Genomic DNA, 144179 nt, shown 5'->3' on the forward strand with positions numbered 1-144179 from the left:
AGATTGCATTCCACAAAAAAGAATGAATGCCTTGGACTAGGTATGTGGTTTAATCCCACTTTCTAGGCATATAATGAAAAAAAGGTTAAGATTGTATTCCACAAAAAAGACTGAATGCCTTGAACTAGGCATGTGGCTTAGTCCCACTTTCTAGGCATATAATGGAAAAAAGGTTAAGATTGTATTCCACAAAAATGACAGAATGCCTTGGATTAGGTATTTGGTATAGTTCCACTGTCTAGGCATATAATGAAAAAAGGTTAAGATTGTATTCCACAGCAAAGACTGAATACCTTGGCCTAGGCATATGGTTTAGTGTGGTTAGGTATGGGGTTAGGCATGTAATGAAAGAGAGACTGTATTGATTCGGGAGCTGTTGCTAAATTGTATTGTAGTGGTGTTGTTCCGAACATTTTGAAAGAAGGAAAATCCCCTAATTTGTGCGCTAGTCATCGCCCCATTACAGTGTCGGGAACTTTAAGTAAAGTTTTAGAACCTATATAACTTTCTGAATTGGTGCTTAAATGTAAAGTTGGAGATCGCCAGGTCAGTTTTCGTAAAAGAATGGGTTGTGCGTTTGTGCACAGGTTAATGAACAAAATTATAGCAAAAGCTCATGCTCTAAATCTGCCGTTATTTTTATTTTGTGTCGATATTTCCGCCGCTTTTGATTCTGCTGTGCATTTTAAACTTTTCTTAACACTTTTAGACCAAGGGGTTAATCCTTATATAGTAGCTCTTTTGTCGTATTGGTATTCATATTGTTCAATTAATATTGAACTGTCGGATGAAAGTTCATCGTCACCTATACGGCTTTTAAAAGGTGTAAGGCAGGGTTCGGTTCTGACTCCCTTGCTTTTTATTACCCTGATTCACGCTATTACAAAGAAAATTCCTGGAGGATTTATATTTGATTTTTTTTTTTTTTTAACCTGAGCCTTGTATGTTAAGCTGACGAGCTTATGATAAACAGTGATGTTCATACGCTTCAAATGAATCTTGAGCTACTTGTAGAAGGGTATAGATCTGTTGGGTTGTCGGTCAATGCTTTTAAGAAGGAATTCATGTGCGGGTTACAGAGTAGCGTTGTTGTAGTTGTAGATGACCATGTTGTACGTCCAAGTCAATCTCAGAAGTACCTTGGTGTAACATATGGATCTAATATGAAAAACAGCCGAACAATGATGATTGATTGCGTCACAACGGGTTTGAGGATAAGTTACGCTAAAGTGGTTTCACTCAAATTCAGTTTAAATAGAAAAACAGCCGAACAATGATAATTGGTAGCGTCACAACGAGTCTGAGGATAAGTTACGCTAAAGTGGTTTCACTCAAATTCAGTTTAAATAGAAAAACAGCCGAACAATGATAATTGGTAGCGTCACAACGAGTTTAAGGATAACACTCAAATTCAGCTTAAATAGAAAAACAGCCGAACAATGATGATTGATAGCGTCACAAAGGGTTTGAGGATAAGTTACGCTAAAGTGGCTTCACTCAAGTTCAGTTTAAATAGAAAAACAGCCGAACAATGATGATTGATTGCGTCACAACGGGTTTGAGGATAAGTTACGCTAAATTGGCTTCACTCAAATTCAGTTTAAATAGAAAAACAGCCGAACAATATGATAGATAGCGTCACAACGGGTTTGAAGATAAGTTACGCTAAAGTGGCTTCACTCAAGTTCACTTTAAATAGAAAAACAGCCGAACAATGATGATTGATTGCGTCACAACGAGTCTGAGGATAAGTTACGCTAAAGTGGCTTCACTCAAGTTCAGTTTAAATAGAAAAACAGCCGAACAATGATGATTGATTGCGTCACAACGATTCTGAGAATGTTACGCTAAAGTGGCTTCACTCAAATTCAGTTTAAATAGAAAACAGTCGAACAATGATGATTGATTGCGTCACAACGAGTCTGAGGATAAGTTACGCTAAAGTGGCTTCACTCAAGTTCAGTTTAAGTAGAAAAACAGCCGAACAATGATGATTGATTGCAGCACAACGGGTTTGAGGATAAGTTACGCTAAAGTGGCTTCACTCAAATTCAGTTTAAATAGAAAAACAGCCGAACAATGATGATTGATTGCGTCACAACGAGTCTGAGGATAAGTTACGCTAAGGTGGTATCACTCAAATTCAGTTTAAACAGAAAAGTTTTGTCGAGTATTTATTCAGCAGTTGCTGTACCAGTTATTTGTTATGTTTCGATAATGTGGGATTGGCTATCTAATACAGAGAAACTTCAGATTAAATCAGCTTTTTTCAAATGCTTCAAGTTTCTCCTCCGACTCCCTCTTTATACCAGACATACATACCTCGAGAATGAGTATGAGCTATGCAATATTTTAACGCAGCTGCCCAGGCTTGAAGGTTATGCTTGATTAAAAGCTCTAAGCGGTCTTCCTGAATGCGTATATACATATTTGATCTGCTGTTCTGATGTTTTTTACTATGTTTATACTTCGTAGATTTTAATAAATTGAAAACATTATTATTTGTGCATACAGAAACCAATGTAAATTAGATTATAAAAGATTAATTTTGGCATTCACAAAAACAAGGATTATCCTATTATGTAATTGGCTAATTTTGTCTGTCAATAAGTGAACGTATGACGAACCTAGCTTCACTTCGTGTTCTGTATTAAATAAAAAAACAAGTTTTTTAAATGAAAGTAAGGAGCAACATTTAAACTTAAAACAAACAGAAATTACTCCGTATATGAAAGGGGCTTTTCCTCCTCAACGCCTCGCTCTTTACGCTAAAGTTTGACTCTTTCTCTTAACTCTATTTTTAAAACAGTAAGAAACTTTAGCGTAAAGAGCGGGGCTTTGAGGAGGAAAAGCCCCTTTTATATACGGAGTAATTTCTGTTTGTTTTAAGTTTTAATGTTGCTTCTTACTTTTATTTAAAAAACGTGCTTTTTTATTTAATTTCTGGACGTTTTTGAATTAATACATGTTTTGATCTTGGCTCTCCGCACATAAATAATTAAAACGAAATTTACATATTAATTAATTGCAATTAATCAGAAGATTTTGAGAAAAAAGGAGCGAGTAAGGAGGCCAAGTTGCCCTCCAAGTTTTTGACTACTTAAAAGAGAAACTAGAACTTTTAATTTTTTACAAACGTTTTCATTGGTAAAAATATACGTAAATTTCGAATTAACTTACGTAACGAACTTCTATATTCGTATTTTTTTATTGCGTATATGAGGGGGTTCAACCTTCCTTTGCTCTTTAACACTAAAGCTTAGATTTTGTCCCAATTCCTTAAGAATGACCTCTGAATCAGAAAGGCCGTAGAATAAATAGTTGAAATTACTAAAAATACTTCAGCGTAAAGTGTGAGGTATAACGAGGAGGTAAACCCCTCATATGCGTAATAATTTTTGTTCGTTTTAAGTTTTAATGCTGCTCCTTACTTTCAGTACAAAAAATTTTTCATATTTATTTTTTCATTGTTTTTTAAATAATGCTGGAAAATCCTGCGCCCCTTCATTGAAATTCTCTTCCTCCATGAGAAGTTTCTCCAACTCTCCCCCCATAAACCAAAATAATCCCCCTGAAAACGTCTGTACACTTCCTAGTAACCATTACTATATGTAAACACAGGTCAAAGTTTGCAACTTGCAGCCCCTCCCACGGGGACTGCGGGGGAGTAAGTCGTCCCCAAAGACACAGTTATTAGGTTTTTCGACTATGGTGAATAAAATGGCTATCTCAGAATTTTGATCCGCTGACTTTTGGGAAAAAATGAGCGTGGGAGGGGGCCTAGGTGCCCTCCAATTTTTTGGTCACTTAAAAAGGGCACTAGAACTTTTAATTTCCGTTAGAATGAGCCCTCTCGCGACATTCTAGGACTACTCAGTTGATACGATCACCCCTGGGAAAAAACAACAACAATAACACGCATCCGTGATTTGTCTTCTGGCAAAAAATGCGAAATTCTACATTTTTGTAGATAGGAGCTTGAAACTTTTACAATAAGGTTCTCTGATACGCTGAATCTGATGGTGTGATTTTCGTTAAGATTGTAGGACTTTTAGGGGGTGTTTCCCCCTATTTTCTAAAATGAGGCAAATTTTCTCAGGCTCGTAACATTTGATGGGTAGAACTGATCTTGATGAAACTTATATATTTAAAATCAGCATTAAAATGCGATTCTTTTGATGTAACTATTGGTATCAAAATTCCATTTTTTTAGAGTTTTGGTTTCTATTTAGCCGGGTCGCTCCTTACTACGGTTTGTTACCACGAACTGTTTGATACCAATTAGGTTTTGTCAATTTTTGGATAAAGGATATTTTTATTCGTTTTTATTGCTAACAATACGTATTTGTCCCTGAAACAAAAGGGCATATCTCTCTCATGTTTTATACTTGGGCTAGAAAGTGAACTGATCGACTACCTAATGTTTATATATGTATTGTATACCTCTCCAATTTCATTTGTTTGTTAGTAAAAATAATAATATTCATATTTATTTGAAACACTCCAACATTCTTCTTAAGTTAGAACAGCGGCATAATTTCGTTGAAATCGTGGAGGTGGGGCAAAGTTGGAGCCAATTTTCCAAAATCAAGTGAAAATGACAGTGAAACCCCCCTTGTATCCCTGGCCATGGAGCCTTTCGAGGGGGAATAAGGGTATTGTAATTCCATTTTGAATTGTATTTTGTATTGTATTGTATTGAATAATGATAAACTTCTTCTTCTTCTTCTTCAAAAAGTGAACTATTTCACTCAAAGCATTTCTGCTGAAAATAAAATTTCGCATGCAATTTGAGTTTGGGCAGATATAATATGCATACAATCCTGAAAAAGGCTTATGCTAGATTTGCCTCTCACTCAAACTATTTGTCTTGTCTTTTTCTCCATTTAGCCATGGCCTGTTTTTAACTGAAGAGCATTAAATCATTTAGACTGTAATATCATTTCTAATGTCACTCAAAGCATTTTGTCAAGCATTATGTCAAAGCATTTTAAGTCACTCAAGAATACAAAAATTGTGTATTCTTGAAGATTATATTTGATCTACTGTTCTGATTGCTCAATGTTGATTTTTTGATTTTTCGTGTTTTGTATATACGTTAATATGAAGTTTTCTTGTTAGTTTATTTTTATTTACTTTTTTTTCGTTGTTTATTTACTCTGACCATTCTTCCGTTGTGGTATGGAGGGCTATAAATAAAATTCGTTCATTCATTCATTACAGTCAGTGAAAAATAACAGAATGCCTTGGACTAGGCTTTTTGTTCAGGCTTCTAAGACCAAACAAAAAGTGGTTCGTCTTGCGGAAGACATTATAAGAAAGAATTTATAAAATGTAGAACTCAAAGGGTGGGGTTAAAGTCTAAGATATTTATCTAGATTAGAGTGTAGGAGTGGTATGTTCAACGGTGTCGGTGTTAGGTGGCATTTGCAATCCATAAGATGGAACCTCTCTCTCCAATCGACCGTCAATTCCTTAGAAAAAAAAATTTACTGTGTGAAACTACGGTTCATAGAAAACTTCAGGTGAATAGTCAAATTCAGACAAAAATTTAAATTGCAAGCGAAATTTTATTTTCAGCAGAAATGATTAAATTTTATAAATATTTTTACAATCAACGCATATTTAAATGATGACAATTCGAAAACGGACCGTTAACAAACCTAATAGAAATTTTAAAAATGCTTCAGTATAAACTGAACTTTTAGATTGATTCTTAATTTTAATGTTCATTTTTTTTTTATATTATCACAAATGAAAACAGTCTTCGAAACCCATATCATTTGCTGTAAATAGAGCCTGATATTCCACCTTATGAAATCTAATGGGACTGTTGTCCCATACGAAGGTTGGTGATCCCGTTTGCTGAGCCATAGCCGAGGAAGGTTGTCACCCAGTGACAAAAATCCTCATTTAGTGATTTTCTGGTTGATTTAGTGATTTTGTTTTTGTTTAGGCAGCATTAAAATCACTAAGGGCTGCAACCGTGTAGCCGAGTAGGTGCCGCTAAGTACTGGCTGAGTACCTTTTGTATGGCTAGTGCTGATGATTGCTGGCCTAAAATTTTGCACAGGATAACCAATGAACCAATCAAATTTTACAGAGGTGGTGCTATATTTTGGCGTGCGCTAAGGAATAAGGTGATTGGGTTATGAAAATATGTTATGGCCTTACACCAATGAAACTAAAGCACACTTTTTACCATGAGATTTGAGAAAAGTAATTTCTTTTTCTTTACAGATATATGTTACCAAACGTGTTTTTATCTTGTACATATATTTTTAGAAAAAAAAGGCGGCAAATTTTTCTTCGAACAAGCAGAATTCGTAAAATTGCCGATTGGAGAAGAGATTAATGTATTGGTTGTACATATTGAAAATCCCGCCGAGTTCTATGTAATACCGCAAGATGATCTTTTGGGTCGAGAGTTAGAGGAAAATGAAGCAAAAATTAATGATTTTTGTATTAATAATGAAGGTACTGCACACGATCCAGAAGTAGCGGAAATTGTTTTAGCCAAATTTGAGGGTGAGTTGGTTTTGAACTTGGACATTTGAAGTTCGATTGTCTTTTTATCTAGAGTTTAACTGTTAATTAGGCCCTTTGGTACAGACTTTACAGCTGAAGGAATATTTCTAATGTTTAATCTATAGTTCGTTTAATTTATCCTCTTTTAGTGAATAATAATTGTGCAGTGGACTCCTGATAACTCGAAACCTCTATAATTCGAAATCCTTGATATCTCGAATTTTCATTCCGATTGGAAACCATTATGAGTTAAAGAAAAAACCTTGCATAAACTGGAAAAACCTGTAAGTTAAAGAAAAAACGTTGCATAAGCTGGAAAAACCTGTCAGTTGAATGACCCAAAAATTACCTCTATAGTTCGAAATTCAGTAGACTTCCACAAGTCACCTCTGTATCTCGAATTTTTTCAACGGACTTCTGTTAATCGAAACCCCAGGTATGCAGGTTGCAACATGTAAACTTTCATATCTATTAACTTCGTTTAACATATTTTTGTCAGATTTTGTTAATGTTCAGGTATCTATATCCTAGCAAGCTAAATTTATTGTTGACATTTGAAAGTAAAGTCTAGATTTTGTTAATGTTCAGGTATCTATATCCTAGCAAGCTAAATTTATTGTTGACATTTGAAAGTAAAGTCTAGATTTTGTTAATGTTCAGGTATCTATATCCTAGCAAGCTAAATTTATTGTTGACATTTGAAAGTAAAGTCTAGATTTGTCAAGTTTTTGACATTAATAATGTTCAGGTATCTATATCCTAGCAAGCTAAATTTATTGTTGACATTTGAAAGTAAAGTCTAGATTTGTCAAGTTTTTGACATTAATAATGTTCAGGTATCTATATCCTAGCAAGCTAAATTTATTGTTGACATTTGAAAGTAAAGTCTAGATGTGTCAAGTCTATAACACATTAATAAAGTTTTTCTTAATTTTGTGGTGGCTGTAGTGTGTAAATTTAGCGATTTTGTATCTCTGTAGCTTAAATTTTCATTTGGTATGTACAAGGCACGAGTTAGGGCAAATTTGCTTTGAGTCTAAATCTTGGAAAATTCCTCATATGATTGACGCCACATTGATAGTCATGCATGTAAAGAACAAAAAAAGAAACATGATAGCTTCAATGACGTCATGTATTAATGTAAATATTGCATTTATGTTACATTCATGTTTAACTTGTAATGTTGCATCCTGATCTGCTATTTCATAGTAGATCTGTTTATTAGTTAAAAAAGAAAACTTCCCGAAAAAGAAGTTTTTCAAAGAAAAGTAAAGGCCATATTAACCTTAAGATAAGCAGAAATATAAATCCATAATAGTTCAAACTCAAAACGACCTTAAATTGCTATTGAAGAATAAATGAAACCCAAAACGAACAGATATTAAATAAATAGTCATAGCAAACACACATAAAGAAGTTTTTAATATAAATTAACAAATAAATGATAAATTGAGTAAGACTTAAATTGAATATGCAAATCAAGCTTGGCTACTGCCCCCTTTCTTGACTGTAAAAGTATAAAACCGTCTGCGTCGTTGGCACTTTACTGAAAACGAATTATGTTAGAAATATTTTCTTTTGTACTTATTATAACATTGAAGTTAAAAATAAAATCACAGTGAGATAAGATCTTGAACTGCTCAGCCTTCAGTAATTTATATCATTATATGTCAAATATTCAGTTTAATTTATTAGTTTTTCCATGACTATTCAAGACATATAGTTTTCAGTAAAGTGTCAATTACGCAGAAGGTTTTATTCTTTTACAGTTAAGGAAGGGGGCAGTAGCCAAACTCTTGTTTGAATTGATTTTTACTTGTTTTATGCTTGATTTGCATATTCAATCTAAGCTTTACTCGTTTCAAGGTTTGGATTTCATTTTTTCTTTAACGATAATTACTGGTCTTTTTGAGTTCGATTTCATTTTTTTTTTTTAACGATAATTACGGGTCGTTTTGAGTTTGAATCATCATTGGTTTATATTTCTGCTGATATTAAGTTTAATGTGGCCTTTACTTTTCGTTGAAAAACTTCTTTTTCAAAAATTTTTTGTATTAGTTTCTATGCGTTTTTGAATACCTAAGTTTCAAGTTTTCAGCATTCACTATTTCTAAATCAATTTTTTTTTTCAATATCGAAGTTTCATCAAATTATCAAAACTAGTATCAAAGTAACAATATTGAATTAACCAATTATCAAATTAATGAAAGTATCAAAGTAACAATAAGCAACTTGCATAGCTTAAGCCCTTGCCCCTGGGCGGGGAGTTCAACCCATAGTTATTTGGCTTTTAGACTATTTTGAACAAAATGATTATCTCAAAATGTTTACCGAATCCATTTAGGGAAAAGGGGAGGGCTGGTTACACTTCGATCGCTTTCGACTCTGAAAAAAGGAATGAGAACTTTTAATTTCCAATCGAAGGAGTTCCCTCCAAAGTTAATGCGGCCACCCTTCCGCAAATACTTTGCATGTTAACAATGGGCAACTTGCATAAGTCAGAGCCGTTGCTCCGGGGGCTTTGGGGGTTTGTCAATCCCTGAGTTATAGCTATTTGACTTTTGGACTATTTTGAACAAAATGGCTATATCAAAATTTTCGTTGCATGTATTTTGAGAAAAAAGGGCCGGAGGGGGAGGGCTGGTTGCCCTCCGATCGCTTTCGACTTTTAAAATGGCCTCTAGAATTTTCGGTTTCTAATTCAATGAATCCCCCACAAAGCTTATGCGACTTTGTACACTGTGTTATATACCCTCTGATCACTTTTTAAACAGTTTTTGGTCATTTTCAAATAGTTTGTGGTAAGCTTTTTACTTTTTTAAAAAGTAGAGTTGAGAGAAAGAGTCAAACTTAAGCGTAAAGAACGGGGCGTTGAGGAGGGAACAGTCCCTTTTATATACGGAGTAATTTCTGTTCGTTTTAAGTTTTAATGTCGCTCCTTACTTTCAGTTAAAAAAAAATTGTTTTTCTTATTTAATGATTCTTCAAAAAGGAACTAGAACTTTCAATTTTCAATCAAATAAGCCTCCCCTTCCTCCAAAGTTTATACGAACACAGCTTCCATAAAAACCTTATACCCCCGGGAAGTATCTCACAACCCTTGGGCCCGGGATATGGGGGACTGTGTCAACCGGGAGGCATTGTTATATGATCTTTGTACTATTTTTGAATAAATTGCTATCTCAAAATTTCGATCGGGTGCATTTGGGAAAAAGAGGGTGTGGGGTAGAGGCATATTTGCATTCCGATCACTTTTAAATCCTGAAAAGGGCACTTGAACCTTCCGATTTCCTTCCATTCAAATAAGGCCCCTTCTAAGTTTATACGACCGTTCCCTCCTCATGAAGTGCCTCTGGGGAAAAAATATGTAATAAAATATTTTGAAGTCTTATGACCTTTACTATAGGCAACTCTTCTGATATATATATATATATATATATATATATATATATATATATATATATATATATATATATATATACATATATATATATATATATATATATATATATATATATATATATATATATATATATATATATATATATATATATATATATATGTCCTCACTGGAAAAATGCCGGAAAAATTAGAAGAGCTCAGCCATGGAATCGTGGAAGATATATCCAGTGACGCTGCACAGGCCGACATGGCTGTGAATGCCATAAAGTCAAATATCATGACTATCAGTTTCTTGAAGAGTACACCTTCATTCAAGCAACGAATCCCTCTGGAGATGTCTGTCCAGAAGTGCAAACTCCTCGCTATCACTATATCGAGTGATACTATATCACTATATCGAGCGATCTGAAGTGGGAGGTCCACGTTACTAATATCACAAAGCAAGCTAATTTGGCACTTTCTACGCTTAAATTTTTCTTCAAATTTTCTTGCCCTGAATTCCACCTTTTAAGAATTTATACAAGTTTCATTCGCCCTGTTCTTGAATATTCTTGTCCAGTTTGGCATTTTGGCTTAACTACTTCTCAATCTTATTCAACAGAGTCAGTCCAGAAGCGAGCATTAAGAATTATCTTTGGTCAAGGTAAACTCCCATATCACTTTCTTCTTAAGCATTTCCAGCTCACTATCCTATAAGAGAGAAGAATCCTCATGTGTACCCGGTCTGGCAATAAAGCCATGACAAGCCCCCGTTCCCAAGATTTATTTCCCCCGCCCTTTCAAGCTTTAAGATCCCGACCTTCAACCTCTCCTACTAATCCACGAGAGATACAGGAAGAGTTTTATTCCTGCATTTGTAAACATTATTAATCAGTGAATTTGTTGTATTGACTCAGTTTTTAGTATTTATATGTATATATATATATATATATATATATATATATATATATATATATATATATATATATATATATATATATATATACATTGTCACAAATACTTGGAATAGTTATAGTTAATTTTGCTGATGATGAGTTTCTGTGATTAATATTTTAAAACGACAAAATAGCCTGAAAGTGCTGTTGCCACCTGAAAATGAATGTCGCACGTGTAAAAGCATGTATTATGAGATTGTAACGTATTATGAACGTGTTTCAACTCGTATAATGAACGTTCATAAAAAAGTATTGAACGCTCCTGATGAAACTTCAACGAGTCCTGACAGCGACGATGTTTACCTCTGTAATATCGATGTTTATGTCTCAGCTGAGTAAAGAAAAATGAAATTGAAGTTTTTTCGCGAAAGAGATTTGAAAAAAAAATCAACTTTGTAGACTGAGCCATAGATAATTGAAAAAAAAGATGAATAGTCTGAGTGAGAGGCAAAGCCTTTCTCAGAGTTGTATAAAAATGATGTCATTTCACTTGTTGATTGATAGTATATCATCCATTTTGGGGTAGAAGTTAGGTTGATAGGCATGGATTAAGGGCAATTGAAATAGTCTGTCAGATCTGTGAGCCATATGAAGGATATTGGAAACCCCAAATAAATTTCGAACGAGTTCCAATTTCCAAATAAACAACTTTTCTTTGACTTATTAAATAAACAAATTAAATAAATGACTTTTCTTTGACACAAAAATTGTGCAAATACTCAACATGTTTTAAAGTGTGTAGGCCTCCCCCCCCCCACTCACTGAAAAAACTCAAATGCAAGAAATATACCAGAATGCACAATTTAGAACTCAGTACTGTGCTTTTCGTGAGTAGAATTGAGCCCAGTCTGCGTAAATTTCAAACAAGGCTTCTAAAAAGGGTTCTCCAAGGGAGCAGCTCTTCTTATTCCAAATATATTAAAAATGGTCAAAATTAAGTTATCAGTCGACAAATTTTGTATAATAAGGTTATTTGCATACATTTCAGATAATGCCACACTTTGAATTTATAAAACGTTTCAGATCAAATATGTATGTATGATCAAAGCTATATTCCTACATGATTAAAACTATAAAGGTAAAGGTAAAGGATACGGCATTAGACTTTACAGTCCCTACCGGCGGTGCTTATCTACGTTTCTTGGCCCTTCAGCCAGGAAGTGCAATGGGGGGTTGGGGGCCAACCATCCTGTGCTTTCGCACACCCTTCCTGTTTACCTTCTCCGGATTTCCCCAGGTACCCATCTAGAGCTGGGTCGACTCTGGCTAAGCTTACAGAGTCACGCCACTGACCTCAGTCTTAAACTAAACAATTAGGTACACTGGGAATCGAACCCGTGCCCTCTCAGACAAGGGATCCTGAATCCAGCGCACCAATTCATTCGGCCAGGATGGCGATTAAACTATATGATTAAAACTATATTCCAGGTTTGTGGTATAGAGCTCTTACAATAGCAGAAGCTGCACCTAAAACTTCGAGCTACAATTTACAGTTCCTTGATTATGGCAACTATGCAGTCACTAGTTCGAAAGACATCCGTCGAATGGAAGACCAGTTCATGTATTTGCCATTTGTAGCCTGTTTCTTAACCCTTAACGGTAAGTCTCCTATGATTATTCTGGAACTCCTATAATGATTCTAAGCTTTAAAAAAATATGGTATGCTGACCAATGGTTTGCGTTGCGCAGGTACCGATCTCCTGATTCGCTGGCGTGGTTTAGGGCAGATCATCTGACGCTTTCCGAGTTTTTCCCCCAGATGTCTCGAGGTACCCATTTAGAGCTGGGTTGACTCTGGTTGAGCTTACAGAATCATACCAGTGACATCCGTTCCAAACCAAATAACCAGTGACACAAGGTTTCCTAGTGTTCCTACCCTGACCCCAGGATTACAAGTCTGGAGCTGTGGCGCCCATGGCTAGAGACGGGGAAAATTAGACATTGTTGTCGTTTATCTATAAAACAAATAATGAATGATAGTGAAATGAATATTTTTCCACATCCCTCAGAAAGCAACATGTTAAAAAGGCTAAAAACAATTAAAACTTCTGGAATATACGAAGGGACTAAACCGAATTAAAAAACAGATAGTTTAGTGTAATGACAATAAAATATAATAGAAATTTCGTGGGAAACAGTTCTAGTGTTTTATTTGAAAAATCTGTGATGGGTGCTATAAAAATGTACCCTAAAATCGAACTTGCATAGTTAAAACACAGAGAAAACTAGGAAGCACCTATGATGTGATCTTGTGATCAAGAATCTTGGTATAAAAATTTTATCTTGGGATTAAATTTAAATTTTGTGATGAAAATTTCCATTCTGTTTACCGGCTTTACATTCCACACTGTACAGCTAAGGAATAACTAAATATAATTACGAAAATACTGTAGAAACGCCAAACAATGAAATATAAGCACATTTTGTACCCCAGAACTGTAAGGAAGTTATATGTCTTTTTTGCTATAGCTGATAAGAAGATATAGGTACTTATTTTTAAAGAATACTTTTTTCTGCTTCTTTTTCTGTGAAATAAAATTTCACACAACTACATTTGCAGTTATGTATACCTTTTTGAATTTGGTTAGATGGACAGTATTCAGCTTTCAAATTTTTGTATTATTATCTATTGTTGCTTGGAATTTTGATCAGATGTGTTTCGCGGAATAATAGGCTTTTGGGGGAGGAGGCTGGTTGCCAGTCATTCCCCTTTGACTCTTAAAAAGGAAACTAAAGCTCCCGACTTCCAATCAATTGAGCCCCATCCAATCTGGAGTTTATACGACCACCCATTCCATAAAAATCTTCAATGCCGCGGGGTATAAACTACAAACCTTGTCCTTGGGCTCTTGGAAGTTGTGTCCATCCTGAAGGCATTGTTATACACTCTCTGAACTATTGTGGACAGAATGGCTATCTTATAATCTCCATCGAATACAGTTGGGAAAAAGTGGGTGTCAGGGAAGGGATGGGGGCTAGTTGCCCTCCATCACTTTTGACTCTTGAAAGAGAACTAGAACTTTAAATTTCTAATCAAATAAGCCGTCTCTAAAGTTCACACAACCACCCCTAAATAAATATAGACTAATGCCACCCTAAATAAAATAAATATGAAATACTATATTTATTTGAAAGAAATAAAAAAAAACCATTCACCGCCCCTGATTAAATTTACTCCTGATTTATGTATGAGTTTAACTTACAACAGTTCTTTAAGAAGATTAATATCCCTTAGAGGGCTACAAGCAGACTAGTGGTAGAATGTAAAATATAAAAACGTGCGGAGAGTTTTGTTATTATTTTTCTTTCTTCATATCTTACACAATAGTCGTTTTTTGTTTTAAGGCTTCCTAGAGCTAATTAATGCCTCAGATGAATCGTGATTATTTCTTATATTTGGCTTATAAAAAATACTATTAAATCATAGAGCCAATTCATGCCTTCACTTATTAATTGGCTTCCTAGAGCCAATTAATGCCTCAGATGCATCATGATTATTAATTGTGTTTGGCTCATACAGACAAATCAAATAGTCTTAATTTAAGTTATATAAGTGTATGAAATTACATTTTGAAGGATTTTTAATTCTTTACTACGAAAAATAAGGCTAATGCTCATGAAAACATTTTTACCGTAGCCCTCTATTCCGAAGATAGAGAAAGGATCATGTTAAGTTAAAATGTTCTGTAGAACTTAGCAAGAGTCGACCCATCTCCAAATGGTACCTGGAGAAACCTGAGGAAGGAAAAGAGGAAGGGTGTGAAAAAGCAGAGGATGGCTGGTCCTCAACACGTGATTATACTTTCTTTCTGATGGACTATGAAACGGAGACCAGTGCCACCAGTAGGGACTATAAAGTCTAGTGTCGCATCATTTGTCTTTTACTTTCTCTCTCCCTCCTTCTCTCTTTCTTGTTGTTTTTTCATGCTTTCCCACAATTTCTGTTTTCTTTTAGTTAGATTGTGTGTTAATAAAATTTTATTATTTTTTTTTACACATAAACTACTACTACTACTACTAATAACTCACTGCAGCACCAAGCCGCCTGAGGCCAACACAGCTACGCACGCTCCTCCTCCAACCTAATCTATTTAAAGCCTCCCTCTTTACACCCTCCCAGGAAGTTCCCATTTCCTTTAAATCCTTATTTATGACATCCTCCCAACCCAGACAAGGACGACCTGCTTTCCGTGTAGCCCCAGACGGTTGGCCAAAAAGGACAATCTTCGGTAATCTGTCATCCTTCATCCGTAGAACGTGGCCTAGCCATCTCAACCTTTCTTTCATTATAGCCCCAGAAAGCGGGATTGAACCACACTTTTCGTACAACCTACTGTTTGAAATACGGTCAGTCAGCCGGGTACCCAGAACAATCCGTAGGCAATTTCTCTGGAAAACATCTAGTAAATTTTCATCTGCTTTTCGGATTGTCCATGCTTCAGAGCCATATTTGACCACTGTCATCACTGTAGCTTCCAATATTCTAATCTTGGTTTGTAGGCTTATCTTTCTATTCTTCCAAACTTTTTTTAACTGTGAAAAAACACCCTGAGCTTTAGCTATTCTACTTTTAACATCTTCACTGCTCCCACCATCTTTACTAATAATACTACCAAGGTAACTGAAGCTCCCAACCTGATCAATCTTTTCGTTACCTAAGGTCACCTGTTCATCTTCACTTATTCCTAACCTTAGTGACTTAGTCTTCTTAACATTAATTTTCAAGCCTATTTTAGCACCCTGAACTCGTAAAACCTCTAAAAATTCATTCATTTTGCTCACACTTTCATCTAATATGCTTAAATCATCAGCATAATCTAAGTCCAGGAGCGTTCTTCCTCCCCATTTGATTCCATGGTCTCCAATTGCCTTTCCTGTGCTCCTTAAGACGAAGTCCATCAAAATGATCCATATAAAGGGGGATAGAACACAACCCTGCTTAACTCCTGATTTAATACAAAACCAGTTGCTAACCTCATTTCCTACCTTAACCGCAGCAGTATTATTCTCGTACATAGCGCAAATCACTTTAATGTATTTTTCTGGTATACCATATAACGATAAGACCTTTGTTAACGCTGTTCTATCAACAGAATCGAAAGCTTGCTCATAATCGATAAAACTAAGGACCAAAGGTGTTTGACAACGAAGGGACTTCTCAATTATTAACCTAAGAGTGAAAACATGGTCGACACATCCTCTACCTTTTCTAAAACCGCATTGTTCTTCCCTTAAAACTTTGTCTACAGCATGTCTCAGTCTAAAAAGTATCATATTACTCAGTAATTTGCTACCTACAGAGACCAGACTAATGCCTCGATAATTCCGACATTCACTCTTGTCACCTTTCTTATACAGTGGTTTAATTAAGGTTTTCCTAAAATCATTGGGTACTTCCCCTTTTTCAAAAATCATGTTCATAATCTTCAGTAGCTTATTCCTAACCTCAGAGCCACCATATTTAAGGAACTAATTAATCATACTATCAGCACCTGGGGCCTTATTATTTTTTAATCCTTCTAGTACTGTCGCTAATTCTTCCTCACTAAACAAATCTTCCTTCACATCCAAGGTATCACAAACTTTTTCATTTTCATCCATATCTTTTCCTGCAACTGTATCTTGGTTTAGCACATTCTCAAAATGTTCCACCCATCTTTCTTTAACTTTTTCCTTATCACTAATTGTGACCCCATTTCTATCTTTAACTGGGACTAGTCCGGATCGGCTACTTCCTTTCAATTTATTAACATGCCAGTATAATATTTTACTATTATGCCGTCTAGCCGCATCTTCCAGATCCTCAGCAATTTTATTCATCGCCTCCATGTCACATCTCCTTAGTTCATATTTTAATGCTTTCTCCACTTTCTTTACATTCCTTTTGTTTTCATACGACCTATCGCTCAGATAATTCTTATACAAACCCCTTCTACTCTCTATTAAACCTAAAGCTTTTTCACTAATATTCCTAGTTGCTGTCTTAGCACTCTTTCCTAGGACACCATCAGCAACTTCACAAATTGTTTTTCTGAAATTATTCCATCCATCTTCCACATTGTCAAATTTTAAACCCTCAAGTTTAGTACTCAACTGTTCCTGGAATTTTTTTTCTCAAATTTTCATCCTGAAGTCTACCAACATCATAACTTCCCGGGAGGGAGTTACTCTTCCGAAATTTCATCTTTAAATTAACCTTAGACACTACTAGATGGTGATCTTTACTTTTAACATCAATAACGGCACTCCTATACACCCTAGTATCTTGTATTGATCCTGCTAGTCTTCTGTTTACAATAACATAATCAATAAGGTTTGCTGTCTTACCATCACGTGAATACCATGTCAACTTATGGGCCATTTTGTGACCAAACACCGTATTGGTTATAACTAGGTTGTTATACCTACAAAATTGCAAAAGCCTATAGCCATTACTGTTTTCTTTTCCTACACCAAAATTACCTAGGCTAGGATACCATCTATCCCTATTTCTACCAACCTGGGCATTAAAATCTCCTAGCAAAAACACCATATTTCTACCTGGTACCCTGTCTATTTGCTCCTGTAACTGTAAGTAAAATTCATCTGAGTCACTAGTATCTCCATCAGTTGGTTCAATGGGGGCATATACTACTATAACTGATACCCTAAACTTTTTAGTCATAAAATGAGCAATTAGTATTCTATTATTAATACCTTCCCAGCCTAAACAAGACTTAGCAGCTTCCTTATTCATCATGAGCCCTACTCCCTGTCTATGTACCCCATCCTTCCTTCCTGAGTAAACAAATTCTATGTCACCTAATTTCATGCTTCCTACCCCTGGGATATGAGTTTCTGAAACTCCTAATAAATCCAGTTCAAACCGTCTGAATTCGTCAGTCAAAATGTCGATGCGATAGTCATTTTTTAACGTCGTAACATTCCAAGTTCCAATTTTCATGTTCTTTAAATCTTTGAAATTATTTTGGCCTCAAGAAAAGCAGTGATCCCGGATACCAGTGCAGGATGGGGACCAACATATCTTCTCAAGTCTACACCGAAGCGCTTAAGCCGGCTTAGAACCGGACAGCAAGAAGTCCCTGGGACCTCCAGTAAGTTGGAGGCTTTGTGCAATCCTGGGCCCATCTTGGTCACAACATGGTTTTCGGCACTTGGCGATGCTCTTCTATCAACAAGAGTCGAAATCCTGCACAGACAGTCCCAAGCCTATTACCTCCGACTCATTATATATTCATGCCTACAAATATTATGCTACTACGGGGAGGCAGCCCATAGTAGATAAATCAGCTAGGAAGAGGTTTTTCAGCCCGAAAACGCCCATCAAAACAAACCAAGCCCAGAAAATTATCCAATAATCAGAATCCCGTACGAGTGCTGTGTTGTTTACTAGGCTATAATTTCCTCGAGGGGCGCCACTCCTCAAGTGGGAAAAATTGACCGCAAGTTTCCCAGTCTTGCAGGTACCCCGAAAGGGTCGAGGCAGCCCTTTACAGAGGCCGTTGTCCATAAATCTGGATCTTACGCCCTGCCGCAGTTGTCCTCCTATAGAGGATCTTCCCACGATGGTGTTCTGCTTCACCATGCAATTTAACCCATTACTGGGAGAAGGTTTGTAACTCATCTGACGCGTGAACACGGCAGTTGGCCCTGCTGAGTGTACATTTGAGGGGCCTTCTTCCTCCTCCACCTGAAATTATGACCCCCAGGGGAGGGTTTCCCAGTTTCTATTATGGGCCCCACTGGGACAAGGTCCTACTTGGCCTAAGCCTCCTATGGAGCTACTCTACCTATCTATAGGGCTTACATATATACATATATATATATATATATATACATATACATACATATACATACACACATACATATACACATACACACATATACACATACATACACATATAGTCACTAACGTGCAAATATATACCCTGAATTGGTATAGGCTAGGTCTGTATATGGTGAATATTAATTTCCTTTCTGATGCAAATGCACAATAACTTTGGATTCAGGATGCAATTCTGACTATAGAGATAAGTATTTTTCTTACTTGAAGTGTATGTGCAGAATTAGAAATTCTGCTGGTACTACAAAAGTAGACCTAAGTAGCCAATTTAGCCTGTCTGAAACATCTCACAAGCCAACACCTTATAAAAAACACCTTTGATAATTTAAATGAATAAGAAAACTTATTAGAAATTCTGCTGATACTGCAAAAGTAGACCTAAGTAGCCAATTTAGCCTGTTTGAAACATCTCACAAGCCAACACCCTATAGAAAACACCTTTGAGAATTTAAATGAAGAAGAAAACTTATTAGAGACTCTGCTAATACTGCAAAAGTAGACCTAAGTATCCAATTTAGCCTGTTTGAAACATCTCACAAGCCAACACCCTATAGAAAACACCTTTGACAATTTAAATGAATAAGAAAACTAGTTAAAAACTCTGCTAATACTGCAAAAGTAGACCTAAGTAGCCAATTTAGCCTGTTTGAAGCATCTCACAAGCCGACACCCTATAGAAAAACACCTTTGACAATTTAAATGAATAAGAAAACTAGTTAAAAACTCTGCTAATACTGCAAAAGTAGACCTAAGTATCCAATTTAGCCTGTTTGAAACATCTCACAAGCCAACACCCTATAGAAAACACCTTTGACAATTTAAATGAATAAGAAAATCTGCTAATATATATATATATATATCCACATAAAGCTTTTTACACATAAAGCTGCCCATTATAATGGTTGCTTCCTGAAATCCATCATAAAACTAGCGGCCGACTAGCAGCATCATTTATCTTTTACTTTCTCTCTCCCTCCTTCTCTCTCTCTCTCTTGTTGTTTTTTCATGCTTTCCTACAATTTCTTTTTTCTTTTAGTTAGATTGTGTGTTAATAAAATTTTATTACTTTTTTTTTACCCATAAAGCTGCCCATTATTATAAAGCTGCCCATTATAATGGTTACTTCCTGAAACCCATCATAAAACTAGCGGCCGACTGTCTTTTTAAAAAAAGATTAACAACCTGCCTTGAAGTTTCGCTTCTTCTTGTCCTCATCATTTGAGGACAAGTCCTCATCATTGTCCTCGTCATTTTTCTTGTCCTCATCATTTCTTGTCCTCAGATATTTGTTATCTGAACATAAAACACCAAAAACTTCATGTTTCATTCTTTAGCCAGATTTAATATTGCCTGATGATTTTCTGGTGATGAATGTCTTGGTCAAAATATATATATGTATATGTATATGGAGGATACAAATTGAATCTAAAATCTACAAAACACAACAAAAATTTGTTTATATTTATATTGGTTACTTTTTCACTAGTTGAACCGTAATTTTGGAAAGAGTTGGTTGACCGGGAACCCTCTTCCCCCCTGGATAAGGCCATGTCTGTTCCGAATGATAGAGTTGCTTTTGCGGTTGGCTAGTGGTGCCACTTCTATCTAAGTTACAATGTTTTTACGTATCGTATGTTATCTATATAGGTAATAAGTATACGATTCGATTATCTATAGATATATAGACAAATCTATATAAAAACTAATAAATCTATATTTAGATACTTTTAGGTATCTAATTTATGTATCTGTTATCTATTTAGGTAAATATCTATTATTTGAACTTGGCTTTAAACTGCTTTTCTTTTTCCTAGAATTTGAAGGAAGAGACCCAACTGCTCAAGAGACGATGGAGTTTAAAAAAAGATTACAACTAAACTCTCCAGTGAAGGTCAAGGTACTTGAGTTTGAATGTGCCAGATATACTGTGGACATTCCCTCCTTGGGATTTTAAAACATAGTTTTGCAGAGTATTTTGACCTTTTTTTTTCTCAGAAAATATCACCATAGAATAAACTAGTTCCATCTAGATAACATGGATAGACTGATTTGAGGGTCTTTTTGGTAGAAATTAAGTAATTAATTTGAGAAAAACTGTTTGTCCTTATCGATAGAGAATCTAAAACAAAAACATTGTTTACCCTCTGTGGGGAGGAGCCAAAGTGTTTTTGCCGACTTATTGTTCATTTTTGCCGGATTTTTCACGGGCCAAAATCGACGTTTTCGGCAAATCAAGTTAAAATTAATAAACTTTAACTCATGTTAAATTTTTGAATTCTTAGGAAAAAGATTCCTAAAACACCAAGAGTAATGAAAATGAAATCTGGGTGTTTGAATTGGTCAAGTCAAAACTTAAACAATCATATATATCTTTAAAGAAAATTAAGAAAATCGTCACTACAGCTTTTAATGAGAAGGACCTCCATAACCCTTTGATATTTGAATTATGAAATCATGAGAGAAAAAACATATTTTGCTTTTTTCTGGCTTAGTAGGGGTCTGTGACAAGGTTGCAAAGAAGAAATATCATTTATTTCAAGTATTTATTTCACATTGAATATGACTCTTTTAAGGCTTATCAGCTAAATAATGAAACTGTTCACTCAAGCATTTGAGTGGTATGTTTTGAAACAGTTCTGAAACAGCATGTCACTTAAGTCAGCCCCGCCCATAAACTTTTTATATTCTTTGATGACTTGAGGTCTATTGGCCTCGATTTGAGCCTGACTCTTTTTGTCCCATTGTTTGTACTGATCAGTGGGGTAAGGCCCAGAATATGATGGAATGACATGAACAGGCTTATTGTCGTACCACTTCGTCACGACAATGCTAGAATGCTGCTCGACTCTCCAATCAACCAATCTCCTTTCCGCCTTTTTCAGTTTTTGGTGTATTTCCAGAGGTGGGAGTTTTGCTTTCTGCATTTGTTCTATTCTCACTGTCCCAACTGACTCAATTCCTATTTGCTGAAGATTTTCAACGAGATGAAAGCTGCTGTAAAGTTAACAAAGAAAATCTTGAAGTTTTGCTTCTTAGGAAGATGTTCAACCAGACGTTGCACCATATCTGCACCGAAACAAAAGAATAGACCCGATGGTGGTTCCTTTTCCGCTATAGACTTCGAAATCATACACTTACCACTAGCTTTGGCTCTTGTGAAGGGCTTATCTTTCATGTACTGTTTGAAGCCGAGACGGTCTTCGAATGGGACCATTTGCTCATCTACGGACTGACGTTCTCCGTTTGGATTCCTCGCATATTCCCCCACAGTCTGCCGTACAAGGGTCGTATCCTGCATTCCCCTTCCTGGCTGCCTTGGAGCTGTCATTAATGTCAAAGAGCTGTCGTATTTTCTTCAAGCGGTCAAGTGCCATGGTGTCAGCGACTGGAGGATAGCGTGTAGCTGTTTCCTAGTACATCGACATGTATGGCAGCTTCACGATGCTCATAAGCAGGAGAATTTCGAGAAACTGTTCCATTTCTTAACATGTGCATTTCAGCTCCAAGCCTTTCTTTTGTAAGGCATATCGGTTTGTCTCTAATACAAGACTGCTTATCATGACTGAGTCGAAAAACTTTTGCAAGAAGGCAATTGGAGTCACTAATAAAGAGTCAGGACTTGAAATATGTCCTTTCCAGCTGAAGTCCTTCTCGTGTCCTGGAGCTGTCTTCCAGATTCACCGCTGGTCTGCAGAAGAGTTTGGTGTCAGGTCTGCCTCAGCTTCACCTCGAAGTACTTTTGCGGACTTCAGGTGAGACTTGGCTCTTCGACTGAGTGGTAGATCATATTTGTCGTCGCTGTCTTTGCAACGACTGTCGTGCTCTTCTTCAGGTGCACTACCTCCCCTTTAGCAGATGAGTCTTATAAGACTCATAGACAAAAAGCACGTGTCAACGTAGAAGAGTGAAAAAATGTGATGAAAAACAAAACAGACCTAATCTTTTAACGCTAAAATACATCACACTATTTTTTTTCCTTGCCATCCAACAGAAACTTCCACTCTGCCAGAGTTCGATTTATTTCATTTCACTTCATTCATTTCATTTCAATGGAAGAAATTTTCACTTCATTATCTTCAGTCCTGTGCAAAAGACGCTCGATGACTCAATAGGGGTAAAAATACACCATTCGACAGCTCTCTTCTCTTAGATACTGAATTTTTACAGACTTCGTCATTTTAACCAATCAGAAACAAGTATTTGCCCAAAATAATGGTGAGTCTTATAAGAGTCACCAGCCATCAAAGGGATAATTTGTAGCTAAAGTATTGTCACTAGAAACCCAAAATATTCGCAGAATATTTTTGGACACTTGAGACTAGGCTACGCGAATATTTGCTAGGCTAGGACTAGGCTGTTTTGCTGCAGAGTAGGCTATGAAAGGTTGCAACTTAGATGAAAAAAAAAACACGAAAATATGATTATGTGATATCTAGGGGGAGAGAGCCGAAGGCACGAGCCGCTGATAGTATATAATAGAAAGAGGCGTCTTCAGGCTATATTTAACGGTGTCAAATGTGCAAAGCTGTCATGGTGAGGGCCTAAGGCTTGAGTGAATGGAGTAAGGTTAGGTAAAGCCGGCTTAAGCTGTCTCTTTTGCTAGTATATAATTACAAAACCAAGTGTGTTACATTTTTTTCTGTCTTTGTACTGAATAAACAGATCAACTCTTGAAGCTAGAAATATGCATTTCAGAATAATCGTGGAACGCTCATAATTATTGTAAACTTCATAAAACACAAAAAAAAAAACACTTGGAATAGGTCATTCAAGGATCGACGGACTAGGCGTAGTGAATGGAAGAATGCAACAGAAAGTCTGCAATGTTCATTTTAGCTTAAATTGGTCCAGGCATTATTATTAATATTGCTAAATAAAAATTCTTGATGCAGGAATTCGAATCTTCGCTGGGATTTACTTCAAAATTCACCTCTTAGGTCGGGTCCAGACTTGAATTCGACGGCTAAGCTACCAGATATTAGAGTCGCCAATTAGAATCAAAGTTTGCATTTGGCTATCAGAGTCGAATTACTAAAATGCTTAAAAATCTTGCCAGTACCTCATTTTTCTTATTCTTCGTAAAATGTTTGTAAATTTTAAGTGATAGCCCTATTCCATTTCATCTTTGGGGCTGAACAGAAGTTGCGCTTTTCAACCCATATTTTTAGATATAATGCTCAATTTACTGTTTTTTGCTAACTTCTAAGTTTGAGAGTCATTTTTCAGTATTTAGGAATATTATAATATAATATTTGTAGAGCGACTAACTCACCTAGAATGACATGGGGTGGCTTGCCAAAGCAAATTGGCTTTTTTGAGCGTCCATATTTTAGAAACTTCAGATGGTTTGCCAAAAATGCGCCATCTTTTCTGTGAAAAAGTCAGCTTATCATTCACAGGTGTTCTTGCTTGCAGCAGGATCAGGCTTTTTTTCGTTTCACCTTGCATCTGAGCTTTAGAAGTTTCTTGGGAATTTGTTTAACCGTAAACGATCCCCTTAACGATCCCTATATGTTCACATATGGGCCACTGTAGTGAGCCCAATATAAAATAATCCATTCTTAATACCGGAACTGCTGATTCAAAGCTCCATTCTTGGCAACACGAGTTCCTGAGATACTTTCTAAACAGTGCGTATTGAACATACAGTACATATTAACATAATGTAAGTCAGGTTTGGACGAGATTCGAGTAAATTAGCATGGGTAAATATTTTCAAAGGAGGATGCAATAAAAATGACAGCTTAAGAAATCACCCAGCATTTAAAATATTCGGTTTTTAAAATAGGTCATAATTATAAATAGAATCCACGTATAGCCTATATTAGTTTACTAGTATCTCTGATAAAATCCATTATCAATTGATAAATCTTCAAAAATATATATGTATTTCTATTACTTTCATAGTCTTTTGCAATCAACTGTAGACAATCAATACGTGTGTCCTGAAAATCAGATCATTTGCCCCTCTTCTTTCTGGGTTGGGTTGACAAAAAATTCCAATTTAATTTGTTCTTCTTTTCGCATAATAAATTCATATGCTTCTTCTTAAGAGAATTCTCTTGCAGCTGAATGAGATGATAGCTTTGAAAGGCAGTCTAGAACTAAATTGATATTTTTGTTTTTTACTACTACTACTACTACTAATAACTCACTGCAGCACCAAGCCGCCTGAGGCCAACACAGCTACGCACGCTCCTCCTCCAACCTAATCTATTTAAAGCCTCCCTCTTTACACCCTCCCAGGAAGTTCCCATTTCCTTTAAATCCTTATTTATGACATCCTCCCAACCCAGACAAGGACGACCTGCTTTCCGTGTAGCCCCAGACGGTTGGCGAAAAAGGACAATCTTCGGTAATCTGTCATCCTTCATCCGTAGAACGTGGCCTAGCCATCTCAACCTTTCTTTCATTATAGCCCCAGAAAGCGGGATTGAACCACACTTTTCGTACAACCTACTGTTTGAAATACGGTCAGTCAGTTTTTTTTTTAGTTAGAAATAATCTGAAACTCTTTAACAAAAGTCTTTAGGAATGGCATATGCTGGCTTCATTGAAATGCTCAGAATTTTAAACTTGGGTTTTTGCATCTTGCATCAGAATTTTATGCCCTTCTTGGAAATTTATTTAACCGTAATCTCCCCATGAGATTCATTCACATGTGTTCGCTTTCATAACGCTCAAATGAAAAGCTACGTCTATGTGGCCTTTTACCGCTGACGTAGTTATGGTTGGCGCTTTATCGATCTTTTAGGAAAAATTTCTTCAAAATCTCAGCAGCAGTGTATGCTGCTATAATTTGTTCAGAAAGGATTCCTACTGCATATATCCTCCCACATTTGCTTTTTATTCTTACCACCAGGTTCGGTAAAGATTAGTACAAGTGTTTACATGTACTAATGGAATTGTTTTTAAATTTGAAATAACTTCCAAAAGGCTTCAGGTTTTTCAACAGAATAGAATACTGATACTATATAATAGAAAAGACAATTTGGTTCCGTAGATAATAATTGGTTTATCGGAAAAAAAAAAGCTTAAGCTCAATACTGTAGAATGACTTTCCTAGAGATAATAAAGTTTTTGTACTAGTTGTGCTGGTTGTTGCAGCAATGGCAATGTTACTAGTATATTTTGATCCTATGATACTCGTTTTATAACCAGGGGCTCCAATTCATGGAAAAATAGGGGGGGGGGCAAAGTTAATTTCAAAATCTAGGGAGGGCGATTTTGTTGTTTTAATATTTTCTTCAATTAAATACCGAAGAAGAAATATTTTTCAAAATTTGTGGGGAGGTATTGATGCCCCTGGCTGTAGCCCATGATTCTCTTCTTATCAGTTTCACTTACCCTGTTTTGAAGTGTGTAACGTTTTGATCACATACAAGACCGTATACAGGGGCAGGGGGTTTGTACCCCCCTCCCTGATTTTTTTTCTGACTCGTAAAAACGTAAGAAAAATGAATATGGACGAATTTTTTATGCGTTTTCTGAGGGTTTTTTTTGTGTAAAATCTCTCCGAAAAAAAAAAATTTTAAACCCCCACCGAAAAAAAAAATCCTGGATACGGCCTTGATCACATATACAGAGGAAAATTTATTCTTTTCATTATTACTGTTATTATCAGGCCTTGGGTAGTTGCTATGGTAGGTAAAATGTTGGTAACTCATTTTTGTATGACAAAAACACCGCTGTTATCGCCGTTGTGTCAATTTAAAAATATGTATAGTATAGATATACGTATAACTGGATGACGACATAAAGTTATGTAGCCCCAGAACAGAAAAAGCGTAGCGCCATCTATGTCCTGCCTTCCTTAGAAATACTTCACGTTATCTCCATTATGCTTCCTGTGGCGAGGGGCTATCTAGAGGAGGGTATGCCATTGGCGACGATTAGCTTCTACTACTGACAACTAATCGTACCACCAAACCGTGAAGTTTCTGTGACCTTTAAATCTTATGTATGACCTCTTCTCATTCTATTTGCCTTGTTTTCCGTTTCTCCCTAGATAGATTTTCAAAAAGTGTGATTTTTGTTTAGGAATAGTTGCTGATACGGTATGACTTCTATTCCATTGTAGATAAGCCATCTTATTATTATGTTTTTCTTTTTGATTCTTCTTATGAATGTTTATAACCTGTACAAGTGTGATTTATGTTATATCTGAAACTATATATTAGTGATACCTGATTATAATTGTGTGGTTCGAGAAGAAATAAATCTTTTATATGCCTATGAAGTAATTGTGTAGTTTTGACTATAGGAGCTCGGTCTTTTGATGAAATTGCGGCGGTAGGCTTTTTGTTTATAAAACTGGAAAATAGCAGCCTTTTTGCCAATCTGAGATGTCATTGTGCTGCACAAATAAAAGTTTAAGGTTTTTTTTTAGTTTATTTTAAGGTTTATACAAATAAAAAGTTTATTTTGAACTTAAAGTCAAAATTAAGACCCAGTATTTCCGAAAGCCATACCTTCGCCCTATTTCTGTTTATAAGGCTGCAAAATTGTGCAACTAAATATTTTATTCGTCTTACTTTTTAAGACAAATAAAACTTACATTTTAAGACTTTTTTTTTACTCTTTACTGTCTAACTTTTTTGACCTTGTAAGCTCAGCAAGAGTTGAACCAGCTCAAAACGGCTACTTTGAGAAATCTGGGGCAAAAACATGGGAAGCGTCGGATGATTTGCTCCCAACCGCGCATCGCAATCCCGGCCGAAGGCATTGAACAACGCAAACCGTTGGACAACATTCGAAAAAGTGTTGTTTTTTTAAGTTTATTTTTTTAAAGTAGAATAAAAACTGATAAGTTCAAAGCATGTTTCTCTCAGACTCCAGGTCTGAGATTGAGTTTCCTGAAATTGGAGCTGAATCGAGGGTCAAACTGATGAGACAAAATCCTACAGGAATAAAGAAGGGCTATCAGTCCTTCCCTTGTAAAACAAAAGAATGTTGCCTAAGAGGCACAATTGTACCATAGTAAAGGTTCAATAAATATCAAAAAAAGGAAAGAAAAGTTACCTAATATCTAGAAACCTTGGCCTGAAAAGAGTTTGTACAGCTATTTCGGTCTCAGACTATCTGAAATGAAACAGGATAGGAAGAAAAGGAGTATGTGCAGTTATCTCTGTTTCGGACTACCCGAAATGAAACTGGATGCGAGGAAAGCAGTTTTGTAACTCTTTCTGTCTCGATTACCCTAAATGAAACAGGATGGAAGGGAAATACGTTTGTGCAGCTATTTCAGTCTCAGACTACCCAAAAAGATACCGAATGAGAGGAAAATGTGTGTATAGCTATTTGTGTGTCAAACTGCCGAAAATGAAACAGGATAAGGGGGAAAGGAGTTTCTGTGGCTATTTCAGTCTCGTGCTACCCAAAATGTAAGGAAAATGAGTTTGTGCAGCCACTTCAATCTCAGACTACCCAAAATGAAACAGGATGGGATGAACGGAGTTTTTTGTAGCTATTTCAGTCTCCGACTACCCAAAAAGATACAGAATGGGAGGAAAATGTGTGTGCAGCTATTTTAACCTCAGACCGCCCAAAATGAAACAGGATGGGAGGAAACCAGTTTTTCGCAGCTATTTCAGTCTCACACTACCCAAAATAAAACAGGATGAGTAGAAAAGAAGTTTGTGCAGCTATTTCTATCTCAGACTACCCAAAAAGATACAGAATGGGAGGAAAATAAATGTGCAGCTATTTCTGTCTCAGACTACCCAAAATCAAACAGGGAAGAAAGCAGTTTTGTAGCAATTTCTGTCTCAGACTACCCAAAATGAAACAGGATGGGAGAAAAATGAGTTTGTGTAGCTATTTCAATCTCAGACTACTTAAAATGAAACCGGATGGGAGAAAAGCAATTTTTGCAGCTATTTCTATCTCAGACTCGCCAAAATGAAACAGGATATGTGGATAAGTAGTTTATACAGTTATTTCAGTCTCAGACTAACCAAAAAGATACGGAATGGGAGAAAAATGTTTGTGCAGCTATTTCTGAAATGACTGACTATCCGAAATGAAACAAGATTGAAGGAAAATGAGTCTGTGGAGCTATTTCAGGGTCAGACTACCAAAAATGAAACAGTTTGGAAGGAAAAAGGAGTTTATGGAGCTATTTTAGTCTCAGACTACCAAATTGAAACAGTATATGAAGAAAAAGAGTTTGAGCACTATTTCTGTCACAGACTACCCAAAATGAAGCAGGAAGGGAGGAAATAAGTTTGTGTAGCTGTTTCAGCTTCAGACTATCCAAAACAAAGCAGGATGGAAGGGAAAGGAGTTTTCCTTATTAACTTATTCGGTCTCAGATTATCCAAATGAAAAAGGATGGGAGAAAAGGGAGTTGTGGAACTATTTTAGTATTAGACTACACCACATGAGTTTCAAGTTGAAAAAAACTAGGGGATCTCGGTTGGTCGTTTCTTCCGTCACTGAAGTAGTTGATAGCTCTGAGGTTCGATCCAACTCTTAACGCACGGCAAATTCTTGTTTTCCTGTTATATTTCCGATGTCCATTCCTTTTGATTGTCATTTTATCATGGGAAGTGGTGATTTCAGAAGCACAAGTTCTTTAAATGTTCAGTTTAATCATTTCGTCTTCTTCGATTCTTTTCTTTGTCAGCACATCGTCGCTATAGTTTTAGAGGTCATAATTTCCAGAGACCGTTTATTAGGTTCTTCTGATAGGGAAAATCAGCATGGCAGCGTTGATCAGAGGGATCTTAGTGTCATTTAATATGGATTGTGCTCTTCCGTTTTAAAACACTTTAGTGAACAGTTCTTGACATCTCAGCATTTTGGAATTGTCAGATACGGTATTTTTTCGTGACTGCGATGAGATTTAGGAAATTACAAGAGTAAAAAAAAAATGTATGCTATAAGTTTTTAAGAAAATGCTTAGTATTGATGTACATCTTGTGGTTTGGAAGATTTCCTCAAGTGAGGTTAGTAAGAACTGTCATTTCTAAGGAAATTCTTTTCAGAACCTATAACATAAAAACTACATCAAAGAGTGTAGGTAACTTATAAAAGTTCCCATACTTTTTGAACCGCCAAATATAATTTTATACATAGTTCCAAAATGAAGCTGCGATGTTCACTTACGCGATTTAGTTTAATATGCATGTTTTTCTCGTTCCGTTTTAGGCAATAAATTCTAACTAAGATATATTTTCCTTATTTTAATGTAAATCAGCTTAATTCCTTAAATGGGTTAGTTTAATTTTCTTTGAATTAGAGAAAAACGAAGGAGAAATTTGCTCTGTGATATTAAGACGCAAGGTGCCAGAATTTCGTCCCCTGAGAGCGGTTTTGTCGTATCTGCAACTTTTTCGGGAAGTGAAGTTAAGACGGCCATCTAATGTGAAATTTTTTGCTCTATCCGATTCCGTCGACCATTTTATTGTATCTCAACTAGAAGTGCCTTAATTTTAGATTTCTCGTTTATCGTATCTCACATTTTGCTGTTTTGTTAAGAGCAGTTTTGTCGTATCTCATATGAGAAAATTACATGGGCATTTTTGTCGTAACTCCGTCGACGCACACACTTTTGAAGAAGAAAAGGTTTTGTAAAAGTTACACAATGAGTCACAAACGGACATTATTTACATCTGCACAAGCTGCACAATATTTATAGGAATCCAGTACATCATTTTTGTGGAATTGACTAATATTTTGCTCCAAGAATATAATATATATTATATCTTATATTATATATATTGTATTATACATTGTACATATATAGAGTATAATTTAATATTATCAAATACCTGATTTGTTATGATTTTCGTTGCGTATCAGTGGTCAGAATAAATCTTGGTTATGATCTTCTTTTGGTAGTGCTTCCTTGTAACGCAGCAGCCTACTGTTAAATTTTTCGCAGTTCATATTATTGACTTACAAATAAAGTGAACATACCACTCGTTGCCTTTTTTTATGTTCTTTACGAATATAATAATCGCTTCTATCGCAAATTCAAATTTAAGCACTTTTTGACCTCACCTAACTAACCCAGCCTAACCTAACTAAACCAACCTAAGCTAACTATAAATAATTTTGGCGCTGAGAAAACGTAGTATTATTTTGTCGAAAACGACCGAAAACGCATACTTTAACTGGAAATTTGGCGTCAAGGAAGAAGAAAACGGCAAAATAAAATTTATTTATCCAACTTAATCGTTGAAATTGGTGCTCGTCATTAAAAAAATGGATTTATAATTAAACAGTAAGTTTCTCAAACAGTCTGAAACAGTAAGAAAATCAATGAGGTACACTGTTGCATTTGGTCCGAGTTTGAGGCCGGACGTGGAGCAAACGAAATAGCTAGTGGACTAGTGGCCATACTAGAAAAAGTTCTTGATACTCACCCTGATATCTGTCAGTTAATTACTTGGTTGGACTCCTGCGTGTCCCTAAACCGAAAATCAATTATAAGCTTCGCCATCCAAGATGTTCTAAGAACATTCCAAGCTTAGAAAAAGTGGTTATGAAGTATTGTGAACAAGGTCATTCGACTATACAAGAGGTTGATGCTATACATAGCACTATTGAGTGGGGGCTAAAGTACCTTGATTTGTTTTCTCCACTAGGTCTGGTGAGGAGGTTACTGAAAGTAAGAAAGACACGTCCTTTAAATGTCCTGCAAGTGATCCAGTCAAGGTTCTTTCACTTTCAAAAGCCAACAAAGCTGTACAAGTACTGGTTGGTACCAAATTCAAAGGTAAAACAACTTGAGTTCCGTCAGGATAACGCTAAGAGAGTTTGGTCCAAAACTTCCTTCTCTGGAGACTCGCAAATGGCTACTATATCACAAGAATGTACTTCAGTTAAAAAGTGTCCCAACACTTCGGCTGTCCGTGCTGTTGAACGTCATGTTTTGCCCAAACTTTGCTGCAAAAATATTGACCTACCTGATGCAAAAATCAAAGATGTCAAATATCTCCTGAAGTTCATCCCCAACCAAGACCAGAAGTATTTTGAAACCAAGATTGAACAGTACTACAAGGCCAAGGGGGATACTGAACGTTTGGAAGCCTCTCCGTCTGCGCGAGATCCATGTCCAGAGGAGGATTCCATTGCAGCAAAACGGCGGCCAGCAAAGAAACTCAACAAAAAATGAACATTTTTGAGGTTTTTTTTTAAATTTTTAAAATGGTATTGTTGCATCAGAACTCGTTTGTCGTATATTCATGGCGAAAAGAATAAGCAGCCCACACCCTTTTGTCGTATCTAAGTTTACTAAAATTTCGGTAAGGTCCGATTGTTGTATCTGTATTTAATTTCAAGTTTTGACAATGAAAACTTAACCTTTTCCATCTCATATTCGGGGGACCCTCCTAGTAATTTTTTCTTTTTTTTATGTATTTGCGAAGAAAATCGGTTGTACCGTGTAAGTTCCAGCAAAGGTGAAAATTTCAAAGTCGTTTTTCTTGGAATTTTGAAAACCCTAGTGACGACGAAACCGCTCTTAAGGCACGATTTGTCCTTTTTATTCAAATTAGATTATTAGATTTTTCTATTTAGCCTGCAAGCTCAATCAGAATCGACCCAGCTCCAAACGGGCACTTGGAGAAATCTGGGAAAGGTAAGCAGAAAAGGTGTGTGAAAGCACAGGATGGTTGGCCCCCCAACTCCCCATTGTACTTCCTGGCTGTAGGGCCATGAAACAGAGATCAGCACCGCCGGTTTGGACGTTAAGGCTCTAGTGCCGTCTTACTTACTTACTTACTTACTTTATTTGGCCTTATTTTGATAATTTTATTTGTTTAAAATTTAATTTCCTGTTGATTCATTTTTCAATAAAATTTTTCCCATCACAAGCCTAAAAACGCCATTTCGCTCTCTTATAATCATGATAGCAGAGTTTCAGACGTCAAAATAGCGTACGTTGATAATAACTTAAACCTTACTAAAATAGTAAAGGTAAAAATTATGTATCTTTACAAAACTTCAAATTTCGTAACTTCCGTGCTTTTTTTTTTTTTTTATCAGAATCCTAAAAATAGCAGTAGCTAAAGTGGCTATAGCAAACTGTTTTTGTGTCAAAATATACTCTAAAATTAAATGCCCCTTTTCATAAGGCATGTTTCATAAAATACCAGAGAAGGCCAAAAACAACGATTCGTAACGTTCATAATAGTTGAATATTTTATAGGAAAAACAGAAAAGGAGCTTGTTCGATAGATTGGCTTCCCAAGAATTATTATTTTGATAACTTTTAATTAGATATTCAAAACTTGAAATTCTTTGGCATAAAGACTTTAAGATCTTGCCGCTTATCTAATTTTACCAGACACAAAATAATGGATCTACTTTGGAAAGGGAGTGGAGCAATGTGCAAAAATTGAAAAAGTCCTATGGTAATTTCTGGAATGTGGCCCTCATTGCCCACTTTCTAAGACCTCGTATAAAGTTTCGCTTTTTTGGTGATATAATGTATGCAAAAATTGTACTCAAGTTCGCCAGAGTATCTACAGTGACATCTTGATTTTATCTTATTCCGCTGATATGTGGAATAAACTGATGTATAGATATATACAATATTAACTTTTCAAATGACGCTATGCCAGATGTTTTCTCGTAATATTCCAGATTGCCGTCATTGGTGTGAAACTTCAAGAGAAGGTAGTGCTATTAGTTATAACGATAAGAAAGAAAAAGATACTGGAAAAACTAGAGTATTCGATTAATTTATATTTATAATAATTAACGACTACTTCAGTATTTGTTGTATTAATCCCAAGAAAATTTCTCATTTAAAAGAGAATAGTATACATTATTTTTTTTTTTACTTTACTCTTTTTTCTAACTATCATGCATCCTTATGATTTTAGTCGTGTTTTTAGTTGAGTTTCTCAAAAATATGCAAATTATAACAGCCCACCAGCATTATCTTTTACCCCACTAAATCTAGGATTTACTTTTGGTGATAAATCAACCAACTTCAGATTGTCTCTGAAATATCGTTGGAAATAACTACAAGATTTAAAAAGGTGTAATAGTCGAGCAAAAGAACAAGTTTGTTTTGTCTTGCGTAAAAATTATGGCTCGGATAGACAAGTAGGATTCAAGATAAAGCCTTGAATGTTGGCTTTACTTCTTAAGACTCTTTAGATAATATTATTGCTAGTAATTTACTCTTCGCTTAAGAAAACGCACCTGTTAACGAAAATACGTTTTGTTTTAGAAGCGAAGTAAACGGCGATTCTTTATTCAGCAGCGCTGATGACAATTTCAGCGGAAATATTCAAAAGCATAAACGTGTTTATGATGGGAATAGTATCTAAATTGAGGAACAACTGGAAGAAGTCAGTTTTTGGCGTGTGCTTGCTATCATATGGTGTGAAATATGCTATAGATTATCTAGAGTAAGTTAATTGTCAGCTTGAAGATACACAGAGACTTGGACCATTTTGGCTCAGTAATGAAAAAAATAAGTTAACCTGTCTTGCAGTGTCTGTACTCTTCATACCATTCTGAAAAAAAGGTAAAATTCTAGTTTATTGACTTCTTTCTATCTCATAAAGGGTTTATATTATGTAAATGAAACTTTTAGGGATGAATCTACAGACTATAGTATGTCCTGGGAAAGTATTTGAAGCAACTACCTCCACTCCTTCTCCCTCTAGAGGGTCGTGACCTTTGATGACCTTTAAAAATACGTGTGTTATAAAAGTGAAACCTTGCAAAATAGATCTTCTGCTTGAATGAAGTACAAAAATTATTTTCAGCTTCACAAATTTGCTCAATCCCAGTTTATAACGTTTTAAATATATGCAAATACATTTCCTAAATTTAAAAAAAAAAATTGATATGGCTCAGAATTCTACTCAAATAATATGAATTGCATTTTAGAACTAAAGGCAGAGAAAAAGCAACTGGTAACTGAAAATTTAGATAAAATATTGTTTTGTTAAAATTTCAATAGGTATTGACCCGCCATGTAGGCACATTTCAGGGCTCTCTAGAAGGACAAGGGGTAGAGTAGGTACTTTAAAATACCTTCATAGGATAGCCTATACTTTAGCCTGCAGACCCATCCCTGAAAGTTTCATTTTCCTAACCTAACCTCTTTCTGAGATAGCAAGAAGTCACTCAACTAGAATCTTACCCTTATTTCATTTTTGTGTCTTCTTTCCAAACATAATAATCAAATCACTTGCAAATCCACCCAGCACCCTCCCCCTTTCTCTGGTAGTCCTATATATAGCCCAAGCAAAATAGAAAACAAATTCTTACTTCATAGTATCCAGGATGTTTCTAGTAATTAAATCACCATAATTCCTTCAATAATTTATAAACTCAATTGCACAAGAGATGAATTACTAATTATGGCAAACAGAAGAAAAATATATTTAAAAAAAATAATTACTAAAAAACAATGGTAAGCCTAATATCAGCCTTTTCATAAAAATGAAGGATAAAGGACAAAAACAGGTATTTTAGCAAGGACCTCTACCAAGCCATTTTCAGTAATAAAAAAAAGAAAAACTAACCTTTTGGTTAAGTTATTATTTTAATTCAAGTAATTTAGATTGCTCACTAGATGACTCTCAGGTTTCATTAGAATTTTCAGTGGGATGGGTTTTCTTTTTGTATTATGTCTTCAGAGATAATTGAGCACTTTGTGAATAAATTAACAAATTTCTGAATGTTTCATAGAGTATAACATATGAGCCAGCTATTATGTCTTATTTATAGAGATTATCAACAGAGCAGAAGAAATAGGCTACTTAATGTTCTAAAGTATTGAAAACACTTCATAAGTATTTTTTCTACTGTCTGAGTTTACTTTTTTTTTTTTTTTTTTTTTTTTTTTTTTTTTTTTTTTTTTTTTTTTTTTTTTTTTTTTTTTTTTTTAGCACTGAAGGTAGCTTAGGAGAGGTTTTTGCTCAAATATCTGCTTTTGTCAATTTCTCTTTTTTTCTGAACACTTGCTGATATTAACCTTGTTTTCTTGTTATTATACTTTTTCTTCTTTTGTTTGTCATATGTCATGTATAGCAAGTATGGTCTTAAAATGTATTTAAATTGCAAAATATGAAGATACCATAACAAATTTAATATAGGAGCTATAACTTGTGATCACATTGATGTAGCAAAGAAATACATTATTATATCTTATTTATAGAGATTATCATGTAGTCCCATATATGTAGGACTATCAGGTACAGAGAGATGCATTTGTGAGCTTAGCATTTGGAAAGATGATATAAAAAGAGATGAAACAGTATGTTCACCTTATTTTATGCTGCCCCTAAATATCATGGTCACTTTTTTCTAACTCTGCTTCCTGATGGTCCCCAATATAGCACCAATAGTATAATGGATCATTATTTGAAACTCATGATGTCATATGTTCCTTGTTCAAATAGCTTTCTGCAGTCTTAACTTGATGAAATTCAATTTTGCCTAAGTAAATTACAATAGAATTTTGATAAAAAGATGTATATTGCTTGAAATAATGTAAAAATATAGACAGCAATGGAGTAAGACATATTAATTTGATGAATACAACAATCATGCATATTGTAATGCAAAAATTTCCTTGTTTTAGCATTAACTATAGGTTTATGTATTCCTAGGGCTATATCTGGGGCTGTCAAGGTAAGGGGGTGTCTTATGTATTTATGTATCAATTTATCACCCATCATAAATTTAAGATAAAATGCTGATGGAGTATAAACAAAGAAAAGGGAAATAAGTGAATAAATTTTGACAAATAATACAAAATCAAAACAAAGAAGAACTGACAGGAAAAAGAAAAAAAAAGACAGTTATGTGTAAGACCAGACATATTATCAACAAAGGACAGTTTCAGAGGTGCCTTCACCAGTAATCTGCATCTGATATTTCTTGTTACTTTTCTGCACTGCAGACACTAGACTAGAAACTCCATAATGCAAGGACAGGGAGTTGTTATTTGTCCAGGAAGGCAGCCAAAGCAAATATTTGGCATACTTGTAGAAACACTTCTGTATATCCCAAATATCTGAAGCAGTAAGAAGAACCCTAAATGGTGCAAGGGTGAGTAGATACAGAACAGCAAATGCATCATAAACATTAGCTAAGATATGGCAGTTAAATTTAAACTTTATTGCAACTAGTAAACCATATGCATTCCTAAATTTTCTGGCAAAAAAAATCTTTAAAAAGTTGACATATAGGTGTGAAGATCCAATTGGTATACCAAGATATGTCAGTGTATCCTGTACTTTCATAACATGTTCAACTAACTGAACATTTGTTGGGCAAGCGGAATTGTTATTGAACACTTTGAACTCAGTCTTATTCTCATTAAATTGAAGACCAATGTGTTTATACTGCCTATTGAGAATTTGAAATTTTTCCACAATTCTAACAGCTGTTCTACTAATACCAAGGAAGTCATCAGCATAGTTAGCTAGCAAAACATCAATACCTTTAAATATACATGTGGTTAGAACATTCTTTTGTGGCACATTGACAGTATTATTAAATGGGGCAAAGAAGTAACAGAGTCCTGTCTAATACCCTTTTTTACTGGAATTGAAGGAGTGAGTTCCACTCTACCAGGTGAGATGGTGACCAGGTGGTGATACATATCGATTTGATGACAGAAATATTAACTTCATACTTATAAACATTCAATAAGATATGCAGATGTATACCCACGTTGAAAGCTCTAAACACATCTAACCCAGAAAAATATAATACCTCATTGTTTTCATGGGCATGTAGAAGTAAATTAGCAATCAAATGGTGAGCATTGCCATGGCCTACTCCTTTCCTGAAGCCAAATTAGTTATTCAATGTATAACACTTATCAGATATCTTGATAAGATATCAGATTATCTGAAAAGCAGCCATGATATTTGGAAATGACATAAAATAAGGAACCTAATGGTACTGCATTTAATTTCTTAATACCATATTTTTCCTTCAGAAATTGCCAACCACTACATATTTACCAAATATGCCATTAAGTCATGTAACTTGAAAATTGGAAGTATTGTTAGAATTATGTTAATTAGACAAAATTTTGCCATCAAAAAGCTGATGCTTAATTAGTCATTGCTTTTAAAGCTGAAAGTAATAGTATGAGAAAATATATTGTTACTCGTCAATCCTAAGATTCTTAAGTGTATTGATTACAACATTTTCTATATAAAACTGTTTATTTTTCTTAGTTTTATTATGTACTACCCATTATTCACTTAACTAGCCCTACAGTGAATGGATGAGGGAACTCTTTAGTCTACAGGCAGAAACGTGGGGATATGATCCTGGCACACAAACTCCTCTCTACCAATCAAGAAAATGAGCTCCTAGAGATTGACCCCTCCCACATAACATGAGGACACCCAAAACAAATCTGCAAACTTCATGCAAGGACTGGAGCAAGATGCAGCTTCTTCTCGAACCAGATTGTGAACCTCTGGAACAACCTCAAGGAGAACACTGTTTCTGCTGAATCAACAGATGTATTCAAACGCCCTCTGGATGCTGAGTGGAGTGACAAACCATGGAGACTTGACTGGGATGCACCAGAATCTAATCAACCACGTATGCAACTGTCATCACAAGGAGTGATTCAACAGGATCACAGTCCTTATTTCACTCCAAGCTGTGATTTAAGGTAACTACCAATTAGAATCAGAAATTTTTAATACTTTAATAAACACAGAGCAGAATATCTTAAAATTTGCAGCATAGAACCAATAGCAGTCAAAAAAATTAATCTTCCTTAACTACAACCATAGTGTAGAAAGCCTCCTGTGTAACAAGGACCAGAATTGAATTCCAGGAATGATATTATGCAGAAATATATCCATAATAATCCAAAGAAGAAGAATTTTGAAAACATTGTCAAGATTGTGTAGTGTGATTGATATTTTCTAGGTGCTATGTTGGTCCTATGTAAACCCTATGAGTAAACCCAGAGTTTACTCACAGCTGCATGGCTTAGAATCCAATTTTGGTGATGAAATTATGCAAAAGATTCTCCAAAATAAACCAAACAAAAAGAATATGCCAATATTAACCCATTAACCTGCACCTTTTAACCAATACTAACCTACAGACATTTTATTTCTACACTTTCGACACTTTATATACTATGTTGTGTGCAACCCTTACTTTTAAGTGCCTCCATGGTAAGTTGCCTGGGTTCTTTGAATCCTTTTTCTAAGATTATGTGCAAGTTAAACATTTGTATACACTCCAAACCAGAAACCACATACAAATTTCACAAACGAAAAGCAGTCAGGCCTTATTTTAATCCTTCTGTTGCATGTCCTAAAGCATGGAACACACTCCTGGATGAAATCCAAGGCAGTCACTTGTTTCGTACTTTTAAAACTCAGCTCAAGAAATTTCTTACATTAAAATATAAAATGGATATTTAAAGTATAAAATATGACATTGATTAGTTTAAATTTAAGTTATTTTTTTATGATTAGACTTATTATAATTATTACTATTATTATTGTAATTATTATTATTATTATAGGGGCTTGGGTGGTAGCTATCTTTGCCCTTGGCACTGGATAGGGGTCAAAGGATTGATAAGTTATAAATGTGAGGGTTGATCAAGGATTAGTGTCCTATCTTGTGGCTTAAGTTTTTTGTATTATTGTATAAATTTAATGAGGTGAATTTATTTGTTTTAAATTTACAGTGTTATTTAGCCTCCATATTGCAGGCCATGGGGGCCATTGGTATAGTGTTCCTGTAAATATTTGTTTAATGATAAAAGGAACTGAACTGGTGGTTCAGTAAGATTGATCTTTGCATGGTGGTAAGTCAGGAGTTCAATATCAGCTGCTATAGGGCCCGGAATTCTATAGAGATCATGCATTAGCATCTTCATATAATTGAACAAGAAGAATTGTGCAAAAATCCTAATCTGAACCCTAAGTACTATACTAACAAAAAGAGCAATACAAAGATTAAGAACTGGGTCTCTTCAGAAGGAGACATGCTAGAACAAAAACAAGTTACATTTTTAGATTGCTCATTTTTATGGTTTGGTTTGTGCTCTTGACAATTTGTCCCCAGTCCCCTCTAATGGTCTCTAAGAAACCCCATGTCAGTGTAGGAGAAACTAACATAATACTTTTTGAAAAATGATTCAAAAACATATAAATGAGAAAAAAATGAAGAAATACTATTCACTGATACTTGCTACATATTATAAGTAAGAATTTCATCAGTTTTTGGTCAGTTTCTTTATATAGCCTAGGCGTATATACAGAACTTTGCTTATTTTATTCGCATTATTTGAATTATAAACCAGCAGTTGGAAAAAAATGAGTACAAAAAAAGAAGCAAACCAACAAAACCACGAAGTTTTGTTTATATGAGGGCTGTAAATGGTGTTGTTAAGCAACAGACAATACTATTACTGAACCTTTTAGTGCTTTGTTAAGTTGCCAGTTTTTAAAAGAAAAGCTACCAATTTTATTTCCCAACTACTCAAGGATTTAGAGTATCTGCATAGATTTTATCAGTTGCATATAAACTCCAGTTCAATTTGGATCATTTCTTCTTGCTATTAGACCTAATTTCTTTAATTTAGCTAGTTTAAGAGAAATATTGGGAAAAAATCCAGGTAAAATTCTAGTTAATTGACTACTTGCTATCTCAGAAAGGGTTTAGGTTAGGAAAATGAAGCTTTCAGGGATGGGTCTACAGGCTAAAGTATGTCCCGGGAATGTATTTTGAAGTACCCACCTCCACTCCTTCTCCCTCTAGAGGGCCCCGAAATTTGCCTACATGGCAGGTCTATACCTATTGAAATTTTGACAAAACAACATTTTACCTTAATTTTCAGTTACTATTTGCTTTTTTTTCTGCCTTTAGTTCTGAAAATGGAATTCCTCTCATTTGAGTAGAATCTTGAGCCATATCAGTGTTTTTTTTTTTTAATTTAGGAAATGTATTTGCATATCTTTAAAACCTTATAAAATGGAATTGAGCAAAATTACGAAGCTGAAAACAAGTTTGTTGTACTTCAATTAAGCAGAAGATCTATTTTGCAAGGTTTCACTTTTAAAACACACATATTTTTAAATGTCATCAAAGGTCAGGGCCCTCTAGAGGGAGAAGGAGTGTAGGTAGTTGCTTCAAAATACCTTCCCAGGACATACTTTAGTCTGTAGATTCATCCCTGAAAGTTTCATTTTCCTAACCTAAACCCTTTCTGAGATAGCAAGAAGTCAATTAACTAGAATTTTACCAAAATCCATATAATACAAATAGTCACATCTTAGATGCCGCCATATTTTTAATGCAGGTGGAATGCTAAAATTGGTTCAGAGCAGTATTAGTAAATTATCCAACTAGCTTACATTTTAACAACAGTAGGACTAACTGTCAGGTATAGTAAAATCTATTTCTAGATTAAAGAGAAATCTGTGAGTATACAAATATATTTACTAAATGTAAAAGAATTTGAATTTTAGAGGTGATTTTAGTTTATTCACATTAATTTTCTTCTTGTTGAGTTGTTAGTACCTGAGAATATGTCACTAGAACAAAAAAATGTAAAAAAAAAAAATAATTTTTTTGTCTCAAAAGCAACTATATGGTCTCACATTGTTCACCATATTACATATTGTAGGATAGTTCTCTGTTTATCCATCAAGTATCGTATAATTCAAAAATATTGGGAGGAAAAATGGTGTCATTTTATTGTATGTTAGAGGCTGTTGTGCTGAGGAGTATGTAAATTTGACTTTTGCATTTATCATCTGGGCTGCTTTATCAGTTTGATTATGTGTTAAAGAAAGCAAAGCCCAGGAAGTGATTATTTATACTTGCCATTAGCACCAAATACTTGCATATTGTTTACAATGCTAAATTTTAATCTCCAATACTTTAAATGATTTTTAGACCACATTGGCTTTCCATTTACAATTGGAACAAACATCTAAAAAATGGGTAAGATTCTATAATAACACAATGAAAATAAGAAACTTATAAAAAAAAGCCTTGAGTATTTTTACTCCTCATCCAGGAGCACTTCTAAGAAGTTCTATTCATTTTCTATATATTTTTGTTTTGATTGCCAACACTTTAAAAAATTAAACCTTTGGTTAATTTACGTATTGATGACGCTAAATTAGCACCTACTACAGTGTAGAGTTAACTGTAAAAACTGACAATTCTGTAGAAGAAAATATATCAAACACAAGCATAATATGTGCTTGTTCCTATATTTGCAACAATAGTAATTGAATTTTACTTGAAGGTTTACATGTATCTTTTTAAAGCAAGCAGTGAATTGTAGTATTCAACCAGTCAGCAATCACTAACTGCATCAGTACATTGGACCTTGATCAGTACATCAGTACTATATGCTTTTTGAACTCCTTAAGATCTGTTGCCAAATTCTTAAATTCTTATTTTGTCCGAATTTGTTTGGATAACAACCAATGGTCAGTTGCATCTTGGTAATAGTAAACAATGAGGATTTTGGGCTAGAACTGCGTGAATTTTTGGTTTTTCCTTCCTCCTCTTGTGGCCTTGAGGGATTACTTAACCCCCTCCCTTACTGTACAGGCTTGTATTGTAGCCTGGTGAAATCGTTTTCTCCTGTTCAAGAATATAATTTTCTAGGACACAGGACTTACTTCAACAGTATTGTGAAGAGGCTAGAAGTTATGGAAGACAACCTGTGCCTGTAGCAGTTTCTCCAAAAAAAGTGACTGTTATTTTAAATCCTGCTGCTAAAGGAAGGTTTGATTTTTTTTAATTATTTTTTATTCTCAATTTTTTCTTTGCTCTTAATTAGAAAAAAGCTGTAATTGACCAGGTATTTTTCATAATAAATAGATCATAAAAAGTCATTTATCATTCTGTAAAGCTGGGCCAAGTTAAGCATATAAGTTGATTTTTTCATTTATTGATTTTTTTTAGCTCAAATTTGCCAATTTACTAACAAAAGCTAATATATTAGTCTTCACCTTTAATGTAAAAGTTTCTAGCAAAGGTTGTTTGAGCGAGTATACCAGCACCAAGTTGTTTCTTTTTTGTGCTTTTTAGCTTTTGTGATTTTTTCCTGAAAGTAATACTCAGAAATCCAAAAGAAGCATATTTTTAGACCAACATTTCCATTTCTTTTGGGAAATATGGGCTATTTAGATCAACCATTTTATGCAATCCCCCACCCTCTTAAATTATATGAACTTATTATTTGTTGACTTATTTTCCTGTAAGGAAGTTGTAAACTGTATTTACTTCCATTGCTATGTTTATATTATGATTTTCTTTTTATATAGTTTAATGCTAGAAACCATACCCTAATACCTTAATGCTGAAAAGAAAATATCTTGTATAAAGATATTTAAGGAAAATATCATACATAAAGAGAGATAAGAAACCTCCCTGTATCTTAATGCTGAAAAGAAAATATCTTATGTAAAGATATTTAAAAAAAAATATTGTTTATAAAGAGAGATAAAAAAACCTCTCTGCACCTTAATGCTAAAAAGAAAATATCTTATATGAAGTATTTAAAGAAAATATCATATACAAAGAGAGATAAGAAACCTCCCTATACCTTAATGCTAGAAAGAAAATATCTTTTATAAAGATATTTAAAGAAAATATCATATATAAAGAATGATAAGAAACCTCCCTATACCTTAATGCTAGAAAGAAAATATCAAAATCAAAGCATTTTGTATAGCTAATCAAAGATGCTGCCAGGAAGTGTTGCCTATATAGAAGATTAGAAGTGTTGCCTGCAGGAAGATTAGGAAGATATTTCATTGCTAAAGATTCGGTATTGTATGATGTTAATGAATTAAAGCCTTTCAGATGCATTATTAGGTAGCAATACGTTCATAAAATGAAAAGAATTGGTTTTACTTAAGGGCTAGATACATGTAGCTGTTTTTGGGCACCACTTTTGGTTGATCAGTGGGCAAACAATAGCAGTAAAAAAACAATGCCCTTTGCATGAGATCTTCAAAACTAAAGATCATGGACACCATTAGTTACCTGCCGGTTATCAGTAATTACATGATTGATCTCAACTTGTTATTAAGTTCTTTTTTTATTAAAATTTTAAGATTTTGAATTTTTCATTTCTTTTCATTTCAAGAAAGTTAATTAAATTTTAAATTTTTCATTATTAAATTATGTACTTCTTTTATTATTATTAATTAAAAAAACCTTTTTCCACAAAGTAAGTTTTTCAAAGAAAAGTAATGAACTCCATTAAACCAAAAATGAGCGAAAATAAAATAACCTACCAAGCATAAAACTACCACAAGTCAGCATTGATAAATAAATGAAACCCAAAACGAACAGAAATTATAATAAATAACCAAGTCAAACTCAAAATGAGCGGAAATTAACATGAGTAGGGCTCAAAACCCCTATGGCTTCCCAGAGTCAGAACATAATTTGCACTTTACTGAAAAATACAAATGAATGTGCACTGTCAGTTTAATACACATATACTGATATTTATTAATTAACATATTAATAATATTTGATTTTTTAAAGTTATAAAAGTAAAAACATTTAAATTTATTTTCTTAACATAAAAAACTTATCTCCTGGAAAAAGTTTTTTTAAATTAATTTCTGTTCGTTTTATATTGACATAGTCTTTTCGGAAAAAAGAAAATAATAGTTTAAACATTTTTTATTTTTAAGACTTTATAGTTTGGCCTGCTATTTGTATGCTAAAGAAAATTTTTCAGCAATTTTTAACAACATACACCCTTTTAAAATCTGGACATTTTTTGTTATATTGATTTGTCACCCTATTGACAATCTACATGATCATAGTTCATTTTGATTTAGTTCAGCATCCACTTAAGTATTCTTTGAAAGCTTCACCTTAATACCCTTATCTTGTGCAGTAGCAATAGTTGTAGTATCAGTAGTAGCAATAGTAGCAGTGTGCACATAGCACCTTTTTTCAACATCGCCTTCAACACACGATGAAATTTTTAACTTAAAACCATCAGCCAGTCCTGAAGCATTACTGATTCGTCCTCTTGACAACCTATGTGAGCATGGTGTGTTTCGATTTATTTCAACACAGTATTGCCCGAAATTTTCGCCTTAATACCCTTAGATTTATTAGTAGTGCTAGTAGCACCGGTAGTTATAGTAGTAGCAGTGAGAGTAGAATTAATTGTAGTAATCTTAGCTTTAGTAGCAGTAGTAGTAGTAGCAATAATAATACTAGTAGCAATAGTGATAGGAGTAGAAGCAGTAGTATTATGATGCAAATATTGTCTGTTGGTTAGTTCAACATCCCCCACAACAAGCGCTGTAAGTTTTAATTTCACATAAGGAACTGTTCCTAAGTTATTGCTGATATGCCCTAGTGACAACCTGCATACTTGCAAAATGGCTATATTTAAAAATTTTGATTGGAAGTGTTTTAAGAAATGATAGGTGTGGTGGAGGAGGCATTTGCCCTCCAGTCACTTTTGACTGATAACAAAGGCACTAGTCCCCTCAATTTCCAATCGAATGAGTCTTTTTTGAAGTTTTTACGACAACACTTTGTATAAAAAACCTTATTTGCCCCAAGGGCATAACTTACAACCCTTGTCGTGAGGGCTGTGGGGGGCTGTTATATTCAAAGACATAATTTCGAGACGTTTCAACTACGTTGACCAAAATGGCTGTATCGAAATTTTGATCGGAAGTGTTTGGAGAAATGAAGGGCTTGTGGGGCATTCGTCCTTTGGTTGCTTTAAACCATCAAAAGGGCCACCAATCGTCTTAACTTTCAATCGAATGAGCCCTTTTTGAAATTTCTTCGCGAATGTTTTCTACAAAAATCTTATTTGCACCCTTGGGGAGGGGGGGGGTGTCATCCTCAAAGCCACAATTTCTGGACCTTTCAACTACTTTGAACAAAATGGCTATCTCAAAATTTTGATTGGATGTGTTTGGGGAAAGGGTGGGTGTGGGAGGTGGTTTATTGCCCTCTTATCACTTTCGACTATTAAAAAGAGCAGTAGCTGTTTCAGTTTCAAATCGAATGAGCTCCTGTTGAGGTTTCTACTACAATTCGTTCGATACGAAGTGCCCTGGTCTAAGACAAAAAAAAAAAAAAAAAAAAAAATACATCGTGTTTTCTTAGAACATTGTTCTATATTTAGAACATTATTATTTACTTAGGCAATGCTATTGCGCTGCCTATGAAATATCTAATTATCAATGCTATTATTTAGTTCTTTTGTTCTCCTGCTGAAGAGGAGGAAATGATTTAGGATTTATTTTTGTTTATGACCACAGTGAAATTCGTTGCCATTTTGGAAATCAGTGCGGAAACCTAGAAAATTTTTAAGCTCAAATCGGTGCCGTTTTTGTTGTAAATCGGCGCCGAAGAAAGCTACGTGTGTCCAGCACTTGCCTTTGCTTTTCATTTTCAATCATTGACAAAAAAAAACTCCCAGGAAAGAATTTGATAATCATGTTTAATTTGTGATAAAATAATTTTTTTTTGTTTCGCTAAAACAAAACACTCTTTTTATCACTGATTTCTTCTGTAATAATTCACGACCTAGAGCCTTCCAAACATCCATCAGCAAAATAAACAGCCCATTTATTTTTTATCTATTCAGTTTTAGTTTTGAATTAATCTGTATTTGCAATTAATGCATAATTAATCTATTTGCTACTTTGCAGAAAGGCAAAGGACTTATTTGAAAAATATTGTGGCCCAATTTTGTATCTTGCTGGTTTTAAAGTCAGTATTGTTCAAACGGAACACGTCGGTCAAGCTCGTTCATATATGGATATTATGGAAAACACAGATGCCATTGTTGTAGCTGGTGGTGATGGTACAGTAGGAGAGGTTAGTTACCCCTACTCTCTTTTTCACAATCTACTTATAAACACTAGAATCATAAAAACAATCCAAATTTCACAGGTCTTTTACCTAGTTCTAATGCCATATTGTTTACATATATAACACTTTCGCCCGAAAGAATTTGAAGATGGCTCTGATAAAATAACTTCCATAAGGGTTTTGCTGTCCAGTTTGAAGTGAAGCTGCTTTTGAGAACTTTTTCCCATGCTTTTCTCTTCTTCGAATAGTCATAGTGAGTTATGCATCTAGGTGTTTATTTTATTGAGAGATCCCCATCCCAAAATTTTTGTAGAGCTGGGGGCTGAAAACAGAAAAAAGAGTATTTTGGCCCAAAATCTGCACTGTTTCTGCACAACCTAACCCATTAGACCTATATTTTTCCCTCCCCTAATATAGGTTGGCGTACCATGTAAGGAGCAGACCAACCCAGATTGCCATAACATTAGCACTACCATATCTAAAAGTTGTTATTGTACCATTTTTATAGTTATATTTACTACATTTACTATGGATTATTTGACAGATTTTGTCCGAAGGAACACAGCAAAGAAAATGAGAGCACATGATACCAACTTCTATAAACTAGGGCAACACAGAAGATTGAGTGTGATACATAAAAATGATAGCAAAATGAATGAGTTTCTGGGGTTTTCAAAGGTTCAGGTTGCAAGTACATTTTAGTTGCCTGTACATTACGTTGAATGACTAGAATCTGATTGAATCTTGTTTTCAGTGACTTCTTTATTGTAGACCTACTCAAGTGTTTTGGAAAATAAGTAATTAGCTCACCCTACCTAAAACTATAGTTTTTGATTTGAAAGATAGTTCGGAAGTATTCCAACTATATAATTATTTTGAAGAGGGGTTCTTGGCTTACTTGACTTAGGTCTTCTGCCGGGCGCTGCTTGGCGTAGAGAGTGACATCTGCCTCCTCCATTAACTTCGTCCCAGTGCGAGCGTTTGTGCTTCGCTCAGTCTGATGTTTCCCATCGCCAGGAATCTGGACAGGCTGTCGGACCATCCCTTCTTTGGTTGGCCGTGGGGTCGCTTCTAACCGGCTTTATAGGGTCAAATTCAAAGATCATTTTTGCGGGTAAGTGCAGGGGTACTCAAAGTAGGTGTGCGAACCATCATAGGGTATGCTCAGCTGCTTGGATAGAAAACTGGGACTACTTAGTGTTCTGGAGCAGCTTCTCATTACTCATGAAATCAAATGACTGATGATACATATGATATTACTATTATTTTTATAATTATAATAATTAATTTTTAATCATTTTAATTAATTATTATTAATTTTTAATTACTTTTTAATTTTTTTTTTAAGAAATCAAATATTTATCATTTAACTTTTTATGGAAAATAGCAATTTTCTCAGTAAGATTTAGGTTCTGTAAATTGTAAACATCAGACCAATCTTCATTGTTCAGCGATGTGCCGAAAGAAATAAGACCAGAGTTATTAAAAGGGTGATAATAGTCATAAGTGATTGAGAAAGAATTCTTAAAATTTGAAGAGGGAGACAAAGGGAGTGGTGACAACTACCACCCAATTAGGACAAAACAGAGGGGGGACTGTAAAAACTATTTCTATTAGTAAGAATAACATCAACGGACGTATTTCCTCTAGTTCTTAGAATTTTAGCCATATGTTTAATCTTAACAGGAGAGCAAATTTAATCTGCCTTAAGATCGTTTGCATCCCCAGCTAAAATGATGTCCAGCATTGCGATGTTTAGAAATAAGACAATCAGCACTTGTCTGCAATTGTTGAGTGAATTTACGTTTTTCATAAACCTTTGGTTTGGCGCGTAATAAAAGACAGCTGTCGCCATAATACTAAAGGGACAGGGGGAGTGTCCCCCTGTCTCTGATACTTAACCACAGGAGCTGATACTCAACCTTTGACCTGATACTTAACCACCAGAGTTCGTCATACTCAGATCAACCAGGGACTGGAATTATCTTAGGATAAAGATTTTAGCGAAAAAAGAAATCACTTTTTTTCCAGGTGGGTATGGAGCTTAAAATGCTGCGAATAATTTGACAAAATGGGAGATCTTGGGACTTAATTTCTGTAATAGCTACCACATCTGTTTGGTTAATCAGCTGCTGATGATCCCAAGCGAAATATTCTAGTGGTAATTTAGCGAATTATAAGGTAATTTATATAAGGCTATTATAAGGTATAAGGTTATTAAGGTAAGTTATAAGGTAAGGTAATAAGTTATTAAGGTAAGGTAAGTTAAGGTTATTGAGGTTTTAAGGTATAAGGTAAGGTTATCATAAGGTATTATAAGGTAATTATATAAGGTAATTTAGTGGTAATTTAGCGTAATTTAGTGGTAATCTAGCGAAATATTCTAGTGGTAAGTGACCACAAAGTTTTTGCAGAAGAGTGAAGAAAATTCATTCAAAAATGATAATAAAACTATGGATTTTTCGGCTTTACATCCTTTATCAACTGACCCCCCCCCCCCCCAGAAAGAATTGCTTCAACTTAAAATATAAAGGAAAAAAATGTCATAAAAGCAACAAAAATAAAAGGAAAACTTGCATTTTTTATAGGGTTTTACAGTGTCTTTCTTTGTGTGTTTTGTTAGGCTAGTTTTTTCGCTTTTTTCTGTTGATAAAGGCATCTGGATGTGAAGCCTAAATGTTAGGGCATTTATTATTATTTTTTATTGAAAACTGTTTTTTTTTTCACTGTCTTATTAGAAAAATAAACAGTTTTTAGTATGTTTTTATTACCGATATAAGCAATCACCAAAAATTAACTTCAACCGTGTGTTGGAAGGATTTTTCACTATTTATAGGTTCCAACTAATATAGATCCAGTATGTCTTAGACATATTTTGGAATATTCCAAAGAAATTCTGAAGCTTTAAGGGATTTAAAAATAATCAACCGAATAGATAATTTTTTGCGGTACAAATACTAAAATTAGTAAATTGAGTTTTCTTTCCTTTTTCTTTTCCCTTATTTTTGATACGTAAGATTTCAAAAGTGATTAATACATAGTGCTGTTTACCGTAATTCTGGCATTATGATTTTAATGCACCTTTTTAAAATCAATTTTTAAAATCTGAGTTTCCTTATTACGTGCTGCTTTTTGTGCGATAATTTCCGGAAATTGTTTTTTTTTTCAGATTTTTCGGACATCAAAGCTAAGTTTAAATGCCTTGTTCAGTTCTCCTGTTTCCAAATATTAATACTGAATTCAATAACGCAATATTTTTTTTTCAAGAACCTGTATTATTTGCTCAGTAAATTCTTTTTTGCCTGAAACACAAAGAAAACTGTTAAAAAATTATCATAATCTATTCGAAGTCTCCCTATTTACACCCTCCCAGGAAGTTGCCATATCCCTTAAATCTTTCTTTACGACATCCTATCACCCCAACCGTGGACGACCTGCTATTGGTTTTGCCCTAGACGGTTGACCGAAAAGACAGTCTTAATACTACTGTTACTAACAACACTCACGGTCACCCCCCCCTCCCATCCTAGTAACTCTTGAAAGCTTGACTGTTCTTTAGAAAAAAAGATATTCCTTCGTAAAAATCTCATTAGAATCAGACTAGGGCTCTAATATAACGATCATTTTGTGTCTGATGCGTTTCATTTTTGGTTAGTTTTTAAGATTAGTTTGTTGTTCGCTGTTCATTTTTCTATATGATTTATTAAAGAAGTGAATTTAGTTCTATTAGGATTAGGATCCTTTATTTTAGAATAGCTTTCGTAGTGATAAAAATCATAAACTGAATAGAGCTGTCTTTTACAATCTTTGTCCTAGGGCATTTTATTAAAGGCACTAGTAACAAACGGTACTAATTAATTGTCAAACCGGTTTTTTCTAAAAGGAACTGGCGTTATTTCTTCACTAACTTGGTCCTATAATTTTGTGCTGAAGCCTCTAGAACTTGATGTACTTGATATAGAACGTGATATACTTAATGAAATGAATATTGTTTTACCTTAGTTCATAAATTTACCCACGCAATTTCCTTCCGGATAACTCGTTATAACCTGCTAATTGAGCCAAAAAGGGAAAAAATGCTTTCTCATTGCAGTGCTTAGCCTTTTTTGTTTCGATAATTCTTATTTGAAAATCCGAATTTTTTTCTTTTTTATGCAGTAGGCAGAAAACATATTCCTCTTTAATATGTTTTTTTCCGAATAGGTAAGATTAAAAATGTAAGAGAAAAAAAAATGCATGAACATTTCTAAAATATCAGTTTTCAGGTTATAACCGGCCTACTTCGTCGTATAGACGGGGATGAAGTGGCTAAAAAGTTACCAATTGCTGTTCTTCCCCTTGGTAAACATAACGATGTGGCAACAGCGCTGTTCTATCCTTTTAGGCACAATCAGGTGAAGATGATGGCAGAAGCCGCCCTAACCGTTGTTCGAGGAACAACAAGAATGGTAGATGTCATGAAAGTTGATGTACTAGAGGTAAAATAGATGTCATAAAAGTAGAACTATTAGACACAAGGTAGAGGATTCGTTGATGAATTAAACTAATTACTAAAATTAAACTAATTACTTATTTTTCGTTTCAATGATTGGGTCCGACTTAGTGGGATAGTCACTGAACGACTAGATCGAAATGCATAGGACTACGGACATTTCACAAAACGGTATCTTTTAAAACGAGTCTTTAGACTTTGACATGAAATCTTTTTCATCAAGTTCGAATAATGAGTATTTTGAGCTTACCTTGGTTTGTTGGTGTGGAAGAAATGAACATGTAATATGGGCAATCTTTTTACTATGGGCTTTCTGATTTCTTAAATTTTATTTAAATATTCGTATTTCCGACTTTTGAACAGAATATAGACATGTGTTTTTCGTTTTGTTTTATATAATTTTGTTTCTGTTTTTGCATAAATTCTAAGCCAATGTATGAATCCTGAGTTAAACATCTAAAGTATCACTGGAGTAGCTGAGGTTTTTGTTCAGCATCCTTTGCGATTCATAGAAGTTACATATTGTACTGAGTGAAATTTTATAAGCGAGTCTTTGATAAAGAAAACTTGGGCATTTGAAACTGAATTAAATAACAGAAAAGTTTTTAAGAATATATGCGGAACCAGGTTCTGAGTGATTGATGACGAGAATAGGGTTGGATCCAGATTTTATATGTGGAGGAGGGTGGGGGAGGGGGCTCAAAAATGATTGTTGGGCTATTTGATCCTTCAGAAAAATTCGTTTGAGGATGGAAATATTATAATAACAAAGGATTAATACCAATAGACTGTCCGTTCAGCACTATTTTTGAATATAATCTTCGTTGCCGTGGTGATTGCGCCCCCTTCTATCCCATCTAAAGGTTTCTCCTGATCTCTTACTTACCTGCTTTGGTTGAAACTTTAGAGTAAAGTCTTTCCAAAACTATTGAATATCAAATACCAAACGTGGATTTTAAAATGTGTGAGCGAATAGTAAATCAAAACTTGCGACCTTCACTTAAACTTTCGTAATAAACGTGATTGAAGAAAAAAAACTTATTTTAAAATCAGCTGGATTTTCAACTTTTTGAAAATGGCAGGCTGCACGTTCGTATACTACTATTAACAACTCACCGCAGCACCAAGCCGCCTGAGTCCAACACAGCTTCATACGCTCCTCCACCTGAGACTCTAGGCAGGTGCGAATTGCTAAAAGATAACAAACAAGTATGGGTCCAATAAAAGAGGCACACTTACTCCCGCCATTTACCCGTGCCATTTAACTAGACACTTGGAAAACTATATGGAGGTATGGGCGAATAATATATAGACATATCTATCTATTAATAAATGAACTAACATCATTTTTATACAATCCGAATAAGGGGGGTTAATGCCAGAATTGCCTCTCACTCAATTGGACTATCTGTCTTGGCTTTTTCTACAATTAGCCATGACTTGATGCCAAAAACTATTCGATTTTCATTCAAAAATCAACGGAATCGGTCGAGGCCTTTGGCCTCGACCTCGTCCTTCATACATTTTTTTGGCGCTAGATGGATGGCCGAAAAAGACAACCTTCGGCAATCTGTCATCTTTTATACACAAACAGCCGTCTCAACCGTTCTCTAATTATAGCCCTAGACAGTTCCTTTGGGAAACATGTAGCAAATCTTCTTTTGGTTTCAGAACCATAGTTGACCACTATCGTTACTATAGCTTTCCATATCTTAATCTTGGTTCGCAGACTTATCTTCCTATTCTTCCATTTTTTTTTTCATTGTCAAGAAACACCCTGGGGCTTGGCTCTTCTACTTTTAACATCTTCACTGCATCCACCTAATACTACCCCGGTAAGTGAAGCTATCCACTTGATAAATCTTCTCTTTACCTAACATCCCCCCTTCATAGTGACCATTTTCTACAGGACCCAATTTTATGAATCTTCAGTATTCTTGGACTTTTGAGGAGTTTCTAAAAAAAGCGTGAGAACTGTTAGGATTTTTTATTAAAAAAAAGAATAAAAGAGGGTGAGGGGAATAATATGAGTTTAGGCTATTGAGTTGAATTAGAAATGTAACTCGCATAAAATTCTAACAGTCTAACTGAAAATAATTTTAAATACTTGTCTCTCTCTAGGAGCCCAATGAGCATGGGGATATTACTCCCAATAAGCCAGTATATGCCATTGGATCGCTTCAGTGGGGAGCATTCAAAGACGCAGATTCGAGGACAGAAAAATACTGGTATTTAGGCCCTTTAAAAAGATATGCTACTTACTTTTGGTCATCATTCAAAAATCTGACGTGGGATTGTGACGCTCTTGTCAAGTACACTCTCCCTTGCTCTGGGTGTTCAAGATGTAGGGTGAAAAAGCTGGTTATAGAAGAAAAGAAGGTGGAAGGACCTCGAAGGTGGTGGCAAGCATTTGTTCCTAGAGGGCCTATAGCTCCACCGAGTAAGTTCTACATGATTCATCAGGTTGATTTGATTTTTAAATTTTAACTGCGTTGTACTAACAAAACCATAAAATTCTAAGAATAAACTGGAAAAGAAAAGAAAAATTGTTTTTATTCATTTTTGTCTTGCATGATTAATCAGGTTTATTTGACTGTTGCCTTTATTTAAAAGAAAAAAATTGTTTCTAAAAATAGTACTAAAACAGGAAAAAATCCACAGAACTAAGAAAAGTAAAAAATTGTTCCTAGAGTGTCTATTACACGGCCAAATAAATTTTTACGAGAAGCATCCTATTATTAAAGAAAGTCATGAACAGTTTATTAAATCTTCACCTTTTATTAAACTCTCAAATTCACCTTCAACTTGCGATGTACCTGAGTCCACCTAAAAGGTGGGGGGGGGGGGAGAGTTGTGGGCCAAGGGTTTGCAATGGTCAAAATTTTTTTGTTGGCACTCGTGCTCCTAACAGAACTTACTTAAGGTTTTTGAGCTGTAATTTATGCATGATTAATAGCGAGATAACCAAAAGGCACTATGGGCTGCCAGGTTGTCTTTTATTGTGGTAATTAAGTTTAGTTTTTCGCATTTTTTAGCTTGTTTCGGTTTCCTAAGTTGAGATGTCTTTGTTTTAGTTATTCTTTTTTATTTTTCTGCACCTCTTTTTCTGCCAATCCCATTTCTTATAATACTTCACATTGTGCTGCACAAAGAGAAAGGTCTGAAACCACCTGCCCATGTTTGTTTTCTGAAAAATGTGAAATTAGCACAAGCCGCTAATTCCAATAATGCAGTTTGTCTCCTTATTCTATTAGCCAAATTGGCCAATTTGGCTTATTCTATTAATGATAATTGGCCAATTGGCTAATTTCAATAATGCAATTTGTCTCCTTATTCTAGTTACGGGAGCCTTATCATTTTAATTCTATCTGCTCTTTTTTCGAATTATAACTAAAATCTCAGTGCGAAGTAGTCTATAAACAATTTGGAATTTACAGTTCTAAATTAAGTTTTAAGATGTATCATAAAAAGCGTAAAAAGTTAATTAGATTTTCTGTTTTATTGGACAGCGCTAAATCAAAATCAAAGACAGAATGAAAAAATGTTCCTAGACTGGCTATATTTCCAACATTTATATTCCTTCATGGTTTCTAATAAGTTTTGTCTCCGCCTCCATCTCTCTTTTTAAATAGTTAAAAAGAACATTCTAAAAAAAACACAATATAAAGGGGAAAAACATGAATAAAGGTAAAACACATAACAGACAAAAAAAGAAAACATATCTAGAGTAGGCTAACTATATTTTCATCAAGGAAGTTCCGAAATGCTTCATCAAAGACTCTGTCTTTTTATGGTAATTAACTAAGAAAAAAAGTACATTTGATCTCCACCTTTTATTGATACTTAGAACAGCGACAGTAAAACATCCCTAGAGCAGTGGCGTCCATCGGGGAGTGCCCCCTAGATGTTTCTGACTATATTTGGAAAATACCTTATTTGGGGTAGATTTTTATTGAAAACTACCATTTTTTAGTGTTTTCATTGAAAAATGATAAATTTGCCCCTCCCCCAATTTTCAAGATAAACAACCCTTCTCTAGAGCAGCCTTGGTTGTCTTCTGGTCATGTTGTTATCTACTTTGCTCAAGGTGTATATTCCTGGGTGGATTCGTAGTCCACCATGGATGGAATCCACTGGATGGAATCCACCATGGTGGAATCCACTGGGTGGATTCGTAGTCCACGTGTGTGGCAGGAACGGTGTCATTGGACCCAGTGCTTTTGTTCATTCGGCTCCAAGACGCTGGATTCCCGGCAACTTCGTGATTGGATAAGACTGCCTCTGAACAGGGGTGTCATTTGGGAAGGGGCTCAAGTGGGAGGGGACAGTTCCCCCCCCCAATAATGTGAAGAGAAATATTAATATATATCCTATACCCTTTGACTAACTGGATATGAACCTCTCTTGCCCCCCCTCCGATATAAATGCTGGAGATTCGACCCTGTCTCAGAATAAAAGATAAAACAAATGTGAGCAGCTATAAGTGGTTCCCAAATTGTTATAAGATTACCCTTGAAATGTACTCAAAATTGAAAATTATTATTTCATTTTCACTTCTTGTCGTTTATGAATAAATGCTTCTTATTTCAATATCAATAATTGCCCATCAAATATGATTCTGTTCTGATTGGGATATGCCTTAAAATTGGTCAATTGACATTGCTCTTTGATTTTTGATGGGTAGTACTAATTGTATAAAGTCTGTTTGGAAACCGATTGGAAATTCAGTTTTTAAAGGAAAGCAAAATTTTTATTTTTCCTAGAAATATTTCGAAAATGTAAAGACAATTTTGAATACCTGTGTAAAAAAGAAATGCTGTTGAAGATTTTTGACGAATTTTGATATTTTGATTTTTATGATTTGTCTGGAAATTTACGTTATCTGTTTAGTTCTACAATCGAAACATCTAGGTTTGTCAGATTTCACTTTGCATACGAACAGAAAACTGCGAATTGGAAGTTTCCCGAGAAATTTGTTTACAATAACGATTCTCTTTAGCAAAGTTCTAAATTTGAAAAATGTTTCCAGTATTATTTTTCGAAAATTGAGAAAAGCTTTCTTAAAATCCTTAGGATTTTGGTAAAATCAAAGAAAATATCAGTAGAAAAATTGGTATAGGTTGTCTTTTCCTTGGCATCGGCAGTGATGCCACTAAATTAAAAAAATAAACTAAATAAAAACTAGACTAAATAAAAAATAGGTATTGTCGGTATCTCGAAATTTAACCAGGTTTGACAAAAAATGGCTTGAAACTGTCAAATTCCTCCTTCCCTGTCTACCGTAGTACCTAAATGAATTTTAACTGCCTTTTTAGCCTCTTTATTTTTAATTTTTTTCCCCGCATCTTTTATTCAGACTCCAGTTTTTTTTCCAAGGATGGACCAGAACGAATTTCCTCAAGAGATGTCTGAAATATTGCTTCGATTTCACCACAGTTGTTGGCCTGTACTTATATCGCAAATTCGAAAAAAATGAAAAGCTATTAAACATTAAACAATGAAAATTAATAAGAAATAATCAAAATTAATTAGTTGAAAAAAAAAAACTATAAAAAAAAATTATGCGATAAAATGAACAACGACAAAAAAGAAGGTGTCAAAATGTACTAATTTATCAGAACTGCTCTAATGCATCACTTGTTAAAGCTGTTACTTTTTCGTCTTTTTAGCTCTTTTTTATTAATTGAACCTACTTCAAATACGTTAGAGCCTGACGTATATATATATATATATATATATATATATATATATATATATATATATATATATATATATATATATATATATATATATATATTATATATTATTATAGGTATATATTATTTGCCCTGGTGAATTTTTATGACCTTCTGACTTATCTGCACATACGGAAGGGTGTTATCCCTGGTAGTAGTTGACTAAATAATTGGAATGGTAATGTCTGTATCATGAGATTTTAACCTGGCATGATAAAAAACAAATTTTTCTTGCCCTGTCAAACACCCTCCCTGTCTGTAGTTGTGCCTAGATACATTCTATGTGTATTTTTGGATCACTTTTTAAGAATCAAAGGTGTCATGGTTGTGAAAAATTTCTGGTCATGGTGGTTCGACCTTGTTCAACCTTCTTTGCTAAAAGCAAGATTCTCGTAAGCAGTGCATTAATAGGTCGAAACTGTTCTTTGCAGAACTTTCTAAAGCTGCGTTTTTTTCTTCTAGTTCCTTTTTTTATTAAAACTACTTGAAATATCCCCAAGGATATGTATTTTGTTTTCTCTGATAAATTATATCTGCACAAGAGTAGTACTAGATTAATAACAAAATGGATAATGTTGATATCTCGAAGTTCAACCTGGTTTGACGAAAACAATGGTTTAACACTGTCAAATGTCCCCCTCCCCTGTCTGTGCCTAAATGAAGTTTATGTGTCTTTTTGGATATATTTTTATGGAATGAAAGGTATCAAAATTTGTTAATATTTCAGAACTGCTCTATACAGCACTTGTTAAAGCTGCTGATTTTTTCTTTTAGCTCTTTTTTTTAATCCAATTCGAATATTCCAGAGTATTCATCGGTTGCTCTTGCAAACTATATTTATTGAAAGTGAAGGGTGCTATCCGTGACAATACTAGAAAAAATTGGAAGATTGGCATTGTCTTTGTCTCCAAATTTGTATTCAAAGTGGAAAAAAAAATTGTCTGACTGTCAGACTACCACCTCCTTCCCTTGTTTGCAGTTATTCTTATATATATTCTATTCTTATATGTATTCTTATAGTTTTTATTATTATATGTATTCTTATAGTTATTCTTATATGGATTCTATTATATGTATTCTATGTTTGCAGTTATTCTTATATGTATTCTATTTGCGTTTTTGACAAAACTCTTTTTAGAAACTGGTGAAGAAGACGTAGATTACAGCAAAATTCTAAACCCACAGTGTGGTGAGTGGCATCATTTACCACTCAAAACTGTTGAGTTCAGTGCCACTTCACCCTTGGTGAGGACAAATTTAGTTAAAGAAGATTACACAATTCCGGCTCTACGTCTGTACACAGGTCAGTTTTAAGATTGGTTCTAACTAGACGGTCCATTTTTAATTTTTTTTTTTTACCGGAAACAAACCATGCTAAGAAAAAAAAAATTGGCTTTCATTTCTGATTGAAAGCGAATTTCTGGAAATTCTTTCTTGAAAATTTCTTGAAGAAAAGAGTACTTGTCTAGAACAGAATACCAGTAGTATATTTTTACCAGAACAGAGACAGAAAACTTTGATTTATTTTTAAAACAATTTTAGGGGAAGGGAAACAGATTGTTCAACTCTCATCCGAAATAAAAACCAACAAAATATTTGTTCATATCGAGGCTTCTTTGGAAACTTCACTTTACATTTCTTTTTCTCTTCTCCATTTTTCTCTTTTCTTTAAACAAACCTATTTCCCTGAAGAAAAAAAGAATCTTAATTATTCAAGTTTTATCTTTTTTTTTGTTTTCTTTACTCTTACCTGCTTTTTTCCTTTTACTTTTGTGCTTTTCACCCTGTCTTTTATTATTGTTTAACCAAAACTATAATCTGTCGTTAGATCTGCTTCCACTTCTTCTCAACAAACCATAGTGACAATTACAGAATATTGTAAATTCCTGTAGAGCCTTATCTGAAGTAATTGGAGCTTGTTAATAAAGAATACAAATCATAATAAATTTGAGAATATGGCTGTAGAACTTGGCAAATACTTCAAGTAGCTCAAGTATCAAGGCTATATCCAGGGGGGTGACCCCCTCCCCCTGAAATGTTTGTCCGACTCGTAAAATGTTTCTTTTTTTAAATTAATTTTGTAGCCACACCCTAAAAATCCTTGATACGGCCCTGGCTTGTATTACAATTAATTATATTTAAACCCCACACTCCTCTTAAAAATACAACCATAATGACCACCCAAGAAGGTTGTGAAATTTATTAAGGTTTAATTTAACTATTTTTATAGAATATAACTGTCGAACAACGTTTTTGCGAGATCTCCAACGTTTCACCTCAAAGCTCAGTCGGGATTCTCTTGTGGGTTTCCGTGGTCGCAATCCTTTTTAAAAGGGCTAGGGTGTGGGGAATTTTTGTATAAACTCCCTCCCTTTAATACCAAATTAAAGGGTTTTCGCTAAAATTCCTAGCTGCATTTCCAAATTCTGTCCTTCTAACCTCTGCCATGTTGCTTTTGAAACTTCGAACGTGTCTGTTGCAAGTGTCGAAAATTTGTTGAAACATAACTGTCGGACACATGTCTAAGGCAACATAACTGTCGGACACATGTCTAAGGCAACATAACTGTCGGACACATGTCTAAGGCAACATAACTGTCGGACACATGTCTAAGGCAACATAACTGTCGGACACATGTCTAAGGCAACATAACTGTCGGACACATGTCTAAGGCAACATAACTGTCGGACACATGTCTAAGGCAACATAACTGTCGGACACATGTCTAAGGCAACATAACTGTCGGACACATGTCTAAGGCAACATAACTGTCGGACACATGTCTAAGGCAACATAACTGTCGGACACATGTCTAAGGCAACATAACTGTCGGACACATGTCTAAGGCAACATAACTGTCGGACACATGTCTAAGGCAACATAACTGTCGGACACATGTCTGCTTACGCAAGATCTAAATTTTTTTTCTATTTTTTCTGTAATGTCAGCAACAAATGATTTTAATTTGCCTTTTTGGGGAAATTCCATGTTGTGATTTTTTATGGTACCTGGTATCTACCTAGCGACATATGGCGATCGCAAATTCTTTCGTTCAGTCGGTCTGTCTGTCCCGGTTTTGCTATTTTAGGCACTTCCAGGTAAGCTAGGACGATGAAATTTGTCAGGCGTATCAGGAACCAGGCAAGATTAAATTAGAAATTGTCGTTTCCCCGATTTGACCATCTGGGGAGGACTGGGGGGACGGTTAAATCGGAAAATTTAGAAAAAATGAGGTATTTTTAACTTACGAATGCGTTATCGGATCTTAGTGAAATTTGATGTTTGGAAGGATATTGTGTTTCAGAGCTCTTCTTTTAAATCCCGACTGGATCCGGTGACATTGCGGGGAGTTGGGGGGGGACCTAAAATCTTGGAAAATGCTTAGAATGGAGGGATTGGGATGAAACTTGGTGCGAAAAATAATCACTAGTCCTAGATACGTGATTGACATAACCGGAACGGATCCGCTCTCTTTGGAGGATTGGGGGGGGGGTGAATTCTGAAAAATTAGAAAAAATGAGGTATTTTTAACTTACGAAAGAGTGATTGGATCTTAATGAATTTGATATTTAAAAGGATATCGTGTCTCAGAGCTATTATTCTAAATGTCGACCGGACCCGGTGACATTGGGGGGAGGTGCGGGGAACCTAAAATCTTGGAAAACGCTTAGAGTGGAGGAATCGGGATGAAACTTGGTGGGAAAAAAGCACAAGTCTTAGATACGTGATTGACATAATCGGAACGGCTCCGCTCTCTTTGGGGGAGTTGAGTTGAGGGAAGGTTAATTCTAAAAAATTAGAAAAAATGAGGTATTTTTAACTTACGAAGGAGAGATCGGATCTTAATGAAATTTCATGTTTAGAAGGACCTCGTAACTCAGATCTCTTTTTTTAAATCTCGACCGGACCTTGTGTCTTTTCGGGGAGTTGGGAGGGGAACCTAAAATCTTGGAAAACGCTGAGAGTGGAGGGATCGGGATGAAACTTGGTGGGAAAAATAAGCAGAAGTACTGGATACGTGATTGACATAAACAGAACGGATCCGCTCTCTTTGGGAGAGTCGGGGGGCGGTTAATTCTGAAAAATTAGAAAAAAATGATTTATTTGTAACTTACGAAGGAGTGATCGGATCTTAATGAAATTTGATGTTTGGAAGGATATCGGGTCTCTGAGCTCTTATTTGAAATCCCGAATGGATCCAGTGACATTGGGGGGAGTTGGGGGACCTAAAATCTTGGAAAACACTTAGAGTGAAGGGACCGGGATGAAACTCGGTTGGAAAAATAAGCACGAGTCCTAGATACGTGATTGACATAACCAGAACGGATCCGCTCTCTTTGGGGGAGTTGGGGGGAGAAGCGTTCATTCTAAAAAAATTGAAAAAAATTGGCATTTTTAACTTACGAAGAAGTGATCGGATCTTAATGACATTTTACATTTAGAATAACCTCGTAACTCCGATGTCTTATTTTAAATCCCGACTGGATCCAGTGTCATTGAGGGGGGGGGCGGAAATCTTGGAAAACGCTTAAAGCGGAGAGATCAGGATGAAACTTGGTGGGAAGAACAAGCGCCAGTCCAAGATATGTGACGGAAATAACCGGATCCGCTATCTTTGGTGGTGGAATTGGGAGGGGGGAGGGAGTAATTCGGAAAAATTAGAAAAAATGAGGTTTTTGTAACATACAAACGGGTGATAAGATCCTAATGAAATTTGATCTTTAGAAGGATCTTGTGCTTTAGAACTCTCATTTTAAATCCCTACTAGATCTGGTGACATTGGGAGGAGCTGGAGGGGGAAACTGGAAATCTTGGAACCGGAAATCTTGGAAAACTTTTAGAGTGGAGAGATCGGGATGAAACTTGATGGGAAGAATAAGCTCAAGTCATAGATATGTTATTGACATAATTGGAACGGATCCGCTCTCTTTAGGTGAGCGGGGGGTTGTTAATTTGGAGAAATTAGAAAAATTGAGGTATTTTATCTTAAGAACGGGTGACCGGATCTTAATGAAATTTGTTATTTAGAAGGAACTCATGTCTCAGAGCTCTTATTTCAAATCCTGACAAGATCTGTTGACATTGGAGGGAGTTGGAGGGGGAAACCGGAAACGCTTATAAATGTCGTAGATACATGATTGACGTAACCGGACTGGATCCGCTCTCTTTGGGGGAGTTAGGGGGCTGGGTTCCGTGCTTTGGTGAGTTTGGTACTTCTGGACGTGCTAGGACGATGAAAGTTGGTAGGCGTGTCAGGGAGCTGTACAAATTGACTTGATAAAGTCGTTTTCCCCGATTCAACTGTCTGGGGGGCTTAAGGGAGAGGAAAAATTAGAAAAATTGAGGTATTTTTAACTTACCAGTGGGTGATAGGATCTTAATGAGTTTCGATATTTAGAAGGACCTCGTGACTCAGAGCTCTTATTTTAAATCCCGACCGGCATTAAGCTTCTGATTTTCCTTATAGAGCGATCTATTGATTCTTAGGATTTTGCCAGAGCTCATAGCATATGAGCTCTTGGCTCTTCCGACCTTGTCACAAGTGCCATATGAGCTCTTAGCTGTTTTCCTTCTTTGCTAAAAGCGGATTTAAGTTCGAGCTGAAAAATTGAAAAGTCAATCATGTCTTCACAACTGGGAAGCAAAAAAAAAGTGTCAGCAATATATGATTTTAATTTGCCTTCTTGGGCAAATTAAATGTTGTGATTTTGTTCCTTCTTCGTTACAAGTAGATTTAAGCTCGAGCCGAAAAATTGAAAGGCCAAAATATGTCTTCAGAACTGAAAATCTATAGAAAATGTCAGCAACATATGGTTTTAATTTGCCTTTTTGGGCAAATTAAACGTTGTGATTTTTTTCATTATTTTCTTGAAGCAGATTTAAGTTCGAGCTGAAAAATTGAAAAGTCAAAACATTCCTTCAGAACTGAAAAGCTATAAAAAATTGTCAGCAACATATGGTTTTAATTTGACTTTTCGGGCAAATCAAATGTTTTGATTTTTGTCCCTTCTTTGTTACAAGTAGATTTAAAATCGAGCTGAAAAATTGAAAAGTCAAAATATGTCTTCAGAACTGAAAAGCTATAAAAAATGTCTGCAACATATGATTTTAATTTGCCTTTTTGGTAAATTAAATGTTTTGAGTTTTTTTCCTTCTTTGCTACAAGGAGATTTAAGCTATAAAAATGTCTGCAACAGATGATTTTAATTTTCCTTTTTGGTAAATTAAATGTTTTGAGTTTTTTTCCTTCTTTGCTACAAGGAGATTTAAGTTCAAGTTAAAAAATTGAAAAGTCAAAACGTGTCTTCAGAACTGAAAAGCTATAAAAATGTCAGCAACATATGATTTTAATTTGCCTTCTTGGGCAAATTAAATGTTGTGATTTTTCTTCTTTCTTTGCTACAAGCATAATTAAGTTCGAACTGAAAAATGTAAAAGTCAAAACATGTCCTCAGAACTGAAAAGCTATAAAAAATGTCAGCAACATATGATTGTAATTTGCCTTTTTGGGTAAATTAAATGTTACGATTTTTTTTCCTTCTTTGCTACAAGCAGATTTAAGTTCGAGCTGAAAAATTGAAAAGTCAAAACATTTCTTCAGAACTGAAAAGCTATAAAAAGTGTCAGCAACGTATGATTTTGAGTTGCCTTTTTAAGCAAATTAAATGTTGTGATTTTTTCCCCCTTCTTTGTTACAAGCAAATTTAAGTTCGAGCTGAAAAATGTAAAAGTCAAAACATGTCCTCAGAACTGAAAAGCTATAAAAAATGTCAGCAACATATGATTGTAATTTGCCTTTTTGGGTAAATTAAATGTTACGATTTTTTTTCCTTCTTCGCTACAAGCAGATTTAAGTTCGAGCTGAAAAATTGAAAAGTCAAAACATTTCTTCAGAACTGAAAAGCTATAAAAATTGTCAGCAACGTATGATTTTAAGTTGCCTTTTTAGGCAAATTAAATGTTGCGATTTTTTTTCCCTTCTTTGTTACAAGCAAATTTAAGTTCGAGCTGAAAAATATAAAAGTCAAAACATGTCCTCAGAACTGAAAAGCTATAAAAAATGTCAGCAACATATGATTGTAATTTGCCTTTTTGGGTAAATTAAATGTTACGATTTTTTTTCCTTCTTTGCTACAAGCAGATTTAAGTTCGAGCTGAAAAATTGAAAAGTCAAAACATTTCTTCAGAACTGAAAAGCTATAAAAATGTCAGCAACATATGATTGTAATTTGCCTTTTTGGGTAAATTAAATGTTACGATTTTTTTTTCCTTCTTTGCTACAAGCAGATTTAAGTTCGAGCTGAAAAATTGAAAAGTCAAAACATTTCTTCAGACATGAATAGCTATAAAAAGTGTCAGCAACGTATGATTTTAAGTTGCCTTTTTAGGCAAATTAAATGTTGTGATTTTTTTTCCCGTCTTTGTTACAAGCAAATTTAAGTTCGAGCTGAAAAATGTGAAAGTCAAAACATGTCCTCAGAACTGAAAAGCTATAAAAAATGTCAGCAACATATGATTGTAATTTGCCTTTTTCTGGCAAATTAAATGTTGTGAATTTGTTTTTCTTTGTTCCTACAGGGAGATTTAATTTCGAGCTAAAAAATTGAAAGTCAAAACATGTCCTCAGAACTGAAAAGCTATAAAAAATGTCAGCAACATATGATTTTAATTTGCCTTTTTCTGGCAAATTAAATGTTGTGAATTTTTTTTCCCTTCTTTGTTACAAGCAAATTTAAGTTCGAGCTGAAAAATGTGAAAGTCAAAACATGTCCTCAGAACTGAAAAGCTATAAAAAATGTCAGCAACATATGATTGTAATTTGCCTTTTTCTGGCAAATTAAATGTTGTGAATTTGTTTTTTTTTTGTTCCTACAGGGAGATTTAATTTCGAGCTAAAAAATTGAAAGTCAAAACATGTCCTCAGAACTGAAAAGCTATAAAAAATGTCAACAACATATGATTTTAATTTGCCTTTTTCTGGCAAATTAAATGTTGTGAATTTTTTTTCCCTTCTTTGTTACAAGCAAATTTAAGTTCGAGCTGAAAAATGTAAAAGTCAAAACATGTCCTCAGAACTGAAAAGCTATAAAAAATGTCAGCAACATATGATTGTAATTTGCCTTTTTCTGGCAAATTAAATGTTGTGAATTTTTTTCCCTTCTTTGTTACAAGCAAATTTAAGTTCGAGCTGAAAAATGTAAAAGTCAAAACATGTCCTCAGAACTGAAAAGCTATAAAAAATGTCAGCAACATATGATTGTAATTTGCCTTTTTCTGGCAAATTAAATGTTGTGAATTTTTTTCCCTTCTTTGTTACAAGCAAATTTAAGTTCGAGCTGAAAAATGTGAAAGTCAAAACATGTCCTCAGAACTGAAAAGCTATAAAAAATGTCAGCAACATATGATTGTAATTTGCCTTTTTGGGTAAATTAAATGTTACGATTTTTTTTTCCTTCTTTGCTACAAGCAGATTTAAGTTCGAGCTGAAAAATTGAAAAGTCAAAACATTTCTTCAGAACTGAAAAGCTATAAAAAGTGTCAGCAACGTATGATTTTAAGTTGCCTTTTTAGGCAAATTAAATGTTGTGATTTTTTTCCCTTCTTTGTTACAAGCAAATTTAAGTTCGAGCTGAAAAATGTAAAAGTCAAAACATGTCCTCAGAACTGAAAAGCTATAAAAAAATGTCAGCAACAGATGATTGTAATTTGCCTTTTTCTGGCAAATTAAATGTTGTGAGTTTTTTTCCCTTCTTTGTTACAAGCAAATTTAAGTTCGAGCTGAAAAATGTAAAAGTCAAAACATGTCCTCAGAACTGAAAAGCTATAAAAAATTTCAGCAACATATGATTGTAATTTGCCTTTTTGGGTAAATTAAATGTTACGATTTTTTTTTCTTCTTTGCTAGAAGCAGATTTAAGTTCAAGCTGAAAAATTGAAAAGTCAAAACATGTCCTCAGAACTGAAAAGCTATAAAAAATATCAGCAACATATTATTTTAATTTGCCTTTTTTGGGCAAATTAAATGTTTTTTTTCCCTTTCTTTACTACAAGCAGATTTAAATAGCGACGAAGACCACACTACCTTTCCATATCAAACACACACAACTTAGATACAATTGGGAATTTTTTTTCAAGACGGTGGAATTCAATTCAGTAAATATTTCAATTATATATATATATATATATATATATATATATATATATATATATATATATATATATATATATATATATATATATATATATATATATACTTACATTAAAATATGAAAATTAAAGCAAAAATATTTTTAAATCTTTTTTAAAACCGCCCTAGCATCCTTCAACCAGGACTGGTTGAACAACCCATTCCTTAGGTTGTTTCTTGTTTGTTGCAAATAAGTGTATTAACTGTTAATTATCAATTCAATGCTGACCTGTTTTTTTATCAATCCTATGCTGATCTACTACGGAAGAAAAATTTTACATAATAGAAGTACCGATTTCTTCAATATTGTGCTGCAAAACAAGTCAAAACTGTCACACAAGATTTCTGAGAGTCTATTGACTAAGAAATACTGGGAAGTTTACTCCATAGCCCCTCAACTTTAGAAGCCCTGCAACCATTTGGTATCTCTTAACAAATGTGCAGTGCATACGAAGCTACCAGATATTAAAGTGTAGAACCGTCCTAATAAAGGCTATACAGTATGGCATAGCTACAGTATAGCATACTTGTCATGAGGGGTTTCTTAGAATGATTTTGGAGAGGGGAGATTTACTCCTGACTTCTGTTCATTTGGGGCAATTATATTTGTACTAAACGTGCAATATGTATGCTGAGGTGGGGGGGGGGGTAAAACTCTCCCTCGTATCGCGGAGATATAGTTTTTAATCGTAGGCATATAGTTTTTAATCGTAGATAATAGTTTTTAGCATTGAAGTGTCGTTATAAAAAGTTGAGCTTCAGGGTTAAAAGTGGGACTCAATGGGGGTGACACACTACTTCATGTTTAGAAAAGTAAATAGCCCTTATTAAAATAAAAAGCCTAAAATAGCCCCTATTCTCGAAGTGTGATAAAATAAACGTCAAATTCGTGTGTAGGGATTGTGGGTGTTAAGGAATTTTAGCCCCTCCCTTATATTTGAGATTACCTTAAATTTAATATTAAAAACGAAGAGAAATTAAAAATATATAATAACTAGCTGTTGGGGTGGCGCTTCGCGCCACCCCAACACCTAGTTGGTGGGGGCGCTTCGCGCCCCCCCCAAGCCCCCCCGCGCGCGTAAGTCGTTACGCGCCATAATAGTTACGCGCCATTGTAGTTGTGTCCCTATGTCCCACCTGTGAATATAGATATATATATATATGGTTTTAACTACGTAAAACTTGCGAATATACAACATTCTTTGCTGTCCCATTGTCTTTGCATATAAATAGATTGTCAGGTTTACCGACTCTTGAACATGCAACATATAATGGTCCATGGGAAAACAATCTGTATTCAGATCTATACCTCATGATTCTAATGATTGCCCTTGAGCTTTGTTGATGGTGATTGCTAATCGACCATTCCCTGTCCCGGTGTCCCGGTCGTCATTTACATCCCCCTGTTTTCCCCCGGTGTCCCCGTTGTAGTTGTGTCCCTGTGTCCCGGTCGTCATTTATATTCCCTGTGTCCCGGGTCCCGGTCATCATTTGTATCCCGGTGTCCCGGTCTGTATATACATTCGTTTTTTAGTTTTGTTTTTCTCCTTTATTTTTTTCCTTTTTTTTTCTTTTTTAGCTTATTTAGATTTTTAGATTTTTTAGTTTTTTTTATTTTTTTTCTCCTTTATTTTTTTCCTTTTTTTTTCTTTTTTAGCTTATTTAGATTTTTAGATTTTTTAGTTTTTTTTATTAGTTTTTAGTTTTTATTTCTTTTTAGTTTTTTTGTCCCGGTCGTCATTTATATCCCCCGGTTTCCCCCGGTGTCCCCGTTGTAGTTGTGTCCCTGTGTCCCGGTCGTTATTTATATTCCCTGTGTCCCGGTCGTCATTTGTATCCCGGTGTACCGGTCTGTATATACATTCGTTTTTTAGTTTTGTTTTTCTCCTTTATTTTTTTCCTTTTTTTTTCTTTTTTAGTTTATTTAGATTTTTAGATTTTTTAGTTTTTTTATTAGTTTTTAGTTTTTTGTTTTTTTAGTTTTTTACCTTTTTTTTAGTTTTTTTAGTTTTTTTAGTTTTTTTAGCTTTTTTATTTTTTTTATTAGTTTTTAGTTTTTTTGTAGTTTTTGCCTTTTTTTAGTTTTTTTTAGTTTTTTAGCTTTTTTATTTTTTTTATTAGTTTTTAGTTTTTTTTGTAGTTTTTGCCTTTTTTTAGTTTTTTTAGTTTTGACGTCACCTGATCCAGTTTTTTTCAGGTGACGTCACCTGATCCACGATCCACAGATCCACAGACAACTTATTTTTATATATATAGATAGTTTTTTTTTTTTTACTTATGTCCTGGTCGTCATTTATACTCCCTGTGTCCCGGTGCTTTGTTGATTGCTAATCGAACATTCCTTTTGTCCTGGTCGCTTTCTCTTTGAGTGTCGTCATTTATTAGTTTTTTCCTTTTTTTTTTTAGTTTTTTATTGGTTTTTACCTTTATTTTAGCTTATTTTTCAGTTTTTTCCTTTTTTTTAGTTTTTTTTTATTTTTTATTTTTTTTAGTTTTTTACCTTTTTTTAGTTTTTTTAGTTTTTTTAGTTTTTTAGCTTTTTTACTTTTTTTATTAGTTTTTAGTTTTTTTTTGTAGTTTTTGCCTTTTTTTAGTTTTTTCAGTTTTTTTTTTAGTTTTTTATTGGTTTTTACCTTTATAGTTTTTTTAGTTTTTTAGCTTTTTTATTTTTTTTATTAGTTTTTAGTTTTTTTTGTAGTTTTTGCCTTTTTTTAGTTTTTTCAGTTTTGACGTCACCTAATCCAGTTTTTTCAGGTGACGTCACCTGACACATCCATCCATCCATCCACAGACAGACAACTTATTTTTATATATATAGATTTTAAAATGAAAGTAAAGAGCAGCATTAGAACTTAAAATGATCAGAAAATATCGTGTTTATAGGGATGTTGCAATTCCAGTTGCTGTTCTCGTCTTTCTTGCTCCTGGTGCAAAATTTTTATTAGCCACCCCCCCCCCTGACTGTCTCCCAAAATTTTCAGGTGAAATTAAAAAAAATTATTAACAATATTTTCTATTCATTTTACTCTGGCTTTTCTTACTGTACTATCTGCAGAATTATTAATGATCCCAGTGAGATAATTACTGAGATAATCTCGCCCTTCATTAACGATAAATTATTTAGTGGCCCATAGTTAATTTACTAAACGACCGCTCATTACTGGCCACCGATACTCCAATCGCTGATTATATTTGATATGCAACTGTTAACTGTTTTCGAAGACCCCTTCATCTCCGTACTGCACAATTAACTCTAACACATCTACAGGTTTCCTTAAGGAAATGCACCGGGGTTGAATAATTTTTTTCATATCTTGGAGTTCGTGGAAAAACTGAATGGGATGTAAATCATCGCAGTATTTTTCATCAAGCATGAGGCAATTCGCTTTAATATCATCAACATTTGTGCAATATTGAATAAATCTTCTATATTAAGCGAAATTTCAGATTCAATTGGCTTATACTTACTCTGTATAATAAATAACTATTAATATAATATAATAAATACTATAATATATAAATAAATAACTATAATAATATATATAATAAATAACTCTTCTGCATTAAGCAAAATTTCAGATTCAATTTGCTTATACTTATTTTGTGTAATAAATAACTATAAATATAATATAATAAATACTATAATTGATAAATATAATAAATAACTATGTATATATATGTATATATATATATATATACTAGCTGTTGGGGTGGCGCTTCGCGCCACCCCAACACCTAGTTGGTGGGGGCGCTTCGCGCCCCCCCCAAGCCCCCCCGCGCGCGTAAGTCGTTACGCGCCATAATAGTTACGCGCCATTGTAGTTGTGTCCCTATGTCCCACCTGTGAATATAGATATATATATATATGGTTTTAACTACGTAAAACTTGCGAATATACAACATTCTTTGCTGTCCCATTGTCTTTGCATATAAATAGATTGTCAGGTTATCCCCCTGTTTCCCCCGGTGTCCCCGTTGTAGTTGTGTCCCTGTGTCCCGGTCGTCATTTATATTCCCTGTGTCCCGGGTCCCGGTCATCATTTGTATCCCGGTGTCCCGGTCTGTATATACATTCGTTTTTTAGTTTTGTTTTTCTCCTTTATTTTTTTCCTTTTTTTTTCTTTTTTAGCTTATTTAGATTTTTAGATTTTTTAGTTTTTTTTATTAGTTTTTAGTTTTTATTTCTTTTTAGTTTTTTTGTCCCGGTCGTCATTTATATCCCCCTGTTTCCCCCGGTGTCCCCGTTGTAGTTGTGTCCCTGTGTCCCGGTCGTTATTTATTTTTTAGTTTTTTACCTTTTTTTAGTTTTTTTAGTTTTTTAGCTTTTTTATTTTTTTTATTAGTTTTTAGTTTTTTTGTAGTTTTTGCCTTTTTTTTAGTTTTTTTAGTTTTTTAGCTTTTTTATTAGTTTTTAGTTTTTTTTGTAGTTTTTGCCTTTTTTTAGTTTTTTTAGTTTTTTAGCTTTTTTATTTTTTTTATTAGTTTTTAGTTTTTTTTGTAGTTTTTGCCTTTTTTTAGTTTTTTCAGTTTTGACGTCACCTGATCCAGTTTTTTCAGGTGACGTCACCTGATCCACGATCCACAGATCCACAAACAACTTATTTTTATATATATAGATAGTTTTTTTTTTTTTTTACTTATGTCCTGGTCGTCATTTATACTCCCTGTGTCCCGGTGCTTTGTTGATTGCTAATCGAACATTCCTTTTGTCCTGGTCGCTTTCTCTTTGAGTGTCGTCATTTATTAGTTTTTTCCTTTTTTTTTTTAGTTTTTTATTGGTTTTTACCTTTATTTTAGCTTATTTTTCAGTTTTTTCCTTTTTTTTAGTTTTTTTTTATTTTTTATTTTTTTTAGTCTTTATATATATAGATAGTTTTTTTTTTTTTTTACTTATGTCCTGGTCGTCATTTATACTCCCTGTGTCCCGGTGCTTTGTTGATTGCTAATCGAACATTCCTTTTGTCCTGGTCGCTTTCTCTTTGAGTGTCGTCATTTATTAGTTTTTTCCTTTTTTTTTTAGTTTTTTATTGGTTTTTACCTTTATTTTAGCTTATTTTTCAGTTTTTTCCTTTTTTTTAGTTTTTTTTTATTTTTTATTTTTTTTAGTTTTTTACCTTTTTTTAGTTTTTTTAGTTTTTTTAGTTTTTTAGCTTTTTTACTTTTTTTATTAGTTTTTAGTTTTTTTTTGTAGTTTTTGCCTTTTTTTAGTTTTTTCAGTTTTTTTTTAGTTTTTTATTGGTTTTTACCTTTATAGTTTTTTTAGTTTTTTAGCTTTTTTATTTTTTTTATTAGTTTTTAGTTTTTTTTTTGTAGTTTTTGCCTTTTTTTAGTTTTTTCAGTTTTGACGTCACCTAATCCAGTTTTTTCAGGTGACGTCACCTGACACATCCATCCATCCATCCACAGACAGACAACTTATTTTTATATATATAGATATATATATATATATATATATATATATATATATATATATATATATATATATATATATACATATATATATACATATATATATATATATAATAACTCTCCTGTATTAAGCAAAATTTCAGATTCAGTTTGTTTATACTTATTCTGTATAATAAAATACTATAATATATAAATATAATAAATAACTATAATAATATATATAATAAATAACTCTTCTGTATTAAGCAAAATTTCATATTCAATTTGCTTATACTTATTCTGTATAATAAATAACTGTTATGTATTAAGCAAAATTTCAGATTCAGTTTGCTTATACCTACTGCCAACTCGCCCTCTACTTTATTTTGATAAAATAAAATTAAAAAATGATTATAACCGTTAGATTATTTATTTAAAATTTCGCGCCCCTACAATTTCTACGCCCGGGGTAAGTGCCCCCTCTGCTCTCCCCTCTTTATACTTAATTTTTCCCTTTTTCTGATTACTTTACCAATGAACAATCTAACATACAACAACGTGATAAAAAGTTTAAGTTTTTATTTCAATTTTTCAAAATGAAATGGCTTAGAACACTTGCAATTACTAACTAGTTGGAGTTGTTTAACTGTAAAATGCTTTCATGAAGGCCCTTGTTAAACTTCGGCGTAAAGAGCAAAGCATACATACAAGATAAAAGCAATCTTATCAAAGATGTAATAAGACCGCTTATTCTTTTATTGCAGGACCATCCACAATATCTATTCTTGATTTCATATCTGAGGGATTCCAGAGAGTCTGGAGTGAGCAAAGGTTCGTTTTGGACAATAAAGACATATTCGCACAATCTTTTGAATTGCATCCAAAAGAAGAGAAAGAAGACGTGGTAGGTAAACTTTCTGTTTTACCGATTTTAAGTCGATTTTCGGGTATACCAATTTTAATTTTACTAAATTTTGGATATATCACGCTGTATAGTTTTAGAGTGTATCGAAGTTTGTTTCAATTTTTTTTTTTATGGGTCGGGATAGGCAATATGCTCCCTTGGCATACTTTAAAAGTTTTTGTTTCTAAAATTAGATATTTCAAATATACGTACTCCCCCAGATCCATAGAAGATTAAAGAAATATACCGAAATTGGGATTTGGGCTACAACCTAATAGATAAGTAAAAAATCCTAACCTGAAATCTCTGTTCTGTATTTAAATGTACCTGTGACTAAGGAAAGCAAAATAGAAAAAAGAACATCTATGGTATAGGATTTTTTAATAAACGAAGCAGTGTTGAATTTAATAAATTTCTTCCCAGTCTATTTGTTGTATAACTTGCGAAATTGAATACTAGTTTGCTTATATGAGGGCCAACGCTTGGAAGTAGTACATAAATCTCCGATGACTCAGAAATTAGCAACTTTAGAAATTAGGAACCTTTAGTTGGCCAAAAGCCGATACCGTATCATCTCAATGCCAGGTCGCGAAAAACAAGTTAAATACGGAGAAAAATTGATGTATTAAATAAGTGTTTCCCGATCCATGGTATATGTACTCTAGGAGTACACAACGAGGTGACTGAGGAATCGCCAAGATAGACCCTTTAATAAAGAAGATACTGGTTGTCTTTTAATAAAGAACACTCTTTTGTTCTGGAATTTCTTCCAAAATTTTAATTTAGAAGCCACGTTCACCGTTGTCCAGGAATGTGCGCAAAATAGTCGTTAATAGCTTTTTTTCGGTTGAGACCAAAGAGAATGGCCAACTGGTAGGAATTGGACTGTCACTAGTGTCAAAAAATCATCGTTCAATGTGGACTTATTTTATGTCAGCTTTTTAACTAGGAAATTCTTCAAGAATAACGCTCATCTTGAGCTTTATTTACACTATTTAAGTTTGAGAGTTTGACTCAATAAAACTGAAAATTCTTAATGCTGGGTGGTTAAAATACTTTCCTGCTAATAGAACCTCAGCTGATTGATCGCTGACCTAACACATTTTCTTCTTTGATTGTCCGTGTTATTCAAATTATATGCTAAAAAATCCTGCGTTCTATTTGAAAATTTCTGCTTATTGTTAACTGGGTACGCTCTTAAAATACCAAAAGAAAGCATGTCTTACGCCTAAATGGGTTTTGAAGCAGTTTTCAAATACTGGACACGAATAAGAATCATTCTCTTGCGATGTCTAATCAGGGATCATGGTCAAATGTCAAGCCTGTCAGTGTATGCCTGGTGGGATTTTCGGTCCTGATAGGATTTATGGTTAGGGGATTATGGTCAAATGTTAAGCCTGTCAGTATATGTCTGATAGGATTTTCGGTCAAATGTATAGTCAAGGGATCATGGTCAAATGTCAAGCCTGTCAGTGTATGCCTGGTGGGATTTTCGGTCAAATGAATGGCCAAGGGATTGTAGGTCCAATGTCAAGCCTGTCAGTATATGCCTGATAGGATTTTCGGTCAAATGTATAGTCAAGGGATTGTGGTCAAATATCAAGCCTGTCAGTGTATGCCGGATGGGATTTTCGGTCAAATGAATGGCCAAGGGATTGTTGGTCCAATGTTAAGCCTGTCAGTATATACCTGATAGGATTTATGGTTAGGGGATTATGGTCAAATGTTAAGCCTGTCAGTATATGCCTGATAAGATTTTCGGTCAAATGTATAGTCAAGGGATTGTGGTCAAATATCAAGCCTGTCAGTGTATGCCGGATGGGATTTTCGGTCAAATGAATGGCCAAGGGATTGTTGGTCCAATGTTAAGCCTGTCAGTATATGCCTGATAGGATTTTCGGTCAAATGTATGATCAAGGAATTGTAGTCGAATGTCAAGTCTGTCAGTATATGTCTGATAGGATTTTCGGTCAAATGTATAGTCAAGGGAATGTGGTCAAATATCAAGCCTGCCAATGTATGCCGGATGGGATTTCCGGTCAAATGTACATCAACAACAACAACATCTCAGAGATGATTTATTGCTTCGTTGGTTTGGTCATTACGCAAATGGTTATGAAAATTTTCTCTTCTGTTCTCAATGTATCATTTTTATTATGTATTTTTTAAATTTCCTCTTGTCTGCAATCGTAACTTTCATGATCTATGTGATAAAACAAAATGAAAATATAGGGAAACGGAAGTAATATTTCAAATAAGACAGTAGAAAATAACAAAACGTCTTTTATTCATTCATAATGATGAAAGTCCGGATTTTTCGGCTTCTGAAAGCCATATCAACGGAAAAAGAGAAAACAAAAAATATGTTCTGGATGATAATGTTTACCATGCAAAAGCAACAAACCAAGCAAAACTAGGGCAAATTAGGGTTTTTCTCTGGTATATCACAATATAACACAGCAACGTGAGGGGTATGTGATCTTAAAGATATGTATTAAAAGAACCCTTATATTTGTTCCTTTTTTACATAAGTAGCCCTGTAATGATACCATCAATAGATTATCTGCGATACCAGAGATTGTTACTGGGAAGAAAATTCTTCTGTCAGTTCTATCCTGCTGTTCTATTAGATTAATCTAATAGAATTAGATTACTAATTCTATTAGCAATTCATAAGTTTGATTAAGTACAATGAATTAAATTAGAATATACACCACAATATTATCAATATAACTTCGAAATAAAATATCAATAAAGTGAGCAAGATTGGTCTTTTTTTAAAAAGTGTCTAATCCTTTCAGTTTTAATGATCTCTGGGCGCGGGTAATCCGCTCAGTCTTAATGACCACTGGCGTGGCTAATCCTTTCAGTTTTAATTATCTCTGGGCGTGGCCAATCCTTTCAGTTTTAATGACCTCTGGGCGCGGCTAATCCTTTCAGCTTTGATGATCTCTGGGCATGGCTAATCCTTTCAGTTTTAATGATCTCTGGACGTGGCTAATCCTTTCAGTTTTAATGATCTCTTGGCGTGGCTAATGCTTTCAGTTTTAATGATCTCTGGACGTTCCTTTTCAATGCCAAAGCAGTTCTTGTTCTCTTTTGTTGACATTGTTTCTCTTTTTTAGGAGCGGTGGTATTCAATCGACAATGACAACTACGAAGTAAAAAATATCAGAGTTACTCTTTTACCAGAAAAAATTAGATTATATTGCTATTCATAAAGTTGATAACTTAATGTAGAAATAAGATTTCTTATTGTGAATTTGCAAGATTGTGCTATTATACTGAAAGATAATTAAAACTAATTATATAAAGTTATTCTGTCATTTTATTAGCCAAAGAGAATAGGAGCTAATAACGAGGGGAAACTAAAAAAAAGCGACAATAAGCACCATCTTTCGTGAATTTCTAAAACCCCAAGATTTTCTTTCCTTTTTAAAGGCTTTATTTTAATTTTGTCTCATAAAGTCATCGTGTATGGAGATCTGATACCGGTTCATTGGTGTTACGGCTTTACGGCTAGGTGTACGGCTATTCCAAAGAATTCGGCCAAAGTGGCGATTGGTTGTGTGTAGGAGTTTTTTGAAGAAAAAGAGAAAGATATATGGTGTCGCATTTTTTTTCCCAACAGAAGGATGGGCTTTTCCTACAAAAAAAAACCTTCGTACCGTGACTTAGGAAAACCTTATTTCCATTGTAGAGGCTTTTATTTATCTTTTGTCTCTTAAAGTCATCGTGTAAGGAGGATCATATAACTAGTTTATAGGTTTAACGGCTTTTGCTTGTCAAACAGTTCGTGGTAACGAACTGTAGTAAGGAGCGACCCGGCTCAATAGTAACCGAGACTTTAAAAAACGGATTTTTATAACAATAGTTACATCAAAAGAATCGCATTTTGATGCTGATTTTAAATATAAGTTTCGTTAAGTTTAAGAGAAAATTTGCCTTATTTTAGAAAATAGGGGTAACACCCCTTAGAAGTCATTGCATCTTAACGAAAATCACACCATCAAATTCAGCGTATCAGAGAACCCTACAGTAAAGTTTCAAGCATCTATCTACAAAAATGTGGAATTTTGCATTTTTTGCCACAAGACAGATCCCGGATGCGTGTTTGTTTGTTTTTTTTTGTTGTTTCTTTTTCCCATGGGTCATCGTATCGACCGAGTGGTCCTAGAATGTCATGTGAGGACTCATTCTAATGGAAATGAAAAGTTCTAGTGCCTTTTTAAGTGACAAAAAAAATTGGAGGGCACCTAGGCCCCCTCCCACGCTCATTTTTTCTCAAAGTCCCCGTTTCAAAATTCTGAGATAGCCAATTTATTCAACATAGTCGAAAAACCTAATAACTATGTCTTTGGGGATGACTTACTCCTCCACAGTCCCCGTGGGAGGGGCTGCAAGTTACAAACTTCGACCGGTGTTTACACATAGTAATGGTTGTTGGGAGGTGTACAGACGCTTTCAGGGGGATTTTTTTGGTTGGGGGGAGGGGGTTATGCGGGGGGATATTTCCATTGAGGAATTCGTCATGCGGGAAGATAATTTCCATGAAGGGGGCGCAGGATTTTTTAGCATTTTTTTAAAAGAACAATGAAAAAATAAATATGAAAAAATTTTTTCAACTGAAAGTAAGGACCAGCATTAAAACTTGAATCGAACAGAAATTATTACGCATATGAGGAGTTTACCTCCTCCTAATACCTCGCTCTTTACGCTAAAGTAACTTAATTAATTTCAACTATTTATTGTACGGCCTTTGTGATTCAGGGGTCATTCTTAAGGAATTGAGACAAAATTAAAGCTTTAGTGTAAAGAGCGAGGTATTGACGAGATGGTGAATCCCCTCACATACATAATAAAAACATACGAATATAGAAGTTCGTTACGTAAGCTAATTCGTAAGTTACGTATATTTTTACTAATAAAAACGTTCGTAAAAAATTAAATGTTCTAGTTGCTTTCTTAAATAATCAAAAAATTGGAGGGTAACTATGCCTACTCCCCCGCTCTTTTTTCTCAAAATCGTCCGATCAAAACTATGAGAAAGCCATTTAGCCATAAAAATAAATTAATTATGCTATAAAAATAAATTAAGTTTTAATTATTTATGCGCGGAGAGCCAAAATCAAAACATGCCTTAATTTAAAAACGTTCAGAAATTAAATATATTAAAAAAACAAGTTTTTTAACTGAAAGTAAGGAGCGATTTTAAAACTTAAAACGAACAGAAATTGCTCCGTATATAAAAGGGGCTGTTCCCTCCTCAACGCCCCGTTCTTTGCACTAAAGTTTTTTACTGTTTTAAAAAGTAGAGTTTAGAGAAAGAGTCAAACTTTAGCGTAAAGAGCGGGCCATTGAGGAGGGAACAGCCCCTTTTATATACGGAGCAATTTCTCTTCATTTTAAGTTTTAATATCGCGCCTTACTTTCATTTAAAAAACTTGTTTTTTTATATTTATCTCCAAAGACGTCGGTCAGAGTGGCGATTGCGTTGTTGGCAGGAGAGTCTTTTGAAGAAGAAGAGAAAGATACATGGTGTCGGATTTTTTTTTCGAACAGAAGGAGAGTTTTTTCTACAAAAAAAAAACATTTTCCGTGACTTATGAAAACCCTCTTTCCATTCTAGAGGCTTTTATTCAACTTTTGTTTTTAAAGTCATCACGTAAGGAGTATCAGGTATTAGTTTACATGTGTTACGGCTTTTGCTTGTCACTAAAGAAGTCAGGCATGGAAAGGAGAATATTTCTCCGGGTGAAATATTGCAAGCGGTAAATAGTTTCCATGACGCATGAGTTCTTAATATAAGGGTAAAAATTGTTTATAGGCTTTTAAAAAGATCAAAAATATTGAAAATAATGATATATCCCAATTGTGCTAAATAGTTAAGTTCTTCTATCCAAAAGTTATTAATTTGTTTTTAACAAAGAATGAAAGCTTGGTATGGTCTTATCATAAATACTCGTCTTTGAATAGCTATAAAAGGTGTTGCGACAGCCCCGTGCCTCCATTTTTAGTTTTTTACGACTTTTGTTTGACCAGTTAGCAGAATTTTTTGACGTTTGGAGATGAAAGCATTTATTTTTTCATCTTTGGACTGTTATAAAATGTGTCATGACAGGATCTTCCAAAAGACAATATATTTTGACCAGAAATGCCTCCATTTATAGTCTTACGCGATCTTTATTGTTCTAATTAGCAGTAACAAAACTCATTTTTCACCTGTAGGTCATTTAGAGATAAAATTATTTTGAATTTACTACTTTTTGATATTTTAGTATGTGCTGCATGTGACGCTGGTGTTGTAGGAATTTTTTCCTCGTTCAAAAAGTGTTAACATGATCTAAACGAATCAGCCAACAATTTTTACTAGCCTTCAAATTGATGTATTAATAAAATATTGCTTGGTCTCTCCTCGTATGCTTTCCCTAGCTCTAAAGCTGGTAAATTATTAAATTTAAATAATTAGTACTTGTTTTAGTAATTAGTGATAATTTATTGATTAATTAATGAATCCCAAGTTAAATACTGCAATCGATTTGAATCTTTTATTCAGACTCTATCTAGTTTTGTACATATTACGCCGAATCCAACTTCACAGCCCTGATTTCGAATGCCAAATTTCGAATTGAAACGCGTCTCCATTTCGCCGATGCGTCCAATTTGCATGTATGTCGATTCTCCCACTTGTTGCCTACCGTCTGCAAACTGACGATATGAAACCGGTAAACAAGTCTCAGTTGAAGCCGAACTTGCAGATTAGCGTGGCGGATTTGCAGAATTTGCCAAGAGAAGATACGCTTTTAGAATATTTTTTATTCGTATAATGGTAGGGTCTGATACCATGGGAAGTCTATCATGAAACAAATTGCTTAGTAACGATGTCAACAAATGGTGAGACAAGTAAATGGCTCACTTCGTAATGGTAGTTTAGGGTAACGTATCTGTTACTGCCACTACGTTTTCTCCAATGCTATCTACCACCAGATAATTAAGTTTTTCTTATCGTTTCACACGGACAAGCAGATACGGCTTTGTTTATGATAATTTTGTTTATCATATAATTTGTTTTTATTATTTCAATAATATCATATTTGAATATTTATCATATAATTTGAATAATTTGTTTTTGTTATTTGTTTATACTCCTGTCTCCTATGTTAGTTTTTTTCTGTGGAAAATCAACAATAATATATTAACAAGGCTACGGCTAAATTTACAAAACCAATTTTTGCAAGAATTTATAAACAAAAGTTAGCGGCAAAAATTAATCTAAATGCACATCATGATATTTTTGTACACAAATGGATAGCCTTATAAAAAAGTTCATAAGTCAAACTTTAAGCCACCCTAGCCAAGTGGGTGGCATTACTACGCGTCGCAAGACATTCATTTTCCGTTTCTAAATCAAACTAGTGGTAAATTAACAATAATCTATTAAGAAGGCCATTGCTAAATTTACAACGTCAATTTTTATAAGCATTTATAAACGCAAGTTGGCCAAAAGAAATTAAACTAATTGCACATTATGGTATTTTCGTATACAAATGAATAGTCTAATAAAAAGTTAGCTAAGTCAAATTTGAGCCACCCAAGCTGAGTGGGTGGCACACTGGACTTTCAACCCTATGTCCTTCGGGATGTGGTTTAGAGTACTGGTGTTGCCAATCTTGAATGTGATGTGGGACCAGGGTCAATGGTGTGAGTCTTCAAGCTCAACCACCTGGGGTGTGGAGGCAATGGGCATATGAAGTCTGAGCCTCAATCCAGTTGAGTCTGCTCCGCCACAAATTATAAGTCAAACATTGTAGTTAAGCTTTATAAAGAAAAGAATATATACTGCGAAAACTGAAGAAAAGAATATTATAATGAAAAGAATATATACTGCGATTTACGTAACCGTGCAAATTATGCAAAATTACTGTGAAGCAGTAAGTGTGAAACATTACTGTGAAGCAGTGAGTTCAGGAATGAATGAGTCCGTTGATTTTGAATTAAAATCCTGTAGTTGCGGGCGTAAAGCCATGGCTAATTGTAGAAAAAGCCAAGACAGACAGTCCTAGTGAGTTATAGGCAAAATCTGGCATAAGCCCTTTTTAGGATTGTATAAAAATGATGCCATTGCACTTGTTAATAGATAAGTCTGTCATCCATCCGTCCATACGTCATTCCTAGGGCAGAAATAAGGTGGATAGTCAAAGATAAAGAATCAATTCAAAAAAACTGATGTTTGGGCCAAGAGAATTATTGTGAATATTCATTGGCTAGTGTTTCTTTTTTTGCTTGCCTTTTATGTGATTTTTGGACATAGTAAACTAGGCCATATCAATTCTATTTTATTTTAAGAAATATGTGGTCTTGTACAAACTTTATCACTTTTCTAATGACCCCTTTGTTTGTAGATGGTGAAGATAAAAAAGAGAAGAAAAACAATAACTGCATTCATTTTATTGAGAACTAAAAACTCACAATATAAACAATGTAAGAAAATGATCTAAATATTCAAAAAAGCAAAAATAAAATATATAATAATATAACAAGGTTGACATCACAATAAAAACCAACAAAGTTTTACTTTCTCCTTTTTTTTGCAGTCAGTAAAAAAAAGCTAAAAATAGGTTGATAAACACGATGAAATCGAAAATAGTTTGGTTACCCACAGTCAAAACAAATTATGTAATATTTCAGTATTTTGACAGAGATGCACAGCTTTTTTGTTATCTCTAGTCTATATATGACGTCTGCAACATTGCTAAATATTCCCTTTTCCATGAGTATCTGTCTAAAACAAAACTTGAGTAATCTAGCAACTAAAATTACTCATTTTTTTATAACTTAATTATATTTTCTTAAACATAATTCGGTTCAAAATGGCACGCTTGTGACAAGCTTAAATCAAAGATTTGCCATACCATTGCCCTCTTTTGCAAGAACCCCTTCAAAATTTCTGCTGGGGGGAGGATTCCCCAATGGGATAATTTCCATGGGAGAGGTTTCCGGGGGGAGGACATTTCAGGGGAAAATTACCAGAAATATAAAATCGAAAACAGTTCAGTTACCCAGAATCAAAACACATTATGAAAAATGTCAATATCTTGACAGTAGTCAATATCTCACAGTATGTTTATTATCTCAGGACTATCGATGAGTCTGCAACATTAAACTTCGGCTAAATATATTATTTTCCATCTGCATCTGTTTAAAACACAACATGAACAATCTTTACGTTGAAAAAAAAAACACAAAAAAATAAGCTGAAAATCGACGAAAAATTCCCATTTCTGGTAATCCTACATGAAGCTTTCCCCTGCGAAGGAAGAATATAATAACAATCTGGATTCCCCATTCAATTTATGATTCCTCATCTATTTGCAAATGTAATCTTTCCTACCATGATAACTACTCTCCTTCCCCCGTTGATAGGATTGACACTCTAAAATAGTAACAAGTAACTGGTTAAAGGACTTAACTGGTAAGCTATAAAATTTATCAATTCTCGTAAAATTCTGCTTTGTTACAAGAGCATTAAAATGCCTTTTTTGCTGGTTTTTGCGAATCTGGAAACACTAGGAAATACATGTCTACCTACCCGCCCTATAATTGCCTCTTTATTCTCTTCTTAAAACAATTGTATTCATTGTGGGTATTATACACCTTTACCCCCTGTTATGGCCAATTTTTTTATTGCATTTAAGCTGACTGTTGCATCAGAATTAAAGTCGATGTCACTCATTGGCTTGTTTGGCAGCGGTAACTCCTTATAAGCCCTTAATGATTCACCACAAAAATCAATTTGACCCTCTAATATAGCCATAAGTGATGGGTTAAAATACTCAGCTCGTAGGTCATACAACTGTTTTGACTCTCGTAATAGCCTAGTATTACAGGTGAGGAACGCGTTTTGTTGAATCTGGTAGTTCTTTTTTGCCTGTTCTAGCTTGACGTAATTCGAGCCGGTTCGGTCTTTTTTCGACAGCTTATCTATTTCTGCTTTGGTTTCTTGGCACTTCTTCAAAAGCTGGTTGCGTTTTATATACTCCTGTTGGAGGTTGCTGAACTCCTTTCTGAATCGTTTCATTGGTTCTATAGCGCATTTTGAATTAATCCTTGATAGATCGTTCGCCTTCTCAGATATCTGAAAAAAATCATGACTAAGTCACTCTTAATTACTATAATGCAAAGGCTCCCAACCACTGTTAGACGTCCTCTTTGGGGTATGAGAGAAGTTTATTTAGGCTATTTTTCAAAAAATGTAAACGGAATTACCTAAAACGGCATTTATTGTTGCCGTTACGCCTAAGGGTCGCACCTCACACTTTCAAACTTCTGAAAGAATTGCTAAAAACCGTTTTCTGAACTGCGTTTAAAGGGAGGATCGGCAATGGGTGTTCAGTCACACTTTGGTCTCCTGACCTGAACAGTTTTTGACAATTAATTCAGATTTGCGAAAACGTCAGATACGACACTTGTGCATAACAGCAACGGCACGTAAGCAAGGGCGTATCCAGAATGTTAAACTCGGAGAAGGGAGTCACAAAGAAACCGAAAAACATCAAATATTTGGGCGGGAGGGGGGGGGGTTCAAAACCAGTAGCCACAGTACACGCTGCTAGACGAACCTTCTGGGGTATGCGATAAATTTATTTGGGCTTTTTTCTGTTCCTTTTGACAACAGCGGAGCCAATAGTTTTTAGCAATTACCTCAGATGTGTGAAGATGTAAGGTACGACACTTGGGCGTAACAGCGACGACATGTAAGCAAGGGCTTTTTCAGATTTTTTTTTTTTTTTGGGGGGGGGGGTTCACAAAAAAAAACTTAAAAAAACACATCAAAAATTAGGGTAGGGGGGCTCAAACCCGGTAACCCCTGGATATGGTCTTGTATATAAGGGAATACTTTAGTAAAAATATTCCTTTCTGAACCGTATCACTGTAACTATGACTCATTTTAAACTGATTTTTGAGAGGTTCTCAATCCTGTCCCTCGCCTACATTTTTTTTTTCTATTCTACATAAGTACAACGTATATGGTGAGTGCCTTTCATAAAAGGCCTAAACACTTGATTTATACTATTTTGAGTGATAATGTGTAATATTTAATAAGCCAGTAGTAATATTTAACGACTTACATATTCTAAGATATGGATTATTGTTACAACTTTTCCATACTAGATAAGACTTTTTAAAAAATGAGTGAAAATCAAAGACTAGTTTTGAAAGATTTATATAAATGTGGAGTATTTCAAAGGAATGTATTAGCATAATTTACTAAAAATAAATAACTTACTAAAGCCTTTAGAGGACAGGGAAAACTTTTTTTAGGGAGACGTAGAAAAAAATTTATATATATTTTTATACTTTAAAAATTAGAAATGATGAAAACAAAGCTGTAACCGTGAAGGATGCCATTAAATGCCATTAACTCACACTTGGTCATGTAACAGATAAACAAAAATCTAACGAGACCAATCTGAGGTGGGAATTGGACGTTTCCTGTGTCTCCTACTATTCACTTTTGATACCGATCAAGTTATGAAGCCCGCCCTGTATTCTGCTTGTAGAGTAAAAGTTTGTCTCGATTTTTTTAATTTAAGATTTTGAGTCAATCAGTATTGTTATCCCTGTTTCAACAATAAGAGTACAAAAACTAGGCGTCAAAAAGCAACTACAACAAATACTAAAAAAAGCACTAGTATCTACTACACACGCTTCAGTCGCAACATTTTTTTCATGTAAACTCTCCGTTTCTCTGTGATTACATTTGGTCAAGTATAAACGTTATTTGACTACATATTTGAACAAATGAGAGTCGCTACGAACGCAAGCACAGGATAGATAGGTCTTATAAGCATTAAGTAAAAAATAAATGTTCTCAAATAAAAGACAACGTTAAAATATGAAATTTAGGGAGATATAGAAAAAAAATTTATATTTTTATACTTTTAAAATTAGAAATGATGAAAACAAAGCTATAACCGTGGAGGAGTATATACTGGTTTTAGATGCAATGTAAGACATTAAATAGAAACTTGGTCATGTAACAGATAAACAAAAATCTAACGAGATCAATCTGGGGTGGGAATTCGACGTTTCCTGTTTCTCCTACTGTTCACTTTTGATACTGATCAAGTTATGATCAGCCCGCCTTGTATTCTGCTTGTAGCGTAGTCTCGATTTTTTTAAATAAAAGATCTTGAATCAGTCAGTAATGTTATCCCTGTTTCAACAATAAGAGTACAAAAAACTAGTCATCAAAAAGCAACTACAAATACTAAAAAAAAGCACTAGTATCAACTACACACGCTTCAGTCGCAGCATTTTTTCAGGTAAACTCTCCGTTTCATTGTGATTACATTCGGTCAACTACAAACGATATTTGATTATATATTTGAATCAATGAGAGTCGCTACGAACGCAAGCACAGGACTCGAATGAATGAGAAATTGAAAAATCTTCGCTAAGATCATATGATAGGTCTTATAAGCATTAAGTAAAAAATAAATGTTCTCAAATAAAAGACAACGTTAAAATATGAAACAATGATAAAGTATCCTATGTATGATGGTTGTCCATCCCAATATTCCAATTCTTTAAGCCAAAGTGGATTTAAACTACAAATGAATTTCCAGGTAATAATTTTCCAAATTTAGGAAGCTAAGGTTGTCTTCTTAAGAATCTTGCTAACAGGGGATAAACACATCCTTTTCACCTCTCTGAAGTCAAGCAAACGAAAGTATTTTTTTTTTTTTTTAGACTCGAGATTTATTGCCAAAACAGGGTAGCTGTTATCCCCTCAGTTCCAATATTAAATTTTTAGTCAAGAAGGTAAATTCCGCCACTCCATATTTGTCTACAAGACCCTTTATTAAAACGATGATAGATGGGTTCAAGTCCCTTTTTGAGACTTCAGCCCAAATCCATCCCCCCTCCCACTTTTCGTTCTATGACCTGTTGGGTACAGTTTGTTCTCCCTCCAAGATTCCACAACCACCAATTGGATATAATCACCCCTGGTGAAAAAAAAAGTTCAATAATCTGTGATCATCCTTCTCAGAAAAATGAAAAAAAAATGGAGGTAGTGGCTACAAAGCTCCATTCTGGGGTCCTCAGACATATTTAATTTTATGACGTATTTCATCAGTTCAATAGGTTTACAATCCTATAGCGCGTTTGCCACCTTTTCTTTTCTTTAAATTATCTATATTTCTAATCCCTATTAATAGGTACTAAAATAAATAGGTACTTATTAGAATTTGGAGAGGACTAATAACCCCTTTTGTTAGGTACTAATAAACAACATTTATTTCACTCAATACTTCTATAACAACACAACTACAATTCGACATTCCAATACTAATATAACACAAAGCAGATCAAACGTCTCACATGTCATTAACTTAAAAGAGTGTAATGATTACGAGAAAAAAAGGTCATATAAATAGGTCACAGCTGGAATAACATAAAAAATCGGCTCTTTTTATGTACATATCGCTTTAAATTTATATTACATAAATTTTTGGCTACAACACTTAAGGGTCGCTTTTTACTTGCCATGTCGGATAGAATTTAGAAAGGTTTTTAAAAGTCAAACACAAAATCTGTATCAGGGGCACATTTTACTACTGCAGGACATTTGAATTAGATTATCAGGCTATTCAGCAAAATGACTGCTGTGAGTGCTGCTGTGCTGATCTCTGTTTCCTTCAGCCAGGCTGTGCGAAGGGACGTCGGGGTCAGCAATCCTGTACATGCGCAAACACTTCGTCGGTGCTGGATCTACTAGTGTAGCTTACAAAGTCACGCTAATGAACCCCGCCCTAAACCAAATAATTGGCACACCGGGACTCAAACCCCTATCATGAAGAATACTGGACTGCAAGTCCAGTGTGTTCACTATGCAACTAAAACAAATTCACATGGAAATCTGGTAATTAGAAAAGGCCCCTTGAATTCAGTAAATGTACTGTTGTCTAGTTTTCCCCGGATTAAGACCTAGTCATCCCCTCTTCTGTCTGAAATCCTGATGACAGGGGTTCGAGTCCTGGTGTCGCTGGTTATTTGGTTTGGAACGGGGGTCAATGGTGTGACCTGGTATACTCACCTAGAGTAGACCCAGCTCTAAGTGGGTACCTGGAGAAATCTGGGGAAAACACGGAAAGCGTCGGATGATTTGCCCCCAACCACGCATTGCAATCCCGGTGGAAGGTATCAAACCATGAGATTTATACCTAGGCAACGCAAACCATTGGTCAGCATGTGAAAAAGCTTTTTTGCAAGTTTTTTATCCCCTCATCTTTACTATTACACCTCAGACACATTCATGTCTAATGATAGTCTTCTCGAGAGCTTCTTATACCTGGTTCTTTTTCTTTCTTGTTTTATGCAATCCAGAAAGATGATACTACCTTACCTTTTTGCAAGCTGCATCAAAGCTATGGGACAACTGTTTATGGCCATCTGAGCTATTAGCTAGGCTCTCATTCAGATGTGATGCAAGTTTCATATCTTGGTCACTCAATTTCAAAATACCCTCATTGTAGGTTTTCAATTGTTTACCCAATACTTTTAACTTATCTTCAAGGCTAAAAGGGTGAAAAAAGTAATCAGTTTCAAAGAATATATATATGATTGGTAAATAACCATCAGATTATTTCAGCATTTTCATCAAACAATACTTTTACATGCTCACTTATACACGCATGTAACTACAAACATTTTACGATGTTAAGCCACCTGATGTTAAGACTGACAATTTTACCAAACTGTACTTGAATCCAATTTCAACATACAGGCCCGGATGGAAAAGGTAAGGATTATTCCAATATTTCAATTGGATTATTCCAAGCTGATTGGATTATTCTTTTTTGTGGGGGCTTTATTTTATTTTTATTTATATTCTATTTAAATAAAATATACCTGCATAGTAGTGCACGTACGTGAAGTGTGCATAGTGACTATCCCGATTAAATTCAACGAATTTGACATGAATTTTACAGGTATCAGTTTTCTATATTATATAATACATTATATAATAATAAACACATTAATACATCGCTCTTAGAAATACAAATTTGAAATAAATATATTTTAGTTGTTTTACAATTTGACCCTCATCGTCAAAAACAATTTCCTTTTAATTTCGGAATATTTTTTTTTTCATTTCGGTGGTAACACAGGGCCCTTTCAAATGCGAGGCCCTATTGGACCCAATCGTCCAGTATCCCGCCCTGTCAAAATAAAATAAAACAGAAACCATTATGGTTATGTTCTACTATAACTATACTCTCGTCGCAGCGTTAAGTCACCGGATACCAAGATATCAGTGGGGCTTCTGAACTTTTTTACTCAGCACCGTTTGTAGCAAGCTCATGGCACAGAAAAGCAGCAATTGTTTTCTCAAATACTCAGTGATTCTGAGGATAAAAGTGACTCACATTTTTAAACTGGTTAAATATGTGACTATAGTGTCGTAGAGTTAATAAGGATCTAAAACTGTGTTGTTTGTTCTAAATATACTATGTGATTGCTATGACATCAAACAAGCCTGATCAGGTCAGAAAAACCTCTTTATTTGGAACATCATCTTCTTTTAATGAACGAAAAAAAAACAGAACAAAATTCAGCAAACATATCAAAAAAAGATAGAACGCTTGTTACACCGTATTTTTTTTTTTAAGCTGGAGAGATCATGACTCCTTCCCCAAGAGCTTAATCATTGACTTTTTCGGAATTTACAACCAAAGTTTCAGTTAGATCTTGGTTCCACATACAAATTTTAGAAGTTTATTTTTAAGCAAATTTGATTTTTGATTTTTTTTTTGTGAATAAGTACATCTGGAAGTTTGTAGGTGAATGTAATGTGTATTACTTACTTATACTCCGACACCTACTGGCGTATAGGGCAGCAATGGTTGACCTCCAGACGATCCTGAGCCACTGACCACACCTCATTGAGGGATGATCGTAATACCCTTGTCTCAATTTCAGGAGAACGACCAATGATGATTTGTTTTCTACCAATCCTCCGGAGGCCCGGAGCAATCCAGCACCAAACGTCATATGGAAGTCGTCCTTTTCCCATTCGAGTTGTACGACCCCAATATCATCACCTTCTAAGTCAAACTTCATCGCTTATTTGAGGTTGCTTGGTGATAACTCTGAACCTGGTGTTGGGTACTCTATCACCCCAACAAATCGCAAGTATTGTTTGTAGGCAATTATTCTCAAATCCAAGTAACCTTTTCTCTACAGCTCTAGAAAGACTCCAGTATTCGCATCCATAGTTCAATATGGAGGTTACGTTGCTGTTAAACAGACACAGTTTCAACTTAAGAAAATACTTGCTAAATCTTCGATTATTATTTAATTGAGAGAATATTGCACCTGCATATATAATTCGAAGGATGATCTCTCTGTCCCACCTGCCGTTTTGGGTTAGTGTACTTCCTAGATACTTGATTTCACTGGCTTCGTCGAATTTCTGTTTCCCCAAGCTTAAGACCATCAGCTAGCGAAGTGATTACACCTATTAGCTATGGAAGTGAAACATAAAAACTGCCTTGGTCTTATTCACATTAACTTGCTGGGCTGTTTGGGAGGCTTTTGAAGCTAGCTCCTTAATATTCTGCATATCTCCTCTTCATATCTTGCATATGAAGCTCCTCTGCTCCTCTGCATAGATATAGCTCCTCTGCATATCTCCTGTGAAATGAGTAACAAGAACCATGTCGTTGGCAAAGTCGCAATCATAAATTTGTCTATGTGGGTTCAACTGTGCTCCGCCACAGAAGTTTCAAGAACTCAGAGTGAAGTCGATAATCATAGCAATTAAGATTGGGGACCTCACACCATGACCTCACTCGGCATGCTGACCTCACACCAGAGTAAACAGAGAACTATTTACAACTTTTCCTGGAACTCCTTAAAACCAAAGAATTTTCCAGATTGCTCCACGATGGACTGAATCAAAAGCTTTCAAAAAGTCTATAAAACAAAGATGATCTGTACCTGCTATTCATTCGATTTTTCAAGCAATACCCAAAGGGTGAAGATAAGGTCAAAACACGGCCGACTTGGCCGAAAACCATGTTGTTCATCTCTTACCACAGAATCTACTTGTTCTTGAAATTTATCTAATATTATTTGACAGAGAACCTTACTTCCAACTGTCTGGAGCGTTAATGCGAACCTTTACGGTAAAATCAAACAAATGATCAGAATTTGGTAACAGGCTCCTCAGAATGAAATATTTTAATAAAATAAAGATAGTACCATTAGATTCCATATGTTGTACCCTGTTCAAATATCACATTCACCTTTCTGACAATGCACCCTCTCCCTGATAGTCTCATATTTAGTCTTAGGATATATAACAAAATAACTAAAATAACAGAATTCTTACTTTATAATACATAACATGTTTCAACTATTCCAAGTATCATATTTCCTTCTACTGTTATCCACATTCTTAAATCATTTCAAATAATATTTTATCACAGTCCCATTTTAAACTAGTACTACTACAACTAGTAACTCACTGCAGCACCAAGCCGCCTGAGGCCAACACAGCTAGGCACGCTCCTTCTCTATCCCAATCTATTCAGAGCCTCCCTTTTTTCACCCTCCCAGGAAGTTCCCGTTTCCTTTAAATCTTTCTTTATTACATCCTCCCACACCATACGAGGACGAATTAATTTCCGTTTAGTCCTAGACGGTTGGCCGAAAAGGACAATCTTTGGCAAACTGTCATTCTTCATCCGCAGAACGTGCCCTTGCCAACTCAACCTTTCTTTCATTATACCCCTAGAAAGCAGGATTGAACCACATTTTTGCACAGCCCACTGTTTGAAATACGGTCATCTGGGTCCCCAGAACAATCCATAGGCACTTTCTCTGAAAAACATCTAGTAAATCTTCATCCGCTTTTTGGAGTGCCCATGCTTCAGAGCCATATTCGACTGCTGTCATCACTGTACCTTCCAATATTTTAATCTTGGTCTGCAGACATATCTTTCTATTCTTCCAAACTTTATTTTTTTACTGTGAGAAAACACCCTGAGCCTCGGCTATTCTACTTTTAACATCTTCACTGCTCCTGCCACCTTTACTAATAATACCACCAAGGTAAGTGAAGCTGCCCACCGGATCAATTTTTTCGTTACCCAACGTCACCTTTTCATCTTCACTTATTCCTAGCCTTGGTGACTTAGTTTTCTTAACATTAATTTTCAAACCTATTCTAGCACCGTGAACTTGCAAAACCTCTAAAAGTTCATTTATTTTGCTCACACCTTCATCTAGGATGCTTAAATCATCAGCTAAATCTAAGCCCAAGAGTTTTTCCTCCCCATTTTATTCCGTGGTCTCCCATTTCCTTTCCTGCGCTCCTTAAGACAAAATCCACCAAAATAATACATATAAAGAAGGATAGAACACATCCCTGCTTCGCTCCTGATTTAGTACAAAACCAACTGCTAACCTCATTTCCTATTTTAACTTCAGCAGTTTTATTTTAATACATAGCACTAATCACTTCAATGTATTTTTCTGGTATACCATACAAGGATAAGACCTTCTATCAACCGAATCAAACGCTTGCTTATAATCTATAAAACTAAGCACAACTAAGGCACTTTTCAATTATTAACCTCAGAGTGAAAACTTGGTCGACACATCCTTTACCTTTCCTAAAACTGCACTGTTTTTCTCTTAAAACTTTATCTACTGCATCCGTCAGTCTAAAAAGTATCTTATTACTAAGTAATTTGCCACCAACAGACACTAGACTAATGCCACAATAATTATGGCACTCACTCTTATCACATTTCTTATATAGTGATTTAATTAAGGTTTTCCTAAAATTGTTAGGTATTTCCCTTTTTTCAAAAATCATATTCATAATCTTCAGTAACTTATTTCTAACCTCAGAGCCACCATATTTAAGAAACTCATTTACCACACTATCAACACCTGGAGCCTTATTATTTTTTAATCTTTTTAGTACTGTTACTAAGTCTTCCTCACAAAACAAATCTTCCTTCACATCCAAGGTGTCACAAACTTTTTCATTTTCCTCTATATCTTTTCCTATAACTGTGTTTCGGTTTAGAACATTCTCAAAATGTTTCACCCATCTCTCTTCAATTCTTTCCTTATAGTGATTAGGAAAGAGCTGAATCTACCAGATCCTTGGGAATTTTATCCATGGCCTCCATACCACCTTAATCCATATTTTTTTAATACTTTCTCCACTTTCTTTACATTCCTTTTGTTTTCATATGATCTATCACTCAGATAATTCTTGTGCAAACCCCTTCTCCTCTCTATTAAACATAAAGCTTTTTAACTAATATTCCTAGCTGCAGTCTTAACTTTCTCCCCTAAGACACCATCAGCAACTTCACAAATTGTTTTTCTCAAATCATTCCCACCCTCTTTGACATTGTCAAGTTTTAAACTCTCAAGTTTAGTATTCAACTGTTGCTTGAAAGTTTCTCACAAAATTGCAAAAGCCTATGGCCATTGCTGTTTTCTTTTCCACACAAAATTTACCTAGGCTAGGATACCATCTATCCCTATTTCTACCGACCTGGGCGTTAAAATCTCCTAATAAAAACACCATATTTCTACCTGTGGCCCTGTCTATTTGCTATGTAACTGTAGGTAAAATTCATCTGAGTCACTAGTATCTCCATCAATTGGTTCAACAGGGGCATATACTACTATAACCGATACACCGAACTTTTTAGTCATTAAAATGAGCAATTATTATTCTATTATTAATACCTTTCCAGCCTAAACAAGACTTAGCAGCTCATTAGCAAGCTTCCTTATTCATCATGAGCCCTACTCCCTGTCTTTGTACCCGACCCTTCCTGCCTGAGTTAAAAAATTCTATATCACCTAATTTCATACTTCCTAACCTGGGATATGGGTTTTAAAAACTCCCTAATAAGTCCAGTTCAAATCGTCTTAATTCGTCAGTCAAACTGTTAATATGATAGTCATTTTTAACTTATGTAAAATTCCAAGTTTGAATTTTCATATTCTTTAAATCATTGAAATTAAATCATATAATGTTCTTTAAACCATATTAGTCACTATTGCAAAACTGAACTTCATTAAGTCAAAACTGGAAATATATTATTAAGGCTAAACAAGGGAACCATCAGGAGTGGGTAGGATATATTTTCAGTAGTGAGAATAAGATATACAAAAAGAGCATAAAATAAGGATTCTATTGGTGCTACTTTTAGTTTGTAAAGTTGTTTCCTTTTGAAGATCCTGTAGCATAGAACGTTAATCGGAATTTTTCTCCAGAGTTTCTATGGAAATTTTTTTCCAGATTCCCAAGTTCTACCACTTTCAGAAAATACTTGTTAAAAACTTGATCTCTGCAATAACAATCGAATTTGGACTACAGTAAATTTCCTAACACTATTAGCTAATAAACACAAAAAAAATATCTCAATTCGGCAAAAAATAAATAAATGAATAAAAACTTAAAGCAACATCATCACAGAACATAGAGCAAACATAAGTTATCAATACAAAACTTTTAATATACAAGCAATCCTCAAAGAGAAAGTTTCGTCAGGGATGCATATTTTCCTTTTAACCAAGATACAAGAAAAAATCCGTAGCTTTGATGGTTATTATTGTAAGCACCCATTTGGGGGAGGGGAGAACATGAAGACGCACACCTTTCCTCTTTTTTACTTAGAGGAGGAAGGTCCTTTAGCTCAATATTTTGGAGAGGGTGGTGCTCCCCCAACCAGTCCTTCTATGAAATTAATGATTTTCAACTGAGAAAAACATACCTTGACAATTTTAGGAAATAGACTTCAATTTCTCTTGACTCTTGAAGTTGGCAAAAGCCATCTGCAGATAGTGGTGCTGTTGTTAACTTTTTTGACGTGGTAAGCCTGGGGAGAAAGAATGTGGACACTAGTATTTGTGCAGCAACCAATCAAATATAACCAGAGATTCTGAAAAATCACTATTTTTCTACAAACAATATTACCATCAAATTACTAGTTGTTCCAAAGTGGATGTCATGAATGAACCAGATGTCAGCACCTTAAAAACTCGGAATGAAAAAACGCTGAAAACTTAGAAATTTAGTGGCATGCAGGACACCAAAAGCAAGCAGCATACTAATAGCAGGTGCATTATCTTGTAGCGGTTTACTATACTGTACACATTTTATTAATTTTCAAGACACTCTGACTAATGCTGCAGCTAGTAATCACTGTCTCAGTCTAACATCTATCTAGGGCTTCCTCTGTCAACAAATTATTTTGGTGGTTTTATTTTTCAAGAAGATTACTAAAGACATAATTATTAAAACTACTGAATTTAGGACATCATACAACTAATACAAATAATAAAGTTTAAAACTTGACCACTTCATAATGGCAACATATAAACATATTTTGAATTCTCAAATGAAAATTTCTATAGAACTTTATATATAGTATGTAAAATCAGAGGCAGTTCCATAGGGCTGCCCAAGTAAAAAGCTGTGTGCATTCCATGTATTATTAGTTTATATTTCTTCCTCAATCATGTCATATTGAACCTGTGGTTGCATAAAAGAGAGAGTGGGGGGGGGGTGCATAAAATAGAGAGGGGCAGAGCCATTCAAGGGGGAGACAGCTACCCTAGGCGTCATGGCTATGGGGGGAGGAGGGGGGGGGTTCACGTCTTGGGGTTGCCCATTTTGATGAATTTTTTCACTTTGATTCATTTTTTTGCTTATAGTTGAGCCTGAAGAGGGTGCTGTAGCTAATTTTTCCCTGGGCACCACCAATCCTAGGAACAGCTCTAGGGGGGTGGACTCTTTTAAATATAAGATTAAACTTCTAGTGCTCTTTTTAAGAACTAAAGATAATTGCAGCTGCCTCCAAACTTTTTACTAATCACCCCCCCCCCTCAAGACATCCGATCAAAATTGTAAGATGACACTTTTTGTTCAGAGCAGTTAAAAGATCTCAAAACTATGCCTATGAGGCATCATGAGCCCCACAGCCCCTGGGTCAAGTTTCATATGTAATACAAATTGTTTTCAGGTGGGGCCACTTGTTTCCAGGTGGACCAATACTAGGAACAGCTCGGGGGGGGGGAGCTCTTTTAAATATAACATTAAAGTTCTAGTGCTCTTTTTAAGAACCAAAGATAATTGCAGCTGCCTCCATAACTTTTTACTAATGACCCCCCCCCCTCAAGACATCTGATCAAAATTGTAAGATGACACTTTTTGTTCAGAGTAGTTAAAAGATATCAAAACTATGCCTATGAAGTAACATGAACCCCACAGCCCCTGGGTCAAGTTTCATATGTGATACAAATTGTTTTCAGGTGGGGCCACTTGTTTCCAGGTGGACCTTATGTTGGAAAAGGGTACTCAGTAGCTTAGAAATTTCAAGGGGTACTTGTTAATTAAACTAAACACACTTAAGAATTATGCTTAGGTTGAATCCCAGAAACCGGTTTCATAGCCATAAAGACAAGTGATGTATGACAGAATGCATTGGACTTAAAAAATTTGGGCTATATATTTGCACATTAAGGGAGGGGGGTTGTAAAGTATTTGGAAAGCATGAAGTTAAAAAACAATTCTTACTTTGTAATGTGCAGAATAATTGTAGCTAACACATTTTGAATGCAGACCTGCCATACTTAAACCTAACATAACCTAAGCATAATTCTTCAGGGTGTTTCATTTAATTATCAAGTACCCTTCAGGGATTATTCTCTATGTCAAAAACTTTCTTCCTGTGCCAATTTTAAACTCAAAGCCACAAGCCCTTGGGCCAAAAAGAACCTAAATTACATTAAACTGTCAACAAATTACATTAAATTAAAAAAATTACATTAAATTACATTAAATTGTAATTAAATTAATTAATTACAATTAAATTACATTAAATTAAGTCCAACAAAAAAAAATACTCTTGCACAGTTGCTAGTCAGTGATGGGCAGCCTCAACATCTCCAGTACCTGCAATCCAGAGCTGTGACATAACACATTTTCTAATATTATTTTAAAAATATGAAGGCCAACAACACTTTTAACACCATTTGGAACTTTGTATTAATTCTTTGGACCCTGGACATAAAAAACAATTTTGATCGAGATGAGTGTGTTATTGGTATTCTAATATCATTAGCCTCTCTTGTATTATAACAATGGCATTACTAGAAACAAACATATTAGCAAAGCACATCTAAATGTAATTATTCAAACTTAAATGCATAAACTAAAGGCCTTTTTTCGCGTCAACCAGCTGGTTTAACCAATGACAGCTTTGGTTTAACCAGCTTGTATGGTTAACGCAAAAACGGAAAAAATTACATATGGTTGAGCTCAAACAAAACTGGTTCGCGAAAACACTTTTTGCTTGTCGGTTTGGGCAAAAAATTTCAAACATAAAACATCCGTATAGTGTTAAGAGTGTCATTCTATTATAATTAAATGATTTAGCACTGGCTTAATTTCCTCCGGATTTGACATATTTCACATTAGTTTGAGGTCAGAGAGAATTGAAAAATGATCTAGCATACTCTCTGGTATATTTGGAGAGAAAGGAAGGGTCTGAATTAGTGGAATCTTGGGTTAAATTGTTCAGGTAATATATTGGAAAATGTTGTATTCATACTGTAAAAGCAAAATTATCTATTAAAAAGTCCTAAGTGATAAGACTTTAGCTTTGTTGAGCTACCCTAAACAGAGGATAAAATTCTAGTTTGACTTCTTTTTGTTTTGATTTGGAATTCTACTAGCCTACCAGGCTATAGATTAAATTTCCAGTCAAATTCCAGTTTAGCTACTTTTTGCTATCTTTGATTGGGGTTATGTTAGGTGAATGAAACTTTCAGTGATTAATCCATAGCTAAAAACATACTCTGAGAAGCTATTGCTAAGCTTATGTGATTACCCTCTTCTGTTTTTAAATCTTGGAATTTTGCATACTGGACTGGTCTGTAACTATTAAAATTATGGTAAAACAACATCTTACCTTAATTTTCAGCTAGCAGTTTCTGTTTCTCTGGTTTTAGCTCTGAAAATGCAATTCTTGTTATTTGAGTAGAATTTTAAGCCATATCAGTGTTTCGTATTTAAATATAGGGAAATGTATATCCTGAAAGTTTCCAAATCTTGGAAACTTCATAAATTGAAATTGAGCAACGTTAGGACACTAAAAATGTTTTTTTTCTTGTCATTTAAGTAGAAGATTTATTTTGCAAGGGTTTCACTTTTATAACACAAGCATTTCTAAGGGTGTGGACCAAATATTGAGATTTCCAACTGTCATCATCACTAACCAGCAATTCTATGGGATTTAATCCTTATTTCATTAGACAATGTGATTTAAGGTAATTTAAGGCAAACGTTTTTAAGAGAGAGAAAGAGTAGAGTTAGATGCTCCAAAATACTTTCCCATGATATAGTTTAGTCTCTAGACCCATCCCTAAAAGTTTCATTTTCCTAACCTAAACCTTTTTCAAGATAATACAAATTTATCTAAAATAGAATTTTACCAAACAGAAGTTTAACCTAATAATTTGTAATAACATATTGTTCAGGCTAGCCTTTGCAATCCCTACAAATTTTGGCTCTTCACAATAAAGCACTATTACAGGCTTAGCCTAACAAAAGAAAGTAGCAAACTGCTTAATCTTAATAAAAAATAATCCAAAGGACTTTATATTTCTTCAATACAAAATATATATTAATTTTTGTTTTCAGTAGAATACTAGTTAAGTATAAACCAGCAAATGTTTAAGAATTTTTTGAGGGGGGACAGCTGCCTAAAATTAATAAAATATTTCTGATAAGCACAAAAATATAACAAATTAAGCTAAACTAGGAAAATAGTTTTTTTCTCACTGAACAGTTACCATAACACATAATGTTTTGTAAGATTTTTGCAGTACTTGTGCATTATAGCCACCACATTCAAGTTCTATTGAGAAGTTTAGTTTGGCTAATGTTAATGACAAAAAATAAAATATGATGAATATATAAAACTTTATCAACAAAATTATGAAAACTATAACAAAGAATCCTGGAATTTGTAAATCAGCATCATATCTAAATATATTGTATCTTACATTGTGATAGATTGTTTTAATGCCCTACTGTACAGGGGTAAATATTTAAATTATGTATCATAGGCAATTATCTGAAGAGTAATCTATTAAAAGTCTCCTTCTTTCTTTCTTTCTTTTTTACTGGCTTTCGCCTGTATCCAGTTCCTGATTGCCATATAAATTCCATATTCATAGTTAAATAACATAAGCCTTTGTATATAGACTATACCTTGTTGCTAATTTTTCTGGGCATAGAATGTTTGATTTGGTAAAGCCCTAGAGAAGGACCTGAAGAGAAAGAAACATAATAAAATAAAAATTCATGCTTCATAATTTTTAGAATAATAGCTGGTAACACATTTTATATTCAACTTTGCTCTACTTTACCCCTCAATCCTCCCAATATAAAAATGTATTGCTGAAATTTCCTATTTTCCATTTGTTTTGTCAATCTGTCTCTCTAACTTCATCCCATGTAGCTGTAAATTAAACAAATGTGACAAACAATAACTAGAAAAACAGGTGACAGGAGGTTAAATGCATTGAAAATATGAAATTTGAGCCATATTTCTGCACATTGGGAGGGGGATTGAGATAAAGCATAGCCTAACTTAATGATTTTCTCTTGCTATGTAGGGTAATTGGAAAGTCACTTGAATATCATGCTGTCCTTTTCAGTTTTAGTTGGATAGAAAAAATCCAAATAAAGTCCCCTTTGAAAAGATAGGAGCCACAAAGTGAGATTGTATTTGTCAAAGCTTGGAGGTTTGTCCCTTCTGTCTGTTTAAACAAAACAGAATCTTAATTGAAGCTTTGTTCATTTCTATCTTAAGGGTGCACAACAATTATGATATAAGGTACTTTTCTTTATTCAATTGTCTTCTTTGTTGTCTAAAAGACTTTTTTTTAATCTAGATGTTTCATAAATTGCTCATTTTTACCAGAAGTTCATTTGACCTAATTTGAAATCCCTGGTCTTAAAATTACATTTGACTTTGTTAAAGCTAGGAGACATAGACCTTGTGTTTGTTTAAAGAAAGTGAATAAACATTAGTAATTTGTATTGCACTAAAGCCCTAGGGCCATCACAATTCCAAACAAAAAAGAAACTTCACTTTAGAATATTCAATATTGTCTAACATAACAGAAACAAAGAAAAAAAATTACCAAATTTTACTTCTGCACTCTACTGTCAACATGAGACATTGTCCAAAATTTTAAAATCCTGCAAAACATTCATCCCTCATCACATTCACCAGCCATCTCTCATCAAGCCTACACTTCATTTCTCATCTCACTCAATCCTACAAATGCATCAAATAACCCACTCTCTCATTAGTGCTTCCATAGATATGGTCAAAGTAAGAGCCATCTTGCTTACATTTTATTATATCTAGAGGTTTTCTGTAGCTAAGTCAGTACTTAAATATTTCATACACCTTTGTAAACAACCTTAAGATGGTAAAATAAGTTGGATTATCCAAATTTTTAGTTGCCACAATATATTTCAATCATTATTGTAATATAAAGGGCAGCCAATAGTAAAGGACCTGAATAAATATTTTAAGGTAATTAAAAAGGTTTATTACTCAAAAACTTGATAAAACTAAAAGGGACTTCTTAATGATTGATTACTTTAAAATATCTACATTATACACAACAATAAACCTTTGCTATAAAGGGAAAGTCAGTAAGGCCCAAAAACTATTCAATACTAATTGTGGTTTGAGACAGTTTGCTGAATGTCTAAATGATTTTAGATAGTAATGAAGATAAAATGTGGACAAACTCAACACCAATATGCAAGTAAGTAAGTATGGCAGCACTGACACATCAAGGTCTAAACTGCCAGTGCTAATTTCCACTTTGTGACCCTTTGGCCAAGAATTGCAATTAAGGGCTGGGGGCCAGAAATCTTGTGCTTTTGTACACCCTCCCTGCTTACCTTTTGCATATTTCTCCATTTGCCTATTTAGAGCTGGTTTAGATCTGTCTAACATCACTGACCCCCATTTAAAACAAATAAACAGGCAATACTAGGAATCAAACCTGTACCCCATGGACAAAGGATTTCTTACTAAGAGTGCTTTCCACTTAGCCAAGAACATTATTACAACCAGAGTAGAACAACTATTAAAAAAAAATATTGAAAAAAAAACAAGATGGATTTACAGCCATTTTCACTAATCTTCAATACACATTGTATTTTACTTAGACAAGTTATTGTAAGGCAGGTGTCAACAAAGCTCCAGCAGGGATTGCTTTACTTAAGATGCAAACTAGCATGGTGAATACTTAGCTGGTAAAAACCCAATACACTAGCAATGCCAGGAATTAAACCTGTACCCCTTGGACAAAGGATTCCCAAACCAGAGTGCCAACAACTTAGCAAGGAACACAAATGTGACCAGAGAACTATTATTTGAAAAAAGAAATATTGAAAAAAACTCAATTCATGGTTGTTGCTTTTCTCTACTGTCCCATAAACAATATATTTTATTTAGACAAATTAATTTTAAGACAGGTATCAACAAAACTCCATCAGGGATTGTATTTACTTAAGATACAACAAGCAATGTGATTGCATAGCTTTGTGATATTCTAGTCTTAAATAATGATAAAAAAGCAAATTTACATTTGCTATTTGTTTTCCAAACCATTTTAAGCAAAACCATTTGCAACAGCAATATGTCCATGGTTAGATTAGTGTCTATCCAAAATGCTTTACAACAGAAGGGACACATTTCTTGCAAAGCAAATACTCAGCTTTAATGCTATTCTGTGTCATCTCTAAAAAATTAAACTGTATCAGGTGTATTTTGATATAAGATACTTCTAAGACTTTTAGCAAGGGGGCAGGCATTTCTTCACAATTTATACAATGTGTAAAAGAGCACCAGGGGGTGAGATTGAAAAAAAAAACTTTCAGGGATGGGTCTAAAGGCTAAAGTATGTTCTGGGAAGGTCTGCTTACATGGAGTACAAAGAAACTGTTTCACAGCTTTCCTCAATCCACTTTATAAAGTTTTAAAGATATGCAAAGACATTTCCTAAATTTTGAAAAAAAAAAATATTGATATGGCTTAAAATGCTACTCAAATAAAAGGAATTGCATTTTAAGAGCTAAAGCCAGAGAAAAAGAAACTGATAATTAAAAATTAAGGTAAATCTTGTTTTGTCAAAATTTCAACAGTATAGGTATAGACCTTTTGAGTAAGCAATTATCTAAGACTTAGAAATCAGAAAAGGGTTGACATAGAAGCCTGGCAGTACCTTCCCAGAGTGTTTTTGACCCTGGATTAATTACTGAGTTTCATTCTTGTAACCTATTCCCTTTCCAAGATAATGAAAATTAGCTAAACTAGAATTTTACATATTTTTTGCTTTGGGTTCATTACTGGAAGTTCTATTTTCCTGACTTAACCCATTTCTAAGATAGCAAACAGTAGCCGAACTAGAGTTTGACCTGAAAATTTATCCATGGCCCTATAGGGTAAGGCTGAAATGTAAAGAGTTCTGACAAAGATGCAACACATCTTGAAGCATCTAGTAAGAATAGTAATTGGATTAACAATGCTTTATAACCACTAGGGTCTTGCTTCATCAAGGTTTTATCTCTGAAGCCAAATTACCAAGCTAAGGTCAAGTCTAGGGCATCAAAAGGATGAAACAAAGATTTCCAAGTATCTACATAAGTTTTCAAAAGCATATTCAAACTCTTGACTTCCTGTATTAAGGCCTATGTGAATCAAATTTCTGGATATAACCCAACATTTATCCAAATAGCCCTAATACGAAAAAAAAAAAAATTAAACCTTACTTTTGCGTGGCTAGAATTCTATTTGTCAGCTTATAATTCTTATTTTATATAGACTTATTTATAGCCTACGAATTCTTCTTTTCGAAATCTACGCCTGAAAAGATCAACCAACAATTATGAATGGTAGAACCCTACGGTTAAAAACAATGACAGTTCTGGTTAAATTAGAGTTCAACCAGTCAATTGTTTCACGCAAAATCACTTTTCATGACAACCTGGTTTGTCACTGTTTCACGCAAAAACAGCGGTTGAGCTCAACCACACCGAGTGGTTGAGCTCAAACAGTCTCTTTGGTTGACGCGAAAAAAGGCCTTAAACACTACTTAAAAAAAATAAACAACATATTAAGTATTCGTAAGTATTTCCTTCAAGACAACTTCCTTTCTGCTGTTTCCGATGAAAGAGATATTGGGGTTTGTCTGTTTCATCTTCTGCAAATAAAACCCTCGGTATCATAAAAAAAACCATCTCCAGCTGACACCCTAGAGTTCTTATGAAGTTATATAAGGTGCTTGTACGTCCACGCCTGGAGGTTGGAATGTCATTGGCAGCCCCTTTCTTCAAAAAAGATAAGAAGTTGCTTGAGGATGTCCAGCATCGTGCCACTAAGATGGTTAGCAGCATGAATAAATTTCCATATGAAGAAAGACTACATCGTTTGAAGCTGCCAATGCTGACATACAGAAGGAAAAGGGGTGACATTATTTTAACCAAAATAATCCTCTCTAAAAACACCCTTCCCGGTCTCTTTGCACATCCCTTGCATTCTGGTACTAGAGGACATTCATTGAAGCTCTCCATGCAGCATTCCACTAGCAGATGGAAAAGTCATAAGATAAGATCTTATGCTAAAAGATAAGATAAGAAGACTTCTTCTTCTTATCTTATAAGATATATAACTTCTTATAAGATAAGAAGTTGCTCGAGGATGTCCAGCGTTGTGCCACTAAGATGGTTAGCAACATGAATAAATTTCCATACAAAGAAAGACTACGTCGTTTGAAGCTGCCGATGCTGACGTACCGACGGAGAAGGGGTGACATTATTTTAACCAAAAATATCCTCTCTAAAAACACCCTTCCCGGTCTCTTTGCACAGCCCTTGCATTCTGGTACTAGAGGACATTCATTGAAGCTCTCTATGAAGCGTTCCACGAGTAGACATAGAAGCCACTTCTTCAGCCAAAGAATCATCAATATGTGGAACCAGCTCTCTGAAGGAACAGTTTCTGCTACTTCAACTGACATGTTCAAGTCCCACCTTGATAGGGAATGGCTCTGCCAGGAGTTCCTTTACAATTGGGAAGCTGCAGAGTCCTCCACAAGAGTCTAACAGCCACAATCTACACCAAACAAATTCTTTTTTCTTTTCATGGAGCAGCACAAGGATGGATAATCCTTATAACACTCCAAGCTGCAATTTAAGGTAATATTTGTACAATTTTAACATAATCTTAAATCATCCATACTGAAGTACTGATCTCAACAACAAAAGAATAGAAATATAACTGGGAAGCACTTGAATCAGCAACATCAAACCACTATTCAAGTGTACATATTCAACTATGGGTCATGCATTATCAACTCTGGATTTTCTGGAAGGAAAAATCCTTAGATTACTCCAAGCAACAATTTAAGGTAATAGTCATTAACCAAAATCTGTATTCCATTACTTTGCAAAATACAAAGGAACTGGAGAAGAACAACAAATATGCACAAAATATGAATAACAATAGACAACAATAACAATATGACAAAATATGAATAACAATAGGATAAATAAGGATACACAAGTATATGGTAATGGATACAGATAAGTTAATTTTCAGTTTATGCATAATAACAATTCCTTGGGCAATTTTATAATTTCCACAATTTAAGCCTGTTAACAGAAAATAATATTTTGATTAAATGGATGACTTTAAATAACTAACTACAAGCCCTTTTGCAGTGAGCCAATCAAAAATTTCCTTCAGCCCTCTTGAATACTTTGATAAACTGGATTTTGATTTTTCCTCTGACTATGAACTGTGTACTGTCTGCAAATAAGCATTAATTTTTTCTATTCCAGCCTTAGTTACTAGTGAATGCATTGGTACATTCAGGGTGTCCTAACCCTCTTTTATTTGGGGAGGGGGGCAAACTTTGTAGATTTTACCAAATTGCTACAGATTTCTGCCAAATTTTCTGCAGAAATCAGGGATTTCGCAAAATTTCTGCCTTCTGCAAAAATTCTACCAAATGCCAAAAAAATTAGTCAGCAGTGCACCTCTCCCTTCCTCCCTTTGGGATGACCCTGGGTACAGTTAAATCAAGACCATAAACTATATATGTTTGACTTACATCTGTTATGTATTTTCAGTACAGGACTTGTTTATCTGAAATTCTTCTTTGTCTTATTGATTATTTGGTACTTATCTGTTACAGCAGCAATACTCAAGAATTATGCTATGTAAAACTTGAGAACAAACCAGTTTCATCTGTCTGTATTAAGAGACAATTAGCTTACACTCTGTGGAAACCAAGTGACAAGTGACAGAATACACTGGAATTATATAACCTGAATATTAGGGGATGGGGTAAAGTGTTTGGACAGCATGAAGTTATAAACCAATTATGGTACTTGTGTATTATTCAGAACACACTCAAAAAGGGAAGTTAGGTTCTTCCATGAAACAAACTACAATGCAGGTACATTTTAATTAAATATTTGGTAGTTGTTCATTCTTCAAAACACACTCAAGAATTTTGCTGAGAAAATCTGGTTTCATAGCCACAAAGACAGAACTCAATTTAGTTTGATATGCATAGTGATAGAAGATAGTGTCCAAACTTGGATTTTGAAATGAAGATTTGGGATTTGCCAAAGACTGAAAAAGAGGCAATTATATTGTTCCAGGATAAGGTGTTGTTACCCACAACAAAACAGTGTGTCAATGGACACAACATGAGCAATTGATACACAAGAGCTCTGATACACAATATCATTCCAAACATCAAATTTCATTAAGATCCAATCACCCGCTTATAAGGTAAAAATACTTCATTTTTTCTATTTTTTTCCGAATTAACCGGCCCCCCACTCCCCCCCAGATGGTCAAATAGGGAAAATGACTATTTCTAATTTAATCTGGTCCGGTCCCTGATACACTTGCCAAATTTCATTGTCCTAGCTTACCTGGAAGTGCCGTTAACACAGTTAACTATGTATGTATAGGACATTAACTATATACTGACAAAATTGGATGTAGCTGAGTAATGGAGAGTGATCAAAAAAAGACTCAAAACTTTGACAAATTTTTGATTCACTTTTCGCTTGATAGTGTTTGGGGTTACGTTTTTGAAGTTCTATGTTTCAGTCTTGTGTGAGAACTGGATAGAGAAAACAGTTTCTCTTTCCCTTAAATACGAATTCATCAGTCCCCTCAATCCCTCCCTGAAAAAATTCTTGATAGTTTCAAATTTCTCCCCCCCCCCCAACTTCAAAGCAAAATAGGGTACACATCGATATACGTAAAAAAATGTCCCTAATAATATTACTTATTGACTTCATACGATCTCTGTAATGAGAAATGCTTATTGGCTTCCAGGGTTAATAAGAGAAAAATAAATTTGTGCTCTCTTGTGAGAAACGTAAATTTATTTGCAGTAGTGGTTTTAGGCCTCATTATCTGGGAGGATAAGGTGTAAAATAGTAGTGTAAAAATATAAATTGAAATGAATTTGATGTCAGATGTATAGAAAACTGGGGGAGGGGAGGGAGAAAGCTTTCCCCATACCCATGTATATTACCATCCTTACGCATTTGAAGTTTCAGATGACGCTTCCCTACCTATTTGATGTTTCAGAGACGCTTCGTGCGTCTGTTATGTAGCACACCGGTTTTTTTTTTTTTTAGGATAGCAATTAGCTGCGAGTTATGACACTTAAGTGAGGTGTCTCCTCTATTTATTTATTTTTTTTTTTAGAAAGAAAAATCTTGGGAAGATTCCACTAAATTTCAAAAAAACTTCACTACTGCCCTTATCCAAATTAATGCTGTCAATGGCTCCCTGTGTTTTTTCTTTATTTTATACTGTTGTTTGAAGAAAAAGGTAAGAGATCTATGCTTTGGGTTTATTCACACTCTTTAGGTGCAGTATCTGTACAAGATTTCTTCCAAGGGATCAATTCGTAATACACCTATACGATTTACAATGCCCAATAAAGTTTCTCTGACCTGCGTTCAATTATTACCTTTGACTTCCTCTAGATTTGTTTTTGTCTGGATGTTTTAAGTTCAAACTTAGGTCATAAGTCAGATTTTTAAATAGAAAGTCTGTTTCCTTTTGTTTTCAAAAGATTAATTCATACATATACGTTTACAATAGTATATAGCAGAGATTCTAGTCTGTGCCTTATATATTAACGTGATTACATTTTATTTAAATACAAATTTGCCTTTCGTATTTCTCTTTGTTTTGTTGCATTTGTGTTTTTTTTTCATGCGTTGTTTAAGCTTCATATAAAGCTTAACTGAAGCTAGGTTTTTAACCCATTTCTGATATTTGGAACCAAATTTAACCTAATCTAACTTAACCTAAACTAAACTAACATAATCTAAACTACCTTTAACTTTTATCATCATAGCTTGCATAAGACTGAAAAAGCTGACTCACAAAGATAATTGAATCAAACTATAGAAAAAGGAATTTCGAACATTCACCGGTGAATGTCGACATTAGCTAGATTTCAGACATGTTGGTGTGGCGCTACGCGCTACACCAACACCTAGTTGGTGGGGGTGCTTCGTGCCCCCCCCCCCCAAAAGACCCCCATGCGCGTATGTCGTTACGCGCCATATTAGTTACACGCCATTGTAGTTGTGTCCCTGTATATATATATATATATATATATATATATATATATATATATATATATATATATATATATATATATATATATATATATATATATATATATATATATATATATATATATATATATATATATATATATATATATATATATATATATATATATATATATATATATATATATATATATATATATATATATATATATATATATATATATATATATATATATATATATATATATATATATATATATATATATATATATATATATATATATATATATATATATATATATATATATATGTATATATCTATATATATATATGTGTGTTTAATTACGTAAAACTTGCGAATATACAATATTCTTCGCTTTCCCATTGTCTGTGCATATAAATAGATTGTCAGGTTTATCGACTCTTGAACATGCAACATATAATTGTCCATGAGAAAAACAAACCGTATTCAGATCTATGCCGCATTTTTCTAATGATTGCTCTTGAGCTTTGTTGATGGTGATTGCTAATCAAACAATCCCTCTGTCCCCGTCGTCATTTCTATATCCCCCCTGTGCCCCCCCGGCGTCCCCGTTGTAGTTGTGTCTCTGTCGTCATTTATATTCCCTGTGTCCCGGTCGTCATATGTGTCCCGGTGTCCCAGTCTGTAATTTCTCTTTGAGTGTCCCGGTCATCATTTATATTCCCTGTGTCCCGGTCTGTAATTTATCTTTGAGTGTCCCGGTCGTCATTTCTATTCCCTGTGTCTCGGTCGTAATTTGTGTCCCAGTGACCCAGTCTTTAGCGTCATCTTATAATGACGTCATGTACAAAGCCTAATATACTTATAATGACGTCATATAAAAACCCACAAACAAACAAACATGCATACCTACATATATATATATATATATATATATATATATATATATATATATATATATATATATATATATATATATATATAGTTTCTGTTTTAGTTTTTCTTTTTTAGTTTTTTTGTCTTTTTTAGTTTTTCTTTTTTTCTAGTATCTTCTTTTTATTAATTTGTTTTCTTTTTCAGTTTTTTCTTCTTTTTTTCCTTTCTTTTCTTTTTTAGTTTTTCTTTTTTTTTGGTTTTATTTTTTGTTTTTTTCGTTTTTAGTTTTTTTTTTTTTTAGTTTTCCTTTTTTTTTCTTTTTCAGTCTCTTTTTAGTTTTGTAGCTTTATTAGTTTTTTTTAGCTTTTTTTCTTTTTAGTTTTTTACCTTATATATTTTTTTTCTTTTTTTAGTTTTTTCCTTTTAGGTTTTTCTTTTTTTTAGTTTTTCTTATTTTTAGTTTTTTTATTTTTCGGTTTTTTCTTTTTTAGTTTTTTTCTTTTTTTGTTTGTCTTTATTTTTTATTTTTTTAGTTTTTTCTTTATTCTAATTTTTTTCTTTTTTAGTTTTTTTTCTTTTTTTAGTTTTTTAGCTTTTTTAAGTTATTTTATTTTTTTTCTCTTTAGTTTTTTACCTTTTTTTTCTTTTTTAGTTTTCATTTTCTTCTTTATTTTTAGACGTCATATGCAAACCCTCAAACATACAGAAAAACCAACATGCTTTAGTTTTTTCTATTTTTTAGTTTTGTAGCTTTTTTAGTTTTTTTAGCTTTTTTTCTTTTTTGTTTTTTACCTTTATTCTTTTTCTTGTTTTTAGTTTTTATGGCACTTGGTATTAACCAAGTGACATATAGCAATCGCCAATTCTGTCGGTCTGTCTGTCTGTTGGTCTGTCGGTCCCGGTTTTGCTACTTTAGGCACTTCCAGGTAATCTAGGACGATGAAATTTGGCAAGCGTATCAGGGACCAGACCAGATTAAATTAGAAATAGTCGTTTTCCCGAGTTGACCATCTTGAGGGGAGTGGGGGGCCGGTTAATTCGCAAAAAATAGAAAAAATTAAGTATTTTAAACTTATGAGCGGGTGATTGGATCTTAATGAAATTTGATGTTTGAAATGATATTGTGTATCAGAGCTCTTACTCTAAATCCCGACCGGATCTGATGACATTGGGGGGAGTTGGAGGGGGGAACCTAAAGTCCCGGTTTTGCTACTTTAGGCACTTCCAGGTAAGCTAGGACAATGAAATTTGGCAAGTGTATCAGGGACCGGACCAGATTAAATTAGAAATAGTCATTTTCCCTATTTGACCATCTGGGGGGGAGTGGGGGGCCGGTTAATTCGGAAAAAAATAGAAAAAATGAAGTATTTTTACCTTATAAGCGGGTGATTGGATCTTAATGAAATTTGATGTTTGGAATGATATTGTGTATCAGAGCTCTTATTTTAAATCCCGAACGGATCTGATGACATTGGGGGGAGTTGGAGGGGGGAAACCTAAAATCTTGGAAAACACTTAGAGTGGAGGGATCGGGATGGAACTTGATGGGAAAAATAAGCGCAAGTCCCAGTTACATGATTGACATAATCTGAACTGATTTGCTCTCTTTGGGATAGTTGGGGAGGGGGAGTAATTCTTAAAAATTAGAAAAAATGAGGTATTTTCAACTTATGAACGGGTGATCGGATCTAAATGAAATTTGATGATTAGAAGGAAATCCTGTCTTAGAGCTCTTATTTTAAATCCCGACTGCATCTGGTGACGGGGGTGGGGAGTTGGGAGGGGGAAACCTAAAATTTGGAAAACACATAGAGTGGAGGGATCGGGATGAAACATGGTGGGAACAAATAAACACAAGTCCTAGATAGATGATTAACATAAACGGAACGGATACGCTCTCTTTGGGGTAGTTGGGGGGGGGGGTATTTCTGAAAAATAAAAAAAAATGAGGTATTTTTAACTTTCGAACGGGTGATCGGATCTCTATGAAATTTGATATTTAGAAGGATATCGTGGCTCAGAGCTCTTATTTTAAACCCGACCGGTTCTGGTGAAATTGGGGGGGAGTTGGGAGGGGGAAACCTAAAAATTGGAAAACACTTAGAGTGGAGGGATGTGGATGAAACTTAGTGGAAAAAATAATCACGAGTCCTAGATACATGATTGACATAACCAGAACGGATCTGCTCACTTTGGGGTAGTTGGGGGGGGGGGGTTAATTCTGAAAAATTAGAAAAAATTAGGTATTTTTAACTTACAAACGGGTGATTGGATCTCCATGAAATTTGATATTTAGAAGGATATGGTGTCTCAAAGCTCTTATTTTAAATCCTGACCGGATCTGGTGACATTGGGGGAAGTTTGGGGTGGGGATACCTAAAATGATGGAAAACGCTTAGATTGGAGGAATTGGGATGAAACTTGGTTGGAAAAATAAACAGAAGTCTTCTATACGTGATTTACATAATTGGAACGGATCCGCTCAATTGCAGGGGGGGGGGGGTAATTCTGAAAAATAAGAAAAATGACGTATTCTTAACTTACGAAGGAGTGATCGGATCTTCATGAAACTTCATATTTAGAAGGACCTCGTAACTCCGATATCTTATTTTAAATCTCAACCGGATCAAGCGTAATTGGGGGGGGGCAGTTGGGGGGGACCGGAAATCTTAGAAAATACTTAAAGCGGTGAGATCAGGATGAAACTGGATGGGAAGAATAGAAGCCTGTCTAAGATACGTGACTGACATAGCTGGACCGGATCTGCTCTCTTTGGTGGAGTGGGGGGGGTAATTTTGAAAATTGAGGTATTTGTAACTTACGAAAGAGTGACCAGATGTTAATGAAATTTGATATTTAGAAGGATCTTGTGCTTTAAAGTTCTAATTTCAAATTCCGACCAGATCCTGTGACATTCGGGGGAGTTGGAGGGGGGAACCGGAATTCTTGGAAAACATGAAAATTGGAGTATTTATATCTTACGAATAGATGATCGGATCGTAATGAAATTTGATTTTTAGAAGGAATTCATGTCTCAGAGCTCTTATTTCAAATCTCGACCAGATCTTTTGACATTGTGGGGATTTGGAGGGGGAAATCTTGGAAAAACACTTGGAGTGTAGGAATCGGGATGAAGCTTGGTGGATAGAATAAACATATGTCCTTGATACGTGATTGACAGAATCGTACTGGATTCACTCTCTTTGGGGGAGTTGGGGGGAGGGGTTCTGTGATTTGGCGAGTTCGATTCTTCTGGACGTGCTAGGGCGATGAAAATTGGTAGGCGTGTCAGGGAGCTGCACAATTTGAATTGATAAAGTCGTTTTCCCAGATTCGACCATCTGGGGGGCAAAAGGGAGAGGAAAAATTAGAAAAAATTAGGTATTTATAACTTACGAGTGGGTGATAGGATCTTAATGAATTTTGATATTTAGAAGGACTTTGTGACTCAGAGCTCTTATTTTAAATCTTGACCGGTATTAAGCCTCTTATTTTCCTTTTTAAATCAATCTATTGATTCATAGAATTTTTTTAGAGCTCATACCATATGATCTCTTGGCTCTTAGCTCTTCTCGCCTCGTCACAAGTGCCATATGAGCTCTTAGCTCTTGTTATCGCTTAATTTTTCGTAAGGGGTTAAGATCCTTCTGCGGGTGCAAATTATATGGTGTTTTGACTCTCTAATATCTTAGGAATGGTATTACGACTATTTTATCCAACCTTTGGTGTAAAAAAAAGGAAAAGTTCTTAGTCCCTTGCTAAAAATATGAATTAATTACGGAGCACTTGTTAAAAAAAAGCTCTAACCTTTTTCCAGAGATTTTGGAGTTAAATGATGAGACCTTTTTAGAAGAGATGGGTAATTGATCTAGCGTATGACCTATTATTAACACCTGAAATCAATGCCAAGAAATTTGCAAGCAACGTTCTCTTTTAAATTCATTGCACTTTGTGAAGAGACTTCATTTCAAAAACAAAATCTGAAGGTGTTTTTCTGAATTTTCTTATTTATTGAAACACTGATGAAGTGGCTAATAATATTTTCAATATATGCTGCAGCTCTGAGTAAGTCTTTTTCAAATTTAAATAAATATATCTAGCTAAATCAGCGTTCAAGGGGTTTTGCTAATAGCTGTTTTGAACTATTTACGGATGGCGGTGGCAAAGAGGGTTTTTAATCTTTATGTTTGCTGCCTAAGCTTTTATAATGAAAATGAATTCTTTATTTAAATTTTCCTATTTGAGTGACGAAAAGGTTTTATTATGAAAAAAGGGTTTGTTCAGAATATATGTTTTTTTCAATCATAAAACGAATTAAACAGGAATCCTACCCTTTAACTTGCAACAGGGTCTATCGGACGACAAGCATAAAAAAGCAACTGCGCGTTATGGTCTTTTGTCGAGCTGGAGAAAAAAAATATTCTGCTCCATTTCCTCAGACAGGAGCCTCAAAATCCACTAATCCCCATCCTCCAAAAAGAATAAAAATTAATAAATGAATGCTATCTTTTTTATTCTATGATGCATGCATAGCCAGTGAAGTATATATAGTAATGTGGCAAACCAAGAAAAAGAAATTTTGAAACAAAAGCGATTCATGATACCAGTTCTGATTTTTCACGCTTAACTAATGCTCTGGCTTTAATTAATGGATCTCTGCCAAACTAGACATTTCAAGACCACGTCTTTACTACAGATTTTTATGGCACTTGGTATTAACCAAGTGACATATAGCAATCGCCAATTCTTTCGGTCTGTCTGTCGGTCCCGGTTTTGCTACTTTAGGCACTTCCAGGTAAGCTAGGACGATGAAATTTGGCAAGCGTATCAGGGACCGGACCAGATTAAATTGGAAATAGTGGTTTTCCCGATTTGACCATCTGGGGGGGGGGGAGTGGGGGGCCGGTTAATTCGCAAAAAACAGAAAAAATGAAGTATTTTTAACTTATGAGCGGGTGATTGGATCTTAATGAAATTTGATGTTTGGAATGATATTGTGTTTCAGAGCTCTTATTTTGAATCCCGACCAGATCTGATGACATTGGCGGGAGTTGGAGGGGGGAAACCCCTCCAACCCCTCCACTCTCTTTACTGCTTCTACTATGAAGAACTCACCGCAGCACCAAGCCACTGGAGTCCAACACAGCTACGCACGCTCCTCTATCCCAATTTATTCAGAGCCTCCCTCTTTACACCCTCCCAGGAAGTTTCTATTCTCTGTAAATCTTTCTTTGACATCCTCCCACCTCAACTGCGGACAGCCTGCTTTCTGTTTAGCCCTAGACAGTTGGCTGAAAAGGACATTTTTTGGTTATCTGTCATCCTTTATCCGCATATTGTGCCCCAGCTATATCTACCTTTCTCTCATTACAGCCCTACAAAGCGGTATTTACCTACGATATTTGCACCACCTACTGTTTGAAATACGGTCTGTCAGAGGGTTTCATTACTTTATTTATAATGATTTATTTACGTTTTAAGCATGACTTTTTTTTCACTACTTCTGCTCCCCTTTGGTTTAAATTAGTTCTGTACTTATTTTAAAAAACTTCTTTTGTTGAAACAGCTTCTGTTTGTTAAGTTAAAAGAATTATTTTCTGTAAGTTTTGTTGATATTTTTTTTATTGATGAATAAAAGCAAAAAGATGTTGGGGTGCTCTTCATATTCTGGACAAAATTTTGCTAGGAATTCTAAAAATAGCCATATTATAGAACTACAAATGGTTGGGTACGGCTACTAGTATTTTAAAAAAATGTGAACAATTTTGGGAATTTTTTTGGGGGAAGCTGTTCCGTCGTATCTACTGTTACAACCTTTGATATAGACGAACAATGATCAAACACTTCGTTGTAGGAATTTTTTTGTGTGTGTTATATTTTGCTTTAATAGCTTGTTTGTTTACATTTATGCATTTTGAGCTAGTATATTAGCTAATATAGTTCCAATTTGTTGCAAAAAAAAAGAAAGAAAAGGAGATGAAGAATCCCTTACAAGATTTGTTTCAGTTGCGATTCCCTTGGTTCTGAAACTTTTATTGAGGTGTCTTCACGGCCTGAAATTTTAATGAGATCAAGAAAAGATCACACTAAGAATATTACACACTCTTTCAAACTAAGAATCAATACAACCATATTTTTTTTTAACATTCTTTGTCGCTGATGAGCTCCCTTCGGTCAACAAATCAAAATTTAGTATCTACTTGTCCTTTCCGTCCAATATTCCCTCACAGTTTCAGCTAGGTTACTTAAGGCGTTAATCTATACCATTAACCGTATATGAACTATTGAAGACGTCTCATTCTGATATCCGGGATACAGATAGTGTCATTTGATTTAGCTCAACATCACCTTCAATATTTACAGAAAGTTTCAAATATCTTAGCCGTTCCTGCCGTATTGCAGATGAACCATTTTGACACCCTGGATGCATACAGTTCACCGATTTAGTTCAATATCCCCATCGGCATTCCCTCAAGACAGAGTGTTTTTTGATTTAGTTTAACATTTCTCTCAACTTTCGGTGAAAGTTCCCACTTAATACTCTTAAATGTTCCCGAGTTATTGCATATATGCCATATTGACATTCATAATGCACTTAATGTCTCCTGAATTAGTTCAATATACCTCTCGATATTCACTCGAAATTTTTACTTAATGCTGTTAGTTGTTCCTGAAATATTATAAATGCGCCCTTTTTTTACCTTTATGTTCACAGTTGCTTTTGACTTTGTTGTACAATGTTTGTTTATTCCCTGAAAGTTTCTACTGTGGTCCATGGAACTTCCTGAGATACTGTCAATATGTCTTTTTGGCAATCTTGATGCACATAGTGCGTTTTGATTTTGATCAGTACCATCTGTACAATTATCTGAAAGTCACCTTAATACCCTAAGAAGTTGCTGAGATATTTTTGATATGCCCTTTTTTTCAACCTGAATGCAGGTAGTATTTTATCGTTGAATTCAATTTGCTCTCTGATCATTCCTTGAAAGTTAAACTTGATATCAAAAGCTGTTCGTGGCATGTTGCGGATACTGTCTTTTGACAATTTGTTCGGGAATTATCTCAACATGCACCGAAGGTTTCAGCTTTATACTTAAAGCAATTCTTGTTATATTATAGGTTCATCATTTTGACGAAATGGATGCACATAGTGTCTTTCGATTTAGTTTAGAATCCTCCCCCAGCATCCTCTGAAAGCGTCTACTAAATACTCTTAGCCGCTCTTGATATTTTGCAGACGCGCCCTTTTGACTACTTAGGTGTATATAGTATACTTTGATTTTGTTCGACACCATCCTCACCAATGATTGAAGGTTTCAACTTAATACCCTTAGAAATTACTAAGATATTGCAGATGTGCTCTTTTGACTACCTGGATACACATATATTCTTATGATTCAGTTCGATTTTCTTCCCAACCTTCTCCTTAAAGTTTAAACTTAAAACCCCTAGCTGCTCAATTATTGTATACTAGCCATTTTGACAATCATGATATTACTCTACTTTTAGTCTACTTTCATGTTTAATTCCTGGTCTGACATGTTGAGAGCCAAAGTAATTGGACAATATCAACGCGGTAGCTCCCGAAAATGTCTGGGACAGCACTGCAACGCAACTGTGACCATGACTGGGGTCTCGTTCGGAACCGGTTTTAGACTGATTGGAAACAAGTAACATCTAGTTTGCCTCGTGGGTTGGACCTCACTTCCTCAAGGCCATGGTCACACAACAGTTGCATGCACAATCATTTAGCAATGCTAGTCTCAAAACAGTTGCCCCGTGGCCGCTGGGCCCTAGTCGCTCCTGAGCCGTTCTTGATAGTGCAAATGCTTCTTTCTTACGACCTTGTTACACGTAGTACACCTTCCTGACTCTCATACAGTTCACCACCCTTCTCACCATCCCCGAAGACCTCACTAAATTTGATTTCCAAGGATTTCAATAAAAGGGGTGCCAGAATTGATAATAAGTAAAATACGCTTAGCTACATATATATATATATATATATATATATATATATATATATATATATATATATATATATATATATATATATATATATATATATATATATATATATATATAGTGTATAATATATTAGTTCTTCATCACTTTTTTGATGGTTTTTATCTCCGTGGGGCTCTTAGAAAATGTAAATTTTTTAAATCACACCTTATCTACCCATGTAAGTTTTTGCCCAGAAAATTTCTTTTCCGCCAAAAACTAATCCATGCTACCCCCGCCCCTCCTTAGGTAGTGCTCATTTTCACATTTAGCATTTATCTTTTATTGACTAATTCAGTTTTTAGGAACACATTTGTATCTGTGCTTTTCCTATATCACAAAATGTTCCAGGAAAGTCTAAAAGGATTTGTTAATAGCAAGCATAATTATATGTGAAGAAAAAAGGTCTTGACCAGACATCGCAACCATCTCGAGGTTTTCGCTCTTGTAATGTATTTAGCCAGTCTTCAAAATTTATCCTTTTATAAATTTTTTAGTTCGGAAAAACATATTGTCTATTGTCTGCAAATGATTGACTTTTCTTTTCTTTTCTAGATAATGAAGTAGCTGGGCAGTAAATTTCGGAAAGTAAATTTCTCTGTATAAGCCTGTTCTCTGTTGCATTCGTCTTTTTGTGTATAGACGCTTATATTTACATAAAAAGACAGTGCAGCAGAACTGGTTTCTTATAATTTTAAAGTTTAAATAAAAAAAAACAAGGGTTCTAAACCTCAAGTTAAATAGAATCTCAGTAAAATTTGCGTATATTTTTTTTTGCTCCCCTTTTTATATTTTACTAAAAAAATAGAACCCTCAAAAAATTTTTAATCAATTTTGCTTCAATTTTTTGCTCATCCTTCACCTAACGAATTTACTGCTCATTGAAGCTGTGCAATTATGTGGCCTCTGCTCCTACCAAAGAACCTCTTCCTGACTCAACATACAACAACATTTTTTTATTTTATATTTTAATATAAATTTAATCAATAAAATATTGTTTCTTTGTATTCTTGCAAACTGCTTGTTGTTCTTAGAGCTAGGGATAGTTCATAGGGACGAAGTACAAGATAGAGAAAATTAAAATAAATACATAACTATGTTTATCAAAACAATTTATGAAGAGCACTTACTATACACGAACAACTATTGTATACTTTCAACTTTAAGCATCCCCTTTTAAGAAGGGGATGCCATGAAGGAAAAGTGATATTGTGGTTATGTTTCAAAAACAGTTTCGATAGACCTATTTTGGGCCCGCCATTTTATATTTGTGGATTAATGCTAAACTTAAAAAATGTAAATAGGACTTTTTTATATATAGAGTGAACCTGATAAAAGTAGGAAAGGGGATCTTGCTTGTCCAAAAACCCCAATGCCAGGGTTTACTGCATCTATATGCTTACTAATGGCGAAGTAATAATAATCATAAAATGACTAAAATAATTCATTCTTTCAAATATATTGACCATCGGGTAAAGAATAATTTCAATTGAAAATATATTGCGTATTCATTGAAGAGGCAATGCTACTAATTGTTTTGGGGAGTTAAATGAGGGTTCCACAACTCATATTAATGGCCTTTTCCGTTTCTTTTTGTGCTGGATTTCTTCATTCAATTTAGTCTGTTTGGTTTAAGATTGTTAACTTAGAGGATTCGACTTATGCCCGCTCTGATCTCTAAAATTGTGTTCTTTCGCGAAAATGCATCGTTTTCATGCATTGAATTTTTAAATCAAATAACAGTGTATACAGTACTTTTGCGTTGACGATAGCTTCTGGTCTATGGATGTGCATCCTAACCCCAAAAAACCTTTGGGCGTTTTCATGAGTATCTAGGCTTGTATGAGAAGCCTAGAGGAAACTTTTAAGAACCTAATAAAATTATTGAAGGAGAATTTTTATCGTCCCTCAAAAGAACTATGCAGTAAGGTCGTGGAAATATGGCATATATTTTATGACATTTTACAAAATGTTGAAGATTAGCAAAAAAATACATAAAACGCCTTTTAAACCGTCGATTGTTGAAAAGACGCTATACTTTTGACTGTGGGGGAGACCTGTACTTAACGCTTTCGGTCTCTAAAACTCATGAAAATTTGGTTATAATAGATTTTGAGTTGATTGTAAATTGAAAGTAACTCTAGAACAAAAGAGGTTATGGCATTTAGCGTTAATTATTTATAGCATAAGTGCAACAGCATTTTTCATAAGCTTGCTCTTTGGGAAACAAGTTCTTTCTGCTGTTGTAATTGAAAATACCCTTTATAACAATTTTTTGGCCGATTCGAGATATAAGGCTCAACCCCTTTTCATAGATTGTTGGCAACAATAGTATTTTTTTAGTAATGACTTTAGTGCAATCAGGCTTTCTAAACATAGGAATTGACTATCCCTTGTGAGGTGTTTCTTTACCTACCGTAACGGTGATACTAGTATGTAGCTAGTAAGAATAGTGGGTACTCAGAAGAATATCCATTGACACCCTGTTATATCTCTAGAAGCCGTATTATTAATCGTTTGGAGGAGTATAAATAGCTTTCTATGAGCTCTGCAGAACACGGGCATTCATTTTTGGGAACAAGCTTTGTGTAAAATTTGCAGAGAGGTATAATTGAGATGGATGGCATTGTGTCCAGAGAAGGTATAATTTCACCATGCTTTCTTGCCCAGAAGGAACAAACCCATTCGAGAATATCTACCGCGTGAATGGATGGTGAAAATATATTTTTGAGGAGATGGGATTAATCAATATTCTTTATAGCTTTACCTCCAAAGATGAAACCAGGGTGTTGCAAGATCTTTGACTGACTAACTGATTTTTGTGTATGTTCTCTCTGTCTTTGATTTTTGGAAACTGACCCTCTTGGCAAAAGATCACTTTTCTGTCTCCACAAGATATACCTGTGGGTACCGGGAAACCTAGGTTGTGTCTCCATTTCTAAGGACATTTGTCAGTATCAGTAAAAAAGTGTAGAGAATTCTTTACCTCAAAACAGCGTCGATCTGAAAACACTGTCAATTAGTGCAATCTGTTTTAATGTATTGCACCTTGCATATGGTAAAGCCCTGCTTGTCCATAAATGTGGTCATGATAAAAGTTGAAAAAATCAAAAAGAAAGTGTTCTCCACTAATATTTAATATTTGCACCATAATGCATTTTAAATTACATAAGCCGATTTTTTTTTCTGTTGACAAGATTATTACCTGCCCTTTAAATAAAAATGGTTAATGGCCTCTTTTGAATTATATTATTGAAAACAGGAAGTTTTGCATAAAAAGCAAAAAGTTCAAACCAAACGAGAACCAAAAAGTAAAATCCAAAAGATTTTGCATAAACTCTTAGTTTGAGCAAAATAATTTTGATAAATCAAGCAGAAATCCATAAGAGAAGGAAACTTAAAATGAAGAAAAATGAAGAGAGTGAATGAAAGCAAGCTTAGAATGAACGTAAGTTGCCGTAAGTAAGGGTGGTGATGTCTAGTGCGGGCTAATCAACCAAAAACTTCAAAAATCCTCAGAAAAACCGGTAATTTAAGGCATTACTTAAAGTTTATTTTAGCTCTTTGGATGCAAGTTTCGAGTAGGGACTATAAGAATGATTGATAAAACCGAGCAGATTAAATACGATTTTACGTTTTATTCTGACACAATCTTCCTATATTAGCTGTCTTACAAAACAAAATTGAGTCTTAGTCAGTATGGATATATACACTGTCTGTGTCAACTAGAATTTCCCTGTGGACATTGAGATTGGCAAAGCCATTTATCCTACTTTCAGACGTCACGTTTCTTAGGTATGTCTTGATTCTCCGAAGTGTAAAAGGAGCGCTCTCTTGTGCTGGTCGATACAGGTATAGTGATTAAAATATTAAGTAAGATATGGATGTTCGGAGAGATTGCTTTGCCACAAATATTTAGAAAATCAGTTGCATTGACATGGTGTGCCTTGTTCCGTTAGAGAAATTTTTACCAAATTTTTCTTTCCGCCATCAAACGTTTAAGGTGTTGTTTTCCAAATCTTCTTCATAAATTTCGATCAACTTCAAAAATGGCTCTTTCATCTCTTTACTTTCTTTACTATTCTGTGGATAAGTGTGAAGCAAACAGTGAAACCCTTTTAAAATATTCTTGTGCTTTAAGAGACGTTCTTCTATAAAGTTTTATACTTTCAATCCAGAAGATGAATAAGTTAATTCTTTAAAATTGTTCTGTGCTTTCGGCTGAGACATTTCTTCTGTGTATCTGCCTGTCTACAATCCTTGTAACACTAATTGTAGTTCCATTCTATTTGGCCAAATTTCCATTCAATTTGGCCAAAGAAAATAAAATCAGTGAAAAATAGAATGTTAAACTTTATTTTGCCGTGGGGGGAGGGAAGGTGTCAGCACGCCATAAGTTGAACACCTTACGAATCGTGCATGTTGTTTCAATATCTCTGGCGGGGTGTCCATATTGCTGATGGACGGGTTCTCTTTAGTAACAAAGGTAGTGAGAGCCAATTCAAGTTTTGTTCCACTTTCTTTTTGTAGCTCTTTAATGTTAACAATGCTTGATATAGCAACAGGGCCCTTGACTGATACCTAGTGCTTTGCTCAATCTTTGACAAATTTTTTAAGGCCTACTACCGCTCTATCTTGATAGGTCCATAGAACTTGCTTGCTTGCTTTTTTTTTTTTTTTTTTTTTTTTTTTTTTTTTTTTTTTTTTTTTTTTTTTTTTTTTTTTTTTTTACTGAAATAAGTATTTACAGTATACATTACAATATAATACTCTTCTGATCTTGTCAAGTGCCTGACAAAAGGCTCTTTAGAAGGGCAGTCCAGTAGACGTGAAACAAATATACCCTCATTCAAAATTTGATTCAATCCAAATTTCAATTTTCAACCCATCAACTAACAGTGGTCCCCCATTTACCTAAAAAAATTCACATAATACCAATCTATTAGCTTTATACAAGTTCATAACTTTTCCTTTTTCCATTTCAAACACCATAATTAGTTAAGGCCTTTTCATTGTAGTTGCCCTGAAAAATTAAAAAAGTACACCAGCTTTGCCTGAAAAACTTTATTAAAGACACGGCTGAATGTGAAAATTGCCTTTGCTTTTGAAATTTATTCTGCTTTTCAACTGGCTGCAAACTACCACGTTTTCTTATATTTTCTCATGCTGTCGATAAATGAGTTTCTTAAATTGAAATTGCTGGAACTCAAATAAGGAGAAATAATATGTAAAAATATCGTACAGATATGTAAGTTTCTGAGCCGTCTCTATTTGACAATTAAATAAAAAAACTAGTTTTTTTAACTGAAAGTAAGGAGCGACATTAAAACTTAAAACGAACAGAAATTACTCCGTATATGAAATGGGTTGTCCCCTCCGCAGTCCCTCGCTCTTTACGCTAAAGTTTGACTCTTTGCCACAATTCTACTTTTTAAAACAATTAAAAACTTTAGCGTAAAGAGCGTGGGACTGCGGAGGGGACAACACATTTCATATACGGAGTAATTTCTGTTCGTTTTAAGTTTTAATGTCGCTCCTTACTTTCAGTTAAAAAAACTAGTTTTTTTATTTAATTTCTGAACGTTTTTGAATTAATGCATGTTTGATTTTGGCTCTCCGCACATAAATTATTGAAATGAAATTAGTATATTAATTTTTTTGTGGCTAAATGGCTTTCTCTTAGTTTTGATCAGACGATTTTGAGAAATAAGGGGTGGGGAAGGAGGCCTAGCTGCCCTCCAATTTTTCGGTTACTTAGTAAGTTACTTAGTATATACAGTAAGATAATTTTACAAGGGAGCAGTTCCATAGATCAAAACCAGGCTCGTATATGATGATGATTTGAATGAGATGTCCTGTCTTATAGAGCCTTCAAATGCTGCTAAGCTCAATTCTTCTAGTCTTGCACCACTTCTAGTTAAGCGTTTCCCTCCTACATGTCTTAGAGTTGCCATTGACTCGGAATGGTGTGAACAAAGCTCTGATGATGTCCTGAAGGATCTGTATCAGTCGCCAGTAGAATATTGGAGATTAATTTAGTCCATTGTTACCCCAAATGGCTGACCAAGGTTTGCAAATCTAAGGCACGTTATTTACTTTTTCTTTTCATTGCCTATCTGGAATGATATTGCAGAACAACTTTTCAGTACTTTAAAAGAAGTGAAGACTAATAGCAAAATAGATTGTCGACGCTGACCTTATCTGCCATCTTGTGTCACAAATGCGGGACGAAGAGGTTGATTATGCATTCTCCATTGCTGATAGTTGATCATGAACTAGAGAAACGGCTTGAGGAAGTACGAGCATCTGCGACAGTTGAAGAGTGTACATGAGTGATCAAATTTAGTCTATAATAGAAAAAGTTTCTGTTTTGTGTTGCATTGGATATTTGAAACTTCCACTGTTCCTGAATTGTTGTTTGAAGACCAAAGTATGCTTTATTGATTTATTGTAATAAAAAGCACCTAATTAAGTAGATTAGAATTCAATCAATGTATGAATCGATACGATCCCAGGCTAATGCTTCAAAATGTTAATGATGTATGTCTACGGTAGAAGATCAAAAGTTTCTGTTTTGAGTTGCATTGGATATTTGAAACTGCCACTGTTCCTGAATTATTGTTTGAAGACCAAAGTATGCTTTATTGATTTATTGTGAGGAAAAATACTGAATTCAATAGATTAGAATTAAATCAACGTTTTCTACTGATGCGATCATAGGCTTGTATCCTTCGTTTGCAGATGCGTATTAGTTGCTTTAATCATTTTAACCAAATATTTGATTTGTTGAAGTCCAATTTTAAGTGCTTTACTATGATGAGAAGTATCTGATTATGTAGAATAGGATTCAATCAATAATAATTGAGTGTATTGAAAGTGTATTTCTTAAGCCCTGTTCTCATGCGCGTCTAGCTTAGCTTGTGTGTCTACGCGCGTGTCAGGCAATATATTCGTGTCTAAACATATCTTGTTCAAACGTAGGCATAAAAACCAAATGCCAATTTAATTAATACATGAAAATAGTTCTTTCTTTATGTGAGCAGTCAGATTCACAGGTGCTGCAGAATTGCAGTATGTACTGCAAATGCCGCTTTTGCAATATTTTAGAACCGCCGCTATCTCAAGAGTATACCATATTGGTATACTAGCGATTTACAAGAACCACTGCAAATGCTGCATTTGCAACGACTGCAATATTTCGTAACCGTCATTATTAACACGAGATCAAACAACACCTTGTTACTCTTTTGCAGTTTTAAAGAAAATATTGCTTTAAATCGTCGTATGATCAATCGAAAGTCGATAGACCGTTGTAGAATGGTTTAATTCTAAATTGATCTGGGACTTTAGCAGAAAATTGAGCATTTTTGCGAATTTAACATGCACTTAGAGGGTTTGGTCATGTCTAGAAATTCCCTACTAATTTTTCTACCGATACCGGGACGTCATCTACCCATTTTCTACCGAATTTTAGGTACGCCACACCGAATTCCAAATCCTGCGAACTGGAAACACTCCCAGCAGCAACATCATAATTTTTGGAAGAAAAATGGTTGGAGGTTAGGGCAAGCCACATTCTTAATATTCGCATTTTGTAAGTTGAATGCTTGTTCTACCTTGTCTTTTAGAGTTTATCATTTCTTAATTTTTTTATAGGGAAAGATTAGGTTGCTGATTTCACTTTTTCGAAATAAACTGATGGTGTCTGTTTAGTCTACACCTCTTTAGTAAATGATGTTAAAACTTAGAGTTGGATGTTAGTGTTCAGGTACTACTACTCAAAATGAGGGTAAAATTCTAGTTAATTGACTTCTTGCTATCTCGGAAAGGGTTTTGGTTAGGAAAATGAAACTTTCAGGGATGAATCTAAAGTATGTCCTGGGAAGGTATTTTGAAGCAATACCTCCACTCCTCCCTCTAGAGGGCCCTGACTTTCAATGACCTTTAAAAATATGTGTGTTATAAAAGTGGAACCTTGCAAAATAGATCTTCTGCTTAATTGAAGTACAACAAAATTGTTTTCAGCTTCATAACTTTGCTTTTTTTCCATTTTAGCCTATAAGGTTTTATAGATATGCAAATACATCTCCTAAATTTTGAAAAAAAAAACATTAACATGGCTCAAAATTCTACTCAAATAACAGGAATTGTATTTTAGAACTAAAGGCAGAGAAAAAGCAACTAGTAACTGAAAATTAAGGTAAAATGTTGTTTTGTCAAAATTTCAATAATTATAGACCTTTTCTGTAGACAAATTTCAGGGCCCTCTAGAGGGAGAAGGAGTGTAGGTGGGTAGGCTACTTTAAAATACTTCCTGGGACATACATTAGCCTGTAGACCCATCCCTGAAAGTTTCCTAACCCTTTCCAAGATAGCAAGAAGTCAATTAAGCAGAAGATCTATTTTGCAAGGTTTCACTTTTATAACACATATCTTTAAAGGTCATCAAAGGTCAACCTTTCCAAGGTTTCACTTTTATTTAGGTTTCAGTAGTATTTTGCTAGAAAAAAACTGATAACTCATACTTTAATTGAAAATTCATCATTTTTAAGAGCTTACAAAGTGCTTAATTTTGTTTTTTCAATAAAAGTAGCTGCAATGGAAGTTTGGCAGGTAAATAATTAGTAGTTTATATTCTGAGCCTACAAATAAAGTAAACATTTTTTTGTGATCTATGTGATTGTGTTCTTGCTAATTTTGTGATAAATTATTACATGGTAGATGTTGTATAATGAAATATATGATTTTCTTTAGAAGTGTAATTTTTATATTTTTCAGTTTCTTTCCATAGTCCTCTGTGTACATCTTTTGTATGTAAAGAGGGCATAAATAAATTATTATTATTATTATTTGAGAATGGATAAATGCAGTCAAATCCATGTTTATTTTTCAGAAGTCTGTAAAGAAAAATTTAAAACAGTGAAAGAAGTCAAGATAAAGGTTCTACAAAATGTGTTAACTGCAATTACTCTGCATATTATGAAGTAAGAATAGTTTTCTTAACATATTTCCTTATGTACTGCTGGTCTCCCAGACTTATAAACAATGGTTTAAAACTTACTATTTCACAATAAAATCCATTTTACTAAATTTATATAATCATTGTGCTTTGATTGGTCAATTAAATTGGATACCAAATTGTGGTCAACTTTTCCCACTTGAGGAGTGGCACCCCTTAGGGAAATTATAGCCTAGTAGGCCTAAACAACACAGCACTCACACAGGATTCTGATTATTGCATATTTTTCTTGGCTTGGTTGGTTTTGATGGGCATTTTTGGGGTGAAAAACTTTTTCCTAGCTATTTTATCTACTATGTGTTGCCTCCCTGTAGTAGCATAATATTTGTAGGCATGAATATATAATGAATCAGAGGTAATAGTCTTGGGACTGTCTATGCAGGATTTCAACTCTTGCTGATACAAGGGCATCATCAAGTGCTGAAAACCATGTTGTGAACAAGATGGGCCCAGGATTGCACAAAGCCTCCAACTTACTGGAGGTCCCAGGGACTTCTTGCTATCTGGTTTTAAGCTGGGTAAAGTGCTTCAGTGTATACTTGAGAAGATATGTTGGTCCCTGTCCTGCACTGGTATCCAGGATCATTTCTTTTCCTGAGGCCAAAATAATTTCAAAGATTTAAAGAACATGAAAATTGGAACTTGGAATGTTACAATGTTAAAAAATGACTATTGCATCAACATTTTGACTGACAAATTCAGACAGTTTGAACTGGATTTATTAGGAGTTTCAGAAACTCATATCCCAGGGGTAGGAAGCATGAAATTAGGTGACATAGAATTTGTTTACTCAGGCAGGAAGGATGGGGTACATGGACAGTGAGTAGGGCTCATGATGAATTAGGAAGCTGTTAAGTCTTGTTTAGGCTGGGAAGGTATTAATAATAGAATACTAATTGCTCATTTTATGACTAAGAAGTTCAGGGTATCAGTTATAGTAGTATATGCCCTGTTGAACCAACTTATGGATATACTAGTGACTCTGATGAATTTTACTTACAGTTACAGGAGCAAATAGACAGGATACCAGGTAGAAATATGGTGTTTTTGCTAGGAGATTTTAATGCCCAGATTGGTAGAAATAGGGATAGATGGTATCCTAGCCTGTGTAAATTTGGTGTAGGAAGAGAAAATAGTAATGGCTATAGACTTTTGCAATTTTCTAGGCATAACAACCTAGTTATAACCAATATGGTGTTTGGTCCCAAAATGGCCCATAAGTTGACATGGTATTCACATGATGGTAAGACAGCAAACTTTATTGATTATGTTATTGTAAACCGAAGACTAGCAGGATCAGTACAAGATACTAGGGTGTATAGGAGTGATGTTATTGATGTTAAAAGTAAAGATCACCATCTAGTAGTGTCTAAGGGTAATTTAAAGCTGATATTTCGGAAGGGTAACTACCTCCCAGAAAGTTATGATGTTGGTAGACTCCAGGATGAAAATTTGAGAAAAAACTTCCACAAACAGTTGAATACTAAACTTGAGAGTTTAAAATTTTACAACGTGGAAGATGTATGGAATAATTTTAGAAAAGCAATCTGTGAAGTTGCTGACGGAGTCTTAGGTAAGAGTGCTGAAACTGCAACTAGGAATATTAGTGAAAAAGCTATAGGTTTAATAGAGATTAGAAGGGGTTTGTACAAGAATTATCTGAGTGATAGGTTGTATGAAAACAAAAGGAATATTAAGAAAGTGGAGAAAGTATTGAAATATGAACTAAAGAGATGTGAAGTGGAGACCATGGATAAAATTCCTGAGGATCTGGAAGATGCAGCTAGACAGCATAATAGTAAAATATTATACTGGCATGTTAATCAATTGAAAGGGAGTCGTCAATCCAGACTAGTCCCAGTTAAAGATAGAAATGGGGCCAAAATTAGTGAAAAGGAAAAAATTAAAGAAAGATAGGTGGAACATTTTGAGAATGTGCAAAACTGAGATACAGTTGCAGGAAAAGATACAAATGAAAATTAAAAAGTTTGTGATACCTTGGATGTGAAGAATGATTTGTTTAGTGAGGAAGAATTAGCAACAGTACTAAAAGGATTAAAAAATAATAGGGCTCCAGATCCTGATTGTGTGATAAATGAGTTTCTTAAATATGGTGGCTCTGAGGTTAGGAATATGCTACTGAAGATTATGAACATGGTTTATGAAAAGTGGTTTATGAAACCACTGTATAAGAAAGGTGACAAGAGTAAATGTCGTAGTTATCAAGACATTAGTCTGGTCTCTTTAGGTAGCAAATTACTGAGTAATATGATACTTTTTAGACTGAGAGATGCTGTAGACAAAGTTTTAAGGGAAGAACAGTGCAGTTTTAGAAAAGGTAGAGGATGTGTTGACCAAGTTTTCACTCTTAGGTTAATAATTGAGAAGTCCCTTTGTTGTTAAACACTTTTGGTTCTTAGTTTTATTGATTAGGAGCAAACTTTCGATTCTGTTGATAGAAGAGCTTTAGCAAAAGTCTTATCCTTATATGGTATACCAGAAAAATACATTCAAGTGATTTGTCCTATTTACGAGAATAATACTGCTTCGGTTAAGGTAGGAAATGAGGTTAGCAACTGGTTTTGTATTAAATCAGGAGTTAAGCAGGGTTGTGTTCTACACCCCTTTATATTGATCATTTTGATGGACTTCGTCTTAAGGAGCACAGGAAAGGCAATTGTAGACCACGGAATCAGATGGGGAGGAGAAATGCTCCTTGACTTAGATTATGCTGATGATTTAAGCATATTAGATTAAAGTATGAGCAAAATAAATGAATTTTTAGAGGTTTTGCGAGTTCAGGGTGCTAGAGTAGGCTAGAAAATTAATGTGAAGAAGACTAAGTCACTAAGGCTAGGAATAAGTCAAGATGAAAAGGTGACGTTGGATAACGAAAAGATTGATCAGGTTGGCAAATTCACTTACCTTGGTAGTATTATTAGCAAACACGATGGATGCAGTGAAGATGTTAAAAGTAGAATAGCTAAGGCTCGGGGTGTTTTTTCACAGTTAAAAAAAGTTTGGAAGAATAGAAAGATCAGTCTGAAAACAAAGATTAGAATATCGGAAGCTACAGTGATGACAGTGGTCAAATATGGCTCTGAAGCATGGGCGCTCCAAAAAGCAGATGAAAATTTACTAGATGTTTTCCAGAGAAATTGCCTACGGATTGTTCTGGGAACTCAGCTGACTGACCGTATTTAAAACAGTAGGTTGTATGAAAAATGTGGTTCAATCTCGCTTTCTAGGGCTATAATGAAAGAAAGGTTGAGATTGCTAGGCCATGTTTTGTGGATGAAGGATGACAGATTATCGAAGATTTTCCTTTTTGGCCAACCGTCTGGGCCTACACAGAAAGCAGGTCGTCCTTGTCTGGGTTGGGAGGATGTGATAAATAAAGATTCTATGGAAATGGGAACTTCCTGGGAGAGTGTAAAGAGGGGGGCCTTGAATAGATTAGGTTGGAGGAAGAGCAAGCGTAGCTGTGTTGGCTTCAGGCGACTTGGTGCTGCAGTGAGTTATTAGTAGTAGTAGATCCTCTTCCCATCCAATGCAGACCTATTTGAAGAGTTTAGATTTAAGAATGCAATATTTGAGTTTATTGCCACTGTTCCTTCCAACACTAGCGTTTACTGATTTTTATCTCCTCAACAACTCTCGGGCAACTATGTAAAACTAGGCATAAATGAATGAAATTTGAAATGTATTATTTTCTTATAAATTTGGAGTAGTTCTAAGAATTTTTTTTGGAATTAGCATAATAACCCAATTCTTTTGATATATCTATTGGTATCAAAATTCCCGTTTTCTAGAGTTTCGGCTACTATTGAGCCGGGATATAAATTTTCAAACTAAATGAATTTACCCTGGGTGCTTGACAGCTTGGTTTTTGTTTTGGTTTCAGACCTTCAAAAGCCCAAAGTTTTCATTCTGTTCACTTCACATTTTCATCTGATAATTGATAATATTTGATACACGTAGATCGAGGTTTTGTCTCAATTTCGGAAGCTGGAACTGAGTGTGTACGAAAAAGGTGACATTGTGTCTGTTATCTCGACTTTGGCAAGTGAAATCAAGAGCTAATAAAATCATTTCCTCATAATTCTAACATCATTTCTACATCATTTCTAAAATCAATCATATCTAATCAATTCTCATAAAAGAATTTTGATGGCATTTTCAGAAAGTTTGCTTCAAGAAAGAGCAAGCAACCCCAAAAACATACAATACTGAACGTAAAATATCTATCTATATAAAAATAAGTTGTCTGTGGATCTGTGGATCAGGTTGACGTCATGACGTCAAAAACTACAAAAAAACTAAAAACTAATAAAAAAAATAAAAAAGCTAAAAAACTAAAAAAACTAAAAACTAAAAAAAAACTTAAAAAAAAGGAAAAAACTGAAAAATAGAAGAGAAAAAGAAAACTAATAAAATTAAGAATAAAAATAAAAAAAAATAAAAAAGATAAAAACTAAAAAAAAAAGTAAGAAGAAAAAACGAAAAAAAATTAAAAAAGCTAAAAAAAAAGGTAAAAACCAATTAAAAACTAAAAAGATAAAAAGGAAAAACCGCGCAGTTAGATGAAGATCCACCTGGACAGCGAGAGTCAAAACATATCAAAACTGAAAATGATAGCGATGATGATTGGGTTTGGGATTTTGACTTGGATAAGGTCATCAATGCCTACCAGATTTTAGTTAAAAAAAAACAAAGGTTCGGCGATATGTATTTCATAGTGAAGCTGAAAAATAAAAAAGAAAAAGAAAACTGAAAAAAGAAAAAATGTAAAAAACATGACGACAGGGACACAGGGAATATAAATGACGACCAGGACACGCTGAAAAATAAAAAAGAAAAAGAAAACTGAAAAAAGAAAAAATGTAAAAAACTAAAAAATACTAAAAAGAAAAAACACTCAAAGAGAAATTACAGACCGGGACACTCAAAGAGAAATTACAGACTGGGATACCGGGACACAAATGACGACCGGGACACAGGGAATATAAATGACGACCAGGACACAGGTATTTAAGAATATCGTTCAAACACAAATTTTTAATTATAAGAAGACCGTTGAAAGAGAAATTTCTAATTTTAAAATGACTGAAGAACCTACAATGGCAAAACCTGAGGAAGCTGCTCAAAACGAATGTATTCAAGCCGAAGTAGCTGAGTTGGTAAAGCGTTATGTTTCAGGTTCTAGGTCCGAGAGGCTCCAGGTTTGAACCTTGGCTTTAGCATTAATACAAAAGAAGAAAAAAACTAAAAAAGGTAAAAACTACAAAAAAACTAAAAAGAAAATATATATATATTTATATTTTATATATATATTTTCTATATATTGTCTGTCTGTGTAACGATGACTCTGGTCAAACATTTTCAGATCAATTGCTGGCAATTGGAAACGAAAAGCTCCCAGTAGTGGGAAAGCCAAGAATGTTGTATATTCGCAATTTTTACGTAGTTTGAAACACATATATAAATCTATCTATATTCACAGGTGGGACACAGGGACACAACTACAATGGCGCGTAACTAATATGGCGCGTAACGACTTACGCGCGCGGGGGGGCTTGGGGGGGCGCGAAGCGCCCCACCAACTAGGTGTTGGGGTGGCGCGAAGCGCCACCCCAACAGCTAGTATAATATAAAATATTTTTATATTATAAATAATATAATATATTATATTATATAATATATAATTATATTATATAATATATTATATTAATATAATATATAAGATAAAATATAAAATATATAGTAGATTTAAGTCTTAGCACTAATTTGGTGATGAGTGACTTTTTTCCAAAAGCATTTTGTTTTATGTCATAAATTTGGAGAGTGTAGGCCTAACCACTTTGTACATCCTGGCACATCCTGGCTATTGTATCCTGGTACATTGTAATATGTTCTTTGGACGTGAACAATGTCTAGTACAGTTAACTATGTCTGTATAGGACATTAACTATATACTGACAAAATTGGATGTAGCTGAGTAATGGAGAGTGATCAAAAAAAGACTCAAAACTTTGACAAATGTTTGATTCACTTTTCGCTTGATAGTGTTTGGGGTTACGTTTTTGAAGTTCTATGTTTCAGTCTTGTGTGAGAACTGGATAGAGAAAACAGTTTCTCTTTCCCTTAAATACGAATTCATCAGTCCCCTTAATCCCTCCCTGAAAAAATTCTTGATAGTTTCAAATTTCTCCCCCCCCCCCAACTTCAAAGCAAAATAGGGTACACATCGATATACGTAAAAAAATGTCCCTAATAATATTACTTATTGACTTCATACGATCTCTGTAATGAGAAATGCTTATTGGCTTCCAGGGTTAATAAGAGAAAAATAAATTTGTGCTCTCTTGTGAGAAACGTAAATCTATTTGCAGTAGTGGTTTTAGGCCTCATTATCTGGGAGGATAAGGTGTAAAATAGTAGTGTAAAAATATAAATTGAAATGAATTTGATGTCAGATGTATAGAAAACTGGGGGAGGGGAGGGAGAAAGCTTTCCCCATACCCATGTATATTACCATCCTTACGCATTTGACGTTTCAGATGACGCTTCCCTACCTATTTGATGTTTCAGAGACGCTTCGTGCGTCTGTTATGTAGCAAACCGGTTTTGTTTTTTTTTTGTTTTTTTTTAGGATAGCAATTAGCTGCGAGTTATGACACTTAAGTGAGATGTCTCCTCTATTTATTTATTTTTTTTTTTTAGAAAGAAAAATCTTGGGAAGATTCCACTAAATTTCAAAAAAACTTCACTACTGCCCTTATCCAAATTAATGCTGTCAATGGCTCCCTGTGCCTTTTCTTTATTTTATACTGTTGTTTGAAGAAAAAGATAAGAGATCTATGCTTTGGGTTTATTCACACTCTTTAGGTGCAGTATCTGTATAAGATTTCTTCCAAGGGATCAATTCGTAATACACCTATACGATTTACAATGCCCAATAAAGTTTCTCTGACCTGCGTTCAATTATTACCTTTGACTTCCTCTAGATTTGTTTTTGTCTGGATGTTTTAAGTTCAAACTTAGGTCATAAGTCAGATTTTTAAATAGAAAGTCTGTTTCCTTTTGTTTTCAAAAGATTAATTCATACATATACGTTTACAATAGTATATAGCAGAGATTCTAGTCTGTGCCTTATATATTAACGTGATTACATTTTATTTAAATACAAATTTGCCTTTCGTATTTCTCTTTGTTTTGTTGCATTTGTGTTTTTTTTTCATGCGTTGTTTAAGCTTCATATAAAGCTTAACTGAAGCTAGGTTTTTAACCCATTTCTGATATTTGGAACCAAATTTAACCTAATGTAACTTAAACTAAACTAACATAATCTAAACTACCTTTAACTTTTATCATCATAGCTTGCATAAGACTGAAAAAGCTGACTCACAAAGATAATTGAATCAAACTATAGAAAAAGGAATTTCGAACATTCACCGGTGAATGTCGACATTAGCTAGATTTCAGACACCTAGAAATCACCTAGAAACACCTAGTTGGTGGGGGTGCTTCGTGCCCCCCTCCCCACAGACCCCCATGTGCGTATTTCGTTACGCGCCATATTAGTTACACGCCATTGTAGTTGTGTCCCTGTATATATATATATATATATATATATATATATATATATATATATATATATATATATATATATATATATATCTATATATATATGTGTGTTTAATTACGTAAAACTTGCGAATATACAATATTCTTCGCTTTCCCATTGTCTGTGCATATAAATAGATTGTCAGGTTTATCGACTCTTGAACATGCAACATATAATTGTCCATGAGAAAAACAATCCGTATTCAGATCTATGCCGCATTTTTCTAATGATTGCTCTTGAGCTTTGTTGATGGTGATTGCTAATCAAACATTCCCTCTGTCCCCGTCGTCATTTCTATATCCCCCCTGTGCCCCCGGCGTCCCCGTTGTAGTTGTGTCTCTGTCGTCATTTATATTCCCTGTGTCCCGGTCGTCATATGTGTCCCGGTGTCCCAGTCTGTAATTTCTCTTTGAGTGTCCCGGTCATCATTTATATTCCCTGTGTCCCGGTCTGTAATTTATCTTTGAGTGTCCCGGTCGTCATTTCTATTCCCTGTGTCTCGGTCGTAATTTGTGTCCCAGTGACCCAGTCTTTAGCGTCATCTTATAATGACGTCATGTACAAAGCCTAATATACTTATAATGACGTCATATAAAAACCCACAAACAAACTAACATGCATACATACAATATATATATATATATATATATATATATATATATATATATATATATATAGTTTCTTTTTTAGTTTTTCTCTTCTTAGTTTTTGTCTTTTTTAGTTTTTCTTTTTTTCTAGTATCTTCTTTTTATTAATTTGTTTTCTTTTTCAGTTTTTTCTTCTTTTTTTCCTTTTTTTTCTTTTTTAGTTTTTCTTTTTTCTGGTTTTTCTTTTTTGTTTTTTTTGTTTTTAGTTTTTTTTTTGTTTTTTAGTTTTCCTTTTTTTTTCTTTTTCAGTCTCTTTTTAGTTTTGTAGCTTTATTAGTTTATTTTAGCTTTTTTTCTTTTTAGTTTTTTACCTTATATATTTTTTTTCTTTTTTTAGTTTTTTCCTTTTAGGTTTTTCTTTTTTTTAGTTTTTTCTTTTTTAGTTTTTCTTATTTTTAGTATTTTTCTTTTTCGGTTTTTTCTTTTTTAGTTTTTTTCTTTTTTTGTTTGTCTTTATTTTTTATTTTTTTAGTTTTTTCTTTATTTTAATTTTTTTCTTTTTTAGTTTTTTTCTTTTTTTAGTTTTTTAGCTTTTTTAAGTCATTTTATTTTTTTTCTTTTTAGTTTTTTACCTTTTTTTCTTTTTTAGTTTTCATTTTCTTCTTTATTTTTAGACGTCATATGCAAACCCTCAAACATACAGAAAAACCAACATGCTTTAGTTTTTTCTATTTTTTAGTTTTGTAGCTTTTTTAGTTTTTTTAGCTTTTTTTCTTTTTTGTTTTTTACCTTTATTCTTTTTCTTGTTTTTAGTTTTTATGGCACTTGGTGTTAACCAAGTGACATATAGCAATCGCCAATTCTGTCGGTCTGTCTGTCTGTTGGTCTGTCGGTCTGTCGGTCCCGGTTTTGCTACTTTAGGCACTTCCAGGTAAGCTAGGACGATGAAATTTGGCAAGCGTATCAGGGACCGGACCAGATTAAATTAGAAATAGTCGTTTTCCCGAGTTGACCATCTTGAGGGGAGTGGGGAGCCGGTTAATTCGCAAAAAATAGAAAAAATGAAGTATTTTAAACTTATGAGCGGGTGATTGGATCTTAATGAAATTTGATGTTTGAAATGATATTGTGTATCAGAGCTCTTATTCTAAATCCCGACCGGATCTGATGACATTGGGGGGAGTTGGAGGGGGGAACCTAAAGTCCCGGTTTTGCTACTTTAGGCACTTCCAGGTAAGCTAGGACAATGAAATTTGGCAAGTGTATCAGGGACCGGACCAGATTAAATTAGAAATAGTCATTTTCCCTATTTGACCATCTGGGGGGGAGTGGGGGGCCGGTAAATTCGGAAAAAATAGAAAAAATGAAGTATTTTTACCTTATAAGCGGGTGATTGGATCTTAATGAAATTTGATGTTTGGAATGATATTGTGTATCAGAGCTCTTATTTTAAATCCCGAACGGATCTGATGACATTGGGGGGAGTTGGAGGGGGGAAACCTAAAATCTTGGAAAACACTTAGAGTGGAGGGATCGGGATGGAACTTGATGGGAAAAATAAGCGCAAGTCCCAGATACATGATTGACATAATCGGAACTGATTTGCTCTCTTTGGGATAGTTGGGGAGGGGGAGTAATTCTTAAAAATTAGAAAAAATGAGGTATTTTCAACTTATGAACGGGTGATCGGATCTAAATGAAATTTGATGATTAGAAGGAAATCCTGTCTTAGAGCTCTTATTTTAAATCCCGACTGCATCTGGTGACGGGGGTGGGGAGTTGGGAGGGGGAAACCTAAAACTTGGAAAACACATAGAGTGGAGGGATCGGGATGAAACATGGTGGGAACAAATAAACACAAGTCTTAGATAGATGATTAACATAAACGGAACGGATACGCTCTCTTTGGGGTAGTTGGGGGGGGGGGGGAGGGTATTTCTGAAAAATAAAAAAAAATGAGGTATTTTTAACTTACGAACGGGTGATCGGATCTCTATGAAATTTGATATTTAGAAGGATATCGTGGCTCAGAGCTCTTATTTTAAACCCGACCGGTTCTGGTGACATTGGGGGGGAGTTGGGAGGGGGAAACCTAAAAATTGGAAAACACTTAGAGTGGAGGGATTTGGATGAAACTTAGTGAAAAAATAATCACGAGTCCTAGATACATGATTGACATAACCAGAATGGATCTGCTCACTTTGGGGTAGTTGGGGGGGGGGTTAATTCTGAAAAATTAGAAAAAATGAGGTATTTTTAACTTACAAACGGGTGATTGGATCTCCATGAAATTTGATATTTAGAAGGATATGGTGTCTCAAAGCTCTTATTTTAAATCCTGACCGGATCTGGTGACATTGGGGGAAGTTTGGGGTGGGGATACCTAAAATGATGGAAAACGCTTAGATTGGAGGAATTGGGATGAAACTTGGTTGGAAAAATAAACAGAAGTCTTCTATACGTGATTTACATAATTGGAACGGATCCGCTCAATTGCAGGGGGGGGGGGTAATTCTGAAAAATAAGAAAAATGACGTATTCTTAACTTACGAAGGAGTGATCGGATCTTCATGAAACTTCATATTTAGAAGGACCTCGTAACTCCGATATCTTATTTTAAATCTCAACCGGATCAAGCGTAATTGGGGGGGGGCAGTTGGGGGGGGGACCGGAAATCTTAGAAAATACTTAAAGCGGTGAGATCAGGATGAAACTGGATGGGAAGAATAGAAGCCTGTCTAAGATACGTGACTGACATAGCTGGACCGGATCTTCTCTCTTTGGTGGAGTGGGGGGGGGGGGTAATTTTGAAAATTGAGGTATTTGTAACTTACGAAAGAGTGACCAGATGTTAATGAAATTTGATATTTAGAAGGATCTTGTGCTTTAAAGTTCTAATTTCAAATTCCGACCAGATCCTGTGACATTCGGGGGAGTTGGAGGGGGGAACCGGAATTCTTGGAAAACATGAAAATTGGAGTATTTATATCTTACGAATAGATGATCGGATCGTAATGAAATTTGATTTTTAGAAGGAATTCATGTCTCAGAGCTCTTATTTCAAATCTCGACCAGATCTTTTGACATTGTGGGGATTTGGAGGGGGAAATCTTGGAAAAACACTTGGAGTGTAGGAATCGGGATGAAGCTTGGTGGATAGAATAAACCTATGTCCTTGATACGTGATTGACAGAATCGTACTGGATTTGCTCTCTTTGGGGGAGTCGGGGGGAGGGGTTCTGTGATTTGGCGAGTTCGATGCTTCTGGACGTGCTAGGGCGATGAAAATTGGTAGGGGTGTCAGGGAGCTGCACAATTTGAATTGATAAAGTCGTTTTCCCAGATTCGACCATCTGGGGGGCAAAAGGGAGAGGAAAAATTAGAAAAAATTAGGTATTTATAACTTACGAGTGGGTGATAGGATCTTAATGAATTTTGATATTTAGAATGACTTTGTGACTCAGAGCTCTTATTTTAAATCTTGACCGGTATTAAGCCTCTTATTTTCCTTTTTAAATCAATCTATTGATTCATAGAATTTTGTTAGAGCTCATACCATATGATCTCTTGGCTCTTAGCTCTTCTCGCCTCGTCACAAGTGCCATATGAGCTCTTAGCTCTTGTTATCGCTTAATTTTTCGTAAGGGGTTAAGATCCTTCTGCAGGTGCAAATTATATGGTGTTTTGACTCTCTAATGTCTTAGGAATGGTATTACGACTATTTTATCCAACCTTTGGTGTAAAAAAAAGGAAAAGTTCTTAGTCCCTTGCTAAATATATGAATTAATTACGGAGCACTTGTTTAAAAAAAGCTCTAACCTTTTTCCAGAGATTTTGGAGTTAAATGATGAGACCTTTTTAGAAGAGATGGGTAATTGATCTAGCGTATGACCTATTATTAGCACCTGAAATCAATGCCAAGAAATTTGCAAGCAACGTTCTCTTTTAAATTCATTGCACTTTGTGAAGAGACTTCATTTCAAAAACAAAATCTGAAGGTGTTTTTCTGAATTTTCTTATTTATTGAAACACTGATGAAGGGGCTAATAATATTTTCAATATATGCTGTAGCTCTGAGTAAGTCTTTTGCAAATTTAAATAAATATATCTAGCTAAATCAGCGTTCAAGGGGTTTTGCTAATAGCTGTTTTGAACTATTTACGGATGGCGGTGGCAAAGAGGGTTTTTAATCTTTATGTTTGCTGCCTAAGCTTTTATAATGAAAATCTATTCTTTATTTAAATTTTCCTATTTGAGTGACGAGAAGGTTTTATTATGAAAAAAGGGTTTGTTCAGAATATATGTTTTTTCAATCATAAAACGAATTAAACAGGAATCCTACCCTTTAACTTGCAACAGGGTCTATCGGACGACAAGCATAAAAAAGCAACTGCGCGTTATGGTCTTTTGTCGAGCTGGAGAAAAAAAAATATTCTGCTCCATTTCCTCAGACAGGAGCCTCAAAGTCCACTAATCCCCATCCTCCAAAAAGAATAAAAATTAATAAATGAATGCTATCTTTTTTATTCTATGATGCATGCATAGCCAGTGAAGTATATATAGTAATGTGGCAAACCAAGAAAAAGAAATTTTGAAACAAAAGCGATTCATGATACCAGTTCTGATTTTTCACGCTTAACTAATGCTCTGGCTTTAATTAATGGATGTCTGCCAAACTAGACATTTCAAGACCACCTCTTTACTTCAGATTTTTATGGCACTTGGTATTAACCAAGTGACATATAGCAATCGCCAATTCTTTCGGTCTGTCTGTCGGTCCCGGTTTTGCTACTTTAGGCACTTCCAGGTAAGCTAGGACGATGAAATTTGGCAAGCGTATCAGGGACCGGACCAGATTAAATTGGAAATAGTGGTTTTCCCGATTTGACCATCTGGGGGGGGGGGGCCGGTTAATTCGCAAAAAACAGAAAAAATGAAGTATTTTTAACTTATGAGCGGGTGATTGGATCTTAATGAAATTTGATGTTTGGAATGATATTGTGTCTCAGAGCTCTTATTTTGAATCCCGACCGGATCTGATGACATTGGCGGGAGTTGGAGGGGGGAAACCCCTCCAACCCCTCCACTCTCTTTACTGCTTCTACTATGAAGAACTCACCGCAGCACCAAGCCACTGGAGTCCAACACAGCTACGCACGCTCCTCTATCCCAATTTATTCAGAGCCTCCCTCTTTACACCCTCCCAGGAAGTTTCTATTCCCTTTAAATCTTTCTTTATGACATCCTCCCACCTCAACTGCGGACAGCCTGCTTTCTGTTTAGCCCTAGACAGTTTGCTGAAAAGGACATTTTTTGGTAATATGTCATCCTTTATCCGCATATTGTGCCCCAGCTATATCTACCTTTCTCTCATTACAGCCCTACAAAGCGGTATTTACCTACGATATTTGCACCACCTACTGTTTGAAATACGGTCTGTCAGAGGGTTTCATTACTTTATTTATAATGATTTATTTACGTTATAAGCATGACTTTTTTTTCACTACTTCTACTCCCCTTTGGTTTAAATTAGTTCTGTACTTATTTTAAAAAACTTCTTTCGTTGAAACAGCTTCTGTTTGTTAAGTTAAAAGAATTAATTTCTGTAAGTTTTGTTGATATTTTTTTTATTGATGAATAAAAGCAAAAAGATGTTGGGGTGCTCTTCATATTCTGGACAAAATTTTGCTAGGAATTCTAAAAATAGCCATATTATAGAACTACAAATGGTTGGGTACGGCTACTAGTATTTTAAAAAATGTGAACAATTTTGGGAATTTTTTTGGGGGAAGCTGTTCCGTCGTATCTACTGTTACAACCTTTGATATAGACTAATAATGTTCAAACACTTCGTTGTAGGAATTTTTTTGTGTGTGTTATATTTTGCTTTAATAGCTTGTTTGTTTACATTTATGCATTTTGAGCTAATATATTAGCTAATATAGTTCCAATTTGTTGCAAAAAAAAAGAAAGAAAAGGAGATGAAGAATCCCTTACAAGATTTGTTTCAGTTGCGATTCCCTTGGTTCTGAAACTTTTATTGAGGTGTCTTCACGGCCTGAAATTTTAATGAGATCAAAAAAAGATCACACTAAGAATATAACACACTCTTTCAAACTAAGAATCAATACAACCATATTTTTTTTTAACATTCTTTGTCGCTGATGAGCTCCCTTCGGTCAACAAATCAAAATTTAGTATCTACTTGTCCTTTCCGTCCAATATTCCCTCACAGTTTCAGCTAGGTTACTTAAGGCGTTAATCTATACCATTAACCGTATATGAACTATTGAAGACGTCTCATTCTGATATCCGGGATACAGATAGTGTCATTTGATTTAGCTCAACATCACCTTCAATATTTACAGAAAGTTTCAAATATCTTAGCCGTTCCTGCCGTATTGCAGATGAACCATTTTGACACCCTGGATGCATACAGTTCACCGATTTAGTTCAATATCCCCATCGGCATTCCCTCAAGACAGAGTGTTTTTTGATTTAGTTTAACATTTCTCTCAACTTTCGGTGAAAGTTCCCACTTAATACTCTTAAATGTTCCCGAGTTATTGCATATATGCCATATTGACATTCATAATACACTTAATGTCTCCTGAATTGGTTCAATGTACCTCTCGATATTCACTCGAAATTTTTACTTAATGCTGTTAGTTGTTCCTGAAATATTATAAATGCGCCCTTTTTTTTACCTTTATGTTCACAGTTGCTTTTGACTTTGTTGTACAATGTTTGTTTATTCCCTGAAAGTTTCTACTGTGGTCCATGGAACTTCCTGAGATACTGTCAATATGTCTTTTTGGCAATCTTGATGCACATAGTGCGTTTTGATTTTGATCAGTACCATCTGTACAATTATCTGAAAGTCATCTTAATACCCTAAGAAGTTGCTGAGATATTTTTGATATGCCCTTTTTTCAACCTGAATGCAGGTAGTATTTTATCGTTGAATTCAATTTGCTCTCTGATCATTCCTTGAAAGTTAGACTTCATATCAAAAGCTGTTCGTGGCATGTTGCGGATACTGTCTTTTGACAATTTGTTCGGGAATTATCTCAACATGCACCGAAGGTTTCAGCTTTATACTTAAAGCAATTCTTGTTATATTATAGGTTCATCATTTTGACGAAATGGATGCACATAGTGTCTTTCGATTTAGTTTAGAATCCTCCCGCAGCATCCTCTGAAAGCGTCTACTAAATACTCTTAGCCGCTCTTGATATTTTGCAGACGCGCCCTTTCGACTACTTAGGTGTATATTGTATACTTTGATTTTGTTCGACACCATCCTCACCAATGATTGAAGGTTTCAACTTAATACCCATAGAAATTACTAAGATATTGCAGATGTGCTCTTTTGACTACCTGGATACACATATATTCTTATGATTCAGTTCGATTTTCTTCTCAACCTTCTCCTTAAAGTTTAAACTTAAAACCCCTAGCTGCTCAGTTATTGTATACTAGCCATTTTGACAATCATGATATTAGTCTACTTTTAGTCTACTTTCATGTTTAATTCCTGGTCTGACATGTTGAGAGCCAAAGTAATTGGACAATATCAACGCGGTAGCTCCCGAAAATGTCTGGGACAGCACTGCAACGCAACTGTGACCATGACTGGGGTCTCGTTCGGAACCGGTTTTAGACTGATTGGAAACCAGTAACATCTAGTTTGCCTCGTGGGTTGGACCTCACTTCCTCAAGGCCATGGTCACACAACAGTTGCATGCACAATCAGTTAGCAATGCTAGTCTCAAAACAGTTGCCCCGTGGCCGCTGGGCCCTAGTCGCTCCTGAGCCGTTCTTGATAGTGCAAATGCTTCTTTCTTACGACCTTGTTACACGTAGTACACCTTCCTGACTCTCATACAGTTCACCACCCTTCTCACCATCCCCGAAGACCTCACTAAATTTGATTCCCAAGGATTTCAATAAAAGGGGTGCCAGAATTGATAATAAGTAAAATACGCTTAGCTACATATATATATATATATATATATATATATATATATATATATATATATATATATATATATATATATATATATATATATTGTATAATATATTAGTTCTTCATCACTTTTTCGATGGTTTTTATCTCCGTGGGGCTCTTAGAAAATGTAAATTTTTTAAATCACACCTTATCTACCCATGTAAGTTTTTGCCCAGAAAATTTCTTTTCCGCCAAAAACTAATCCATGCTACCCCCGCCCCTCCTTAGGTAGTGCTCATTTTCACATTTAGCATTTATCTTTTATTGACTAATTCAGTTTTTAGGAACACATTTGTATCTGTGCTTTTCCTATATCACAAAATGTTCCAGGAAAGTCTAAAAGGATTTGTTAATAGCAAGCATAATTATATGTGAAGAAAAAAGGTCTTGACCAGACATCGCAACCATCTCGAGGTTTTCGCTCTTGTAATGTATTTAGCCAGTCTTCAAAATGTATCCTTTTATAAATTTTTTAGTTCGGAAAAACATATTGTCTATTGTCTGCAAATGATTGACTTTTCTTTTCTTTTCTAGATAATGAAGTAGCTGGGCAGTAAATTTCTCTGTATAAGCCTGTTCTCTGTTGCATTCGTCTTTTTGTGTATAGACGCTTATATTTACATAAAAAGACAGTGCAGCAGAACTGGTTTCTTATAATTTTAAAGTTTAAATAAAAAAAAAACCAGGGTTCTAAACCTCAAGTTAAATAGAATCTCAGTAAAATTTGCGTATATTTTTTTTTGCTCCCCTTTTTATGTTTTACTAAAAAAATAGAACCCTCAAAAAATTTTTAATCAATTTTGCTTCAATTTTTTGCTCATCCTTCACCTAACGAATTTACTGCTCATTGAAGCTGTGCAATTATGTGGCCTCTGCTCCTGCCAAAGAACCTCTTCCTGACTCAAAATACAACAACATTTTTTTATTTTATATTTTAATATAAATTTAATCAATAAAATATTGTTTTTTTGTATTCTTGCAAACTGCTTGTTGTTCTTAGAGCTAGGGATAGTTCATAGGGACGAAGTACAAGATAGAGAAAATTAAAATAAATACATAAATATGTTTATCAAAACAATTTATGAAGAGCACTTACTATACACGAACAACTATTGTATACTTTCAACTTTAAGCATCCCCTTTTAAGAAGGGGATGCCATGAAGGAAAAGTGATATTGTGGTTATGTTTCAAAAACAGTTTCGATAGACCTATTTTGGGCCCGCCATTTTATATTTGTGGATTAATGCTAAACTTAAAAAATGTAGCTAGGACTTTTTTATATATAGAGTGAACCTGATAAAAGTAGGAAAGGGGATCTTGCTTGTCCAAAAACCCCAATGCCAGGGTTTACTGCATCTATATGCTTACTAATGGCGAAGTAATAATAATCATAAAATGACTAAAATAATTCATTCTTTCAAATATATTGACCATCGGGTCAAGAATAATTTCAATTGAAAATATATTGCGTATTCATTGAAGAGGCAATGCTACTAATTGTTTTGGGGAGTTAAATGAGGGTTCCACAACTCATATTAATGGCCTTTTCCGTTTCTTTTTGTGCTGGATTTCTTCATTCAATTTAGTCGGTTTGGTTTAAGATCGTTAACTTAGAGGATTCGACTTATGCCCGCTCTGATCTCTAAAATTGTGTCTTTTCTTTCGCGAAAATGCATCGTTTTCATGCATTGAATTTTTAAATCAAATAACAGTGTATACAGTACTTTTGCGTTGACGATAGCTTCTGGTCTATGGATGTGCATCCTAACCCCAAAAAACCTTTGGGCGTTTTCATGAGTATCTAGGCTTGTATGAGAAGCCTAGAGGAAACTTTTAAGAACCTAATAAAATTATTGAAGGAGAATTTTTATCGTCCTTCAAAAGAACTATGCAGTAAGGTCGTGGAAATATGGCATATATTTTGTGACATTTTACAAAATGTTGAAGATTAGCAAAAAATATATAAAACGCCTTTTAAACCGTCGATTGTTGAAAAGACGCTATACTTTTGACTGTGGGGGAGACCTGTACTTAACGCTTTCGGTCTCTAAAACTCATGAAAATTTGGTTATAATAGATTTTGAGTTGATTGTAAATCGAAAGTAACTCTAGAACAAAAGAGGTTATAGCATTAAGCGTTAATTATTTATAGCATAAGTGCAACAGCATTTTTCATAAGCTTGCTCTTTGGGAAACAAGTTCTTTCTGCTGTTGTAATTGAAAATACCCTTTATAACAATTTTTTGGCCGATTCGAGACACAAGGCTCAACCCCTTTTCATAGATTGTTGGCAACAGTAGTATTTTTTTAGTAATGACTTTAGTGCGATCAGGCTTTCTAAACATAGGATTTGACTATCTCTTGTGAGGTGTTTCCTTACCTACCGTAACGGTGATACTAGTATATAGCTAGTAAGAATAGTGGGTACTCAGAAGAATATCCATTGACACCCTGTTATATCTCTAGAAGCCGTATTATTAATCCCTTGGAGGAGTATAAACAGCTTTCTATGAGCTCTGCAGAACACGGGCATTCATTTTTGGGAACAAGCTTTGTGTAAAATTTGCAGAGAGGTATAATTGAGATGGATTTCATTGTGTCCAGAGAAGGTATAATTTCACCATGCTTTCTTGACCAGAAGGAACAAACCCATTCGAGAATATCTACCGCGTGAATGGATGGTGAAAATATATTTTTGAGGAGATGGGATTAATCAATTTTCTTTATAGCTTTACCTCCAAAGATGAAACCAGGGTGTTGCACGATCTTTGACTGACTAACTGATTTTTTTGTGTGTTCTCTCTGTCTTTGATTTTTGGAAACTGACCCTCTTGGCAATAGATCACTTTTCTGTCTCCACAAGATATACCTGTGGGTACCGGGAAACCTAGGTTGTGTCTCCATTTCTAAGGATATTTGTCAGTATCAGTAAAAAAGTGTAGAGAATTCTTTTCCTCAAAACAGCGTCGATCTGAAAACACTGTCAATTAGTCCAATCTGTTTTAATGTATTGCACCTTGCATACGGTAAAGCCCTGCTTGTCCATAAATGTGGTCATGATAAAAGTTGAAAAAATCAAAAAGAAAGTGTTCTCCACTAATATTTAATATTTGCACCATAATGCATTTTAAATTACATAAGCCAATTTTTTTTTCTGTTGACAAGATTATTACCTGCCCTTTAAGTAAAAATGGTTAATGGCCTCTTTTGAATTATGTTATTGAAAACAGGAAGTTTTGCATAAAAAGCAAAAAGTTCAAACCAAACGAGAACCAAAAAGTAAAATCCAAAAGATTTTGCATAAACTCTTAGTTTGAGCAAAATAATTTTGATAAATCAAGCAGAAATCCATAAGAGAAGGAAACTTAAAATGAAGAAAAATGAAAAGAGTGAATGAAAGCAAGCTTAGAATGAACGTAAGTTGCCGTAAGTAAGGGTGGTGATGTCTAGTGCGGGCTAATCAACAAAAAACTTCAAAAATCCTCAGAAAAACCGGTAATTTAAGGCATTACTTAAAGTTTATTTTAGCTCTTTGGATGCAAGTTTCGAGTAGGGACTGTAAGAATGATTGATAAAACCCAGCAGATTAAATACGATTTTACGTTTTATTCTGACACAATCTTCCTATATTAGCTGTTTTACAAAACAAAATTGAGTCTTAGTCAGTATGGATATATACACTGTCTGTGTCAACTAGAATTTCCCTGTGGACATTGAGATTGGCAAAGCCATTTATCCTACTTTCAGACGTCACGTTTCTTAGGTATGTCTTGATTCTCCGAAGTGTAAAAGGAGCGCTCTGTTGTGCTGGTCGATACAGGTATAGTGATTAAAATATTAAGTAAGATATGGATGTTCGGAGAGATTGCTTTGCCACAAATATTTAGAAAATCAGTTGCATTGACATGGTGTGCCTTGTTCCGTTAGAGAAATTTTTACCAAATTTTTCTTTCCGCCATCATACGTTTAAGGTGTTGTTTTCCAAATCTTCTTCATAGATTTCGATCAACTTCAAAAATGGCTCTTTCATCTCTTTACTTTCTTCACTATTCTGTGGATAAGTGTGAAGCAAACA

The 144179-nt window shown here is 34.6% G+C and overlaps 3 protein-coding genes across 3 annotated transcripts; 2 read left to right on the plus strand and 1 right to left on the minus strand.

The window, feature by feature from the left end:
• Positions 1-6188: 6188 nt before the first annotated feature.
• Positions 6189-26943, plus strand: LOC136038515 (tudor domain-containing protein 1-like). Its single transcript, XM_065721616.1, has 3 exons — positions 6189-6528; positions 12294-12464; positions 20523-26943. Exons 1-3 carry the CDS (start codon positions 6204-6206, stop codon positions 20660-20662), a joined length of 636 nt encoding a protein of 211 aa, XP_065577688.1. The 5' UTR covers positions 6189-6203; the 3' UTR covers positions 20663-26943.
• Positions 26944-33897: 6954 nt separating this feature from the next.
• On the plus strand, positions 33898-75541 carry LOC136038516 (acylglycerol kinase, mitochondrial-like). Its single transcript, XM_065721618.1, has 8 exons — positions 33898-34079; positions 42313-42432; positions 46359-46527; positions 50787-50999; positions 53135-53453; positions 57887-58051; positions 72088-72227; positions 75353-75541. Exons 1-8 carry the CDS (start codon positions 33937-33939, stop codon positions 75446-75448), a joined length of 1365 nt encoding a protein of 454 aa, XP_065577690.1. The 5' UTR covers positions 33898-33936; the 3' UTR covers positions 75449-75541.
• Positions 75542-80660: 5119 nt separating this feature from the next.
• LOC136038517 (bridging integrator 3 homolog) lies at positions 80661-93195 on the minus strand. The gene is made up of 3 exons (XM_065721619.1): positions 93047-93195; positions 86638-86809; positions 80661-82362 (listed from the first exon to the last, which is right to left on the minus strand). Exons 2-3 carry the CDS (start codon positions 86728-86730, stop codon positions 81874-81876), a joined length of 582 nt encoding a protein of 193 aa, XP_065577691.1. The 5' UTR covers positions 86731-86809; positions 93047-93195; the 3' UTR covers positions 80661-81873.
• Positions 93196-144179: the final 50984 nt, after the last annotated feature.

This window comes from Artemia franciscana, chromosome 18, assembly GCF_032884065.1.
Source record: "Artemia franciscana chromosome 18, ASM3288406v1, whole genome shotgun sequence".
In the NCBI taxonomy this organism is placed as follows: Eukaryota; Metazoa; Arthropoda; class Branchiopoda; order Anostraca; family Artemiidae; genus Artemia; species Artemia franciscana.

What these genes read in the sequence shown, in the direction of transcription:
- LOC136038517 (XM_065721619.1), bottom strand. Translation starts at nt 86,730, where the DNA reads ATGAAACTTGCATCACATCTGAATGAGAGCCTAGCTAATAGCTCAGAT. An exon ending in TTGATGCAGCTTGCAAAAAG is followed by an intron (nt 82,363 to 86,637) that starts GTAAGGTAGTAT and finishes GATTTTTTTCAG; the next exon opens with ATATCTGAGAAGGCGAACGA.
- LOC136038515 (XM_065721616.1), top strand. Translation starts at nt 6,204, where the DNA reads ATGAGATTTGAGAAAAGTAATTTCTTTTTCTTTACAGATATATGTTAC. An exon ending in TGTTTTAGCCAAATTTGAGG is followed by an intron (nt 6,529 to 12,293) that starts GTGAGTTGGTTT and finishes ACTATATTCCAG; the next exon opens with GTTTGTGGTATAGAGCTCTT. An exon ending in CTGTTTCTTAACCCTTAACG is followed by an intron (nt 12,465 to 20,522) that starts GTAAGTCTCCTA and finishes TCTTTTTCCTAG; the next exon opens with AATTTGAAGGAAGAGACCCA.
- LOC136038516 (XM_065721618.1), top strand. Translation starts at nt 33,937, where the DNA reads ATGACAATTTCAGCGGAAATATTCAAAAGCATAAACGTGTTTATGATG. An exon ending in TATGCTATAGATTATCTAGA is followed by an intron (nt 34,080 to 42,312) that starts GTAAGTTAATTG and finishes ATAATTTTCTAG; the next exon opens with GACACAGGACTTACTTCAAC. An exon ending in TGAAAGTTGATGTACTAGAG is followed by an intron (nt 51,000 to 53,134) that starts GTAAAATAGATG and finishes GTCTCTCTCTAG; the next exon opens with GAGCCCAATGAGCATGGGGA.